Source organism: Amblyomma americanum, chromosome 1 (genome assembly GCF_052857255.1).
Source record: "Amblyomma americanum isolate KBUSLIRL-KWMA chromosome 1, ASM5285725v1, whole genome shotgun sequence".
NCBI lineage: Eukaryota > Metazoa > Arthropoda > Arachnida > Ixodida > Ixodidae > Amblyomma > Amblyomma americanum.
This window is the reverse complement of record NC_135497.1, coordinates 116,295,475-116,435,665: the sequence shown is the minus strand read 5'-3', so window position 1 is coordinate 116,435,665 and position 140,191 is coordinate 116,295,475. Positions and strand designations below refer to the sequence as shown.

At 44.8% G+C, this 140,191-nt stretch overlaps 4 protein-coding genes and 1 long non-coding RNA gene across 11 annotated transcripts in view; 2 read left to right on the top strand and 3 right to left on the bottom strand.

Moving 5' to 3' along the window:
* Positions 1-953: 953 nt before the first annotated feature.
* Positions 954-25,560, bottom strand: Pgi (glucose-6-phosphate isomerase). Its single transcript, XM_077646613.1, has 15 exons — positions 25,294-25,560; positions 24,401-24,632; positions 22,085-22,219; positions 21,729-21,872; positions 21,570-21,641; positions 21,374-21,472; positions 21,237-21,297; positions 18,398-18,477; positions 17,795-17,878; positions 15,079-15,241; positions 13,721-13,797; positions 13,493-13,621; positions 1,966-2,041; positions 1,827-1,893; positions 954-1,726 (listed from the first exon to the last, which is right to left on the bottom strand). The coding sequence occupies exons 1-15, from the start codon at positions 25,431-25,433 to the stop codon at positions 1,606-1,608; spliced, it is 1,680 nt and encodes a 559-aa protein (XP_077502739.1). The 5' UTR covers positions 25,434-25,560; the 3' UTR covers positions 954-1,605.
* A 31,653-nt stretch (positions 25,561-57,213) lies between these two features.
* Positions 57,214-63,281, top strand: HemK1 (HemK methyltransferase 1). Its single transcript, XM_077646612.1, has 5 exons — positions 57,214-57,528; positions 57,928-58,013; positions 58,087-58,300; positions 62,136-62,365; positions 63,034-63,281. Exons 1-5 carry the CDS (start codon positions 57,385-57,387, stop codon positions 63,278-63,280), a joined length of 921 nt encoding a protein of 306 aa, XP_077502738.1. The 5' UTR covers positions 57,214-57,384; the 3' UTR covers position 63,281.
* Positions 63,282-63,391: 110 nt separating this feature from the next.
* Positions 63,392-120,044, bottom strand: Spg7 (SPG7 matrix AAA peptidase subunit, paraplegin). 3 transcript variants are annotated; one of them, XM_077646610.1, is made up of 19 exons: positions 119,696-120,044; positions 119,527-119,626; positions 119,379-119,456; positions 119,130-119,293; positions 116,160-116,240; positions 114,884-115,117; positions 107,891-108,040; positions 104,897-105,041; positions 86,669-86,777; positions 84,843-84,907; positions 83,351-83,415; positions 79,854-80,016; positions 79,658-79,771; positions 76,412-76,527; positions 74,290-74,373; positions 74,029-74,101; positions 72,837-73,003; positions 66,878-66,955; positions 63,392-63,719 (listed from the first exon to the last, which is right to left on the bottom strand). In XM_077646610.1, the coding sequence occupies exons 1-19, from the start codon at positions 119,885-119,887 to the stop codon at positions 63,504-63,506; spliced, it is 2,394 nt and encodes a 797-aa protein (XP_077502736.1). In that variant the 5' UTR covers positions 119,888-120,044; the 3' UTR covers positions 63,392-63,503. The 3 variants fall into 3 exon arrangements, with proteins under 3 accessions (XP_077502736.1, XP_077502737.1, XP_077502735.1); XM_077646611.1 differs by having other exon boundaries at positions 79,658-79,768; XM_077646609.1 differs by having other exon boundaries at positions 79,857-80,016; positions 119,696-120,025.
* Positions 120,045-125,927: 5,883 nt separating this feature from the next.
* LOC144113507 (uncharacterized) lies at positions 125,928-130,424 on the bottom strand. Its single transcript, XR_013310811.1, has 3 exons — positions 130,264-130,424; positions 127,739-127,847; positions 125,928-126,199 (listed from the first exon to the last, which is right to left on the bottom strand). It is a non-coding gene; the product is annotated as an uncharacterized LOC144113507 (long non-coding RNA).
* Positions 128,234-140,191, top strand: part of LOC144113505 (uncharacterized) — a 52,050-nt gene continuing 40,092 nt past the window's right edge. Inside the window, exons 1-2 of one of the 5 annotated variants that reach the window (XM_077646604.1) lie at positions 128,234-128,253; positions 136,070-136,238. The gene's annotated coding sequence lies outside the window, so the exon portion shown is untranslated. Of the gene's footprint in view, positions 128,254-130,462; positions 130,768-130,838; positions 130,976-133,530; positions 133,615-136,069; positions 136,239-140,191 lie in introns of those variants that run through there. The other 4 variants (XM_077646602.1, XM_077646603.1, XM_077646605.1 and 1 more) reach the window with 4 other exon arrangements.

Genomic DNA, 140,191 nt, shown 5'->3' with positions numbered 1-140,191 from the left:
GCATCCCCCCATGCTTTTACACTGCACAGACCTTGCAAAGTGGCTGCCATCTTGGGACCAGGAGCATGGCAAAAACCTGCACATTAATCTAATTTGCTTATCACCACCTCCTCTGGCTAACACTGGAAGCTAGGCTCTGCGCCTGCAGGTGGTGCCCACGATGTCGTGCACAAACTCTATAGGCATTTTCACAAACCTCGAGAAGGCTGTTTTTCTGGGCTTTGGGGAGAACACGGGGGAGCTTAATCCTGAACTCTCCTGTACTAGAGCATAGCCCGGTGCCCAATATGGTGGTACCCCTTCACCTCTTTTTGAAAAGGTCTATATGATGTATGTTCGGGAAAAATTCGTGCACCCAACTTGCTGGTTGCAGAAATCCAGAGCAGTGTTTGTGCTGCACCTATTCCACAGTGTTCAGAACATTTTAAGCTTGAAGGAACAAAACGATATTTTACATGTTTACTAGTGTGTTCAGTCTTTAGTCAACTTTAAGTTTTTTTATGTACATTCAGACATTTTCTTGGAAGAAACACACCTTCAAGTAAGCTGCATTTCATTACTCAACACACAGGAGACTTCCTTGATGTCGTTACGGAACCTTTACAATCAAGTTCTAGGTAATTATATCGTAAGCACTCTCATTGGTTTGACATGGGCATGCTGGCTTAGCTAGTGGCATGGGTCAATGGTTAAGCCAGCATACTCAAGCTAACGTAATGACTGCATGCTATCGATCATTAAGCACTAGTGGTGTTACCTGGAGCTTCCTTCATTGCTAAATTTCATAAACAATAGAGAGTTATGTTGACTGGTTTGATAGTGTCTACTGTAGCCTACTTTTCAGCATGCACATATTAATGCTACTGTGAAAATTCGGTTTAGTGTTCTGTTAATTGTGCACCTGTCTTGTGAACTAAAATTGTACAGTTCTAATATAGGAAGCAAGCACAATATGCCCGTCACGACACTTTATTTTTCTGTCACTACAGCGGACAGTACAATCCATACACTAGTGACAAATTCACTGTTCACATCTGCCAACAGAACAAAGCAAATACACCAGACAAACTTGCACTGCACTCTGCATAAACTGTCCACACAAGCCCTATTTTCCTACACCAGCTCTATTGCAAAAATAACCAGTGTGACAAGTAAATGCTTAAAAGGTTATGTAGAACAAAGGCTGAGCAATAGCTTTATTGATCTGGAACAGTACAATTCAACTCTGAAGATATCAGGCTGCACTTCTCAAGACATCTCAAGGCTCAATTTGCTCCACTAAACATTTCCAAGAACAATAAACTTTCTCAATTAGACCTCACACATCTTTCACACATGCACTAGAACAAAATGCATCTGAAGACTTCTTTTCGTTTTTCACATTGCAGCAAGAAAGAATGCTATGGGTAGTGTGCAGTCACTTATTTCCTCCATCACACTGAACAGGAAATTGTACATTTCCACTAGCAGAACTTAAGTCCATCCATAAGCCCCTTTACAAAACTGCACATCACATTAGTTATTGACACAAGTTGGGTGCTGGTGAAAACAATACAGAAAACTACTCGGTATATTCAGCGTCGCCATGCCGCCAGTAATAAGTTACTAGTTGAATGACTTGATAAAGTTGATCAAGCCGTTAGTGGATGAGTCATGAGTGGATACTTGATTCTTGCCCTTCAGCTCTGGCTGGATAGCTTTGGCCAGCTGTTTGCCCAGTTCAACACTGGAAAATAAAACAAGTGTTAAACATTATACACTTCCAGTAGACGGATAATGCATCATGTAAGGGAATAATGCAGCTATCTACGCAAAACGAGGCGTACCCCCACTGATCAAAGGAATTGACATCCCAAATGATGCCTTGAGTGAATATCTTGTGCTCGTACATGGCTGCAAAGTGAAGTGGGTAATTAGTAGGAAAAAATGAATAAAACACAAGCTCTCATATTTTGTTGTACTTACCAATCAACATTCCTAGGCTGAATGGAGTTACCTTATCCACAAGAATTGAATTAGTTGGTCGGTTGCCTTCAAAAACCTGTGAAAGATGAAGAGCAAATAAGAAAATCGCGTATTACAAACATGTCAAGCATGACAGAAATCAATAGAACATACAAGGTGCCTTGCCCCGAGCTACCACGCAGCAAGCAAGACATTGCCAGTTTTACAAAGGTTCCAGATGTAACATTATTGTGTACCTTTTCCGAAAGCAGCAGCAATTCAGTAATGTTCAGAATTGGCAACCCCATGAAATACCCTGTCCAAGAGAAATGCCACAGGGAGCGCACAGAACCAATTTCAACTGCGTGGGGTGCAATTACAGGACATCCAAGACTGCAGCAGAGGACGAAGGCGTAAACCTCACCCCTCATTTTATGGCTTCGACTTGTCTGCAGGTTGTCAAACAAAATATTGGACACCATTTTTGTTCTGCTTTAAAGAAAATGCTGCAGCTTCAGTTCAGCTACACAGTGCAGCAAAAAAGTTAGAATGGTTTGAAGTAGTTAATATTAATGTTTCTACAGAATATAGCTAAGCAAGCAAAATCCAATGCACTTATCTCAACAATAAAACTGTTCCTTACAAAAATGAATAACTTTTTCTATTTAAATAGAAAAACAATGAAATGCAGTGTGCCTCGCATGTTACAAGACATAAGAAAAGTATCGCAACACAACCCGATATTTAGGGTAAGTGAATGGGTAAATTTTGTCTCGCACTGAATTTGAATACTGCAAATTGCACATGGAGAGCTCAGAAAAAAAAAAAAAATCAAAGGAACCTACTTACACAAGAAAAAAAAATGACGTTAATTTCCTTCTTGCCAGCATATTCAATAGATGTACTACTTGAATCACTAACAATGAACAAAATCATCGAGGCCACAAGCTATGCCTTAAAACTAAGGCTGATAAATATACACATGAAAATTAATGCGGTCACTGCCTCTGAACAACGGTCAAGCTGGGTGCTTTCTTTTCTGCAGCTGAGTGAAAATTTTCTAATGGGAATGCGCTACTTTGTACAAGTTTTCCGTGGGTTCAAGTGGCTCCAGTAGAGCAAAAATTGGCTTTGTGTTGGTATCTACTGAAACCAGTTGACAGCTTAAAGGCTCTGAGCTGGAATAAACTCGTTCTAGCTGATAATTTACTGATATTAAACTTCAAGCTTTCTTCTAAGTTCGCAGGGTAATTATGCCCTTCAACTAATACAACTGTGAAGTCAAATTTTGCTTGCCACACATTGCAGAAATAGCACCATAATTTCATTACAAAACTTTCATTATCAACCATTCACCTCTAATAATTGAGGAACACCTTAAAGGCTGGGCATATAAGCATGAAGCAATGGTACCAATTTGAAGGTGAGTGTATACGAGTTTCATGCATTACTTGTGTATACTGTAGTGCTCTTGCACAGTGCAGCTTGCCGCTTGCACAGTGCAGCCTGCCGCTTGCACAGTGCAGCCTGCCGCTTGCACAGTGCAGCCTGCCGCTTGCACAGTGCAGCCTGCCGCTTGCACAGTGCAGCTTGCCGCTTGCACAGTGCAGTTTTCCACTTGCACAGTGCAGTTTGCCACTTGCACATTGCGGCTTGCCACTTGCAGAGTACAGTTTGAAGTTGTGCTCTCACAACTGGCAAATCAGGTCTTGCAGCTGACTAACATTTTAGCGAAAGTTGCAAGTGTGTTGTAATTTTTTTCAGTGTTTAATGTAAAATATATTTCATGCTTATTAGTAAAGTTTCAGAAAGGTTAAAAGAAAAGGATGTTGTACAAATATTTTGCCCAAACAGATAACGTTACAATGTGTAGGTGCTACCTGAGTAGCAGCTTTCCCAGAAACTACTGCTACCAGTAGCAACTGGTTTCAGCAGTAACTAGATCCAGCAAGGACTTGTTCCAAGTAACTGGTAATAAACCAGTCCTACTGCTGTCAGCACGATCCCAATTGAAAATGTTTGCCTGGATTCTTGTTCAGGGCATACTTAGGACATCGTAGTAACCAACTCAACACTGTACGCAGCAAAGCAAGGGATGAAACATGTCTGGCATCTGGCATGTTACATGCAGTCATGTCACAGCGAGCTGCATATGCAAGCTCACCTAGTAGCAAAAATTGCTCCACCATTTTCATCCAGAAGGACAAATATTGTAACGGAAAACAGGGAGACAGGTCGCTAACCAGCAGAATACAGCAAGCAGCCAGCCAGCCAGCGCGAGACACTTCAACGTCTTCAAAGACACTTCAGCGCCACCCGAGAACACCAGGTGGCATTACTCCCCCTCCAAAAAAAAAAAAAAAAAAAACAAAAGCGGGGTTGCAGTATGGGCAGTGGAAAGAGGAAAAAAAACAGCACAAGCACACAAAAATGTACAAGGGAGGTGGGCGAAGGTGTCCCACGCGAAAACTAGCAGAACACTGAGCGTACTATCCATTACCGCGTGAAGTAGGGTTTCATGCGGACAACGTGCACAACCTCAGAGCGGGGTGGACGACGCTGAGGCTGCACAGTCCCGTCAGGAAGAACTTCGTAGGTCACTTCGGTGACGGGGCGCAAAACTCGGTACGGTCCAAAGTAACGGCACATCAGTTTTTCAGACAAGCCTGGGCGGCGTACCGGGGTCCACACCCAAACTTGGTCTCCCGGATGGTATTCGACGTGCCGATGACGGAGGTTGTAGCGGCGCGCATCCGTGCCCTGCTGCCGCTGAATGTGAAGACGGGCAAGTTGACGTGCTTCCTCGGCGCGCTGAGCGAACTGCTCGGCGTCTGGCGTGAGTGGGTGGTCATCAGTGCTGCATGGAAGCATTGCATCCAGCATCGTCTGAACGTCACGTCCGTAGACCAGACGAAATGGTGTAAATCGGGTCGTCTCCTGGGTGGCCGTGTTGTAAGCGTATGTGACGTACGGGAGAATCTCGTCCCAGGTTTTGTGCTGCGAGTCTATGTACATTGCGATCATGTCGGCGATCGTTCTGTTGAGTCTCTCTGTGAGCCCGTTCGTCTGTGGGTGATAGGCAGTAGTTTTGCGATGGTTCGTGTGACTGAGCTCGAACACGTCGCGCATGAGCTGTGCCGTAAACGCCGTACCTCGATCAGTGATTACGTGGGACGGTGCGCCATGACGCAGCACGATTTGTTGCATAAAAAACTGGGCGATCTCAGATGACGTACCGCGCTGCACCGCTTTAGTTTCCGCATACCTTGTTAAATAGTCGGTCGCGACTATGATCCATTTATGACCGGCCGATGACACAGGGAATGGGCCCAGAAGATCGATGCCGACTTGATCAAAAGGCGTCCGAGGGGGTTCAATAGGTTGGAGCAAGCCCGCTGGCTTGAGAGGAGGCGCCTTACGACGTTGGCAATCGCGGCAGCCTCTGACGTAACGCTGGACGGCGTGAGAAAGTTTGGGCCAATAATACGCCTGGCGCACGCGTGCAAGTGTGCGGGCAAAGCCCAAGTGGCCGGAGGTCGGCTCATCGTGACAAGCAAGAAGGATATCGGCGCGGAGATCTGCCGGAACGACGAGGAGGTGCGCTCGGTCAACAGTGCTGGAGTTTTTCTTAAACAAAATGCCGTTCCGGAGACAGAAGGCCGGCAGGTTTCTAGAAAATTGTCGGGGTACGACAGAAGCTCGGCCCTCCAGATAATCAATGATAGGTCGCAGGTCTGGGTCAGCTCGCTGGCGGGTCATTAGGTCTAAGGCGCTGACAACTCCAATAAAACCACTCTCGTCCTCTATGCTATCATCCGCTAACCCGACGGGCGCGCGAGAGAGTGCGTCAGCGTCTTCGTGCGTCTGGCCAGATTTGTGCACAATGGTGTAATCGAATTCTTGGAGGCGGAGGCTCCATCGGGCTAGGCGCCCCGATGGGTCGCGAAGATTTGCAAGCCAGCACAACGAATGGTGGTCGGTAACTACTTTGAACGGGCGGCCGTAGAGGTACGGACGAAATTTCATGGTTGCCCACATAACCGCAAGGCATTCTTTTTCTGTGGTCGAATAGTTTGTTTCAGCGCGAGAAAGCGTGCGGCTTGCATACGCGATGACCCTTTCCACGCCACCTTGGTGTTGGACGAGTACGGCGCCGAGGCCGACGTTGCTCGCGTCGGTGTGGACTTCGGTTTCAGCCTCTTCATCAAAGTGCGCAAGAACAGGGGTTGTTAGCAGTCGTCTGCGCAGCTCGGCAAAAGCCTCCTGCTGCTCGGCAGCCCACACGAACTGTGTATCATTGCGCGTGAGGTGGTACAGGGGTGCGGCAATCTTTGAAAAGTCGGCGATGAAGCGGCGGTAATATGCGCACAGACCCAAAAAACGTTGCACACTTTTCTTTGTTGCAGGAACAGGAAAGTTGGCGACGGCAGCAGTTTTCTCGGGGTCGGGCTTAACGCCATCGGCACTCACGAGGTGACCGAGAAACTTCAACTCTTTGTACCCAAAGTGGCACTTCTCGGGCTTTAGCGTTAAGTCGGCCGATCGGAGGGCATCTAATACTGTCCTCAGGCGTTCAAGGTGTTCGGCAAAGGTTTCGGAAAATACGACGACATCATCGAGATAAACCAAACAAGTTTGCCATTTTAGTCCAGCGAGAACGGTATCCATCATCCGCTGGAAAGTTGCCGGCGCTGAACATAGCCCAAAAGGTAGCACTTTAAATTCGTACAGTCCGTCGGGTGTCACGAACGCCGTTTTTTCGCGGTCCCGCTCGTCGACCTCTATCTGCCAGTACCCACTCTTTAAATCAATGGAGGAGAAGTACTGGGCGCGACGAAGTCTGTCGAGCGAGTCGTCGATACGAGGCAGCGGGTAGACGTCTTTTTTGGTGATGTTGTTCAGTTTCCGATAATCCACGCAGAAGCGGAGTGTCCCATCCTTTTTCTTCACCAGCACGACAGGTGAAGACCAGGGGCTGCTGGAAGGTTGAATGATTCCATCTGAAAGCATCTCCTTCACCTGCGTTTGGATCGCCTCACGCTCCTTCGGTGAGATACGGTACGGCTGCTGATGGATGGGGCGGGCATCGTCGGGCGTAATGATGCGGTGCTTGAGAAGAGCCGTTTGCCGGACTTTCGACGAAGAAGCGAAACAGGAGGAGTATTCAAGTAAGAGGGCACGTAGTTCTCGCTGTTGAGTCACCGAAAGGTCCGGGCTGATGTCAAGGGATGGGCGCACAGGTCTAACAGCTTCGAACGCGAAACATTCAGAAACCTCCGCTAAGGGGTCGGCGAATGCGATGGCAGTAGCACGAAAAAGGTGCCGGGGCTCGTTAGAGAAGTTAGTCACCAGGAGCTCAGAGCAGCCGTCGCGGAGATGGATGAGACCTCGCGCTGAGCAGATGCCGTGGGTGAGCAAAAGGGACAGGTTGCCCTCTGCGACCGCTGTCCCTTCACGTAGTCCGTCGCAGTGAACACTCACAAAAACGCTGGCGCGTGGCGGAATCCAAACGCTCTCGGCGGATATTCGAAGGGCGGCGCGGCGTGGACAGTCCTCGGAGTAAACATCAGCTTTCTCGGTAGAAAATGTGACAGTGCGCTTTCGGAGGTCAATAATAGCTCCATACTCTCGGAGAAAATCAACGCCAAGGATACAGTCACGGGAGCAGTTCGGTAGAACTAGGCAGCTGACAACAAATGTGGAGCTGCGAATTTGGACTCTTGCTGTGCATAGGCCAAGCGGAGTTACGACATGTCCGCCAGCCGTGCGAATCTGCGTGCCGGACCATGGTGTCATTACTTTTTTAAGAAGCGCCGCTAGCTTTCCGCTTAAAATCGAGAAATCAGCGCCAGTGTCCACCAAAGCACTAGCCTTATAGCCATCGAGAAGCACGGGTATATCCAACGAGAATCGATCTCCGAGTTCAGGTACTGCAGTCGTTGCCTTTAAATCGCGGTCGGTCGCTGTTCGCGTTGTCGGGGGGTCTTGTTCGTATCGATTGCCAGCGGCCTCGCCCCCTGAGGTCGCTCTCTTTAGTTTTCCCGGCGGGGACTTGGCGACCGTCTCTGCGCCATCCAGGAGGAGCTTTGGGGCTGTGGCGAAGGTCGGCGTGGTGATGGAGACCGAGACTGCCGCTGGGGAATTGTCGCCATGCGCTGCTGGGCTACGTAGTCCTCGATCTCCCGGGGTCGTTGACCTCTTGGTGGACGGGGCATGTCGATAGGGAACCCCTGCAGCCCAAGCTGTCGATACGGGCACTGGCGATACAGATGACCGGGTTCCCCGCAGTGAAAGCAGAGACGCCGCCGATCCGGAGCACGCCACAGGTCCGTCTTCCGCTGGGGTGATCGTCGATTGTCGATGTAGTACGTGTCGGGGTGTGCGGAAAACAGCGAGCCTTGATTGGACGGAGGAAACTGCGCCGAAGAGGGCGCAGGACGTTGCAAGGCTTCAGCGTACGTTGGACGACGGCACTCCGTTGGTAAAGGCGGCGGGTCAACGGACGGGAACGAAGGTCTCAAGGCTTGAACCTCTTCGCGGACCAGGCTAGCGAGAGAGCCGGCCGTCGGCAGGGGAGCACCGAAAAGCGCCTGGAGCTCTTCGCGCACAACGGAGCGGATCAGGTCGCGGAGAAGACCAGGTTTAGCCCCGAAGGCAGGAAGCGGCTCTGTAAGTGAAGCGGCGAGTACCGGCCGGTCGTAGGTGGTAGACCGCCGCAAGAGCATCTTCTCCATCGTGACCGCCTCCGAGAGAAACTCAGCAACAGTCCCAGGTGGACTGCGCACGAGGCCAGCGAAAAGTTGCTCTTTAACGCCGCGCATGAGATGGCGCACCTTTTTATCTTCGGGCATGGCCGGGTCAGCTCGCCGGAAGAGCCGAGTCATATCCTCCACGTACATGCTTACAGTCTCATTCGGCATCTGAATGCGAGACTGCAAAGCCCGTTCAGCCCGTTCTCGACGATCCGTGCTGGTGTAGGTCTCCAGCAGGCGTCGGCGGAACTCGTGCCATGATGTTAGGGCGTCTTCTCGGTTTTCGTACCAGGTACGTGCACCATCCTCGAGACTAAAGAAGACGTTTCGAAGTTTAGCGGCGTCGTCCCACTGGTTGAATGAGGCCACGCGTTCAAACTCGAGAAGCCAGTCCTCTACGTCTTCGAGCTGACTGCCGTGGAATGGTTTGGGCAGTCGCGGATTCTGCAAGGTGTAGTAGGCAGCAGCTGGCATGACAGGTCGATGGGTGGGTGCTCTGGCAGACTCCAAAAGCCCGTGTTCGGGAGGTAGGCCTTGATTTCTCCGGCTAGCACGGTGCACGGGGGTGTCCACTAGCGAAGGACTGGAGCCCAGGGTATCCGGAGGAGTATGAGACATATACAGGGATCTTTACCCAGCGCCTACACCAAAATATGTAACGGAAAACAGGGAGACAGGTCGCTAACCAGCAGAATACAGCAAGCAGCCAGCCAGCCAGCGCGAGACACTTCAACGTCTTCGAAGACACTTCAGCGCCACCTGAGAACACCAGGTGGCAATATATTGAAAGAGAAGGAGGCTGCACATAACACTCGAATGTAAGGTGTAATGATGGCACTAACACATAATACTAAGATGGAATATGTAGTGACCTGCACACCAAGTAAAAAGTGTCGCGAAACAAAATGCAGCTTCACTTGCGCAAAGTGTTTTTGACCGTGAATTGAGTGTTGGCAATGTTCCTGCAAATCCTTCACGGTGGCAGCACCGTTTCTCAATGCTAACAGTGTCTTTGCAGGCATTAAAAAAATATTTAAAAAAGGAAAACTCACTACACTTGAGAGTTCAGACCAAAAGCTGACAGAAGCGCATCGGCACACAAGGGCCTTTCGGGGGCCTTTCGAAGGACACAACCATATGCTTTGCTTACAGCACGAGTAACTCCTATTCACCTAATTTTAATGAACAACATCATAAACAATTCTAATGTCTGCACCATTTTTATTTCTTTTTCTCTCCAGCCATATTGGGCCAATACAGACGCAGTACCACCGTTGATTGTTGTACACGGCAAGTTCCCTCACAGCAAAAAGGAAAAAATAAGCAGCGTCACTCGGCCGAAGTTAGCATATAACATAGCTTCCCTTATTTGTTAATAGAAAACATTCAAATTATTCAAGAATATGAATACTAGACATTCGAAAGCCGCATTCGACAATTAGACATATTCAATTCCGATTTTGAATCAAAATATTTACACACCTTGACTAAAAACTAATGGATCTTTACTAACCAAACCAACACTTGGGCTTATGGATGTCAAAGCAAGACTCTGGATTAATTTCAACCACCTGGTGCTCTTTAATCTGCATCAAAATGTGCATCAAAAGCCTGTCACTCGGTATGTCAAGAAAGAAGTATAAAATTTCTTCATGGGAAAAGATTGATTGTTCTGCACTAACTAGTGCAACAGGAATGTCAAGGCAATTTGTGCTCATTTGTAACAGGATGTGAATCCTTTTTCTTTTTCCTCATGCTGCATGACTTCAGTGCTTTGCATAATTGGTTTCCTAACCACATTGTGTTAGCCCTGCTCAAAAGACTCTCAGCCCTATATTCTCCTGCCTGAAACTCTGCTGCAGAATGTATCTTGTTCAGTTAAGCTACCAGCAATGATGATGATAATGATGACAGTTATGATGATCATTGATTATGATGGCGGTGGTGATAACAGACAGAAAGGCCACCCCAGTGTAACTGCAAATCTTTTTGCAGTGTAATTGCAGTCTTGCAAATCCCAACTTTACGCAATGATAAAATTAACTTTACAGAGGCACTAATTATGATCCAACAGGTATATTTTTTTCCATTTATTATAAATGGCTTGAAGTGCAAACACTCTACGAAAATTTTCTGCTCGGATACTGGACATGAAACCTTAGGAAATGCATTGCGCGTTCAAGATACAAAAATGTCTTAAAGAACGTTCTCGGGCCAAGCTGAAATGGCACGCCAAAGAGGTGAGATTTTTCTACTATGCAACATTAAGTCTTAAAGCGACTACACCAACACCCAGGATGTGTCTCCTTCTGTTATCAAAGATTTGAGCTTCTAACATTTTCTGAACTCTGAACTGCACAAATTAAAAAAAAGGGTTTCCAGAGGAAGCCTGCCTTTCATTGAGGTGCCCAATAAAACTGGCTTGTCTTTGGTATCTTCCATAATGTGCTTGAAATGGTCAGCATTTACGGCATACCCAGAAGCTGCACCTCCAAGGCAAACTGTAGGTGGGTCGACACAAAGGGGCGCAAGAGGAGTATTTTACAGCTTATTTTACAACTGTTCTGACTCGCCAAAAGCCACACCTGCACTGCAGACACATCACAGGCCTGGATGGCAGTGTTCCTTCGTGTCAGGCGAACATGCAAACCCCTAAGGCATGGCCCAGATCAAAACACCACTTGTTGCTCTCTGGTGGTGTGCAACTCCGCAAGGTTTCTTGAGTTAGTCTTCCAGCAAGCCAAAAACGGTTGTTCATACATGAGGTGGAAGCATAGCAGCAGTTGCTTTCAGAAAATACAAACATTGTGTACTGAGCTGAATGAATTGAATTTAATTATAACAAGGAAGGCATGCACAAAAGATGCACAACACCCCATGACTAATGCAGAAACCGCCATTGAATCAATACTGGACATCCATCAGGAAGGTGCTAAGGCATGGCCCAACAAATGCAAAGCATTTACGACGCAACAGTGCAGCTACCTTCCCACAGGATAGCAGAACAAAAACATGGACTCTTCTTTCGAAACGAGACCACATGATTTCGACCTCATATGCCACCAATGGACAGAAAAAGATTGCTATGGAAGATTGGAGACTTGAGCTGAGAACTGCTATATTAAATATTCTGTTTCATTTTCAGGCAAAGCAATCTGTAATGCAACATTTAAGTTCCAGTTAACGTAACAAATTTTTCTGGCTTTCAGCTTGCTTGATCCCCAATTTTTTTAGGAAGAAAATTTTAAATTCCCTGAAGTGAGAACACAGAATATGCAATATTCCGTGGGAAACCTCTGGCACATTAACGCAGACAGTTTTTGCACTGAAGCAGCAGTGCTTTGCCTCAATTGCATAAGGTCATTGAGAAGTTGGCTTTTCCTTGCAGCTCACTAGCTTAGTGGGTTAGTGAGGAACAGCGGAAAAAAGAATTTGCATTATATTTGGAACCTGACTGCTAATATAGTGCGAAGGGCTTTCTGAAGAAGATGTTTCAAGAAAGAAAAAAACCCCACTATATCTGTGCGAATACGGTAACATTGCTTTTGAAAGGCTGAATTTCAAACCCGGATTAGAGCTTTCATTTCACACTAAGCAGCTGGAAACCTCTGCAACTTCAATATGCATGCCTTAACCTTTTCACTACTGTGTCATAGGCCATCGATCATATATGAGAGACATTTTCAAATCTGCGCTCCTGGACAAGCTGCCATCTAGTCTGCTTACAACACCAACTCTTTGGTTTCAGTTTTGTTTTTTCGTTTTCTAATTTAAGGAGGCGACATGACATATGAAACTTTGAAATGATGCAGTCCGCCGGTCTGTGATCATGGCATCAGTTTCGCCGCACGCCCCTCAAAGGCAAAAGGCTACACCGAGTGCTTCAGTCGGTTCTGCTGCAGTCTTTTTTTTAAAGCAGCAATGGTGAGTTAGAAAATGACATGGAATGATCAGATTTCAGTTCCGAAAGAGAGACTTCGTCTCAGAGGCCCGGGACATCAGCGCGTCCTCACATCGGTTTAGTTCTTTTTATGTAGTACGCTTTATTTGTAAATGATGCGAGTGGTTTTATTTGGTGCTTTAGGGTCTTCACAACATACTGCCAGACAAGATATTTTACCAAGTGCACCAGCAGATTTTTGATTATGACGTCAAGGAAGGATACACCCCCTTTTCACCCATAGAACCCATTCACTAACAACTGAAAAAAAAATATGGAGGAACTGAAAGCTCTGCAATTAAAAACAACAGAACTCAGAACAAGTGTAATGTTCAGCATATTCCAGATCTATGTCCACTTCACGTTCTCACACAACTGCTTTCCCTATTGGCACAGCAGACATATTCCCTACCTTGAAAGGCCACGAAAGTGTGGTTTATTATGTACGAAGCTGAAAATGACAAGAATGATAGCTAAGAACATGTGCAACGTTTTGTGTATTTCAATTTTTTGGTAATCAACTTCTGGCTCAGTGCAGTCGCTTATTTTTGTATTGCTTGTGTTGTTCTATGTTACCAGCATATTTAACCAATAATTTTTTGAAAAGTCTTGCACACACAACTCAGGCATTTGTTTCGTTTGGAAGTATAATCAATAAGCCACAGTTTGATGCACTACAATGCACAGTGCATTTTTCATTTCTTGAAGAAAGAATTTTTAATTTAAAACGCTCAAAATCTGTTTTTTTTCGTAGCAGCGAAATTTAAATTCAGTGTAAAGGCTAAACTACACGGGGAGAAATCCTTAGAAACAATTCCACAAGCAAATAACAATGCAAAAGCATGCAAAAAATGACCTTGTGTGGAAGAATCTTCTCCAGCACATCTTGGCTCATCCCAGCCTTCTCCAGTTCAGCTCTTGCTTCTTCTTTTGTTTTGCCTTTCATGAGGGCCTCTGGCTGAGCGAGGAAGTTAGCCAACAAAATCTGGACAAAAATGGGGCCCACATCCGTTAAAACTAAGGCACTTGCAATCGCTTCCCTGTCCTTTCTTAAGAATGGCATGCAGAATTTAAAGACACCTGCCTCATGATGGATTCCATGACTGATTGGGTTATGGGTCTTGACTGGAGCAATGAAATCGCAAGGAATCAAGCGAGTGCCTACAAAAAAAAAAAGAAAGGGGGCAGGTATCCACCCGTTCCCACAAACACTATAAGCTTAATCGATGTGTTAAGGAATAGGCAGCCAAAGCATAATTATGCACATTCTTGGTCATCTTCACTGTGTAACAGCCATTATAGGAGGAAGCATACAGGTCCTGTTTGCCGATGCAAAGCTAACAGTTAAGCATCGCAACATAGCTTTTAAAAGGAGTTTTAACTACAAACACCTTGTGCCATGGCTACGTCCACGGTAACAGAAGTAGGCCATTGCAAGAAAATACTGCTTGGATGAAGACTTTCAGACTACCGGTGCAGCTGGTACTTAGCAGCATGCTCATTAGGTAAACAACTCTAATGCTATGAAAAATCACATCCTTGCTTTTAAGTTCTCCACTAAAAACCCCATGCAAAAGCAGCTCATATGTCACTTTTGCAAATTCTAAACAAGAAATAGAGCGTTCATGGCCTTTTAAGCAGCCTCTCTGTGATGCCAATACAACTTTTTGCATTAAACACAGCAAATGCTGCCCATGCCAATGCCACAATCTGTCTCATGGCACACATTATCAGTGGGATTTTTCATGATATCCCCAGTGCACAGTACAGGCAGGCATGCTTAGCACGCAATTATATTCCACTGATATGTTGCAACGCGACGCAAACCACTCCTATCACACCACATGAGTGTAGACATGGATGGATGACCGTTTTTGAGAGATTCAGGAGTCTTCACAAAATGTGTCCTGAAGAGCTCGACCCAGAACTCGCATGTAGGTGTGACAGCGCAAAATGACTCCCTTTTAGCAAACACAGCACTTAAAGCCACACACGTACTCGAAGAGTCAAGCATACCAGTGATCTAGTCAGCCCAATCTAGTAAATATTTAAAAGCGACAAAAGCCCAGTCATCTGTCTGCTTCGTGTAAATTGTCTCCATTAATGCAGGTTCAAAAGAGTTCAGCCCACAGAAGGACAAGAGTGTGACCTTCAGCAAAAGGCACATAAAAAATGTGAAGCAACAACACTACTTTATATTTTTGACACTGCTGCTGCGTTTGTATGGCTGCTACTTTACACATGAAGCATACATATCTCCAATTGCAACAATTGGGGTAAACCGACACATTTAAATGATGAAAGCCTTTCACTCAGAGCCGACCAGTTATAACTGCAGTTCACTGGTGCTAATCTTGTAATCAGTGCCCATGAGTCTTCTCCAAAACATGATACCGGCGACATCTTTTCGGCTGCATCTTTTCTTAAGAGGCATGTACATACCTTGATGTATGAGCTGGTAAAAAGCATGCTGCCCATTGGTGCCAGGCTCACCCCACACAATGGGGCCAGTTGTGTATGCTACTCTTTTTCCACTTCTAGTGATGTACTTGCCATTCGACTCCATGTCACCCTGCTGAAAGTAGGCTGCAAACCTGTGCAAATACTGACAAGAACAAGATAGCCAAAATTAACAGTTGGAATAACAGTTTCTTTAACAAATCCAGAGCTAGCATGAACATCTAGACATCCAGGCAACCGATCAAAAAAGGGCCAAGTAATTGCATTTGGTGTGTGCATCTAGACCGGGACAGTTAACGTAACTTCGAACTGTTCTCAAGCTTAGCTTGAGAAGCATCCCACACAATGATATCTTTCTTGGTTTCCAATATCACAAGGGCATTTTTCAAGCTGAAGGTAAGTATAATTGTTAGATAATTTCCTAGTTACGAGTAAAATTATGGTTCACATACCTAGCAGCAGCTTAAAAAACGATATTAACTATTAGTACACTGTGTTTGGGGAATAGTCCAAGGAGGACTTTAACATTCACGAGAAAGTTCTATATCACTGGGTTGAAATCATTTTAACTTCAAGCTTGCCATGCCATCTACTGGCCATTCTAGTTAGCTTAGTTGGTAGCACAACTGCACCAGTGTGATGGCAAAACCAGGTTTGAGCTTAAGATTTTTTCCCACAAAGTACAAAAATCAGAGAAAGCTGTGCAGCTTTTCTACAACTGTATGATTGGGTTCAGGTGGATCCTAAAGGTAGTTATCTTGTTTAAATGACAACTACCAAAATGTCATAATTAAGATTCCCAACAGTACCCTTCAGCAACCCTCTTAGCACTTCCAACAAGGTGAGAACAGTCACCGGTTCTCTTTCAACAAATGAGTCAGTAATGCAGTCATGCTCCAAACATAGATTTGCACTTATACAATCATTTCTGTAGAGAAGACAATGGAATGGAAAGAGGTGCTTGTCAGGGGCGTAGCCAGGTGGGGCACAACCACCGGCGCCGGAAGTCATTCTGGATTTTGTCACCTACAGTGTCTTTTTCAGACTAGAAAAGACATTTTGGTGCGAACATTGCTAACTCGTGTTGGATTTCGTGCCAACGCCCATGCACCTGGAGTCATGTAACGCAAGGGGTCCCATCCTAGCACAAACTTTCAAGGGCCTATCGATGGCTCGCTGTTGTGACTAAGATTTCGGTGAAATTACTCGCAACACATGACCAGTGACAGCTGCTGCTGCGCAGTACACTGGAACGAAGGACAGTGTCATTGAGATTTTTCCCCGGCCGTGGCATATGAACGACAAACATTCATTAAAATATTTGTCCTCTACTTGCTAATTTCATGGCCTTTACGTGTTTCATATCAGCGGCATGCACTGCTTTGCTAGTTCCGGGCCGATAAAGTTCTGGACTTCGTGTGATATTTTCTTTACTTATTAAATACGCAAAAACATGTAAGCTTTGGTATCAGTTATGTCTGCCACGAGTGAATGATAAGGGGATAGTTCGTATGACATGATTACAAGACATAAAACTGAGCAGGGGACAACACACAGGAGAGAAGCAAACAGGACGAGCGCGTCCTATTTGCTTCTCTCCTGTGTCTTGTCCCCTGCTCAGTTTTATGTTTTGTAATCATGTCTGCCACGTTTTTTAACACATACGAATACATTCTTGCATTGTAAATGGCAATGCAGTTATTATTGTTGCATTTGATCCTTCCACAAATTCTATAAGGAGGCCGCGCTGCAACATGAGCCACCCCCCCCTGCACAAAATTTCTGGCTACGCCACTAGTGCTTGTTACGATGTAAATGACAGAAGCCAACAGTCACTGAAACCAAGGAGCATAGGGGATGTTTTTTTGTAGTTTTAATCAATGAGAGATTACTAAAAGCAGAAGAAAAACAATCATATGCCGCCGGTGGGATCCGAAACCACGACCTCCGAATTTCGCATTCGGTGCTCTACCAACTGAGCTACGGCGACGGCTGTCCAATCTTCTGCTTTCGGGGCTATTTATGTGTAGTGCAAGTGAACCTTGAGAGCATTTGCCAGCACCACCCTCATCCATAGAGGCGGATGTAGTAAGTCCTGTATTACCGCGAGTGCCATGTAGGAACGTGGTAGAACGGTTAGGGCGCAAGCGCTGCGAGAACCCTCTTATGCTACCTATGGCATCAAGACTGTCAGATTCGAGGCCCTCGATGAACTATTCAGAAGACAATGGAATGGAAAGAGCTGCTTGTTATGTTCCCTAACGAACTCACAGTATATATAACTAAAGGTACCAGCAATCTGCTTTCATGCGCTGAAATCTGAAACGAGAGCCATAAAAAGACCTCGATTGGCCTCAGTAAGAAGTCAACTGCCATTCCATCACTGCTACATGGCAATGCTGCAGCATTTGCGCGCATTCATTTTGCTTAATTATAAACATTACTTTCTGTGCATACATACATCAGAAATAACAAAGTTGAACCTCCTTCTTGTACTGCACTGCTTAACTTCACAGTATGCACTCTAGCCAGGCAAATGCACAGAACTACTGTTCTCAAATGCAGAGTTAACTCTAAAAAAAAAAATCTCAATAATGAACAGAAAGACAAATAGCCAGGCAGACTTCCATCTTGCAATAGTTAGTGCTAACTAAAAAAAAAAACAGCACAAAGAAGCGATAATCCAAAGAACGAGTACCTGATCATAAGGCAGAAGGGCGTGGCTCTCTGCTCCAAAAAAGTTATGGTACCAGACCCCAAGCACAGCAAGAATAATTGGTACCTGCAAATGGTGGCATATGGATGCTTGCAATTATGCACACAGGCACAAATTCACACAATTTTATGTGCTCTGCGTGCCGCTACTCAGTGACCTCAGCGGTAGCCATCAAAGACATTTCAAACTGCTGTTCTGAACACAGGACAGCATAGCAGCAAAGCTGCCTGCTGTAAGTACAACACAGTAAAGAGGACGTTTAGCTCTAATCTTTTTTTGTTCACACTCAAGTCCATGCCAAGCATTTTGTGAAATTTTTTACAGTTTAAGAGAGGGTCATATAACCACCAAAGCAGATTCAGTGTAGAGATTTTCCTGTTCTTTTGATTTTTTCAAAAAATGGTAAGTTCCAAGAACAACAAAATTTTCGTGCACGAGTTGGTGAGTTTAGTTCGAAACAAAAAAGAAATGGCATTCTTAAATGACATTCTTATGCTTTGAGAACAGTGGCACGCAACCTAGGAATATCCACTCACTAGAAATATTTGTGCATGATGCCAGAGACAGGCTAGCCTCTGTACCTACATTTGCCTCCACTGGTGCCTTCAGGAAGTGTTGGTCCATAAAGTGAGCGCCGCTAAGCAGCTGCTCAAAGTTGTCCATGCCTGCAATAAGATATAATAAATATCTAAATATAACATGCATGACAAGGGTGCCTGTAAAATTAAGCATTCTTTCAAGACAGCTGTCAATGCCCAAACCATAAAACCCACCAAAAATGGTTCATGAAGTTAACAATTACGCATGACACTATGACCATAAAAAACTGCTCTGCCACTGCTTTACTCAGATGCTTAAGTTACTTGCTTTCAAGTACTTATGCAGCTCTCTGGTGAAAACTGACATGAAAAAGAGCATAGCTGATTTCTTTTACACAGCATGTTAAATCCCAGAAAACCAATAGCTTGGTACACAAATGGTTTGATAGACTTGTGCCGCAAATCATACTGCATACATCATCAATAAAAAAAAACTGAAAAAGCCCAAAATTCATCACTAAGAATTAACACTAAAAAAAAAACATTCTGAAATAAACTATAAACATCCACGAAATGATAAAAACACTGAAAAGTCAGGCCTCTAGATATACTTAACCACAACTATGTCCCTGCATAACAATCCAGGGCCCTGGTTTATTCAAATCAATTTTCTTCAAAATATTACTTTGCATGTTTACACCCACAAAATAAAGTGATACGATTTAGTGTAGATGGATCTTGTAATGCTGATGCCCAGTTACTGAGTAAGAGTAGTGAGCATTATAGGCCGGTTCATTCACCCCTTGAGGCTGTTCTAATGGAAAGTTCCGAATGTAATGTAAAAAAATTGTGGAAGTTTTAAAATCAAAGATTACTTTGAACGACAAAAGCCAATAATGGAGCATCACAAAGAAGTTACGCCAATAGCAAGCCAGGAACTGACCATTTACATACAGCATTTACAACATAGTCAATCCGGCATGTCAATACAAAATGTGGCAGGGTATGGTGAACAATAAACATCTTCCCTTATCTCCTTAGCAGGTGCTGCTTACACCAACTCTGTTGCCTTTCCAATACAACAAATCAGAAGATAAAATGGCCATACATTTTCGCTTTCTACACATGCAACTGCCATTCTATTAAAAAAAAACAAAAACATGGACTATGAGTGCAGTTACCACAATGATGGGCCTAATTAGCGAAGCACTACTTTCTCACCAAAGTGACCGTTAGATACCCGTTGGATACCCTGATACAGGCGACTAGTTTTCGTATCAATCCAGTACCACAAGCATATATAGCAGGTATGCATGGAAGATAGAGTGCGTGCATAATATCACAAACCTCCAAAGATTGTTTAATTTTCGCCTTAGCATATGAGTGCATCATCTACAGCTGCAACATTTTGCAGGTCCAAAATTCCAACCTTCCCTACAAATGAATTGTCAAATATAAGTACTTTTTTACACCACTGGAACAATCCTTAGATAAGAAATTCTACCCTCTATGGACCAAGGCTGCCACAGTTCAAAAATACAAAAATTTTGCTGCACATTAGATAAACTGCAATGATGTATCCACTGCTCCTGTGACAATGCGTACTATAAAAGAGAAAGGCATTCTAGCTGTAACAAACTATTCATGCAGGACATCACAATTTCTATACAATAACTTTAGCCCAACACTCTAGATGGTATTATACACAGGTGTTTGCCAGAACACATCACTAGAGATTAAGAAACAAATTAAATTTAAGACTGGACTGGCTATAACACCACGAAACAGTTTAGTCTATGCAGGAATTTTGGTGGATGAAATGCTACCCCGCAAAAGTCTAGTATATAAACAGTGCGTCCACCACTGCACTGGCCAACTGTACTAGAGCCAGAAATCACCGCAAGAACACTTTGCCGAGCACACTGAGCTATAGGGAAGCCTATCACTTAGAAACATCACACACTTCCAGCTCAGGAGCAGCGCTGCCAGCTTTAGAAATCCATGTTTAGAATGTCCTTACGATAAATGAAAAAAAAAAAAAAGACTAATTGTGAATCCTGAAAACTGTGGAAAAGTGAGCATTAATGACAGTTTCGAAGTGTTTCGTGACATCATAGTCACAAGCTCAGTCTCCAAATATTATAAAATACATAATATTAATTATATTATAAAACTATAAAATGTAGAGACTGCCTGAAATTAGGAAACACTCAAAAACATAGCACATGCAAGAACCACGAATATACAATTATATGTTTGGTTATAGAACTCGTGCATGATCTGCCCACAAGTTTTGTCCCTCTTCAATACTAGTCTTTACTTCAACCATGTGCCAACCAGGTGCTCAGCAAATCCCTTTCAGGCAAAAGGTGTTCATTTAACTTCTAATTAACCCTTACAAAGCAATGAATGATCAAAAACTAAATTACCCTTGGTAGCAGCCACATGCACAAAGCCTGCACTTTTCCTCACATTTTCATTTTTCACCCCCACACTTCAGTTGTGCCCTTGGTATAGTGGCATTGGAAGCAAATTTACACAGTGAGTGAGTGCAACTACATCTTATTCAAATCGTATTTTTGCAGATGCATTCTGTAGAAGGACGTTCCACAATAATTTCAAATTTAAATGCAGCCAGTTCAGTATGCCACATCTTCAAGTACAGTCCTTACAGTTACACCAGTGTCTATCAGAATAATATCTTTTGTGCGTATATGCATTCAGTTCACACAAACATGCCTGAAAAGGCTCGTGTATTCAGCCAGAATTAAACTAAACTAACAACGACCACTGGATGTGCTGTCACGTGAGTAGGAGTACTTTTTATGCTTTTTTGATTCATTTAAAAAAGGAAACCAGATTTTTCAACAGCTACATATTCTTACCAACAAAAAGAGCAACAGAGAGTCCAATCGCTGACCAAAGTGAGTACCGGCCACCAACCCACTGAAATAGACAGAAAATATGTAGCATTGATACATTTAAGAAAAAAATTGATTAATCAACATACGCCAACACTTACATCCCAGAACTCGAACATGTTCTTCTCATCGATTCCAAACTCCTTGACTTTTGGACCATTTGTTGAAAGAGCCACGAAGTGTTTAGCCACATCAGCTGGCTGGAATGACAGTGGCAGGACATATTAAAAACAACCCACCATGCAAGGCAGCATTCCATGAAACATCCAAACAATAGTAGACACTACAATTCCTTACATTCTTTGTATGATTCATCAGCCATTCCTTTGCTGACTGAGCATTGGTAATAGTCTCTTGAGTGGTGAATGTCTATGGAGTGAAAAAAAAAAAAACGTAATTTAATTGCAATCTCACTGATCTTGTCACACTCAAGAATGTAAGCTTCACAGAACTTGCCTTTGATGCAATGATAAACAAAGTGGTCTCTGCACTCAGCTTCTTCAGGGTCTTTGCAAGATGGGTACCATCAATGTTGGAGACAAAGTGCACATTTGGACCACACTGGTATGGCTGGAGTGCCTCGGTGACCATGAGTGGGCCCTGTAGCAATGTCCAGTAGGTGTTAATATAAGCCAAAATGAGTCCACTTCAATGGCACATGGCCATCAATGCAAGCTGCAACATACAGAATAAAGTACTACTGCAAGTTTGATAAAAATATACATTAAATTCAGCCAAAGAACAAGAAAGGGACACAAGCCTAGCCACACACAGTGTGATGTGTCACCTACTGAACTATTCCGAACACTCACAAGGTCGGAGCCTCCGATGCCAATATTAACAACATCAGTGATGGATTTCCCAGAATAGCCTCTCCATTGGCCCTTGCGGACAGAGTCTGAGAATTCTCGCATGTGCTTCAGCACAGCATTGACGCCGGGCATTACCTGCACAAAAATGTTCAATGTGCACATAAGGCATGAAGGCACAGATAACAGGAAAATATACTTCTCACTTCAAAGAACTGACAAAATAAGACACAGCAGTAGAAAATTATCAAGACCACATCATACAAATCATTGTTACTGGTCATTTAAATATCAAGCAAAAGACATTCTGACATTGTGCTACAAAACTAATAGCACCATCTAAAGGATTGTCAAGTAAAGTCACCATATCAAAAAAGCATAAAAAATCATCTCAACACATCAACCAAATTTAATACATTGGTCACAAATGTGCAGCAAGTTCAGTTAGAGAAAAATAATGGTTTCAATTAGAATAGATTTTCAGTTATCAAGAAGAATAAGCGTTGACCAAGCATGTGAAAGGCTATGCATTCGTTGTGCATTATATTACCACCAGCAAAATAACATTCATTATTTATGAAAATACAAGATAGGTAAATACTTCAATACACATACACATACTATGGTTTGGTTGTATGAGACTTAATGTCTCAAAGCGACTGAGGCTATGAGGGACGCCGTAGTGGAGGGCTCCAGATAATTTCAACCGCCTGGGGTTCTTTAGCAAGCATTAACATCGCATAGTACACGGGCCTCTAGCATTTCACCTCCATCAAAATGTGACCATCGCGGCCGGGACCGAACCTGCACCTTTCTAGTCAGCATCCGAGCACCATAACCACTGGGCCACTGCGGCAGCTTAATACACATACTATAAGTCACCAACTGCATTTATGTTACTGAGGTGTCAAAACTCTAGAGGCTTATTTTGTGACAGGAATTATTCTACAACCTGACTCAAGCCCAATCACAAAGCACTATAAGAGCTGCTTCTAAAAACAGCATCCTAGTTTTTTTTATTATGCATACATTAACCCAGAGTCATATACAGTCAATTTCACTTATACTGATGACAAAAAAAAAAATTGACTGGTGGAGTGCACTAGAAGTATAGAATTACGCCTTTTTTTGGCATGTTGCTTCAGCTCTTGCATAACGCTGGTCAGTAGGAGAGTTTCCCTAATTAAGCTGGCTTCTCTGCAATGCACTTTGCCCATTTGCCCAACTAATGGTGGAAGAAGCAGTTTTCTAAGCAGAAAATGTAAACACAGTTCATGCATTTTTGAACACTAGATATGTCAACGTGATTTCTTTATTACTAGATGACCATGCCTATGTCAGAAAAACGCACAAACTGAGCTTATGGACCTTTAAGGGCTTCCTGGGTGTCTCCATGTTGCTGGCTGGACTGCTGCGTGTACCTGGTGCTAGTGCAATGGAAGTGGCAGCAGAACTGGTTTGCAACAGTCCAAAGAGGAGATGTCTTGACACCTCCCTTGCAGATGAAGAAGACTACATTTCCTGCTTGGAAAACTGCCCGTTCCGCCATTAGTTCAGAATAGTGCATTAAGGAGAGGCCAACTTAAGAATTAGGAAACTCCAATTCTCTGCAAAGTTTCGCTCATCAGCAAAGCAAAGGCTTTGACTGTAGCAATGAACAAGAAAAAAAATTTGCTACAGACTGAGATGTGGTACTAATAAAGGAAGCACTCATAAGATGTAACAGCAACTTGAAACAACTATCACATATAACTCCGATTAGTCTGCCCAATGGAAACAAGATGCAAGACGATTACAAGCACAGGGACACATCACCACAGGATGACTGCACCTGCTCTTGGTCTTGTGTCTTGTTTGCGCTGGTTTCTTTTGTATTAGCCATGTAAACAGAGGCCCAGCAGACTACTTTAACCTGTACAATGACACATCCAAAAATTTTCACTAGCAAGGTACAGCCAGGTGTAATAGCTCGCATTGTCTACTTAACTGCAACCTATCGAAGTCATTGCTTGGGCACACGAGGCTTAAAAGTGGTTTAAGCATGCATAAACGCATACATAAATTATGGCCATACATGCATTTTCAAAGACATTAACAAGTGCAATACTGAGGACTAAATACAATGATTTGGGCAGATTATAAGCAACTGAAACATATAAATGTACAGTGTCCTTTCTTGAAAGCTCACAGTCCAACCACTTTAACTATAAGGACAGAAAAAAAAAAAACTTATTTGCTGCACCTAGAACGTCACCTTGACTACTTTTCTGAAACACACAGTCAAAGCTGCAGTATGAGCAATGCACAACCACTACTTACATCCTTTCCATCGACAAGGATGGGAGTGTTGCTGCGGTTGCGCAATGCAACATGAAGTACTGCCCTCCCTTCAGTGAAGTTGATCTTTTCCCCTCGAAACATTGCATCACGGGCCAGTGTGACCTTACGGGACTTGACGAGGTCAAACAGTTTTCCCAAGACTTCTTCATTGATGAGATTTTTGGAGTAGTCAAACAAAAGTACTCCAGAGTCGGGGGTATCTAGTTTAATGCTGCAAAAAGCGAAAATATCGGGAAATTCAAATCTGACAGCACTCTCGAACATTCACAAGGTGAAACATGAAAAAGTCCAATAGTTACGTACAGGAAAACGAAATAATGCACGCCTGAGGTGTTCCGACTGCTCTTATTTGTTACAACGAAAACTAATAAAGTCGCCTCTTCACGATAAACTGACAGAGAGAAGCCTTAATATGGTGGAAGCACGATAAAAATGAACGCTGCTTTAGTTTAACAACCGTTCTGTTCCGAAAGGCATATGTGCCGCTCTCAAGGCGAATCTGCCGGCATCACTAAAGCGAGAAAATTGCTCTCATTTGAATGTGCCTCAACCGCCGAGGGAAAGAGTGCCCACGAACGAACAACGGGAAAAAGAGCAAAGAGAAAGAGAGAAGGTGATCGGCGCGATACAAGGGCGAAAGAAACGCGGCGGTTTCGGTCGAGTTCCTGTTTCCTCGCGTCAAGGAAGTAGCATAAACCAGTCAAACACACGGGAAACCCCAAGGTCAGACAAGGACAAGATGAATGCGTCCAAAGCAGAGCAAGCCAAGAGTTACATAAGGGATTTCTAAGGAATGCACGAAGAAATGAAGGCCTTAAATGGTAGAATCGGCATTAACCACTGCAACTCAAACAAGCGAAAACACACATAACCTGCACTTCTTGAACCGTTCCGGGTCCTTCTTGAAGAGTTCTGGCATATTGAGCTTCTTTCCATTGCTGTTGTAATATTCTTGCAGCTTCTTGAACGCAGGATCTTCTACGAGAAAGTGGTCTTGAACGAATGTGGTCATGACTATTAATTCCCAGCAAAGAGAAAGGCCTTCAGACGAAAAAGCCGTCTTCTGTGCTGCTGCTCAGCCCAAACGTCCGGCGCCTCCCAAGCAAGCCAGCCAGCCAGCCAAGCCAACCAGCTGTCAAACAAGCGAAAACGAGAGCGCGGGAGTTCTTGGGAGCAAGGGGTGAGAGAGAAAGCGCTAACTCCGCCCACAACGGCTACAGTTGCGCCCTCTTTGGTGGGAGATTCAAACGTGTATTTTAGACGAGAAACCGAATTAGAATTGCGGCTTTATAGTAGCTGATGATGTATTTGGCAGTGGTGGAGGTAATGGCTAAAGCTATGGCAGCTTCTTCGGCCTCCTTCGGAAATTTTGTTTTATCGATTGTGCCGATGCGAGGCGAGAACCTCGATGATCGACAAATGCCAGGTAAAAGGCGTCTATGTCCGCATGTTCTGCCACGTCCACATAGGCCGTGTCTTTCTGAGCTAAAAACTTTCGTGAAGTTTCTCTGCCCTAGCCTTTCTTCTGTCCGTATCGTAGTGTGAATGCATGTTTTTGGGCAGAGGATGGACTATTAAGTGTTCGTGCACGTGTCTTGGAATTGGCAAGGTGTGTGCATGGATTCCTTCATATTGTATACCTGCCTTCTTTAGGATGAAATGTCCCGTTTCAGTGCCTGATAGTCTTTTGTATTGTGCGGTGGGGTGTGCTTCCATCATTTCCGCTAAGGTGTTATGAATTCCTAACTGTAGTAGTTTTTCATTTGGGGTATGACGGGGGAGGTTGAGCGCAATTTTGTAGGATTGTCTAATTAGAGCATCCAGGTCGTCTTTTTCTCTGACTGTGAGGGTGACTATGGTGTAGAGTAGATGACTCTGCTAAGAACGAAGGCTTGGATTAGTTTCCTGGTCTCGGATTCTTTAACTCCTACTCGCCTATTCGCTATGCGTATGATGAGGAGGGAGATTTGGTTGACGGTGTTTCTCAGTTTCTTAATTAGTGTGTCGATTTTTTTTTTTTTTACTGTATCGGCATTCCCAATATTCTTAGTGTTTCCACTTCTGGGATGACTGCCCCTTCCGCGTAAATTTGGTCTCAGGCGCTTTATTCTTTCTTTGACGCTTTGGGTGAAGGATGAGGACATCGGATTTTTGGGGGGAACACGCAAGTCACGCGGCTTGTGCCTCCTCTACTACTACATCTGCCGCTTGTTGTAGTGTATTTTGTATCGTGCCGATACTCCCCTTGGTGGTCCAAAGAGTGATATCGTCCGCGTACAAAGAGTGTTCTAGGTCTGGGATTTTGGCGAGTTCGTATGCCATGTTGATGAGGGTTACATTGAATAAGAAGGTGGACAGGACAGATTCCCCCCCCCCCCCCCTTGCGGCGTTCCTCTGTCTCCTAAACTGAAGGTGTCGGATTTGATTGTGCCAATTTGAATTTTAGCCGTTCTATCAGAGAGAAAGTCCTTGATGTAGTCAAAATGTTCTTTCGCCCGCATTCAATGGTGAAAGAGAAGCTAGGATTGCTTTGTGTTTGACGTTGTCAAATGCTTTGGTTAAATCTAGAGCTAGAATTGTCCTTGTGCTCCTTTCTTGCTCCTGAGATAGGACTTCGTTTGCTAGACTGAGCATCGTATCCTGTGTTGCTAAATGTGATCTAAAGCCGACCATAGTGTTTGGATATAAATTGTCTCTGTGCATATGGGACGGCAGTCTGTCTAGTATGACGTGCTCTATCAGTTCTCCTATGCAAGAAGTAAGCGAAATAGGTCTGAGGTTTTCGAGCGCGAGCTTTTTGCCCGGTTTTGGGATGAATTTAACGATGGCATGTATCCAAGACGCTGGGAGTCTTCCCTCCCTCCAACACTCGTTCGCAAAGTCCGCGAGGGCTGTGATAGAAGCGTCGTCTAGGTTTCTGAGTGTCATTGTTAATGCCGTCCTCTCTTGGAGCGGATGTTGTGCGTATCTTAAGGAGGGCTGCTCTGATTTCCGCCATTGTTATGTCAGCGTCCAGGATCGGGTTTGGTTGTCCTTTATAATCGGGTAGGGACTTCGTCTCTCGGGTTGTGGAGAAGTACTTCTGCTGTAGCGTGTTTCCGTGCCTGGGCCTATGTTTAAAATTTTGGTGATTTCCTTTTGAGTCGTAGCTCTATAGGGTTCCGGATCAAGGAGATGCCGCAGAAGATTCCACGTCTCTCTCGTGCCTAGATTGCCATTTACATTTTCGCAGATATGGTTCCACTGCTGTCTCGCGAGTTCTGCGGAGTGGTGGTGAATTTCTTCCGTGAGTGTGACTATCCTGTTTCTAAGCTTTTTGTTGTATTTTTGCTTAAGCCATCTTCTAGGCTTTGCCTTACCTCACACATGTGTGTAAGTCGGCTGTCAATCGTATTTACTCCTAGGTCATGTACTAGTTCTCTAGTGGCCTTTCCCACATCCAATAGGTGGGTTTGTGTCCACTGTTCTAGGGGCCAGATTACGCAACTGTGACAAATTCTGCCAAAAGTTATTGACAGTGACGTCAAAATGACGAAACGATGAGACGTCACCACGCGACGCAACGAGGAATCAGCCAATTACAGCAGGGCGGCGCCCCGAGAGCATTCGAGGGGCCATCGGCTAATTTTTTTGTAAAAAGAAATAAGAAACAAGCAACGAGGAAAATAACTAATATTTTATTTTGCCAAAACATTGTGTTTAAAGTCCGAAAATAATAAGCAAAAGAAAAAGTGTTCGAAGATGTGCTAATAAATTGGCTGTTGGGTAACTTTTGCTGCCGCGGGGATGCGCTGAAGGCGGTAAAACGTCAAGCCGCTTTGCACGAAAGCAGCCGATTCTACGCCGTGTTCATTGTTTGTTACGCGGCGTCTGAAGTCAAGCTACTGTGCGGTTGACCTAAGTGCGCAGAAAAATTTGAACGAATGCAGTGAAGGCTACGTGCCTACCGACCGAACTTGCAAGAAGCGCTTGGTACGAAATCGGCGAAGACAACTTGTTGAAGTCTGTGTTTTTCGCCTCTTTCGATCGATGACAAAAATGCCAAAAGGTGAGGTGTTGCAGTATGTGATGTGTGGTTGTCTGTTTCTTTTCCCTTGTGAAACAGAAGACGACCACGAAGTGCGATTTGCTGGGAAAAATAAAGTGCTTTGCCAGCATAAGCGTACGTATTTTATTTATATATCTGTGGCAAAGAGGTGACCGCGGGAACCCACCCCTTCTGCGCGCTAAGTTAGCAGATTGCCTGCAATACCTGCCGCGCGCATTTGCTCACCGTCGGTTGTGCGATGCCGACGTGCGCCTCGCTACCAACAGCAGCCTGAAAGCCGCCCATGGCAAATAACCGCAATGCACACACCACCTGCCGCCGCACCGACAGCGCGCTCGCACGCAAACCTCCCAGTTCATCGGCGAGTTCGTCGCATAGCCACTCCACAGTCTGCTTCTCCAGTCGAAAAAGGCGTTGAAACAGTTCGTCCGGCAAGTCAAACGCGTCTTCGTGCGCCCTCCTTCGCCGTTGCTCGCGCCGGCGCAGCCGCCTCAGTCGTATCGCCGCGTACACCGCCGCTATTTGCTGTCACAAAGGCAACGGTCAAATTGACCGCCTCGAAACTGTGACAAAAAACTGTCAATTAGCGGCTGCATAATTAAGTGTAAAACGTCACCACTTCTGCCACATCCGTGACGTAATCTGCAGCCACCCATGACGCAAAAAAGCAAAATGGCCGCCGGCCACGACCGACGTACGAATAGGAGCGAGGGTTATTGACGCCTTTGTGACAAGTTTTACAATTTTCCTAATTGACAGTTGCGTAATCTGGCCCTAGGTCTGTAATCGGTTCCTGATTTTGGTCGCGGATCGTCCTAAGTTTGTCCCAGTCGGTGATTCTGTTTTTTTTCTGGGTTTGGGTTTGAGATTGACAACGGCGATTTTAGACGATATGATATAATCACGAAACACGTACGGACGGACAGAAAAGAGAACGAAACGTCCGTGTTTCGTGTGCGCTGCAAACACCTACAGCATGAAAAACCAACTAGCCCAAGAAAAGACGATTCTGATATAATGGTTATTATAATGATATAATGGATGTAAAGGAAGGGCCCACTCCGCAGCCATCAAAATATTACGCTAACCACACCGTCATGCCAGCTCGATGGTTTGGGATTAACAAAGGCGCGTCTAGTGAATATGGTGTTGTCTTAGAATGGTGCTTTTCCTTCACTTGCGACGAAGTTTGGCTGTCCACTGATATATGTAAGACAGGCGTCATTTCCTTTCCTTAAAATGAATTTTATTTTCATTTTCCTTGCCTTACGGCGCGGTTCGGGTGTCCACCAAGATATGTTTCCTTTCGTTAAATTGTCCGGGCAAGGCGTCGCACCGAACGCGGATTCCTTGCCAATGCAGCAACACGCTCTTCCGACCTACCCTTAAAGACGAAGCTTAAGCGTCCTCCAATTTTTTTATGGGCGCGGGCGAGGGAGAGGAGGTTGCACCAAACGCCGACAGCAATGCGGCCAGAAACGCCAGCGTCGCAACCGGCGTCGCATGGAACGCAAAGTAGAAACGCGAGCGTTTTGCAACCGGCGTCGCATGGAACGAACAGTGGAGCTCCGCAGAACGAGTGTACAGGCCGCATTGAGCGGACGCAACACGTGCTTACAATCTCATCGGACCGAGGGGCCATCCGTTACATCAATATCGCCATGGAGGAATTACTTGATATGAAGATAAGTTTTTTGGCGCATCTGGCCGGAGAAGTGCACGACGAATTCAGGCAGCTCGTGAGGGAAGTGCTCAATGCAGAACCTGAAGATATCGGCGGCGGCGTGGAACATTTGGCCACAGCAACTTGCGAAGCAGTCGCTCTCGCCGACGTGATCGAAGCCAGGTTCGCGGAATTCAGGCGTCGCCTGCAAAGCCGTGCAGAGCCTCCAGAGGGTGGCCAAGGACCCGAGGTCATCATCATCAGTGACGACGAAAGCACGGACAGCTTGGATGGCCAGGCTTCCGAGGATGGGGCGCTGGCAGACCAGGGAGCCGCCACAGCAGAGGGAGGAGACGGGGAGCAGTCGCAGGCTGCCCCCTCCGACGGCAGCGGCAGCGCTTTGTAATCCTTCTTGTTATAAAACGAAGTGTTCAATGTTTAAGGCCTCACTTCTTTCATCTGCCGGCCCATTTTTGACTCTTAGTCAAGGCGCATGGCGGTTCAACAGCGATTGCTGCCACAGCTGTCCATCACCACCTTACCCCCCAGACGGCCAACAATGTCCGACGGACGTCCGATTAAGGTACGTACATCCGAATCCGCACATCCGAAGGAATAACGAAGCAGATCCAAAAGCGGACATCCGAATCCGTATGTTCGGTGGGCTTACGAGGGGCGTCCTACTTAGGACCGATTTTGAAAATGGGCAGAACGGAAAAATCGCTTCCCATTCGGCAGTGAACCGGTATATTTCGTGTCTGGTTGTTGTAGGAGGCGGGGAGGGCTAGAGAACTGCCCACTGAGGACTCTCATTGGAAGCTCGAATTAGCTCGTCGACGTCTAGTCTTATTTCTTGTGCTTTGCAACACAGATGCTGCAGAAAACTTATCCATATTCCAGGCTGTAAGAGCAGCACATGTCATTGTGCCTGCACTGCATTCTTTAGCACAGTTGCTTGAACACAGACGCCGCGCTAACTTCGGCACGCCCGCGGTGCCCCGTACACCTAAGCGAGGAACCTTTCAGAGGGAGAGTCCTTCTAGAAAAGAATCTCTGCGGATGTCAGCGTGTGCATTGAATCCACCGCGCGGACGTAACCTTCCCGGCGGTCTAACTCGGTGTGAGGAGGTTGCACTGAGAATACGCGTGGGCGCAGTGCTGCATCTTGGACATCAGAGGACCCTCCACTAACATGTCCTTTCTGCCCTGCTACAGACAAGGAGGCAGTGCTTAGCCATTTTTGAACAGCTTGATCCGGATATAGTGCGTAGAATACACTGGCTAGTGAGCCCATCGGGGCCTCCCTGGTGGCACCGCGAGCAATGAATGCCGACGGCCGCCGCGTGGAGCGCTGCGAGTCGGGAGGGTGCGGGCCGCGCCTCCTCGCTCTCGTGACATCAGGTAAAGGAGCGCTGTGTATTTGCTTTCGTTAAGCCGTAAGCGACCACAGCTGCCGTGGAGGCAGCTGACTGCAGGTTTCAGTGCCTCTTTTGAGTCTCCGACTAGAAGTTTCACATTTAGTCCTTGTCACATGCGAGAAAGCTTCTATGAAGTTCAGCACATCTTCGAGCTTCGAACATCCGGTGCTTACGAAGGGAACAGGGAATTTGTTTTCTAGACGCGATTACAAAAGTACTCTTTCGGTAACATTTTCTCTAACGAAGCAGGTGAAACGCGTCAGTTAATTTTATGGGTTTTTATTTAGGTGTTGTGCGTGCCTGGTTTTGAGCCACAATTATCTGGTACTAACAGAAAGCTCAGGGCTCTCCTTTGGACCTCGTAGATAATAAACGTACACTTCTCAGCAAAAAACTTCCCTTTGTTGGAAGTGTGCTTCCCTGAGGCCGGCTTTATATCCGCCGCGTCAACCACTAAGATTTGTGAAGGTAACCTCCTTGATCAAGGATTCGGCCTCTTTGCAAGTTAATTGTGATGGTATATGTTCTGACTCCTCTCTTCCCCTCACGTACACCGCGGCTACCGCTAATTGCCCATCAAACAAAGTTGTTTTCTTCAGCTTCAAAATAGGCGTAAGCTAATTAATCCACTGACAGAGATGGCACTTCCAACCATGTAACTGGAATAGATCGAGTCGTTGTAGAGTAAGACCGGTGCACTCTCGCGGGTGGTCGGCAGACGTTCACAATTCACCAGCGCTTGCTTCTTTAGAACCACAGCGTGTGGTGCATTTTTCAACTATAGTAGAGCTCCGTTGTCGGCACCACGTCCTTCCATGCTCACCGATTTGGCACTATCAATGGTACGAGCACAACTCGGAGGTTTCCGACACAGCACGCCTAGCAGGGACGCTTTGCTGGAGGGTCTTGCTCGCACAGATTTCTAGTTTTCCTGTTTGCTCATATATTAAGCCCAATGTGTTTTAGATGACGCGTGAATATCGTGTCGGATTTCAGACGCGGTTTATCGTGGGGAAGCTCGCTGGTGACTCACCTGCGCATCACTATTTCGGGCACACTTGCATATTTCAACTCATAGGTAACCCAGGCTCCCCTTGACTCAGGACTCCTATAAACTCGCACAAAGGACAGTTGAATAGTTTTTACTCCCAATAGCCCAAGTTACATGCCTAAAATGCCAAAGACACGGTGATGCGATGAGCTCTTAACTGCAGCATATATATATATAGCCTGGCCAGGTTCAGAGGCCTGTAGCTGCCGCTCGCGGGTCGAAAAAATCTCAAGCCGCTGAATGTGTTCTGCAACCAATTAAAAAAAAACGGCAAACGAATTGCTAGGACAACCGCGATACAGCAAGATACCGCGATCATCATCTCGACCAAAAGCTATTCAATGTTGCGAGTAGTGCGCAGGAAAGGCATTTATGAACGTTACAATGCCGTGCCCAATCGGCATCATGGATTTACTTGGGATCATGGGATTGCTCAACCTTACATCATGGACACGTTTGATTTGACAGGCCCACTCAGTACCGGACTAAACAGGACCTACTCTCACCGCGGCTCAGATCATGATCTGAATGTGAGCCCGGTCTCACGACTGACATGATCTGAACGCGAGCCCGAACTCACTCACAACTCAGATCATGATATGCACATGAGTCCGGGCTCACTCACGGCTCAGAACATGAGCTGAATGTGAGTACGGACTCACTCCACGGCTCAGATCATGATCGATCTGATATGAACGTGAGCCCGAGTGAGTCGACTCATGAGTGAGTTCGCCAACCTATGCCTTCTCTCTTCCCCCCGGGGGTGTCCTGGTCACCGATTCTTCTCTCTAGAGGTGGGAGGCTGTGCTGGCTAGCTCTGACCCCAGAAGTTCAGGCAAATAATATTCTCCATCCCCACCAAAACGGCTTCAGGCGCGGCCTGTCTGCCGTTATCGAACTTGTTGAGATCCATGATTCCGCTAAAGCAATTAACAACCAAAGACAAATAGATGTGATTTACCTAGACTTTCAACTTTGATCGTGTCTGCCGAGCAAAACTTTTAATATAATAAAGCTTAACATATATAAGGAGATGAGCAAATTGTTCAATGGGTCATCAGCTTTTATCGGATCGCCGCCAGTGCCCACACTTTCGAAATTGTGTGTCCTTTTTGATGTAGCCCAGGGCTCCGTTATAGCCCCTATCCGGTTTCTTTTGTTGATAAACGGCATAACTAATCAGGTAGGATCCAAGGTTAGGTTATTCGCAATATCAAATAAGTGTTTACATGGATTTTGGCTTGACAGCCTAATGGTGTGTACAAACTGGCAAATGACCATCAATCTTCATAAAACAGTTTCAGTGTCAATAAAAAACTAATAGTTGTTCGTACGGCTATGACAGTGCCATCCTTAACACTGTTTATTGTATTCTTGGGCGTCTATCATCAGATCTAGGATGGTCGGCTCGCGATATTTCTAGATTTCGCGAAGGCCTTTGATCGTGTTTCGCACCGCAAGCTAATGATAAAACTCCGACATCTGCTGCAAAATCAGCGCCTTGTTCAGTGGCTTGACTCCTACCTTTCTGAACGGCACCAGTACGTCCAGATCTCTGGTTCTAATTCTCCGCCAGCTGCAGTTCTTTCGGGAGTACCTCAAGGCTCTGTGCTTGGTCCACTTCTGTTCCTTATTTATTTAAATGACTTAAGTTTCGATTCTCCAATGCGATGCCGTTTTTTCGCAGACGACTGCGTTGTATACCTACCTATTCAAAAAGCTCAGGATCATAGTATACTAAACGACTACCTATCAGAGGTTTCTAAGTGGTGTCTGTCCTGGGAAATGTCCTTAAACACCTCAAAGTGTGCAAAAATGACAATTACACGCAAGAAGCAGGTTCATAATTACACATATAAAATTAACGGTGCAGCTATTTCTCATGTAAATGAATACAAGTACCTGGAAGTTGTAGTTAGCAGTAACTTAAGCTGGAGCTCGAATATCGGGCATTTGGTTTCAAAGGCGTCCAAAAGGCTTTGGCTGTTAAGAAATCGCCTAAAGCACTGCACAACTAAAACAAAATTAACAGCCTACACTGCATTAGTACGCCCACTGCTGGAATATGCAGACGTTCTTTGGGATCCGCACATTCAAGTAGATATAAATCACATCGAAGGCGTTCAAAAAAAAAGCACTAAGATTTATCTACAATGCATATGGTAGGCACGTGTCTGTCTCTAATCTACTAAGGCAATCTGAACTCCAGACGCTTCAATCCCGTCGCAAGTTACACCGTTTAAAACTGCTGCATGGTATTATTAATAATTTAACAAACATTAATTTTGGCGCTTACATGGAATATAATACTTCCCGCCCAACACGCTGCAAACACAGCTCGACAATAGTAGTTCCACGATGCCGAACTAAAGCTTACCAGTTTTCTTTCTTTCCAAAAACAATATCACAATGGAACGGGCTTCAGCGTGACGTGGTCAGCTTTGCAAACCAAGATTCCTTCTTATCTGCTGTCGCGTCGCTGTTATAGACGCTGTGTGTTAGTTCATGCTCTTACTTTTGCATTTTTGTATTCTTAAGAAGCGCAGAGTGTTTGTTATTGCTTCTCTGCTCGCTTTTTATTTTGTGTGTGCTTGCTTTGTTGCATCGCATTAGATCAAAGATGTATTTTGTTCCACTCCTGCCTTGGCTACCAAATGGCGGCTGGCAGTATTGAATAAAATAAAATAAAATAAAATAAATGTAGAACACGTGGCAAACAAGGCGATGGGAAAGTTAGTTTCTAAAACGGGCTCTGCTTTGCTCTACGAAGGAACCCAAGTTTTTGGCTTATGTGACGATTATTGGTTCGATATTAGGATATGCGAACGTGGCGCGGTTTCGTTTATCCAAAATCAAATAACTACGTTCGAAGGTGTCCAGCGAAAAGTTGCGTTTTTATATGTAACAGGTATACAGGCGCACCGACTCCGCGACGCAGATGCAGTCCGAGATCGGCCCTCACACACTATAACCAGTCGTGCGATGCTTCACCGTCTGAGATTTTTGCATTTCATCCTGCATAACACGCTTCAAATATAAATTATGACCTCTACATTTCCTTTAACACTTCCAGAGAAATGCTTCATAAGCATCAGTTCCCACTCTAAGAATATTTTTTCAGCTAATGATCGTGGTTTCTCAGTGGGCACAGGCCAAAAACCAACGCAGGTTCGGCTTTACCGCGAGCTTGCTCCGCACCTAAAAAGGAGCGAGTGTTCGAGGCAGGGCTGACAGAGCCACATACCAAGAAGATGGCTTAGGGTGAAATGATCCGGGCCTACTCCGCCGGTACTCCACAATATCGGCGCTTTTTACGCTCTGACCTACACTGCCCGCCCTTCCTCGGCATCCCGCAACGGCCTTTACGACCATGCGGTCGTAGGCCAGCCAACCTCATGGTCAACCGCCAACCGAAAAATTTTACGGGACACGGGTGTGCAGGAGAGCAATTATTTCAGAGCAGTCATGTAATCCGGTCCCTGAAATGCGTCAAAGCATGAAACGCATGTTCTATCTGCTGGCAACAATTCCACGCGACTGAGCCGCGAGGTAGAGCTGCAGTGATTTTTTTTTTTGCGAGAAAATGCGTCCCGCAATATTTTGATCGCGACAGTACATAGAGGATGAATTGCATCTCTGCAATAAATACCATACGCTGAAAAAAAAAAAGTAGCCTTGTGGCCTATGGGTTGCGTGTTCGTCTCGTAATCCAATTCCTGTGGTGTTCAATTCCCCGCGCGCCTTCGGAAGAAATTTTATTTTTCTTTGATACCACGGTGACGTCATTGGGATTTTTCGTGACCACTTTTGCGGTCAAAGACGACAACGTCTAGTTTCTTTGCTGATGAGCCATATAATAATTTTGCATTAATAAGTAAGTAAGCGCTGAGTAACTTTCTTCACAGCAGTCCATCCCTCCCCACGCACATCCAATTGTGGCCCAGTTTTACCCGCGCCGCTACTAGAAAGCTCCATATGTACGATCACCCAGCAATATTGAATCAAAACGCGTTCGCCGGCCCTCTACGTACGGTGCCGAGCCCCGGCCCGGTCCAGGGCCGGCGAAACGGCATTTTCCGGGCCTGGACGGGCTGGGGCTTTCTGGCTGCCTCTGCAGTGCCCGTTAGGCTCGCAACTTCTGATGGTCCCGGCGCGTCGCGCATTCCGAGGGTTTCCCCACGACGGAGAACCGGATTCTTAGTATCACCATGAAATGAAGAGGTCAGAAGATCAGAGGTTTCGTCTGTTGCGACGCTGCATTTCTCTGACCAAAAGCAAGAGCTTATGAGGCGATGAACGAGACAAGCGAGAGAATAAGCTTCAAGGTTGACTTTGTCAACATTCAATTTTTCTGTTATTGCTATCACTCGTCCCTTCGACATTGCGCAACGAATGACAACAGAATAATTGTTTTTTGCGCATGACTCCTGAGATTTGAGGAGTGCAATAAAGCTGTCCACTTTTTACAGGGTGATTTTTTTTAACCTTTACAGGTTTCTATTTTAAAAGCTGTAAGAGATAAGTCGGTGCGGTCTGTTGAGCTGAATTGTACAGCAAGGAGAAAATTATGTACCTCATATGAATAAACAATTAAACAATTAATTAGATAAGCTTAACTAATAAACAGTTTTTAATTTTTGATTTTAGGGAGCAAGGTTATATTGCGAAATTAATGCCGTAAATATCTAAGGTGAGCTGTGTTTTCAAAATTTTTTTCATCAGTAATGGGGCTCGAAATATCGACCATCAAAAATACGCATGTGAAAGCTCATTAAGTTGGCTCTCCCGCATTGCATATTTACGAAATGACGTCTCGTACTTATCATGCATGTTAAGGCGGAAGCCTTTAATTGCTCATTGTCAAGGACATCTGCTGTTAGCAGAAACTGTCACAGCTTTCCGGCCTCCTGATTGGTCTTCTCTGTGTCGTGACGTCACTGTCCCTAGGCGCAGGAGTGCGCCTCCTGATTTGTTCGCGTGCGTGACGTCACTGTCGTCAAGTGCGGGTGTCGGGGTGGTTCGGCGCTGATACGCTTTGATGACGCGAGTAATATGACAGTATGAATCTGGCTGCTCTATTTCGCTCTGCTTCCAGAACATTCGTAAGAATCGTGTGAGAATTATGCCACATAATAGAGCCGTATTCAAGACGACCTGATCAGCGTGATGCAAGCGCTGTCTTGTTTCAGCGTTCGCGAGGGGTAAACGGCGTTTCGAAAGACCAATTTTTAAAAAATCTTTGTTAGTTATGTATTCTATGTGCGCATTCCAGGTTAGGTTATGACTGAAAAATACTCCCAGGTATTTGATACACGGCACAGAGTCAATTCCTTTATTATTTAATTTGTAATCTTCAGCCTGTCATATAACTTAATTAATCGTCTAATTATTGATTCACATGCTGTACAAAATAAAATCCAACTCAACTGACCGCACCGACGTACCTCTCAGTTTTTTTAAACAAAAATCTGTAAAGGTTTTTTAACTTTTACAGACTAAGGCCAACACTAAGATCAACACTAAGGCCCCGTGTGCTGTGTGATGTCAGTGCACGTAAAAGATCCCCAGGTGGTCGAAATTCCGGAGCCCTCCACTACGGCACCTCTTTCTTCCTGTCTTCTTTCACTCCCTCCTTTATCCCTCCCCTTACGGCGCGGTTCAGGTGTCCGCCGATATATGAGACAGATACGGCGCCATTTCCTTTCCCCCAAAACCAATTATTATTATTATTATTATTATTATTATTATTATTATTATTATTATTATTATTATTATTATTATTATTATTATTATTATTAGTTTAACTTTTGCTTACATGAATGCTAGGCATCTAAAAAAGAACTACAAAGTGTATTGCACGCAGTAGGGCCTTATCAACATGCTGACATAAAAAAAGTCAGCACTATGTTCTTAAATATTTAACGCTTGTCTTTATCAGGTTGCTAACTGTAATTACACAGCAACTATACCAGGTAGCATAAAATAAAATGGAGCTCTGAAATCAGCATAAATGATCACATATTGGCGCGAACTGTCGCCCTACATACAAAAATAACGAAAACAGGCTTAAATGCTGCGTCTGTCATTACAAGAATTTCATGGTTCAGAGCTCGGAAGGCGAGAGGCACTGGCTTAGACTGAGGAGAGCAGCGAATCGTGAGTCGAACGCATCCAAACGACGCCCAAGGAGAGATAGATGTTCACTACTCCGTCAGCTAGAGACTGCTGTTTGACGAAACGCGTGTAGCAGTCGAGAGCTATTTCGGTCTACGCCTCCTTTATTGTCAATTACAGTCATATCGGCTAGCCCCTTTTCCTCCTTGTGTCGCTATTAAAGTTCGGAGTTCTCCCCAACTCATTGCAACTATAGTGCACTATAATTGCAACTTCGGAGCAAGCACGAAGGCTTCGCAACACAATAGAGTTTTAGGAGAGGGTTGAACTGGACACTGAAACTGAGGAAGCATTGCTTTCATGCTCCTAATGTCGCGGATGAATGCCAGGTCACGGTCGTGAGTGAGGGAGGCAGGCCTGACAACGAAGGTAAATGAATTGGTAAAAATCCAAGATTAGTCCCGGAGACGGTGGGAATCTTGGCCAGGATCTCCGCTGCCAATCGGGAGACGATGTCGCAGATCCATACGGCCTGGGCAAGTAACCCAAGAAGGTACCTGTAAGCAGAAAGTTGGTTGAGCCTATATAGTATATATGAACGGTGCAAGCAGTATGCGCGGCAAATGCCACTATTAACGCTGGCAAAGAGGCGCACACGTACGTCTATGCAGATGTGGCGAGAAGTGGGCTCGTGCCAGGAACTGCCGTGGAATTGAAAGGCGTGCGATTACGGTGGGAGTGCAAAATAACATTAATCGAAAACTTTGCCGTTGGAAACACCGCAAAAGCTTTCGGTCACATGCGTCAAGAAGCCATTTGGCAATCGAACTTTCCTGAAAGCCTGTGTCCTTCTGCACCTGTAATCAGATGAAGCGCTGCAAGCAGAAGTTCAATAAAGGTGGAAAGATTTGCTCGGTGCCAACATTCCTCGCAATGACTGCTCGCTGCTGATGGTGCGCGATGTCAGCCATATGATGAGCATTATTGCTAAAAGGGTAACACCAAGACAAGTGGCAAAGGATAATAGTGAGCTTGCAGGCAACTAGTATATATGAACGCAGTTGGGGCCTAATAGCAGGAGCGATCCTGATATTAATGCCCAATTTTGTTCACACCGCTTCGATGAGCAGCGTACTCAACTCTTCAACCATGAAGAATGAATGAGCTGCACGAGCCAGGGTCGAACGGTGGCGGCCAGTGCTGGAAGAAAACTTCGCAGAAGTTTGCCGAAATGGAAACCGTAGGAAACAGCATGCATCGGAGGGCGAGCAGTGGAACTGCTTTCGCACAAAAAAATTTCAATACCTGCTGGTACAAAGAGCCAGAACTAGGAACAGCTGGTAGAAAAAGACATGATCTAACGCGCGGTACACAGTTCGGAGAAGGCGAGGACAAAGAGCGACACCGGTGCACAAAGCGCGAAGTAAAGACCCAGTGACGTCGGGGCTTGTGTGCCGGTGTCGTTCTCGGTGCTCGTCTCTGCCACAAGCCGCGCAACACGTTAAAACAGGACCGGTCAGTGGGGCTACGTGTGATGTACTTGAAAAACGCAATGGAGCCTCCGGAAATGCTACTGGAGCATTGAGGCCTTCAAGCTATGAACAATATCCTGCAGAAAGATGACACCTAGGAAATACTCGTATCATGCGCATGCATACACGAACGACCCGTTGGGGTTCCCTTACTTGGATAGTCCGGTGAGAGGCGTCGGCACGAGGCAGTGCGGGAAGAACAGCGGAAAGAAGGTAGAGAAGAACATTCCACTGATAAACAATGTTGACGACAGTGAAGTCACGAAGACCAGCGGCAACCCGAAGCCCGCTAAGAAGGTCCAGTTGTCCTCGACGCTCGGCACTCTCCAATGTGGTTTCCAGCCGCGACTGGACCAGGTGTGTTCGAACAGAGGCAAGGGCAGGAGGCTCAGGTGCCGGGTGCTGACGACGGTTGCGAGCACATCGGGAACAGTGTCGGAACCGACGAAACACAGGGCTACGAAACGTGTAACAAACGTCCACAAAAGAATACGGAATGCCTAGAAGAAATATACTTTCAGATGTTCTGCAGACAATGAGGTAACAAGAGGTGTCATATGCCATGCTAATGCTCCGCCAAAAAAGATCCAGAAAACTTCTTCATAAGAACTCGTTAAAAACATGTATTTACACTTTTTTATTTTTTGGAAATGGCTGCTTATATGAAGCCTATAGACTCAAGATCAGTATGCTATATAATTAGAGCCCTCTAAAATCAACCAGTGGGATTTCATTAGGTTTAGTGCTCACGCTTTTTTTAGAGCTGCAGATTTTGTTTGCTCAGATATGTGCAGTATAGGTCGAACTGCAAAAGGCCGGCAGCTGCCCTTTGCTGCATAAATACAGATGCAAATCAGGCAAGAAAACCCGCTTCATCAGTCTCTGCCATAGTTTATTATATAGGTGCCAAATAAAAAAAAACTAAATTGCTTGGCATTAAAACTGGAAGTAGCAGGATGCTTGCTTTGCAGGGGCCGTCTTCCAAATTTCTCTTACACTGAGAAGTTTCGTACCTGCAGTTTCATACCTGCATTTTCATACATGCAGTTTCACCCGAGTAAACTTCTCGTCAGAGAAATTTTTAAAACGTTGCGTGGAAAACGTTTATTTATAGAAGTTCTAAAACGTTTGCGAATAAACCTCTTTTGTCAGTATGTTTTTAAAACTTTTGTGGATAAACCTCCATTGCTGAGATGTTTTTAAACGTTTCACTCTAGAGTTAGACGTTGCTAGATGTTTGGAGTTTTTTGAAGATGTTTTACAGAAGTTATGTGTTTTATGGGAACCGTCACGCCGAACCACGCATCGGTCAGCATAACGCTCAGGGTGGGTATGTTCATGCGAGGGGCGCCCATAAGCTGGCAGAAAACTATGTCGACAATCTCCTGCAACTTAAAGCAGCTTGTCAAATAACGCCGGCAGCAAGGAGAGCGCTTCACAAGCGTCTTCCATCAGCGCTCGCAGCGCCAGTTATAACTTCGCCACGCTTTGGTCGTTGTGCAGTAAGGGGAAGAGAAGCGCTTTTGCTACTGGAACTCCGTTGCAATCACGGGCCACGATGCGCAAGCTGGATACAAGGAAAGGGAAGAGGCTCCAAGTGAAGATGCGTTTCAAGCGACGCATTTGGGGGATGCCCCGCTGCTGCTGTGCATGGGCGTTGACGGCCTCTACTCCCGCGGCGACTTCCATGAATCTAGCCACCAGAATTAACACGTTGATTGTGACAGCGATCGATATACTGGAGCGTAGAAGACCCGCGAAAAATGACCCGAACGCTTACATGTCTGCCCGAGCCCGTTCTTGCAAGGAAAACTCACTTGGGCATACAAAGAAGAATTGAAAGCGCTTCTGATATAGTCCGTCGGGACACCGGACCAGACGTGCACGCGGCTGCGCTGGAAAGCTTCCCTGTTCGATTCACGGGGCTCACATGCAATTGCAAGCGTTGAAACAAATTCGTGGGAGAGCGACGAACAATAAACTGCGCACTTTAAAATCGCATGCTACTCATGTTTCCAGAATCTGTGACTATAAACCTTAGCGCGTTGGCATTTATACTCGCCGGAGGTGGCATTCCAGAAAATAAAATTTCACGCTCGCTCTCCCATTTTTGTTGGGTTTGTTTCTTCATATATCCATCTGCGCATTCATCAGTTTTATGCCTGCACGTCCGGCAGCAAGCTTTATAGCAAGCCTATAACCCTAAATCAGGAGCTCGAATTCATACATTCAAATCGCACATGGCAGCATTGACAGTCATCATAGATGGGTTGATATATGATGACTGGCATAGAGTGGTAGTAATTTAATGACTGCGAGTGGCCGGGAAATTTCATAAAAACCTCTGAAGCTTTGCGAATGGAGAAGGGTCGAACCATTGTGTTCTGCCTCGTGCTGCCTTGTTCAGGGCAATATTTTAGTAAAAAAAAATCAACGATGGGATAAATAAAATGATTTTAAAGGGATACTGTGCCCAGTTCCATCCAATTATTGTTCTAAAAAACAACTGATTCTCTGCCTCAATTCTTGACTATGCAGGCTTTTGTCCGGCATCACACGATCAATTTCTCGTGCAGAAATATGGATTTAAAAACCATCCCGCCATTCGACTCAAACCGGTGACGTCCTCTGTGTTTTTTTATAACTTGCTAAATTTATTCCCCTGTTCTTTAATGCCTGCCAAAGCAGGTATTACTGTGCCGCAAAAGCCGCCTTCATACCTCAAAAAGCCTAATTGTAAAAAGTCTGGTTCATTTTAAAATTGGCTTTTAAGGAAAGGAAATGTCTCACATATCGGTGGACACCTGAACCGTGCCATAAGGGAAGGGAGGAAGGTGGGAGAGAAAGAAAAGAGAAAGAGGTGCCGTAGTGGAGAGCTCCGGAATAATTTCGACCGCCTGGGGATCTTTAACGTGCACTGACATCGCACAGTACACGGGCGCCTTTTGCATTTCGCCTCCATCGAAACGCGGCAGTCGCGGCCGGGTTCGAACCGGTGAGCTCCGGCTCAGTAGCCGAGCACGCTAACCACTGGGACACCACGGCTGGTTCGCTGGAAAGAGCTTCGTAAGAGGTCGCGTTAAGTGGTCGAGAACACACAGCCCTCGACGACTTTGTCAGCCCACTCCACCTCCAGAACTTGCGTTCTGGAGTCAGAGCTTTAGTCAGCACACATGGCCGTCCGGATGGGGGGCAAGAGGGGCAGCTGCACCTCCCTGGAAATTTGGACAATAATTTTTTTCGCTCGGACTAAAAAATTTGTTTAGCACACTCAGGTTCCTCATATCCGCAGAAGCGCCATTCAGGATTGCGAGCAAACTTTACACTCTGCACACTATGACGTAATCTTGCTGGTGATGGCATGGCAGTGAAAGTATGACAGGCTGAAGATAGCGAACAATTTTGACATAAAGCTTGACGTTTTCTATCTTGAACTTCGAGATCTACGCAGTATTATCGCGATAACTTCCGCTTTCTCATAAATTGTCGGCTACATTTAGGAAAAAGTCTAGACCGCCACATTTAGTAAGAAAAGTGTGAAAGTGTGACACCTTCCCGTGGCGTCACATTTTCTTGTAGACACTCCTTGCTGAAATGACGAAATTTCGGACCACCCTGCCACCCAAACAAAGCCTATAGAAATCCGCCCCTCAAAAAGCTTGTACGCTTGTAGTGCACAGAAAACCGAGGCTAGTAGTGTCATTATGCGATCCATCCCAACGAATTAAGATAGGACCACAATTATTTTGGGCCCAGATGAATGCAACCGCAACTAAATTTTGTTTATGGCTATATACCTATAAAATAGGATAGTCAGTTAAATAAGGTTTTTAAAGCGAAAGCTTTATTGACCGCAAACTCGCGGTTTCGCCGTGACGGTACTACATCGAGGCACGTGACGTCACAACGCGCGCCTCTCCGCGGAAGGTTACTGTGCTTCGCGCGCTCGCCGCGCCATCTGGCATGACGTCCCACAGCGCCGCTCGCCGCCGCCGCCGTTTGGTAGGACGTGACACCGCGTTCCTCGTCGTTGCACTCGCCTCCGCTCGCTTCGACAGCTGCTTCGCATGCGTGATAAGATGACACCGGATTGAAAAGGAGAGCTGGCGAGCGCCGCAACCACAGTTGAGGCGACAGTATGGACGGCTGATAAGCTGGAGGAGGCCTGGAACCGACAGCGGAACGAGATGAAGAGGAAACGAATCGCCCAGGAAACAGACGAACAGCGCGCCGAACGACTGGCTAAACGCTGCCGTGAATATGCCGCCGCGAGACAGGCACGTTTAACGTCCGGTGTCTCGACCGCTAGCAGCAGACAGCAGCCAGAGGAGAGACCTGAGTCCTGCTTCACTGAAGACGGCCCGTGATGAACGATGGAATGCGACCAAGATACTTCAGCGGCGGGCTCAAGAAACCGAAGAACAACGTGCCGTTAGCCTAGACAATAGGCGCAAGAGTGACGCGACCCCTTCAATCCCTGTATAGCCTCGGTGCTGAAATCAAACATGGTCCTACAGGTCATACTGGACGTTTATGCCTGTGCTTCATACGTTGTGGAATATGTGAACAAGGCCAACCGGGGAGATTCACACTTGCTTTCGCTACATATATCCTGGCATAGCCGAGCTAAGCCACTGTCTTTTTTTTGTTAATGGAAGAGTGTAATTCATAGGAGTCTATGCTTTGCATCATTTTCTCGTTATGAAAACGATTGTCAAGCGCTTCGGACGAATTTATACAGTGTAAACACCAAGAGAGCCACACTGCCATGAAAACGGCTGCAGTGCGCTCAGCCAAAAGGGTAAAAGCAGCCCCGCTTCCACGCTTTGGGTGGTCACACCCGCGAAGTGCCAGCACGTGTCGTTCCGCCGTTTTCAAACGACGCCATCGTTAGCTCTGCTGAAGGGCGGCCTGTTGCAGAAATACAGCGGCACCGGCGAGCATGTGTTTCGAGCCGTCTTGAGTTGGGTGTCTGTTCCTTTGATCTCTAGAGAGATAGCCACAACACGGAGGCAGACAGTGCACAGGGCATCTTATTTTCGCCTTCGTCGCTCGCTATAATCAGGATACGTTCGTACGCCGGCCACCCAACCGCGGCAACCATTGCGAATGTACATTTGGCTGAGTGCCCCTCCGGCGTGAGAGGCCTCGCCACAGCGGCGGCAGAGAGTAAATGATTCCGATCATCTTCCCACAAGAGGAGCCGACACGGTCACGTGTTTCCCAGCACGTGCATTCTTTGTACATTGAGCAACCCTTTGGGTGGATCCTTGACAGGCTCGTCTCCGGCAGAGTGGCGCCGCTCTACCTTCTGCGGGGTAGGCGTCATACACTAATAAAAATGAATGTAGCCCAAACAAGCATCGGCCTTACAAATACATTCAGAACATTGAATTAATGATCGACCAAACAAAAAGTAACATTACTATAATTTTTGGTGCTACCTGGAAAATTCACAAATAGTCATCAACAAAGTCAGGGCACGAGAAAAATGATAGAAAACTTGGAAAAGAAGGACATATTCCAAGCTAGATGAGGCAATTGCTACCGCGCACTAAAAAATCGTAAGCTACTGCCCGCCACATCTTTGCACCATAACCACTGATATTGATCCCACGTAGGACCGAAACATTATAGCAATGTTACTTTTTTTGCTTTAGTCGAGAGTTAATTGTAAGTTCTTCATGTACTTTTTTTAATGTTCAAAGTTATACATTTAACGTTTTATAGCACTATATAAAAATAAATGAAAAATAAATGCAACATTCTCTAAAATGTTAAAGCAACCTTCCACGAGCATGCGGGTCCACCAGTTGTGACGGTACACAAGTTGACACTTTTCAAAGACGAACTACGGGGGCGGCACTTGAGCTCCACACACAGCATAGCATGCAAATCATACATTCGCCTCCGAACGGGTACTATCGTGTCAAGCCTATGCACCCGTTAGGAACGGGTGGCTGGTGAGTAATAGTGACGAATGGGCAATAAAGAAAACATCCTAACAAAATATTGGAGCTGTGCATAGAATGCATGGCAGGCCCAATATAAGAGATTTAGTTGCAACGTACAGCTAGTCGAATATTATATTTACCGTAGGAACCTTGATAAAAGGTCTGGGACAAACATATTGCACTTTTGTTTATATTTATGATTCCAACATTGTAATAAAGTTTAGAGGACTATATTAAAACAATGTTCATTTGGCAATGTAATATTTGGCACAACATATAACATTGTATGGTAATTTTTAACAATATATTAACATTAAATAGTCACCATATAAAAAGAATGTTTACTCTCAATGTTGAACTAATGCTTTCTTTACAACACATAATGTTATTTAAGAATGTTCGACAGCAATGTAACATTCCAATGCAGTATTTAAAGTTACTGCCATTATTCTAATGTTCGGTCTGACCCGCGACCCATCCACCTCGTATGAACGCTATTGTAATCGAGCGCCCTTTACATGGCATCCTTTCCGTGCGTACATGCTTGTTTCTGTGAGTGCCTTCTTTACATTTTGCGACCGGAGCCTCGGCGCGGTGGTTCAGCGGGTAGTGCTCTCGACTGCTGAGCCCGAGTAAACGGGTTCGATCCCGACCGCTGCGGCCGCGTTTCGATGGCGGCGAAATGCAGAAGGCGCCCATGTACTGTGTGATGTCAGTGCACGGTAAAGAAACCCAGGTGGTCGACATTATCCGGAGCTCTCTACTACTGCGTCCCTCATAGCCTGAGACGTTTTGGGACTCTAAGCCCCATAAAAACGCACAAAACAAATTTTACGACAGGAGTGGCGAGTGTCCCTTCCCCTCGGAAGTCGCGCGGCGTTCCTTTCACCCCCAAAGTGCGCACTCGGGGACATTGCAGCAAGTAAGCCCTTGCCCGTGTGCGCGCCTCTGTGTTTCTTTGTGATTCCGTGTTTTTAAGTGCATGGCCGGTTGTCAACGGAGCTGAGAACAACCAAGACAGCGGACGAGAGAGCGGCGAGCAGTGTGTGTGTGGTTGCTCGACTGTCCGGATGCGCGAGCAAGATCTAGCGAGGTGTATACGAAGCTGCGAGAGTGCATTTATCCTGTAAATAAGTTTTCGTTGTATATATAGCCATTTTTTGTTTTCAACGTACACGTTCAACTGTTTTTGCAATCAATGTGTGCACATTTTCTAATACTATCAACCACGAGGTACTCCAAAGCCAGCCAGCTTTGTCTCTCGCGGTTCAGAATGATGGACATCCGACGCTTCTTCAAGCGTCAGCGGTTGTCTGATGAAGCGTTATCCAACTGCGCCCCTGAAGATTCTGGTGTGACATGTGAAAACGGTGCAGCATTTGACTAGAGTGATGCAAGCTTTCATCACCGGACAGTAACCGATGTCGTCGACTCCATGGAAGGAACTCCACCAACAGCGAGCTCCAGTCACACAGCAAGCCGAGACGATTCCCTTTCTCTTTGCTTGGGATTTAAGTCCTTAGACAACAACAAGAAAACAACTATCTTGCCTCAAGAATATGACTTAGGAGAGTTTCTAGGCAAAGCTAAACTCACTGGCAAACCGGACTTTTTGAAGTTACGTCTTACTAAGCCATGGTTGCCAAATGTTATGCACGACTTTATGAAGGATGTAACACCTGGAAAGAGGCCTTTTCGCCACTAAGGGCTGGGAGATTACGCCCCTTGGCTTGCGTACTCAGAGACAGCGAAAGGCGCCCTTTGTCGTTTTTGCGTCACTTTTCCTCCGCGTGTTCACAGGGGTACTCAAGGTAGTTTTATCGTGCGCGCTTTCAGTGACTACAGAAAAATGCACGGGGCGTTTAGGGATCACGTAAAATCCCAATGGCACCAGGAGGCAATGCCGGCCTCACAGAAATTTATGGATGTGATGAAAGGCCAGCAACTACCCGTTGTACGGCAGCTGAACACAACACTGCACGAGGAAGTTGAAAGGAATCGTGAGAACAATAGTTTCCACCATTGTCTTTTGCGCGACGCATGACTTGCCAATTCGCAGCAAGTAGTCCGATAGTGAAGTCTTCAATGATCTCGTGACTTTCCGGTAGAAGCTGGAGATACCCGACTTTGGGAGCACTTCGCTTCTTTTGCTGGCAATGAAGTACACTTCTGTCCGCGTCCAGAACGAGATAATTACAATCTATGGCGACATCTTGAGAGAACAGATATTTGCCGAAGCTAACACAGCGTTCGCTTTTTCCGTTCTTGTTGACGAAACTGCAGATATTTCAGGAATTAAAAGAGCAGACGTCTTTAGGCGTTCGCTTTATCGACGAGGCGGGAGCCGACGTGTGCGTTCGAGAGAAGTTTTTGGGATTTGTAGAGCTGAAGCAATCGCTTGCATCGCCGCTGCAATCTTGAAGCATTTGACGAATGCAGGGCTGATTGTATCGAATCTCGTTGGACAGGGGTACGATGGATGCTCTACAATGGCTGGAAAAGAAGCTGGAGTGAACAAAATAATACAGAAACAGTTCCCGAAGCCACTATTTTTCCACTGCGCAAGTCACAAACTAAATCTCTTCATCAACGATTTGAACGGCGTCTCTTAAATTCAAAACAAAATTGGGATAATCAAACAAACCATAAACTTCTTCTGCGAGAGCGTGCTCCGGAGAAAATTGGTGCCCAACACTCCGATGCTGTGTGAGACAAGATGGTCTGCAAAATACAAGTCTATTAGGATCTTCTCTCGCCATTACGTGGCCATAGTCGAAGCTCTCGAGGAGCTAGCGTCAAATGAATTATGCTCTAACGCTGCAACTAGACAACGAGCTCACATCCTCTACTGCGCAACAACAAGCTCATCTTTCATCGTCTGCTTGCACATTGTAGCGAAGTACAGCGCTCGGCTCGAACCAGTTACGAACGTTTTGCAAGGTGTATCCATGGGCTTCAATCTGTGCATGACCACATCAATGAGCTGCAACGCATTTTTCGTGGCCACCGGACAAACGCTGTAGAGGGGTTCTCTGACACCATGAATGCAGCAAGGGATGCAGCCAATCACTTAAATGTGGTGATATCTGTACCAAGACAAGTCTCTCGTCAGGCCCACCGAGACAACTAAGCGATTCATTCGCCGGAGGAAAACTACCGTGTGGCAATATATGTGCCGTACTTGGACTCTCTCACTGCTTCTTTAGCTCGCCGGTTTTCTGAAACCAATGAGAGCAGCTTCAAACTTCTCCAGTTGCATCCATAAAAAATGAAGCACTTGAGCCGTGTTGAGGTCGCTGCCCTCGCCGAAGAACTCCAATGCTTTTACGGCATCGACAACTTCAAGGAAGAGGCCATCTCTTGGTACGAGATGTGGTTAAGTAGAACGTTCATTTGGGCGAGTTGGTATAGATGCATCTTTGTGGTGCAACAAAAGTGGGGTGGTGCAACAAAAGTGGGGACCCATCAGAAATAACTTTATTGCGAGCTTCTACATCAGGCCAAGACATTCTTCCCCGGTGTTGCAAAAGCCATTGAGGTGGCTCTGGCTTTGCCAGTTACTACCTGTATGGTAATGCTATTGCACTTAACACATACATTCACAGAAAAATAGCATTAGTTTATTAACAGGCTACACAACAAAATAACTAAGGATGTGCAAATATTCGAAATTTCTCCTAGTTTGTGAATAGCATTTGCTATTCAATTTGCACCGCACTTTTACTTGTCCAGCTTTCTAGACATTCAGAAATTATGAATTTCTTATTCATTTTGACTCGCAGTTATGCATTCCCAGTAAAAAAAAAACGTTGGAACCAATTGGATTTTCAATTGGTTCTAACTGGTTCCAATTGGACCAGTTCATAATAAGGGAGTAATTACTCATTAGCATCCACCCAAGCGCAGCAGTTCAGTTTCCAACTGGTTCCAATTGGAATGGTGTTCCAATTGGATTGTCCAAACGGACTAACCATTTAGACCAGGAGGGTTTCCAATTGGTGAGCCCCAATTGGTCTTACCGATTGCATACAATTGGTCTGCCGAACTGCACCTAATGTATCCATATGAATGTTTGCATATTAGACAAACAAGGCAGACCTAATATGTTGTTATAATAAGAGCTATCAGCAGCTTAACCTACTGAATTGTATTCATCATCTGCACCATCACTGCAGTCGAAATGAAATAACTGCGCTCAGTGGGCAAGCGCCACTGACCCCGGCATGAGAGCCTCATTAATGGGGTATATAAGTTGGTGCACAAGTGTGTTCTTTGGATGTACATATTGAGCTAATATGTGCCACTAGTGTCTTAATGTGTAGTGTTTCTTGTGTGCGATGCATGCATGACTGTTGGCCTTGATTTCCATAAAAGGATGTTAATTTAAATTGTGTAGTAAAAATGTTGATTGGCATTAGCACAGTGTCTCCCTGCAGTCCTCACAGATTAGTTTTCCTTTTGCACATTAAACATATGTTAAGTTGTAGAAATATTTCTCAAACTGCATATTTTTCAAAACTTAATTGTGAGTTATATTTTGTAAATATGTTCTGAGTGCAATAACTGCCTGGCATAATGGGTTTAATTGGTTGGTCCTGTTGGATCCACTTGGGTCCAATTGGTTCGGTAGCTAAAAACACAACTGAAACCAATTGGTTCCAGTTGGAAGATCCATTTGGAACCAATTGGAATGTCAGCTGCACATGTATATGGCAGAAGATAAAGAAGTATGCTGGTTAAGTAGGCTTCTAACGTTAGTATAAAGAACTGATATCGAAGATTACGACTGTCCACTACCCCTTGCAATTCCCTATGGTGCAGCGGAAGATCCAGCTACGGAATCTAATCCAGACGATTCGCCACGTACCACGATTTCTACACCAGTGTCCATGGTAGGGTTATACATTAAGCATTTTTTAGTGATGTTTAGCTTGATGTTTAGCTTGTCATATCGTATCTTAAAAGAGTGAGGGCCAGCGTGGTTATTTCCGAATTCAAAGTTTTTTTCGAGCCTGGTGTGTAGCCGGTGAGAAATCTTCACTGATAGTGATGTTATTCGTTTTAAATTGGTTACGAAGGATTAATATCTCGTGTTTCATTTTAGTGTCAGAAAATTTAGCTATGATTGGTCGACACTTCTCATCTGAAAAAACACCCACGCAATATGCATGCTGAATTGAACTCGAGGGCCATAATTCAACAACCTTGTCAAGGCTTCCAGGAGTTTAGATTCAGCGATGGCGTAGAGGTAGAACATCCGCCTCGCGTGCAGGAGGACCGGGGTTCAAATCCTGGTGCCGCGCAATTCTCCACCGGGTTTAAAAAAAAAAAACCGCGTGTCGATGGAATTGCATAACCAGGCCTGGAGTGCGGCCTTATCTCGGTGACCAGAACCGACAACGCACTCTCTCACCAGAACAGGATTTGGCCACCCTGGTGTAGTACTTGGCCACAACCTTCTATGATCAAACCAATTAACCCTCGGCCCTCAGTCCCCAGCGGCTGCAGAGCAACTGACCACGGCGGCGGTCAGACCTGTGACGCAGCGGAGGGTGCTAAGAATCTCTGGCTCCGGACAGGCCGCCATTGGAATCTGAACCTGGCAACGTTTAACGCTAGAACTTTAGCTAGTGAGGCTAGCCTAGCAGTGCTGTTCGAGGAACTAGCGGGAATTAAATGGGATGTGATAGGGCTTAGCGAAGTTAGGAGGACAGGTGAGGCGTATACAGTACTAAAGGACGGACACATACTGTGCTATCGCGGGTTAGAGGATAGACGAGAACTAGGTGTGGGTTTCCTCATTAATAAGGATATAGCTGGCAACGTAAAGGAGCTCTACAGTATTAACGAGAGGGTAGCAGCTATAGTAATTAGGCTGAATAGGAGGTACAAGCTGAAAGTGGTGCAGGCCTACGCACCCACATCCAGCCATGATGACCAGGCCGTTGAAAGCTTCTATGAGGACGTAGAATCAGCAATGAAGAAAGTAAAATCGCAGTACACTGTACTGATGGGTGACTTCAATGCGAAGGTGGGCAAGAAGCAGGCTGACGACCACGCGGTAGGTGACTATGGGATAGGCTCTAGAAATAGCAGGGGAGAGTTATTAGTCGAATTCGCGGATAGAAATAATTTACGGATCATGAATACCTTCCTCCGCAAACGAGAAAACAGGAAGTGGACCTGGAAGAGCCCCAATGGTGAGATTAAAAATGAAATCGAATTCATACTATGCACTAAACCTGGCATCATTAAGGATGTGGCCGTCCTCGGAAGGGTGCGTTGCAGCGACCATAGAATGGTAAGGTCTAGAATTAGCTTAGACTTGAAGAGGGAACGGAAGAAGCTAGCGAAGAAGAAGACCATTAACGAGTTAGCCGTAAGAGGGAAAGCACAGGAGTTTAGGATAGCGCTGCAAAACAGATACTCGGCTTTAACTGAGGAAGATGATCTTGATGTTCATTCAATGCACGATAACCTGACATCAATAATTACGGAGTGCGCAGTAGAAGTAGGCGGTAGGACAGTTCGAAAAGATACCGGGAAGCTATCTCAGGTGACGAAAGATCTGATTAAGAAGCGCCAAAACATGAAGGCATCTAACACTACCGATAGAATAGAACTAACGGAGCTATCAAAGTTAATAAATAAGCGCAAGGTAGCCGACATAAGGAAGTTTAATATGGAGAGAATCGAGCATGCTATAAAGAACGGAGGTAGCCTAAAAACAGTGAGGAGGAAACTAGGCATAGGTAAAAACCAGATGTATGCATTAAGAGACAAGCAGGGCAATGTCATTAGCAATATGGATAAGATAGTTAACGTAGCCGAAGAGTTCTACACAGACCTGTACAGTAGCCAATGTAATCAGAGCGCTAATGAGAAAGACAGCAGTGCACAGCAATGCGTCATCCCGCCAGTAACGAAAGATGAAGTAAAGAAAGCCTTAGAAGCAATGAAAAGGGGAAAAGCAGCTGGGGAGGATCAGGTAACAGCAGATCTGTTGAAGGATGGAGGGGACATCGTGCTAGAGAAACTAGCCACCCTGTATACGCAATGCCTTATGACCTCGACTGTACCAGAAGCTTGGAAGAATGCGAACATTATCTTAATTCATAAGAAGGGAGACGCCAAGGACTTGAAAAATTACAGGCCGATCAGCTTACTATCCGTTGCCTACAAAGTATTTACTAAGGTAATCGCTAATAGAGTCAGGGCAACGTTAGACTTTAATCAACCAAATGATCAGGCAGGCTTTCGTAAAGGATATTCTACAATAGATCATATTCACACTATCAATCAGGTGATAGAGAAATGCGCAGAATATAACCAACCTCTATATATAGCTTTCATTGATTACGAGAAAGCATTCGACTCAGTGGAAACCTCAGCAGTCATACAGGCATTGCGTAATCAGGGGGTAGAAGAGCCTTATGTCAAAATACTGGAAGATATATATAGCAACTGCACAGCTACTATAGTCCTCCATAAAGTCAGCAATAAAATTCCAATAAGGAAGGGCGTCAGGCAAGGAGACACGATCTCGCCAATGCTGTTCACCGCATGTTTGCAGGAGGTATTTCGAGGCCTGAATTGGGAAGAGTTGGGAATAAGAATAAATGGAGAATACCTAAATAATCTGAGATTTGCTGATGACATTGCCTTGCTGAGTCACTCAGGAGGTGAACTGCAAATCATGATCAACGAGTTAGACAGGCAGAGCAGATCGATGGGTCTAAAAATTAACATGCAGAAAACCAAGGTAATGTTCAACAGCCTAGCAAGGGAACAACAGTTCACAATTGGCAGCGAGAGCCTAGAAATGGTGCCGGAATACGTCTACTTAGGGCAGGTAGTGACAGCTGATCCGGATCATGAGAGGGAGATAACTAGAAGGATAAGAATGGGGTGGAGCGCATATGGCAAATTCTCGCAGATCATGAGTGGCAGTTTACCAATTTCCCTCAAGAGGAAAGTGTACAACAGCATAATCTTACCGGTACTCACCTACGGGGCAGAAACGTGGAGGCTAACGAAAAGAGTTCAGCTTAAGTTAAGGACAACGCAGCGAGCCATGGAAAGAAAAATGATAGGTGTAACGTTAAGAGATCGGAAGCGGGCAGAGTGGGTGAGGGAACAAACACGGGTTAATGACATCCTAGTCGAAATCAAGAGAAAGAAATGGGCTTGGGCAGGGCATGTAATGCGAAGGCAAGATAACCGCTGGTCTTTAAGGGTAACGGAGTGGGTTCCAAGAGAAAGTAAGCGTAGCAGAGGGCGGCAGAAGGTTAGATGGGCGGATGAGATTAAGAAGTTTGCAGGCAAAGGGTGGATGCAGCTGGCAAAGGATAGGGTTAATTGGAGAGACATGGGAGAGGCCTTTGCCCTGCAGTGGGTGTAGTAGGGCTGATGATGATGATGATGATGACCTGTATGGTCGAACGCTCCTCCAGTACAGTGAGGAGAGTGAAAACCTGGCTACGCTGAACGATGACAAACCACAGGCTGGACGGCCTTTGTATGATGAGTGTGCACCGAGAACGTGTAATGAAGCATAGAAATTACTTTATCACCCGTGTCATCACGCAATTCGGCCAGAAAAATCCGAGGCGTCTGCAGATGCTGTTCAAGGAAGACTGACTGAGTGACTGTAGTTGGAAATTGTTTGTGAACGTATTGTGCTGTGTACTGGTCATCAATTCAGGTGAGTCGAGAACCCGCATGCAGCAAGACGGAGCACTCTTCACCACGAAGTGATAGTATCTTTTTGCATCTTTTTATTAATTTTATTTGTTTGTTCGTTAATAAACTGTCATGTATGTCTCCAAGCCACGTATTAATTTGCTGTTTGTAATTTTTCTTTTATGTGTTTTTTTTGCTTATTTATAAATAAATGAATAAATTTACTCCGCACATAGTACCTTTTTGCTGCGAACATACCGCTTCACCCCCCTCCCTCTCCGCCACCAAAAGCCAACGGGGCCCACCCCTGCAAAAAATTCTGCGGACGCTCTTCAGCACAGCCTCCCACCGCTCGAGAGAAGAATCGGTAACTAGGTCACACGGAGGTGGCTCTTTTTTGCAATACTATACTATATGATCGCAGTTGACTCGTTGGCCACAGTGCTTACAGTTCGGGTTGTATAGATCCGGATAAATGTGCGCGAGGAGTGATGGGGTGCGTATCGATCCCTTCCGTAGACGGGCTTTTGTCCGGAGATGGGAAAGTTCTCCTCTCTAGTTTAAAATGACTGGTTAGGTCATGATACGTGATCATGGAGTCCTTCGTGAAATTCAGGGAGCCAGACTCATCCACTGCCCGGTCGACGAAACCTCGGGCTGTATTGCGGGCTGCCTCGTTCCCCGGATTCCCCGAATGGGCTGGGACCGATATCAGTTCGGAATAATTTGGTGAGAATTTGGTGGCGTTAAGGAGGTGTTTGTAATTCGCCCCTTTGCGAAATTACTGATAGTCCTTTAGGAGTCGTTGAAAATGATGCTCTCTTGGGTATGCACTAGGGCGAGGGCTAAAGCCGCCTCTTCTGCTGTTTCAGAGGATTTCGTTTTGATTGTTGCAGAGACAATGTGGTCACCATTCTCGTTCACAGCCACAATTGCAAGGGCATTCGTATGTTTGTATTCTGCCGCATCTACATAAATTGTTCCAGCGCACTGTCCGTATTTATTATGTAAGGTTTTGGCTCGTGCTTGTGTTCTACCCTCTTAGTGTATGGGTGCATGTTTTTGGGAAGTGGTTTGATTAGTAGGGGCGTCCTATAGTCGCGGGGCAGGTCTACTTTAGCGTCGTTATTCGTAGGTTGAAAGTTAATTCCAAGCCTGGTAAGAATTTATTCCTGCCAGTTCTGGAGTTGGCTAATCTCGCTGATTAAACCATTAAGCACCGAAGCACTTGGTAAAGTACCAGCTACGTGTTTCAAAGAAGCCCGCCACTAATTTTTAAAAATAGGGTTTTTGAGGAAAAAAGCTAATAGCCTATTGCAGCATAGTATATCAGAGTTGGCAGACGTCAGAAAACAGGAGAGTCATGGTAACTAGTAAAGTGGTTAACTGAATTCTAAGTTAACTTTTAACTATTACCAATAGGCGCCTTGATTGCAATTAGAGATTTGTAGCCGACGATCAGTAATAGCCATATCCCTTTTTAAAATTTCGAAAAAGCGAAAACCACCGCCAACATATCGGCCTGCCGCTGGTGCGGGGCCGTCGAGTCAAGGCTGCAGGTGATTTCGTTTGCTCAAGCCACGTTTGAGAGCATCATCATCGTGGCGCGCAAATGCGTTAGTCACGTGGTTTATTTTTGGATTTCGCGGGCTATCTTTGGAGCTGGGAAAAAGACACACGTGAGGGTTTCCTTATCGTAAATGATGGAATGGGGGTTTCTGAAGGTGCTCTACAACTCTTCAAACGCAATTTGTTGTCTGAAGTCAATATTTATTAATTTAGATAATTAAACGGTCTAGTCGCAGCATGTGAAACGGGCCTGAGGCGCCCGTGTGCTGTGCGATGTCAGTGCACGTTAAAGATCCCCAGGTGGTAGAAATTATTCCGGAGCCCTCCACCACGGCACCTCTATCTATCTTCTTTCACTCCCTCCTTTATCCCTTCCCTCACGGCGCGGTTCAGGTGTCCGCCGAAATGTGAGACAGATGCTGCGCCATTTCCTTTCCCTAAAAAACCAACCAACCCTCGCCACTGCAGCGCAACCAATTTGGGCCATTTCTAGCGCCATTCGGAAGCCGCGCCACTGCGGAGAGCTCAGAGCCAGAACGACATCCGTCAAAAACCGCGGCATACCGCGGCGCACTTTCCACGGGCTGACGTCGCTCTGTGCTTCTTCCTCCGTCTGTTACTAGCGCACTGGAAAAAAATACGAGCAAGTAATTAGTCCACGGAGGCGATGGAGGTCCGAGACAAAAAGAAGCAAGCAGAGAGAAAAAATGGCTCCAGTGACAAGAGCACGAGCTCCGCCTTGCGGTAGCACTACCTGCGGTGCTAGCATGGAGGAAAAGAACTGCTAGCGTACACGCAACCGGCGACGTACCGCCGAACGCTCGCGGTTACGAACGTGTGAATGGTGTGGATTAGTATGGATCATGGAGTTTCTAAAATATGAATGACCGAGGACTTTAATTAAGCGTGCGTGTAGGCGTATTGTACACGTCATGAGGCAGTTCTGTTCATCAGCGGCTCAGTTCACAAGCTACTGGATGCGTATTTTCGCTCGTGCCGGTATCGACGCTGGAGAGGCCAAAGCTTCCCTCAACTGCTTCCTCAGCAGTGTGCTTGGCAGACGACGAGCGTTGGAGGCCAGTTATCTGAACTGCTTACGCTTATTTCACGCATGGAATTCTACAGAGCGCACACTTTCAAACGTGCAGTTTTAGTGCAGTGCTGTTGGCTGTCATTGCAGACATTAGTCTAGAAAAACATGCCAGTTTGTGTTTTGCTGTCCAAGGCTTGCATACATTACCTGTGTAATTTAACTGCTCGGCAGTCTCTTGTATTTTATTAAAAAAAAAAAGCATGTGGGGGCCGAGAGCTGCCTTGTTAGTGCGGAATGGCGGTGGTAAATGCGCAAATGCATGCGTAAATTTTTGTGACAGAGTACAGTTCCGTGTCATTTTTAGCTTGCAAATTTAGATCCCGGAGAGATTGCTGAGAGACACCGGTTTTCCTTTTTGGCTTTGTTTCTCTACATCGAACAGATTCAGGCGCACCCAGACAGCGCAATACCCATTCTGCCATCTCATTTGAATAAGTTGAATCACTACTGTCGGAGAAGAGCGCAGAGGTAATCCAAGTTTTCAGTCAACTTAAAAGCTTATTGGAGTCATGTTGTAATGCACCGCCCTTTGTTCATGTAGGCTGCCTGTTCAGTACATCTTGGGAAAGTGGAGCTTTCACGGAATAGCTTTGAAGATGTGCCCACCAGTGTTCATACCGAGGCCGGAAACAGAAGGACTGGTGGACATTGTTCTGTCACATATAAACCGTAGTGAGAATGATGTCAGACATGTTTTAGACATCGGTTGCGGGACAGGTGCAATCTGCCTAGGTCTTGCTTCCTGTACTTCGAAGGTATGTGTAGCATTCTTTTTGGCACCTGCTGTCCACTCCTGTCGCAGGAGCTCCTACAAACAATGAGTGTGCATGCCGGATTCTTTTGAAGCCTGATTAAATATGAATTGAATCAGATACTTCTCGAGATGCTTTTGATCCGCTCTGGTGGTGGTGGTGAAAAGTTTTATTTGGTGGAGTAGAGAGAGCTTGGGAGCCACAGAGTAGCTGCGCTACATGGTCGACATCCCTAGTCCGGGACACCCCATGAGGAGGCCCCATCTCACGGCTCAGTGGTGGCAGTGTTTGGTTGCTGAGGCATTTAGAATTTGAAATTAGCACAATATTTTTTGGAATGGGTCTGTGATACCGACATGTAAAAAAAATGAATTATAATTTTGGTAGAGGTTATAATAACAAAATTAGCATATTTATCGAAACCAAAACTCCTAACTCACAGCTGATAAAGATAACAATACCAGGCAGAAAATAAACTAATCCGAAGCTGAATGGCCATTGGATGCAAGGTAAAATTACATTACAGCATGCCTCGATTATATGTTAAATGATGTGTCAATATTTTCAGCAGAATTTTGTTCATCACTGACAAAACAGTGCAGAACAGACCACAACATGAGCGCTATTCTTTGTGTTTCTTCTTTGCTGTTTCATTGACCGTGAATTGCCAACAAGCCCAGACATCTATCCTGTTTTATGAGCAGTTTGGGTGAGGCTTTTGTAGATTTGGATTGAATGTAATTTAGTACAGAGAAATGTAGAAAGAATATGATGATGATGAAATAATGGCCTTTAGTTCTAACTTGCAAGAAGTGGTCATTGAACATCATTGGCGAGAACTAGCCTTGCCATCAATCATTCTCCATCAAACAGTGCTCCTATTTTTGTGTTCCTCTTAGCATTGCTTCATTTAATTTGCCCATGAAAAAGCATACATTTGTAATCTGATGATGTAAAGATCAATATTGTTGCTGACTGTGGCAAGGTCGCAGTCAAATATAGTTTGTGAAATTTTTGTGTATATAGTGAGGAAAATAAGCCCGTATCTTGAACAGCAGTAGCTACACATACTGTCGGACTGCGCCTTATGTGAAGAGCGGTCGGAGTTTCCATGCCAATGACTCAGTAGCCAGTAGAAGACTGTGAAGACGGAAGCGATGTGCCAATCACAGTGGATTATTATGAATCATAGAGTTTCTAAAATATGAATTACCAAGGACTTTATGCATGCATTTCACATGCTGGCATATTGACACATGGTATGCTCAGGCAGGAAATTACATTTCTTTCATCTTATTTTTAAAGCCTCAATGTGCCTTTGCCAATGTGAAATGTTTTTTTACAAATTTAATGCCAGAGTGCTTAATACGTTATGCACAAATTCAATGGTATTATCCTTATTGCCTTTCACAACCTACTGAGTTTACCACAGCTCCATTGCCCAAGATATGCATACTCTCATACCCATTCCTCATGCAGAACAGCATTTAACTTCGATAGAAACAACCTCCAATCAAGTGAAAAGTGTTTTCATAACTTTCAGTCAGATGAGTCACCTCTACTACATTTTCATCGCGAATGGCGTCATTTTCACTGGCACTTCTGACTGACAAACTCGGCTTGTGTGCTAGCATGCGAGCTTATTAATATTAATATTTTTCTTTTACTTACCAACTGAGAACAGTATTTTTTTCCAGATAATTTTAACATTACATTTGGACATTTACAAGATTTTGTGCTTATGAGTACTGTTTATAATGAGGTACAATTTTTCACTGGCTAGGCAACATCATAATTGTGACCTATGTGTAATGACATTAAGTCTAGACTTACAGCACGAACTCCAAAAATAATGGCGTGAGCAAACTTAAAGGACTAGAGACATCAAATTTTTGCTTGCATGCTTTCTTCTTTCAAACGATACATCAGACATTCGTGTACATGGAGCATCCTGTGGTATTTATGTACGACCGCTAAATAATTTATACTTGAATGTCTTCTTGACGCTGTTTCGGTTTCATCGACCAAACAATGACTGTGACGTCAAGTTGATGTTTTGGTCACGTGATCCACTAGAAAAACTAATATAATCTCTGACAGGTCATTTTTTGTGATTCCAGGTCTTGGAAGAGGCTGGATTAAATGTCGTAGTGAACTTAAACTTCATATCAACGATTATATAACAGTTTTTCTAGTGGATCACGTGACCAAAACATCAACTTGACGTCACAGTCATCGATCGGTCGGTGAAACCGAAACCGAAACAGCATGAGAGAAGAAATTCAATTATAAATTATTTAGCAGTTGTAGGCAAATACTACCCGGTAATCCATGTGTTCTAATGTCTAACGCATCGCTTGACAGAAGAAAACGCACAATAAAATTAGTTGTCTATAGTCCTTTAAGCCATTAAGTATTTACTGTCACCTCTTATGCACATGTGGCACGTGTATAAAAATAGAAGTAGCTTTTGCTTTTATCATGCCACATGCCAGTGTGGCAAGGTTTGCAAAAAATAGCAAGGGAGGAGGTGGTTGGGGAGGGATTATTAATATTTAGCGGGGTTCCAACACCTGAACCACTGAGTCAGAGATTGGTGGAGAGGGTGCGACAGTTTTCATTTGCTGCTAAGATTATTTGCCTTGTTGATGGAAGCATTTCTTCTACGGTGCATACTACTGACATGCTGGAACTAACTAGATTACAAGACGACCCATTTTAGTTGCAGCAGTTCCAAAAAAAAAGGAATTTTTCAGCACAGTAAAATGATGATATGGATCAGCTAAGTACTCAGAATCAACTTTTCTCATTTGTTGAGTCGTTTTATTGCGCTGAAAAATGCCCTCTTTGCTCAATTATAACAAACTAAGCTGTCTGCTCTGAACGTAGTTCGAGAAAGTAACAGCAGTAAAAAAAAAGTGTGATATTTATAGCTTAGTTTATGATTTTGTGCCACATCAGGTGTATGCAAGAAGTTGCTTTTAAGAGAGCAAATGCATTTGGTTTGCTCTAGAAGATTAGCAGGAGCGAAAACTAGCTAGGAAAAAATATTGCGGAGACTGCTGGTTGTGAAATATTATTTTTTGTTTCTTTGCTAGTGCATAGTACAGTATTAGCTTTGAGTATGCATACATAACTCTGTAGTGTAAATGCCGATTTCAGCTTCCCATACACAAATTGTACAAGCATTTACCTTCTTTCGTTCCTTTTAAAGGGGTACAGGCACAAAGTTTTTGGGTGTGCATTTTTTTTTGCCTTGAAAGAGGCCTACAGGCCTAGTGATTATGGAAATGATCTCAAAACACCAGTTCGCACCGTCAGTCATTAATTACAAATGATGTTGCACCGGCAGTTTGTCTCGGTAGGTGCCAGTGCTACCTTGACATCACGGTCAACCGGCCAACCTGGACTACCAAATTCCTGATGATATCGGCATCGCCGGCAAGCACTGGTTGTTCCTAGGTACAGCCACCAGGTTTGGTAACATTACAGTAATTGGGGCAAGTGCACCTTGATGTCACTCCATGCGGGTGGAAAAGCCGAGCGGCTCCTCTGACAATAAAAATCATATTAAATTATGTTCCACTCAAGGCCTGTGACTAAAACTTGCTAGAAGACATCACCTTACGCCCATTAAACAAATCATATTGTTTGTTTGTGTTCAATATTTTGTGTCTGTACCCCTTTAAACAATAATGAAGTTGCACATGAAGGTTGCTTATTGTTGATTTAAATGCATGTCCATTGCAAAGAAAAAAAAAAAACATTACTAGGATTTGTACTGTGTGCCACTTACATGTGTTTGCTGCTGAAGTTTTTCGACTTTTTGCATTTTTAGGTACATTACACTGCCATAGATAGAAGCCCAGTGTCTGTCAAGTTGACACAAGAGAATTCATCACAACTTGGCTTGTCTGAAAGAGTCTCATGTTACCTGGCAGAGGCTACACCAGATGGCTTAAAGTGTTCAGAACCTAATCTGAATATGTCATTATATGATGCCATTGTTAGTAACCCCCCCTACATTGCCATTCAAGACTCCAGCACAATTGAGCCAGAAATATTGAAGTGAGTAATCATTGACCTACTTTATGTGTATTGCTATGGTTTTGATGCAGGTTGTCAGCTTGTACGAAAGATATGTTGTTTATTTTGTGCTTTTTATTAATGAGCAACAAAAGTGAAAGGTATCAGTATGTGCTTTGTTGGATCACGCTACATAACTGTTGAATTGAGGAGACAGACAATGCATTTTATGCTGTCCATTGGTATGGCACACCACTGCTGTCATGATGTAGTGCTTGTTTATTGTTTGACCTTTCTGGCAGCCTGTTTGGATGTGGTGATGATTACCAAAAGCAACTTCAATTTTTTATGCATCAGAGGGTTGCAATGGATTGTGCTGGGGCTCGGTGCTTTGTTCCCAATAAATCTTGTTGAGAAAGCAGGATTAAGAGGTAGGCTGGCATTTGGCTTAATTAAAAAAAAATTGCAATAATGTTCCGTACTTTCGTCATGCACACATGGTTTCTGTTTTCTTTCGTGCTAGTTTCCGGAAATGGGATGCCTTTACTTTTAAAGGCCTTTGTGTGATAGTGGGGCATATAACATGCCCCACCATCCTATAAGTAGTTAGTGTTGTGTGCTGAATCGAAGTTGAACTAACCATTGATTTGCTAGTTTGTTAGCTAGCTAGTCTGCAAACTAGTCTTCACAGGTTTCTGTGTTGGTTCCAGACATGAAGACCACACTGCCCTCTTTGCTGGCCCCGATGGTCTGGATGTTGTGCGAAGCATCCTACAGCTGTCAAGGAGATTGCTCAGAGTTGGAGGGCACCTATTTTTAGAAGTGGGGCTCTTGCAGCCACCCCTCATTCGAGCCATGTTGTCAGCAGAAGAGCACGGCCATCTGTTCGAGCTGGTGGCTGTGCACCCAGATTTCACTTCTAGGCCACGGTTTGTTGAAATAAAAAGAATACAGTAAAGCTGCTGTGATGCCAGCAGTAACTGAAAATAACTGCCAGCAGCTGTGATGGAACATGCTGGGGCATGCTTTGAGGTCACTGTTGCAAGCTGGATATGGAGGAGCAGAAAATTGTTTGCAAACAACATTTTAATCGGATTCTGTACACACTATTTCTCAACAATCTCTAGCTACAATGGCATTGTGCACAATTCAAATTATACTAGGCTACAGATGCCATTTCCTAGGTTGATGTACCAGTAGCACCAGACAAGTTCTGTTGAGGTTTCCCATGCGGACCCTCTCTCTCCGAGGATGGCTTGCTGTTCTTCTTGTCTGAAGAATCTGGGCCCAAGTCGAGGACTTCAATGAGTTGTTTCTTGCCAAATGGAGGAGGCCCAATCAGAGCTTCAATATCAGCATAATTCAGTACTTCTCGCTTGAGCAACTCTCCAGCCAACTGCAACAAGGATGGGTGAGCTTATCAAACTGACAATGCAAAGCTAACTGACAAATAGGTATTCAGGCTTGTACATTGTGCAATACAGCGTGATTTATAACAGGGACGAAGGAAGACAGGCGAGGATGAACACTGCATTACTCTGTGGATTACCAACTCACTCATGCTTCAGTTCTAGTCTTATACAGTACACTTAATTTTAGCCTTGGGGCTTGAAAGTTACTTGCAAGTCTACTTCATCATCATCATCATCACCCTGACTACGGCCACTACAGGACAAAGGCTTGTTCCATATTTCCAGTTAACCTTGTCCTGTGCCAGCTGCGGCCACCCTCTCCCCGCAAACTTCTTAATCTCATCCGCCAACCTGATTTTCTGCTGCCCCCTTCCCTTGGAATCCAGTCCGTTACCCTTAAGGACCATTGGTTATCTTCCCTGTTATTCCAGCCCTTGCAAAGCTAAACCACTGTGCAGTTGCACTGAACAGTACCAAAATACATTGTGTTCTGCAATTAAGTCCACCATCACAAGAACTGACTACATACTAATTCAGAAACCAACAATGCTAATACCTGTCGTAGGTGTGCAGGAAACGACATTAAATGTTGAAGGTTATAAGTCTGTTAATGTCATTATTTTTGAACTCAATACTACATGTCCAGATTTAAAGTGTGGAAATGGCTCAGAATTTTCACTGGTATATAAAAGTGCGCAATGTTTTCACGGTGTTCGTGTGGCATTAAATTACCTTGCCAAGGAGGAAGTCAGAAAAATAGTTATAAACTTGTATGTCAGCACCCAAGCTGAACAATGCCAATCAGAGGTGTCCGTAAAAAAAAAAATGGCTCCTGTGGCATCATCAAAAATGCTGCAGAGATGCCTTCTCTGATTCAAAGTTATGAAATTACAGGTAGTCTGGCAAGCTTTTTATGATGAAGCACCATGCTGTTCTGTGTAAAAATGCATATAAGAGAACTTAATTTGTGGGTAGATGTACTGTGGTGAATTCATTACAATGGGAATAATGTTAGGTCCGTTTCTTAGGTCACTTTACTGGTACCTGCTCTTTCATCATACAATAATTTTCAGAAACCTCTGCTCCGATGACAGAGTGGCGGTTTTCACATTCGTTCTGTTTTGATGCAAGCACGCTCCACGCACTTTGGAAGCACAGGGAACTTTCTCAGCACAACATGGTCATGCCAAGGCCATTCATTACGCTCCACAAAAAATAAACCTTTTCCAAGTCAGATGAACCAGCCACCTTGCATATAGGTCACACTGGCATGCTGCTAAGTACATGACATAAATAAAGCCATTCTGTTTATTTCATAATACTGCAAATTCACACATTTGTTTTCAGGATAAGTAAGCAAAGAAAGCCTTAGGAGCAATGCAAAAGGGGAAAGTGGTGGGTATCAGCTAACAGCAGATATGCTGAAGGATGGTGGGGAGATTGTACTAAGAGAAACTAGCCACCCTGTATATGCAATGCCTTAAGACCTCAAGTGTACCAGAAGCTTGGAAGAATGCAAACATCTTAATCCACAAGAAAGGAGACGTCAAGGACATTAAAATTATAGACCGGACAGCTTATTATCCATTTCCTATAAGGTATTTACTATGGTAATTGCTAACAGTGTTGGGAAAACCTTAGACTTAAATCAATGAAGTGATCAGGCACGTTTCATGAAGGCTACTCAACAATATACCATATTCACACTATCAATCAGGTGATAGAGAAATGCGCAGAATATAACCAACACCTATATGTAGCCTTCATAGATTACGAGAAAGCATTTGACTCAGTTGAAACCTCAGTAATCATGCAGGCATTGCAGAATCATAGTGTAGAAGAGCCTTATATAAAAATATTCGAAGATACCTATAATGGCTGCGCAGCCACCATAGTCCTCCATAAAGTTGGCAATAAAATTCCAATAAGGAAGGGTACTGGGCAGGGTGACACAATCTCGCCAATGCTATTCACCACCTGCTTACAGTAGGTATTGGATTCGGAACAGTTGGGCATAAGAGTTGATGGTGGAATACCTTAGTAATCTGAAATTAGCTGATGACATTATCTTGCTAAGTCACTCAAGGGATGAACTGGAAAGCATGATCAATAAGCTAGACAGAGCAGAATGGTGGGTCTAAAAATTAATATGCAGAAAACCAAAGCAATGTTCTACCGTTTCGGAAGAAAACTGCAGTTTACAATTGGTAAACTGGTAATAAAAACCATGCAAAGCATGATAAATGAGTCAGGCAGGCAGAGAATGGTGGGTCTAAAAATTAATATGCAGAAAACTGAAGCAATGTTCAACAGTTTAACAGTCCCAGAAGGGAACAGCAGTTTACAATTGGTAGCGAAGCGCTGGAAGTTGTAAGAGAACGCGTCTACTTAGGGCAGGTAGTGACCGTAGATCCGGATCATGACAGTGAAATAAGTAGAAGAATAAGAATGGGGTGGAAAGCATTTGGCAGGTTCTCTCAGATCATGAAAGGCAGTTTACCAATACCCCTCAACTGAAAAGTAAACACCTGTATTTTACTGGTGCTCACCTCTGGGGCAGAAACGTGGAGGCTAACAAAAAGTGTTCAACTTAAGGACAAAGCAGCGAGCTATGCAAAGGAAAATGATAGGTGTAACGTTAAGAGACTGGAAGAGGGCAGAGTAGGTCAGGGAACAAACTCTGGTTAATGACATCCTAGTCGAAATCAAGAGGAAGAAATGGGCTTTGCAGGCCATGTAATGTGAAGGCAATATAACCGATAGCGGTAAGTTTAACGGACTGGATTTCAATAGAATTCAAGCGTAGCAGGGGGCGATAGAAAGTTAGGTAGGCGGCTGAGATTAAGAAGTTCGCAGGGGTAGGCTGGCTGCAGCTGGCATAGGACAGGGTTAATTGAAGAGATATGGGAGAGGCCTTTGCCCTGCAGTGGGCATAGTCAGGCTGCTGCTGCTGTTGCTGCTGAAATGCCCACAGTTATTTAATGAAAAAGAAATGTCCCTTCTTTTTCGTTTCATAAGGAAACTATACAAAATTAGTGCTCTGGCTTTGAAATAAACAATTCAATTGTAGCAGCTAGTGTTATTTGTGCAAGTTCTTTGGCTGCTTCATAATAAATTTGCAAATATATGCAGCTATACTCACCAATTTCAGCTTGTCACTGTTTTGCTGTAATACTCTTTCAGTCTCTTTATAGGCCCTCACAACCACCAATCTTGCTTGCTAAACATAAACAGAAGAAAAATAGTTAATAGTTTTAAAGCAGTTAAGACTGCAATATATTTTCTGCTTCCCTGGAAATGTTTTCAGAACACTCAATAATATTCTGTAGTTTTCTAAACTATTTGCTAACTACAGCAAAATCCCTCCGCAGTCAAGTCATGCAGATAACAAAAATATTCAGTGTATCAGTGCTTTCACCATGCCAGCTACTGATGACGACACAGCTCCAAGTGTGCAGTCTGGCACTCCGGGTACTTACCAATTACGTACTGTGCTAGTTTAGGAGAGAAACACGTAGAAACACTTTTCTACGTGCATCACCTGCTTTTTATTTTCTTTTTCTGCATGAATTATTTACAACAGAATCTCAATGATACGAATTTCGGGATGATAAGAATTTGTAAAATCCCCTGGCCAGATTGCAGTGTGTGCAACGGGCAGAAATTCTGATTTTACGAACAGCCTCCTGCCCACCCCACAACAGATGATGCGAACGCGCGAGCCGCAGCCGCACCCTCAAGCACCAAGTACTTGCTGTCCGTAAATCGCCAATGCCGGGATTACCAGTAGCGCGTGCGCACCGTGAGTAGCGAGAGGCAGCGCGTGACCCGTACATCACCGGTGTCACGATTGCCAGTTGCGGTACGCGCCTCGAGCAGTGAGGAGTGGCAAGCGAGTACCGCAGTGGCGGCGCGCGGCTCATAAATCGCCGACGCAGTGATCGCCAGTCGCGCAATACGGACCGTGAGCAGTGAGTGGTGGCGCGCAACCAGCACAGTGCCGATGTCGCGAGTCAGCGGTGGCGCGTGGCCGTAAGTAAACCCCATCAATCGAAAACAGACCTGCGCAAATTCTGCATACAAATTTTGTTCATTTTGGATGATACGAATTCCGAATTATACGAATATTTTTCGTGCCCACTTGAGATTCATATGCTCGAGATTCTACTGTTTGATATATTCTGTACTACAGCCATTATTTAAAATCCTCCCAGGTGCAAATAGCCAAGGCTCCTCAGAATAAATAACATCCATACGCAGTCTTCTTACGTGGGCTCCAGTGTGGTTATCTTTAGAGCTGCAAGCACACAAACGCGTGTATGCTTGTGCACATACCTACACAGCTGGTTGCCTTTGCATATGCTCAGACCCAGAACTAATTGCCAATTATTATTGCTTGCAATTTCAATTCCCATGCCCTTCTGGATTCTGGCTTCCTGTTTTCCTTTCATGTGCCAGTTGGTTTGCAGAGGACCTTGTAGTAATTAGCACCACCAAATTTTTAAGATATCCTGTGACCTGGGCTGGCTTGTTCAATTTGCAGGAACATAGCACAAGGCTGAAGGAAGAGCACATGTTCACATTCTCAGCCACAAAACACAGCCTGAAGCTGTATGGAACATAGGCAACAATTATTACAAAGAAGTATGTGTGCGTGTGTGCACTTGCATGTATCTGGTGTTTTAGTGAACTTTGGTTTATGGGGGTTTAACGTCCCAAAGTGACTCAGGCTATGAGAGATGCTGTAGTGAAGGGCTCCGGGAATTTCTACCACCTGGGGTTCTTTAACATGCACAGTACACGGGCCTCTAGAATTTCGCCTCCATCGAAATTCGACCGCCGCGGCTGGGATCGAACCCACGTCTTTCGGGCCAGCAGCCGAGCGCCATAACCACTCAGTCACCGCGGCGGCTTTTAGTGAACTTTCAAAAATCTCAAAAATGGGTGGTAGAGAAAGAAAATCTTTTCAGGAACAGCATGCCATAGTGGATGTTGGGTAATTTTGAAAATCATGCTTAGCAAATTAACTACCATGTACTACAACACTAATGAACTTAATTCACAGCCTGGTGGTAAGTTCCAATGGTTATCTTGTAACCACGGATGCTGTATCAGTTTTTAAAATGAAGAAAAAGCCCAATTCAAACCTATTAATTATTGTATTGTGGCATGCACTTTCTTTTTCTTCATCGCTGAGCACAAGAAAGAGGATAGTTGTTCCCAAATACGTGGCCATCTGTTCTCAGAGTGACAAAGCAAAACAAAGTGAGTGCTGCAGTACAACAGCAAAGACGGCTTGCTGTAGGCATTGAAACATGTCACCAGCGAACACTGTGGCAGCACTGAACTTCCTGTGCACTTCAAGCGCTCTGTTTTAGTTCTTAAAAAAAAAAAGCACTACATTTCCTCTTGTTGCAGGGCTTCAGAGAATGACCTTTTTTTTTTTCATTTTAATAATTTGTATGACATCCCATCTTTTCCGTGGTTATGAATTCATAATTGGCCATGACCACCAGATTATGCTAATTCAACTTTAACCAGTAAATCAAGTCGGTTAGTTAGCTAATATGTATGATTTTCAAAATTACCAATGTCTGCCACTGCTGAAAGTTTGCACCTGAAAAGATTTTAAGATTTCCTTCCTTTCTCAACCACTCTACTTTTAGAAATCTTTGAAGTGTTCTCTGAGACACCCATTATTGCATGAATGCACATACCTTATTTAATTATGGGTATAAAAGCTGTACATCACTATTTCTGTCCTATTTGTTTTCTTTCTGCCACACAAACAATTTTGCTCCTCTTGTTTTTAGCATCAATTGAACTCAAATTTTTTAAAAGTAAGAAACACATATAAATAATTTGAAAACAAGCAATAAACAGGCCTATTTCTGACTTCTGTGATACAGTAAAAGCCTTTTAATTCGAAAATCTGGATAATTAGAACTGCCGGTGGTCTCGGCCAAAGCTCATTTAAGTCTTTGGCATCGCATGTTAATTTGGACGCTACTGGCCTCGCACCAGTTAATACGAACGGACTCCGAATGGGAGGCTGTGTCCAGGTGTGACCGGTGTGGCAAGAGATTGTCCAGATAGCCCTTTAAACCTGAATTCCATGCTGTAGAGTCACTCACAAACTTCTGACCTTTGTGCGATGGCAGGTGTGACGGCAAACAGATGGGTCCATCTTTAAGAGCAGTCACATTGCATAGTTTTCATTTTGTTTTTCTGAACTTCTTTCCAGCCCGCATCAACCAGGCAACTGAGCCCAAACACGTGTTGTTCGGGTTATGACTGGCACGTCTCGCTAGTCTATTTCATCCCCCCTTTTTTTTATTGTCGCTTCGGTGCCACTGAGAGTTTCCATCCGCGTGGTTCTTTCATCCTTCTGGTGCGCCGAACATGCGTGCTCGTCACGTGCCATTTGCAGTTAGTGTGGTGAAGCCTTCTCATACGCGATGGTGCCGCTTGTGAGGTGTGCGATGCAGTAGCGGTGGAGCTCCAACGCTAAAATAGTCATTATCACGCTGTTTTCATCTCAAAAGCAAGCTAACACTGCCCAGTCTTTCACGAAATAAATTTACCGTGATGCAAGCGGTTCTTGTTAGTTTTTTTAGTGTTATTCGATAATTCGAACTTTCGGATAATTCAAACACATTTTTGTCCCTAAAGTTCGAATTAATGGGCTTGTACTGTATTGCCCATGTGTAATAGAAAGACAAGACTGCTGCACCTACACGAATCCTTGTGGTACCTACGCATTTAATATCTCAAAGTTGGCATTTCACATCAAATGAATTAACAAGCTGATACTCTGACAGTAGGTACCTTCTCAACAGGGTCTAGTCATAAGCAAGGCCCTAACAACACTGCCCGAGATGAAGCACCCATTTTTGCCTTGTAACGACATACACACACTAGAGGCACCATAGAATGGAAGTCAACAATTGGCTGTGTATCAGCAAGAAGCCTAATCTCAAATGGGCTGGTGAATCGCTACTATACTGACTGCTTGCAAGTCCCAAGTCCCATATCGAGCTTTTTAACTCCACTTCCTCAGAATGCTCCCGATGTTCGGCAGAAAGCTAAGCAAATTCTGCAGATGTCCGAATGCAGGCATTGAATGAAAGTGCAGGCCAAAGATAACCAATGCAAAATCACATGCTAGTCCTGAGATGTGCAAATAGAGTCGCAACAGCAATGTAACAACCGTAAAGTGCTATAACTTGGTTCCACACCCTTGCATATATATTGTGTCCTTCTCAAAGGTAGCCCCCATTTTCTTTGTCTCAGTTTGGTAAATGCTCTAGCATAGAATTAACACTTTAAAGCTAATTTCTGTATAATTAAAGAGAAATAAGTCATGACAACAAAAGAGAAATAATTGATAGGAAAGGCAGCAGCTAGCAGTAGTATGCCGTCAAGAGCAGGTGCCTATTGAAGCAAATAAAAGTGCCCGAGTGTATCAGTGTTCAGTAAACAAGCACGTTTATTGTAAATTTAAATTATGTATCCATGTGAAGAAACCACATATTTGGGAGCATCTCATCGGGCTCTGGCTCTCACTTTCAGAAATGAGAAATGGTGGGTTCAATTTATATGCCAAAGGAAGCCACTTTCCAGACATGCCGTAATTGTCTGCTCCTCCTCATACACAGGTAAAACAACATATATAGTAAGACCTTGATAACTCAATAACGCTTAACGCAAAACCCTGGATACTTCGCAGGATTTCTGCAGTCCATAATTTGTACAAAAATCTTTACCGGATAATTCGAGCCGTAAGGCCAGGTTAATTCAAAGACCTGGGGTGCTACACAGGAATGTCTGAGTCTGGCGCAAAATTGAGAACGTACGAGTTCAACTGGTAACACAGTGTTGTGTCGCTTATAACAAGCACACGAACGCACGTTAAGAAGTGCGATGCTTAATCAGACTCGACAATACTTAAGCATCATCGCGCAGACTACGGCGACACTCTTACTTAGCTTACGACCTTCTGCAGTTCACCGGCTCCCGACTGCCATTGCGTGGTGTTGGACGGACTCAGACCGTGCCGCTGCTGAATAGTGGACAGTTTATTTCATACAGGCCTCGTGCCATGCTGAACTCGTCGATACAAAATCCACCGTGCCACGAGCGGATTAGTCAGATGGATACTTCAGTAAAACTTCTATTTGGGCTATTTTGTGCATTTTTTAACCAAGAGAACAGAGCAGCGCAAAAACAAGCAATCACACAAAAAGGACAAGACACGACACGAGCGTGCTTGTGTCTTGTCCTTCTTGTGTGATTGCTTGTTTTTGTGCTGCTCCGTTCTCTTAGTCAGATGGAACACGTGAACACTGTTCATGTCCCCCCCTTTCCAACTGTCCTGCGCATGCCCCTTAATAGCTGTGCCACTAACCTGACTTATCTGACCTTGCCCACCGCCCTTGGGCACGCTGAGGACATCGAAGTTGTAAGTGCGAATGGCGAAAGACTTTTCCAGTAATTGAATAACATCGAAAGAGATGCGTGATCATGTTCTGTGGACGTCGAAACCGGCATGACCAAATTTCAGGTGACCAGCAGTGAACCAGTGACAGTGACGAGTCCAAATTAGCTGTCGCTGTGGGAGGAATTAATCGTCAAACGTCGACTGCACCTTTGTTGAGTGCAATGGTAACGAATGTAAAGTGCTGCAAGCGGTTGAACATTTCGTGCTTGAACATTTAAATGTGGATTAGAAACACAACACAACACTCTGCTGAACAGCCGTTACTTTTTGTACTTGTTCCCATGATAACACCACCATTCCTTATCACTTTTGCACCTGAACATTGACCACAATGGGCAGGAATGATGAGGGACAATAGCATATAAGAAGGAATAATAGCGCATAGGAATTACGGGAGCTTTGTCAAAGCTGGGCTCTAGCAAAACGAGGGATATAACAGCAGGGAACATGTCAGCAGGGTTCTACTGCATAAAGAATAGACCAATGTGGCAAAGTGCATGTTTTAATTGGCACATCTTTAGATCAACAAAAGAAGAAATCCTCAGGGAGATAACAAATGCACAACTAGCAATCAATAATAATGTTGGCAAACAAAAGGCACCTCATCAATAGTGTTTGCTAGACGGCGGCTGTACGGCTTCCTGCCAACCACAATCTGGCCCTCCTCCTCAGCAGGAAAAGAAAGTGGCCCAATCACAGGGTCCATGCCGTACTGGTGAATCATGGCATAAGCCATTTTCCGCACTTTCTTGAGGTCATCTTCAGCACCTGCATGCACAAGTAAAAAGCAACCCTTGCTTACCTGCATAAAGCAAATGTTGAAAAACATACATTTTCTTCTTAAACACAACAGGGGTTAAATGCCTTTCCCAAGGTCCCCAGACACTATGTCCAACACCAAAGTAAAGTAGTAAGCCAACATTGTGCAATACTGAAATTCTGAAGTGAAGTACGTGAATCTGCTTTGTAATCAACACCAATGCAAAGGAGTCACAAAGCTCAGTTTGTTGAAGTCCAAAGAGGCCTGATGACTGACCCTATTGTTTCTTTCCATCTGGTTACAGTTTTGCTTTACAAGACCAAAGCCTCCAAGGGCGGTTGGTTTGGTTTATGGGGGTTTAACATCCCAAAGCGACTCAGGCTATGAGGGACGCTGTAGTGAAGGGCTGCGGGAATTTCGACCACCTGGGGTTCTTTAACGTGCACTGACATTGCACAGCACACGGGCCTCTAGAATTTCGCCTCCATCGAAATTCGACCGCCGCGGCCGGGATTGAACCTGCGTCTTTCGGGCCAGCAGCCGAACACCATAAGCACTGGGTCACCGCGGTGGCCAAAAGGGGGTTGATTCTTGACAACAATCAGCTGTAAACATGGTGTCTGTATCTTCTTTCACCTTGGTCTGGCTGCCTGCAGCATTCATGAACAGCTAGCAAGAGCTGACTGCACATTGCACACTACTGTGAGTTAACAAGCCAATGCTTAAACCTCGGCACTTATTTCAGAGAGGTCTGGGCAAAATGTGGATATATCATCTTTCATCTTTCAAATGTGATAAGTTCCTGCTGCTGTAGCCTTCAGACACACATCAACCAGCACTGTCATGCAAAAACCCAAAGGAAATTTCTTAAGCTGTGCAATAAAACAAGGTAAAGGTTTCATATAGCCAAACAAAAGAACAAGAAGTTTTGATCTTTGATAACTTGCAATGGCAATGAAATAAATAAACACTGCTCTATTTAACACAACATGCAACAATGTGCCTATATTAAAGATCAGAAGCACTACCATACCTGTGCTGATGCGGTTGAATGTGAGCGACTCTGCAACCCTTCCTCCCAGAGCCATGCACATTTTCTGGAACAACTGGAAGTGAAATGGCAAGTTTTTTGGTGTGTTCAATTATTCTACTATACCAGGTTTACAAATAGTGTTTAGAAGACAGGAATTAAATATTCAAAATATCCAACAAGAAATGGAAAGGCATCTCAGAAGAACCGTTACTCAGCCACCAGAAGTATGAATCCCCCATGAAGTTTTTTAAAAGCAGTTACCTGCTCATACGAATAGAGCTTCTGGTCAGTGGGCAAGTACTGTGCGAATCCCAAGGCATTTGATGTCCTTGGTACAATGGATACCTGCACAAAAACCAACAACAAAATTAAAATTGATCAGAGCTCATGACACTCCACATCACAAAAAAATTTGGGGTGATCCATGAGGAGGAAATGCAACAGCATGCTTCTTCCACTCGCCATTCTATTCCAGTTCTGAATCTATTCCAATTCCGAATTCATTGTTTTTCACTCCCCGATACATTCATAGATTGCTGCGAGTTCTCATACCGCTACCGGCGAAGCTGTGCAGCGGTTAAGTGATGTACCACTGCACTGGCAGGTGGCTGTTTCAAAAAAAGCCGCCGGTGGGGCTTGTGAGACCCAGGCTGCTCTTCTCGAGCAATGCGTAAACGAACAGCTCTCACAAGCTTCATTTTTGCACAGGTAGTTCATTGAGATGCAGTGTATTCTGCACGTAGGCCTGCTTTTAGTCATTTTATTCTTAGTAATTTCATTTTTGCTGAGTCATTCTTTGCCCAGCGTCTCCCTCCTCTCCCCTACAAGTAGACAAGGGGAGTGGCAGGAGGAGGGGGGGGGGGGGGTGGGGGGGTTGGCAGGTGGCAGGTGGAGAGAGACAAACCCCATAGACACCACCTAACAGGTGGAGGCTTCACACAGATGCCGACATCGAACTTGGCAGACAGTTTTTGCTCTGATGGCCCTCCTAATGCTATCACTTAAAACGCCCTTAATGTTACCTGGATACATAAGCTTTATATTAGATTGAAAGCTATCAGCTATCACTTGTCAGGCTAGATGCACTCAAAGTGTAATGGGGGTATGTAGTTCACTAGGGAGAGGCCAACAGTGATTATTTCTTCATTTACAAACAAATAATGAACCTGTTTGAATGTTTTTGAAGTTTAAGATTTGTTGCAACTGGCAATAATAGCATGGGAAAATTGCCAGACAGAACTTCAAGTTGAATATAAAAAGAAATTCAATAGTTATTCTTTTTAAAAGGAGCTTAGAAACAGCATAAACATTAGGTTGACATATCAAGTAGCAGCCATGAGAATGTTGCCTTTCCTTCAGTATACTACCAATCCTAATGGAATTATTGCAAGGACAAAAATAACAAAACAAATAAAAGCAAAGAAAACGGCACAAAGTAAATAAAGCCAGTAACAATTTAAATTTTCACGCCATGCACATTTTTTTTTTTTTTTTCACCAGAAGAATAGGGTGCTTGTTAGAACACACAAGGCACTGGCGGTTGAAGGCTTCATTTTTATGGACCACTGAAGCTGTGAATATCGACATCAATATATAGGCATCAAGTGCTTTCACCTGCAGCAATAAAACACAAATGTGACAAGTGTGTTAAAAAGGTGGAATAAGCGTGTCCCCATTACCTGATACGCTAAAGAAAAGGATGAGAGAAACACGAGTTACAGCATTCCTGACCTGTAATGTAACTGTTTTATATCTATGTTACCTTTTCGGCATTACAAAATAAGTACCCTTTTTCAGTACAGCCAAACTTTCGCAACATTCTAAAGATTACTTAAGCCACTGAACAGCTTAATTAAGTTTGATATATGCGTTCAATACTGTAATCTTGTGTTCAATATTAGCGTTAAGGCTCCCGTTCTGCAGAAAATTTGGTGGCGTCGGTGTTATTGACATTGTGAGCGAAAAATGCAATGGTGCCACCTGCTGCTGTGGCAGGTGGCAGTTAAAATAATGACTGGTTGCAAGAGGTTGCTTGGGGAGGGCAACCTGGGTCTCACAAGCCCCACCATTGGCTGTGTTTGGGACGGCCACCTCCCTGGGCAGTGGTACATCACTTAACTGCTGCACCACTGTGCCAGGAGTGGCATGAGGACTGCCCGCGATCTATGATTGTAAAGTAAAGAATGAACGTGTCTGCGAAATGATGCGCAAAGAGGACCCCAGGCCACTGAAGGGAGCCATGAACACTACCATGTCATATCCGGAAGGCAGAGCCTTAGGTGTCCGTTTTAAGTTTTTTGTGTAATTCTATAGTTAACAATATTACTAACAAATGCATGCAAAAGAGAGAGAAGCTCCAAAGAACAGTAATTTGCATGGCAACCTTCATGAGGGCATCCGTATGCTCCAGCAACCACCCAACGAGAGCGTGACCACACTCGTGGAAAGCAACCACTTCTTTTTCAGTCAATGACATAACCTGGCTCCTTTTCTCCGTTCCTAGAAAGCAATGCCAGAGAAACAAGTCACATTTCATACAAGGCTTTTTTACATTGAAAACAGCAACTACATAAAGGGTACATCTTTTACACAGTAGGAAATTTCTGTTGCCATATCAAAGAAACACTCAAATTCTCGCGACAATGAGTGTCTCCGTACAACAAGCGCAAACCTTTGGAGAAATAAGCTTGAATATCCTTTGGATCAAAGAAATATCTGGAAATACAGTTTTCTTTTCGATATATTTCAATTCAATTAGTTCCACCATTATGTTAAGGTTAGCATTGCTGCTCCAGAAGAAAGAAAGTTGTTTTTTCTTCTATCTGTGGCTCAAAATGACCAGTGCATAAATCAGGAAAGCATAGTGTCCAAGAAACCCAATTCTGCAACAGTTTAATTAGAAATGCCAAAAAAAATTTTACCAAAAATTTTTTTTGTCAGAGGATGCACTTGCTTTTACGTATCCTGATGCTTGAAACCATGATGAGCAAGCAAGAGACCCCTTTCATAATTATTAGCTTGGCTTCCTCACACTGCACATTTCCCTAATCATGGCGTGTCACTGGTCATAAGCAAAACAAGTATAAAGTACTTAATTTGGATGATATTGCTTCACAGGGGCACGCGATGTTGTCACCGAAACCATGCTGACATAATCTGCTACATATAAACACAAAATATGGCCATAACAATCAGTATTAAAAGCTTGCTGTTCCGAGATTATAGTGGACACAACTTTAAAAAAAAAAAACAGCAGTTGGTAACAGTGGGCCATGGCCCATAGTGTCTTGTATTACTCTGCTAGCCAATCACAACAGAGAAAAAAAAAAACAGCTTTTTATGTTTGACTGTATCAAACAGGCCAGAGGCATCAAAAGTCTTGAGGTTATAATTTTCTCCTTGTGATTAGCTTCTCGTTTAGGTAACAAGAAATTTTTGTCACAGAGGAATTCTGTTCAGCAATCCTTAATGTGATGGAGCTTTACTGCAGACTTCAGTTGCACCCCGCTATAGTAGTGCATGCAGCATTGAGGTGAAGCCAACATCATATTTATGAAAAGGGGTCCATTTCAATGCTGGCAAAATTAAGGGGCCAAGAAGTAATATGGCTCTAGAAGGCAGTCCTTAATTTGAATGTCTTAATGTACTGTACCGTCCACTCGCATTTCTACATGCATCGTTATGGCACACTGGCATATGTCCCTTGCTAACAACAGTTTTCGTGGACCGCGGTTATAGCTTTGGCCAAAAAATGCTTAATATTGTGGGGCTATCTAATAAAAACAATTAAAAGCATTTCATCAGTGAAAGCTTGTTAATTTGACCCTTGTTAATTGGAAAATCTGGATAATTCGAACTGCCGGCGCAGTCCTGCCCAGTGTCCATGTAAGCCTTAGATGTCGGACACTTGCTAATTCGGATGCTATGAGTCTTGCACCAGTTAATTTGAATGGGATGCCAATGGGAGGCCGTATTCTGGTATGACCGGTGCGGCAAGCAATTGTCCAAACAGTCCTACTCAAGCCTGAATTCCATTCTAGAGTCGCTCGCGCACCACTGACGCGCAACGGCAGGCATGACGACGAGCAGATGGCCCCGTGTTCAAGAGCAGTCAGCGTAGTTTCAGTTTCGCTTTTTAGAGCTACACGTCAGCCCGCATCAGTGAGCCAATCGAGTATATGAAAACCAATCGCACGAAATAGACACAGGACGAAGGAAGAAACACACACTGACATGGCGCTACTGCAACTGAGGTTTTACTGCACGACCTCGACTAATATAGCAAGGTGCAAATGAAGAACAAGGTGCAAATCAGCAGAAAAAAACATGCATGGCTTGTTAATAATATGTTGCCAATGCCATGGCGCATGCTCAGTAAGTTATGCAAGTTCTTTTTTAATCAATGACATCGAGGAGGTACTAACACAAATTTCCCCTGCTTTTTGAGTGGGAAAGCTTCTATTATTTCCCTGGTCACTCACAGGCACGCATTGCTATATTAGTCGAGATCGTGCAGTAAAACCTCAGTCGGAGCAGCGCTGCATTACTGTGCGTTTCTTTCTTCCTCCTGTGTCCGTTTAGTGCGCTTTGTTTTCATCTAGTCATGAACGAACTTGCCCACCAGTCTATTCTTCTGAACAGGCAACTGATCCCAGCTGCATGCCGTTTCAGGCACTGATTGGCACGTTGCTGCTGGTCTTTTTTATCTCCTTTTTTATTATTGCTCTTTCGGAGCCATTGAGCAATTCTGTCAGCATGGCTCTTAAATCCTTGAAGTGCGCTGAACTGCACACTCGTCTTGTGCCATTCATGTTTGCGCAGTGAAGCCTCCTGACACGCAACGCTGCCGCTTGTGAGGGGTGTGACACAGTAGTGATGGAGTTCCACCGCTACCACCTCACACCATGAGGGATGCCGGGGAGGCCCTTACCACTCTGGAGCTGTTCTGCTTTGACACTCCTGACCGTATACACGCAATAAAGCATTGATGTAAAAGTGAAAAATAGCCACTGTTACACCGTTCTCATCTCAAAACCAAGCAACTATTGTCCAGTCTATCAACAAATAAATCTGCCATGATGCAAGCAGCTCTTGTTAGCTTTTTTTGGGGATCATTTGATAATTGTAGCATTCATATATTTCGAAGATTTTTTGAACCTCCTTTTTTTTCTTACAATGAAAGACACATTAATGAGTGTAAACCATAATAATACGTAATGAATACTTTCAAGGAAAAAAAAACGCTTTGCACTAAACAACTTATTCTAAGTCATATTTTACTGAGATGCAGTATCAGTACTACCACATACATTATTAACATAGTTTCAGAGCAGAAAGTTGGTTCAGGTTGCTTTATGCGAATGCCACATAAAAATGACAAATCCTTGTTTCATTAGTATTACAATATCCTTGTTTCATTAGTATTACCATGCACTATTCTGCCAACAAGAGGCACCTTTTTATTTCCATCAAGACCTCACAACACGTTTTGGTCAGTTGTTAGTCCCTTTGGAGACAAGTCTCTCTAATGAAAGGTAAATAAAGCAACCCATGCACAGCTGTTCAACTCTGTGCACCATTGTGAAGGGTACGTTAAGAGGACATAGCACTATAATTTCAAACCATTTACCTCCAACAACTCTCTCCACAGCATACTCCAGGTTTCCTGATGAGACGACTTTTTCTTTGTTGCGTGCAGCATGCAGTGCAGCTTCGTTGCATACGTTGGCAATGTCTGCCCCTACTTGGGACAATACAGAGAGAAAAAAAATCATATCCAGCACACTTGTAGTATTATGCAAAGCAAAGAGAAAATGAAGACTTGCCACTGAACCCTGGAGTGAGCTGAGCAAGCCGTTGGGAGTAGTGTGAAGGAGGGTTGTCCAGGTTAATTACTTTCAAGTGCTGCTCAAAGATTTCTTTTCGTTCAGCCAGAGTAGGCAAGTCAATCAGGATATGGCGGTCAAATCGACCAGGCCTCAGAAGGGCCTGCAAGAGATGATGAAAGATGGCTTTTATAAGCACACTGTCAATATTTTGGCAGTATAAAACAAGCAGCCTGACTACTGCTTCCAAAATCTATTTTTAGATGACCTCACTCCTATTACCAAGTAGTTTTCCACTCTGTGCAAACACACAGGAATGGCACAACCTTGCAATAACAAAAAGCAAAGCAAGTAAAAAATGACATGCATTTCCCGTTGGAAATCCTTCATTACTGTTAGAACACAAACTGCTTTATTACCAGAAAAAAACTATAACATCCATAACAGAGGAGCCCCTACATTGCAAGCTGTGTAACAAACTAGTATTTGTGGAAGAAAAATTACTCCATGTCCAAGGATAAAAACCAGATCGACTAGACTAGGGCAGTCACTCTACAAACTGAGTACAGATAGGTTGGCTGCGCTCAGGAAGGCATTGAAAAGATTTTGGTTTTACGAGGGTTTAATGTCCCAAAGCGACTCAGGCTATGAGGGACGTCATAGTGAGCGCTCCCAAAATTTCGACCACCTGGGGTTCTTAAACGTGCACTGACATCGCACAGTACATGGGCCTCTAGGATTTTGCCTCCATCGAAATTCGACTGCCGCAGCCGGGATCGAATTTGTGTTTCGGGTCAGCAGCTAAGCGCCATAACCACCGAGTCACCGTGGCGGCTCACGTTAAAAGACATTATTAATTTGTCAGAACCCTATTATAATTGGATAATTACCCAAAACACGTTAGATAAACAATAATTCAAAAGAACACTCGCCAAATATTGATGTATACACTGAAATGTTTAAAACTGATTACAAAGCTGTGAACTTGTTCCATGAGACATCTTTTAGCTTTTGAGGCCATCAGTGGCACCACTTAAAAACAATGCACAGGCACAGTAGTCTTTGTCCATGCATGTCAAAAATCATGCGCACTTCAGAGACAGCAGTACATTTTAATGATCACAAAGGCTCCTTCAGCCTGTCTGAATTGTCATGCTACCTCCGCTACTGCTCTGTGCATGATCTGTGGCACCATCTGTGCCCACTGTTTTAGCCTTTTCAGCAGTGCAATTTTCATGTGATCAAACATGTTTGGCCACCAGTTTACAATAAAGATAAACTGACAAGGTGTCAAAGATCACTGTGGTGATGCTGAGAAATAACAAAATAAACATAAGACTACCGCTTAAGACGTGGACACAGAAAAGAAACAGGACGAGCGCTAAACATCAAATTGAGTTGATGTTTAGCGCTCGTCCTGTCTGATTATTTTCTATGTCCACGTCTTAAGCGCTAGTCTTACGTTTATTATGAATCACAACCAACTACCCCAGATCTCAGCTTTGACTGAGAGATAACACCACCATAGGCACTGAACTGTGCCATGCTGAAGTGAAGATCAGTGAACATCAAGTTGAGCAATAGGAAGTCCGTAGTAAGAAAGTGGTGATGTCATGCTTATAGGTATTTCGAACGATCTCTCAGCAGTGAGTAAAACTTAAAAATGATAAAAAAAAAATCACAGTTAAGAAAAGTATTCAGTTTCAGTGCACTTGAATGAAACAACAATCTGACTGAAATGTTTTTCAAAAATGAATAGCTGTAACTTAAGAGGAGACGAGGGTCTTAAAATGAAAATTTTTACATTGGAGATATCTCCATGAATTAAGTGTATATACCAGGCGTTTCAGGAAAGCTCGTCACTAATTTTTAGAGATAAAGTTTTTGAGGTAAAGAGACGCTTTTTTTGCAGCATAGTAATATCAGTGTTGGCGGACGTCAAAAAACAGGTGAGTCATGTTAACTAGTAAAGTAAAAAACCAAATTCTAATGGTTAATTTTTAACTATTTCCGATAGGTGCCCGCTTGCACTGAGAGATATGTTGCCTGCCGTTAGTAATAGTAACATCAGTTTTTAGAATTTTGAAAATGCGATTACCCTCACCGTTGCGTTTCAACTAATTTGGGCCATTTCTGGCGCCATTCGAAAACCGTGTGCCTACGGGGAGTGCAAAGCGACATAAATGAAACAGTGACACTCCGTGATACATGTACCACGACATTCTCTGCCCCACCTGTGCTGGAGCAGTGAAGTGGCAAGGAGCAGGGGCATCGTAGCATGGGCGCAGCAGAGATTGTCACGTGGTACATACGTCACAGAGTGATGTGATTTGGTTGACGTCGCTTCGTGCCCTCCCACAGGTGCCCGGTTTTCGAATGGTACGAGAAATGACCCAAATTTGTTAAGCCACAGCAACGAGGGTAATCATGATTTCAAAATTCTAAAAACTGATATGGCTATTACTAATGGCAGGCTACAATCTCTAATTGCAAGCAGTGCCTATCCATAATAGTTAAAAAGTTAACGATTAGAATTTAGTTAATTACTTTACTAGTTAACATGATTTACCTGTTTCTTTTTATGCCCACCAACACTGGCACTACTATGCTGCGAAAAGCTTCTCTTAACCTCAAAGACCCCACTTTTAAAAATTAGTGATGAGCTTCCCTGAAACACTTGGTATATGCCTTTCTTCCTCCTGTTTTAAAAGCCATAATTAGTTCCAGTTTATCTTAACTGGTTCCCATTTATAAGAAAACAATTGAAGCCTAATTGGGCAATTTCTTACGGGTCGTTAAGACACTTTCCCTCAATATTTTTTGGTTCCAACTAAAATGGAGCTATGCTATCTATATTGTCATTGAGGTACATCATTATATAAAAATTTCGAGTTGTGTCGAAGCACCATAATTATGAAATATAATTAGGTGACATTACTGTTCATGAAACTTGATATGTTTGACTCAGCCATAAAAAACAGCATAGCTCCATAGTTTCATTCTTCCAGAATCAGCAGTATAGGATTAATCGAAATTGCCTTATAAAAGCATAACGAAAACGTCCGTAAGGCTAGCCATGTCAGCAAAAAACATGAAGCTGAGAAAATCGTATTGGAAGTTCGTGCGCCAGCTATTCGAAAGCCGCTGCAGAGGCCTAAAAAAATGGCGCAATGCAAACCTTCCGAGAGGATTTCAGAATAGTGAGTAATACCGGGATTTAGCGCCAGCTTTCAAACAAGAACAATATGGCAGACATTGGGGACGCAGTTGTGGGAAGTGACGGGTGCAAAGTACTGCTGTATTTCGCTCTGAAATTGCCATTTCGGCGCTTCAGAGGAATCAAATGGATCAATTTTTTACCAGTAGGTACTTAAAGTATATTGAACCCGAATATACCGCTTTTGAAAAATGAAATTCTCTCTTTTTGTTTCCATTTGAAGATCCGTGTCTCCTTTTAAAAAATGGACCACAGAAATTGTACTGTAGGTAATTTTTACCTTGTCTAACACCTCTGAACGATTGGTTGAGGCCAGCAGAATGACACCTTCCTTTGTGGCCATTCCTGAAACAAGTGGATGAATACAAAGATCACTTCACTGAGATATGATCAACTATGAAAATTTCCCCTCCCATTTTTAAAAAAGCAACACATCAGCATTCATGTTTTCCTCAGTGGGCACACTAACTGCGAGTGCCGCAAGAAGAATGGCTTATGAACAACCCGTAGGGGCACAGGTGTGAGCATGCAGGTGTCTGCCCTCACTGAATGGCGGTAGTGCGCAGCTGTGTTGCTCACGCTACTCCCACAGTCAAGAAGCTCGAAATCTGATAAAAGGGGCCATGAGTCACCGGTTGCACGGCCTGCAGGTTATGCCGCAAACCAATGAGCAAGTCTCCACCAGCGCACCGCATTGCACGACTCTTGCTGCCGCATTGATAGCCGACGCATGCCAGCTCTGCTCCTGGCTTCGAAAAGTGAAAAATTTACAGCAGAATCCTTGGAGAACTTACACTGAGACTTGAAGTGAATCCATTTCCCAAGACAATGATGGGCATGCCAACCTAAACACGGGACTCATGGGAAAAAGTGCATGTCCAATCCACCCCTCCTCCTCACACAGCGGTGTTCGTGGCCACCTATCTATGCGATCTCACACTTTGCAGTGTTTCGTGCACTATAGTGCCACTAAACAGGGCTCTGTTTATTTATTATTAAGCACCTAATTTGCCTAACGTTTGCGCTACAAAATAACACTGGACAGAAGGCTTCAATGTTTACAGTTGATGTTGCCATTTTTCTGCCAAACACCACAGTTGATAAAACAATTTTTTTGGAGTACTTTCCGATAGATTTCAGCAATGAAAAAAAAGTCACAGCATAGAAACACAAAATCACAAAGTCGGACAGCTGGAAAAACCGGACTTGCCCAGGACTGCAGTGGTACTCTGAATCGCTTCTGATGAAGGACCTTAGTGCTGAACTTGACGCTGGTTAGAGCGTACGAGCCTTGAGTCGAACTCTTCAGTTGGGAGTGAAACACGAACCACCTTTGCAGGCTGAGTTGTTCGAAACTGGGCTTGCCCCCGAAAAGGCGCAGCGGGGTTTGCGAAGCCTCCTCCAAGCACACACCCCTGAAGAAGCCGGGCGCGCCGGGCCGGGGGTGGCTTGTACCAATTTTTACCGGTGGGTGTCCGGCGGTGGGTTTCGAACCAACCACCTCCCGCAGCCGAAGCGGACGCCCAGACCACTAGGCCACGACTGCGGTGACACGAAATTATTCACCGCAGTCGTGGTCTTAGGGGCTTGGGCGTCCGCCTCGGCTGCGGAAGGTGGTTTGGTTCGACAGCATAGAAACCGAGTCATAAGAGTGGATACTTTTCATAATTTGAAAGAAGTGTCCCCCCTTAAATAAAGCTCTAAAATATTTTCACAGGGCTTAAAAAACTAAAAAGAAAGAGAGAGTGAGAAAAAAAAAAGCACACCCTTACCATCCATTTCAACCAACAGTTGATTCAATGTCTGCTCCTCTTCGCCAGTTGATCCTTCTGCACCACTGAAAATAAAAAGTGACAGTCATTACAATCTATTTGACAATATAGGTCCCATTAAAACCAAAATGAAAATGGTAATTTTGTTGCTACTCTGTGAATTTAGACAAGACTCACATTTTTAATCATGGCCCTCAAAAATTGGCAGAAACAGCTCGTGCTGCCATATCTAGATCTAGAGTACAAAAGCATTACAAACTCATATAATACTGATGGTTCTTCATTCCTAAAAATGGCTTCATTATTGGTGCAGTGAGTAAAAGTTGCACAGTGATTTTGAAATGCATGAAAGGCAATGACACTGTCTTCACTGCTACAAAACCTCAAGGGCAACGACAATAACAATATACTGACTGGACATTTTTAAAACTTCAAGAAGGAACAGGCCTTGTATTTCACTGTGCTCTTGAATCCATACTCTCACTTTCGCTCTTGCTGTCAAACAGTCAACAATGTTATCAGGTGTGTGTGAAGCAGCACCTGTCGAAATTAGGCAACACAAAACGCAGACAAATAGAACAAGATGTAAACAATTTTTCTGTCTGGCTCAATAACCTTATATCAGACTTGGATGAGCCAGGCTCGTCATAAGCTGACTGTCATTAATTTCTCCTGACGAGCCCAGCTTGTCATGTGTTTTTGGCACTCTGTGCCTGGTTTAAAGCGACTAGGGCTCGTCCAGTTCAAAGCATTCTTTAAAGCTTGCTGATAGACTGCAGCATGGGTACTAAATCATTTTGGTACCATTTCCAAAAAAAAGTGTCCATTAGAAAGTTTCTTCAGAGAGGCTGTAAAACCACCATTAGGTTCTTGCTTAGGGTGGCTAGCACATAATAACTACATTCCAAAAGAACAAAAACATTTTCTTTTTAGTGAAGAGATCTGTGCACACATACCAAGAATGCATTTGTGCACCTTATATACGCCTCAAATGGTATATGTTAAAGGGACCGAACACTGAATTTTAAGGAGACAATTTTTTTCAATACAACGGAAAACCTGCTGTCTAAGGTGCTGGATTCCACAACAGCTTTGTTGAAAATGGTGTAGAAAATTTTTACCAAGAATTTTTAAACCAGGGCATGAGCCCATTTTTTTGTATCTGATGCCAGAAACCATGATCAGCAAGCGCAATGGCGATTACACGTCGGCAAAAGTTCTGTGCCAAAAACTAATGTAAATCTAGTAATAATAATATAGTAATAAGACATTTTTGTATATAGTAGTGTCCATTTTAGTTTCCATGGCCAAAGCTGTTACGGCACAGTGATGTACATCTTGTCGCCGAAATTTTTAGTAGACCGCGGTTGCCGTTCATTTTAAAAAATTCACAACACTGTGATGTCATCCTGTTACAAAAGCTAAAAGTGCACGGTTGACGAAGCACAGGGAACGTTGCTTTTCATTGAAGGGCGCACTGGAGAGAGTGTAAGCTATAATAAAACATGATGAGCAAAGTTGAAGATCTAGCAACAAAAGGCAAAATCACTGCAATTATAGTTCTTGAGTCACACTTCACAGAAACTGTGTATGCTAAAAGCTCGTTAATTTGAAGTCAATGGGACTGTGAAATATATTCAAATTAACCAGACTTTCAAATTAACTGAGCTCTGCAAAAGAAAGCAAGTGCCCTAGTATGACAAGTGTATAAACAAGAACACTGTTTCTTATAAGATCCCACCATCTGTAGCTTTTCTTTATAATACCAACCTCCATCAAAATCTAAAGCATTAGAAATGACAATTTTAGAAAAGGAAGTCACTCACACATTGCTTCGTTTTCGGCCAATGGCATCAATTTCGTCTATGTATACAATGCAAGGTGCTCGCTTTCTTGCTTCCTTAAAGAGGTCTCGGACACGGGCTGCCCCTAGGCCTGTATATCAGAAATCCAACAGAACAATGTTAGCACAATGTTAGCACACAAAAAAATTCCAGCATCACGACTCAAGACTTGTTGCATCAGTGCTAATTTAAAACTCTTGACAGGTTCAAGAGGCACAAATTATTAGGCAATGAATGCCACAGGGTTTAATGCCTTAAAGGGCAACTGTGGGGTGGTTTTCTGAGGTTCACATACTTCACTGAAATTTTTTCAAAGGGTTCTTCTCTGTCTTACTCATTTCCACAAACTTTGGCAGCTGTATAGCATTTCATTTATGTGCCAATAAATTTTGAACTCTCCCAATTTTGTGACCACAGTTCAGGTGACATTTATAGGCAATAACGTATTTTTGACGTCGTAAACTTTACTCGCACATTTACTCTTTTGCTGTCGCACCATAGGCCATCGGAGATATATGACCAATGTTTTGAACACACCACCAAAAATTCAAGTTGGCGCTCTTGGCCAAGCTGCGCCATCTAGTTCGTGTCGACAACACCAACTCTTTGGTTTCAGTTTTGATTTTCCATTTTCTAACTTGAAGAAGTGAGATGACAAATTTGACCGGGCGTAGTCCGCCCATTCGCGATCATAGCATCTGATTCACTGATTTGTCGTGTGCCCCAAAGGTGAAAGGCTATGCCAAGCACTATAGCCGGTTCTGACGCCATCTTTTTTTAGAGCAGCAGTGGAGTCAGACAATACAAAATGGTCGGATTTCAGTCCTGATAGAGAGACTTCATCTCAGAGGCCCCAGACATCAGTGTGTACTCGTGTTTCATTCTAATGTTCACGTTGTATTTTTGTCGTGTGCTTTATTTGTAAATGATGAGAGCGGTTTTTATTTGGTGTTTTAGGGTCTTTGCAACATACTGCCAAGATATTTTACCAAATGTGCCAGCAGATTTTTGATTATGATATGTCAAAGAAGGAAACATCCCCTTTTCACCCACAGAACCTGTTCACTACCAACAGAACAGAAAAAAAAATAGAGAAGAGGAGGAACAGCAAGCTCTGCAATCAAAAAACAAGAACAGAACTCACAACAAGTGTAATGTGCACCACATTCCAGATCTATGTCCACTTAATGTAATCACGCTCGCTTTCTCTAGTGGCATAGCAGTCATAACCTCTAACTTTAAAGGCCACGGAAAGTGCAGTGCACTACGTACACAGCTGAAAATGACAAAAATTGTAGCTAAGAATATGTTCAACGTTTTGTATATTTCAATTTTTTTGTAATCGACTTCTAGCTCAGTGCAGCGGCCTTTTGCTTCGCTTGGATTCTTTTTTTTTTGTGTTGTCAGCTTATTTAAGCAATTAATTTTAGAAAAGTGTTGCACACACAACTCACGCGTTTTTCATTCAATACCTAAGCTACAGTTTGATGCATTATAATGTACTATGAATATGGCACTTCTTGAAGAAATAGTTTTTTATTTTAAAACACTCAAAATCGGTCATTTTTTATGGTAGCAAATTAATAACCTCACCTCTCTTACTGAAAAAAAAATGTTTAAGCTTGTATTCAGTCGTTCCAGACATGTCATGAACAGAGCCAGTGTTTGCAGTTGCTAATATATTATAGATCAGAAACAGTATTAAAGGGACCCTGAAATGATTTTGGTGGGCATATTCTAGTGTAACTGATCTGTAGAGGTGGTCTTTGCGGGTATTCGAGTCAAATTTGAAAGCTCTGCGTGGACCTCATAATTTAGAAATAATTTTTTAAAATCACTGCTAGCAGTACTTCGCATCATATTAGGGGACACACCTCACTGCGTGTCCCCTACCCCGATGACGCAAGTGGGCAGAAGAGCCAGCCTTCAAGCTCACCCCGTCTGCCCAACGATGTTATCAGGGTAGTGGACGGGTGGTGAGGTGTGTCGACCAAATCGGTTGCGAGCTACTACGAGCAGCGATTTTTAAAAATTATTTCTAAATTATGAGGTCCACGCAGAGCTTTCCAATTTGACTCGAATGCCCACAAAGACCACCTCTACAGATCCGTTGCACTAGAATATGCCCATCGAAATCATTTCAGGGCCCTTTTAATGAAGTGCTGCCCACGGCCACACAGCAGTTTTGGTTCTAGCTCGGTGCTTTAGCTGTTTTAAAATTGTTTACTTGGCATACTGAAAAATGATTTGTTGTAATGAAGAGGGGGGCTCTGAAGAACAAAGGTAACCGTAGCCGCAAAATGTTAATTGCCCCCACCTCCACAAGAGTAGCCCTTTATTGTGACAACATGACTTGTAACCAAGCTGCACAGCTGAGTACTGAGTATTGTAATATAACTACATAAATGAAAATTTTTCACAACAGTTATCATTTTGCCGTGTCCACACCACATAGGCAAAACTCACTTAATGGCCTGTTCAGCATGAAGGCCAGCGCTTCACAAAGCAGCAACTGAAATAACATGCTACCATGTTGCTAAGAGAAAAGATTTGCAAACACACATACTAAATGCTGGATAAAACTACAGCAGGAATGCTTCCTCACAGATTCCCATGGAGGCCCCTGTATTCTTTCAAGGCTATCTTTTCCTTCTTCATTGATTAGTACTTAGTTTAGGATTTCAAATACTGGGAAAGAACTTGTCAAGTTGATAAGAATGGATTTTCTGAAAACATCACACTGCCCTGTTGCAGGGAGCAAGTGACAGAGTGGCAACGGCCAAATAAATCTTTGATGACGTTGTGACATTCCGTGTGTGCTACGAGGATCCACGTTCCACGGCGCGGCGTAGACGGAGACCCAGATGACAGCGGCATCATCAATTACCCAGCCATGCTCTTTGAGTGACGACCAGAACAACCGGACCCGCCGCCGCCGCCGCGGGGAAACAGGCTTTATCCTCCCCAATTTCCGGGCACATTCCAGGACAAGGGAGCTGTCAGCGGGCCAGAGTGCGCCGTACCACAGCCGACGCTATGCGCTACCGCGAAGACAACATTCTTTCCCTCCTTCCCCTTTCAACGTGGGCTATCGCCGGGAAGGCACCCACAGCTTCCCGCCGTGCCTCGTGAACAAAAGCGCATTCCCAGAAGGGCCGTGACGGACACCTGTCATGGCGGACAGGCAGTACTCGCCAAGAATGTGGAAAGACAGGCGCTAGTGAATTAGCTCCGAAGAGAGAGAGCCTGTGTATACTCTCACTTGAGAGAGAGTGGTGGCGTTTTTGTTGTTTATTTAGTTTGTATTGTTAACAGACTCTGGGTTCGAGGCTAAGTCCAACCCAAGGGGTGGTCCCCATCTCGCATGTTATTTTTCATTGGAGAATTGATGCTTTGGGCGGGCCACTGAAAATGACCGCCCTTAGTCCTTTGTTAATCAAGTGCTTAAAAGCGCATGTAAACGGATGCAGTCCAGTCGAGTCTGAGCTGGGGCTCCATGCTTGGCATGTAATGTGATGCTACTTAGGCACTAACCTGCCCGGTCGATGAGTAAAGTAGTGCAAAGTTTGTTCTTTTGTAAATTCAGTTCTGCTTTTTCCAGTTTAACTCTCTGTATATGTATGTTGAAAAATTATGCTCTGCGGTCATCATCTACAAGCTCGCCTCCTGTTCATCTTCCAAGCCGAACGACACTAGAGGAAGGGTTTGTGAACCATCCTCGAAGAAACGGACGACTATTGAAATTCTACTGCATACACGCTCAGGACGACATCGTTCGCCAAGAGGGCCTTCAGCGCCGAAGCCCGTCGGCGTGCAGCTTCTGCCAGCAACCGCTCGAGCCCAACTCCGGAGCCACTCCATCGCCCCCATGAAGTCGTCGGCACGTAAGCTCGGACGCCCCAGCCTCTGATGTATAACCTTAATCATGTGTAATTATTGAATATACCTGTTTGTTTAAACTGAGCCATACGGTGTCTCTTTGCCTCTCCGTCCCGTGTGGACCTGCGTATTATGGGGGTCATCACACTGGTGTCAGAAGTGGGGTCTCAAAAGCAAATGTCCTCTGAATGCTGTGACATTCATGACTTCAAAATTGTAATCAAAAGGGAATCACGGGACTGATTGTGGGACTTTTACCCCCATTTGAGAGGCTTGAGGCACTGGAGGGCTTGAAAAAAAAAAAAAAATGACTGTATCTGAGGGAGCTCCCACTCCACAGCCGTCGCTCGGAGCAAGCATGCTGGCATTAGGAAGCGTCATTCCGACGTTTACGGGAGATAAGACAGGGGTTCCAATCTGCGATTTCTTTTCCATGCTAGAAGAGATTGGGAAAATGGGGGGATGGTCCGATGCTCAAATGCTGGGAATGGCGAGGTGTAAGACGGCAGGAGCTGCTCATGATTTTGCCTGGCGAGACGAAAAAGTAAAATCCACAAAATCATTTCCGGAATTTAAGAAGCTCGCGTTTGAGCATTTCGACACTGAACCACGTCACGTGCGGGTACAGAGGTTCCGTGACGCCGGACAGATGGTAGGGGAGGACGTGCGAACATTTTGCGTCGCGGCTTCAGCGCCTAGCACGCGATACGTTAAGCAGGGAGGAGGAAGGAGACCAGCTAAGGAAGAAATACGCGGAGGATATACTTAAAGAGGAAATGACCGCTTTGTTCGTGGCTGGTCTGCAAGACCCCGTGCGCCGGTTCGTGCTCTCGCGCAAGCCGAGCAATTTCGACCAAGCCGTGGAGGCCGCATTGGATGAGGAACAAAATGAGGCGTTAACGACAGCCGCAGCGAGAGTACGCGTCATAGAGAGAGCGGTGCTCAACCCTGAGGTTCCTCTCTTGACAGAGCGGTTAGATCGCTTAGAACAGCTGCTATCTCAGCAGGTAGAATGCCAGGTTGAAGCGCGCGCTCAACAGCGCCCATTCGCTGGAAACCGGAGACCGCCACAAAGCTACAGGCGCGGTATGCGAGATCTTGAAGAAATCGTATGCTTCGCTTGCCAGGGTCGCGGACACATCGCCAGGTTCTGCCAAAACGTGCGCCGTGGGGAGCCACAAAGAGAAGCAGGCGAGACACGCCCTAAGCAAGCCTACAGCGGGGCTCCAGATACCGAGTCAAAAAACTAGTTAGTCCTCCCCAGCCTGAGGAGCGTGGGGAGGGAGCAGTGGATGATGAGGTGGTGGTAGTTTGTGTGGCCGACGAGGCATGCCCTGTTGTGCGTTGCAAGTTAAATGGTTGTTGCATGGAATTGTTGATAGATACGGGGTCAAAGGTGACATTGCTTAAGGAGAGCAGTTTTAACACGCTTCGAAGGAAGGGGGACCGCGAGGTGTTGGAAGCGTCTGGTGGCATGGCAACCAAATTTGTAGGCATAACGGGGGATCCTCTTGGCATAAGTGGACTCTACCGGTTACACTTCTCTCTCGGCGGAATTGCATTGGAGCACCCCTGCTACGTATGCCCGGACACGGTGTCTCTGCCAAACGGAGTGTCAGGTATATTAGGGCAGGATTTTTTGAGAAAAGGGAAGGTAGTAGTCTCATTCTCTGAGGAAGAGGTTAATGCGGGCGGCTCAAAAGTTCCGTTTTTGAACAGGAGAGGGGCTGAGATTCGCATTACCGATATTGACACCCGTCAAACAGTGGGATCATTGGAGAAGGTATATTCGCGGGTTGCCGTCCGGCTGGTCGAGGAGGCGGTCGTCCTTCCTTGGTCGGAGCACATTTTGTACGCGTTTGTGCCTTCAGATGTAGAGAGCGGCGCCGTGGGAGTGCTTGAGCCGGTCGACTCTCTCAGCAATGGCCTGAAGGCAGCCGCGTGCCTCGTGACAGTTAATGACGCCCACAGAGTGCCCCTACGGGTGGTTAACTGTAGCCAGCAGCCACTGAGCCTTCCCAAGAACAAAACATTGGCTTTCTTCACCTCTGCGATAGAGAAACGTGAGCCCACCAATACGGTACTCGCAACTGTAGAGCATGCTAGTCCTTCGGCTGCTCCAAAGGTGTCGTTCGATCTTTCTCACGTAAAATCCAGGGAGAGGGAGGCTCTGGCTGGTTTGCTGAACGACTACTCGGAGGTATTCGCCGCATCCAACCTGGATTTGGGCTGCTGTGGCGTTATAAAGCACAGGATAGAAACCGGCACTTCATCGCCCGTTTACCAGCGTGCGTACAGGATTCCTTACTCCCAACGTGAGGAGATGGAGCGGCAGGTGCAGGACCTGATTGATCGCGGCATTGTCGAACACTCAAAGTCACCCTGGGGAGCACCAGCACTATTGGTGGAAAAGCCAGATGGCTCGTATCGATTGGTAGTGGACTACCGCAAACTAAATGCCGTAACTCGCATCGATCCATACCCCATCCCCAATATACAGGAGACGCTTTCTCAGCTGGGCTCTGCCAGGTACTTCACGGTAGTGGACATGGCGGCGGGATTCTGGCAGATAGCAATGGATCCGGCAGATGCCGAGAAAACGGCATTCAACACGCCCTCAGGGCACTATGAATGGAAAAGAATGCCGATGGGTCTGGCCAACAGCCCTGCTGTCTGGCAGAGAACCGCTGATGTTATCCTGGCAGGTCTTCTGGGGAGGCTGTGCTTCGTGTATATGCATGACATTATCATATACAGTGACAGTTTTGAGAACCATTTGCGCGATATTGAGCAGGTTTTGGTGCGACTAAGAGGAGCGGGTCTCAAGCTGAAGCCCTCTAAGTGCCAATTCCTCAAAAACGAGGTGAAATACCTCGGGCACGTTGTTTCAGCTGACGGCGTGCGACCGGACCCTGAGAAACTAAGGTGTGTCTCGGATTTTCCATCCCCGACTAGCGTCCGCCAGGTCCGGCAGTTTCTCGGCCTGATCGGTTACTACCGAAGGCACATAGAGGAGTTCGCCAAGCTCGCTAAGCCGCTCACCGCCTTAACAGCAAAAAAAATGTCGCCTTTCGCTGGGACGAAAACGCGGAGAATGCTTTTGGGGCCCTGAAAAGGAAGCTAATGAGTGCATCGCTGTTGCGCCACCCGGATTTTAATTTGCCCTTCGTTATGGCCACAGATGCGTCAAAGTTCGCAGTTGGTGCCGTGCTATCTCAGGTTATCGAGGGCAAAGAACATCCCGTTGCTTTTGCTAGCCGACAGCTGAGCCCCACAGAGCAAAAGTACGGAGCTACGGAAAGGGAGTGCCTCGCCGTTGTCTGGGCAGTAAAGCACTTCAGATGCTACCTTTACGGCCGCAAATTCAAGCTAGTCACAGACTGCCATCCTCTGAAATGGGTGATGAGTGTCAGAGACCCTAGCTCGCGACTCGCTAGATGGAATCTACACCTGCAGGAATACTGCTTTGAAGTTGAGCACAAGTCAGGAAAGACGCATCTGAATGCTGATGCACTCAGCCGCACAGCTGCCGTGGCAGCTATAGATGAGTTTGTCCCCGTAGTCGACCCCGCCGAATTACGCACAGAGCAGTGCAAAGATCCTGACCTGAAGCGAATAATCGAAAGCTTAGAGGGCGCACCGTCTCACCCCGAACAGCTAGGTTATTTCATTGGCAAAGACGGCACCCTGTGTCGGCGCACGAGGCCAACCAGGAAAGGGAGACCAGAGAAAACCGCTTGGGAGAGAGTCGTCATACCTCGGTCGTGGACAGAAAGGGTTCTTCGCGCGTTTCACGATGCGCCATGCGCCGGTCATTTTGGCGTAGCGAAGACACGCAGGCGTGTGGAGCGTTTGTACTTTTGGAGTGGCATGCGACAGGATGTTAGAGACTACTGTGCGAAGTGTCATTCCTGTCTCGAAAGAAAAACACCCAAGGGACGAAGACCAGCTCCAATTCAGCCGTTCCCTGAGGTTTCGGCTCCCTTCGAGCGGACAGGTATGGACATAATGGGCCCCTTGCCCACGACCACTTCCGGAAACAAGTACATTTTAGTATTTGTCGATCACCTTTCAAAATACGCGGAAGCGGTAGCACTCCCAGATCAGAAGGCAGACACGATTGCAAGAGCATTTGTCGAACAGATCGTGCTCCGACATGGACCCCCGAGGCAACTCTTGACAGATCGGGGAACGAACTTCGTGTCGCAGCTAATGAGGAGAGTTTGCGAGCTGCTTAAGATCGCTAAGAAGCAGACAACACCGTACCATCCGGCTTGCAACGGCGCAGTGGAGCGACTGAACCAAACCGTGGCCGGGTTCCTGTCGCATTTTGTTTCGCGCGACCAGCGGGACTGGGACTTGTGGCTCCCGTATGCAATGTTTGCCTACAATTCCGCAGCACACGAGAGCACGGGCGAATCGCCATTCTTTCTTCTCTACGGCCGAGACCCGGACCAGCCTAGTGAAGTGCCAGAGGGCCCCCGTCGTGTCCCATACGCTTCACTGGACGACTATAAGGTTGAGCTAGAATCGCGCTTCCAAGTGGCGAGGGACATCGCAAAAGAGGCCTTAAAGAAAGCGGCGAAGCGCAGGAAGGAGGTGCACGATCGAAGTGCTAGAGACGCGCCGTTTAATGTGGGGGACAGCGTGTACATTGAAAACTGCCAAAGGCAGATTGGGCTAGCTCGTAAGTTCCAGACGAAGTGGAGAGGACCGTGCGAGGTTGTCGAGAAGCTTTCTCCGGTAAACTTCAGAGTCCGAGACGTGAACCGGCGCTTGATAAGGATACACGCAAATCGCCTAAAGTCGGCACCGGTTCAGTATTCACGAAATGAGGAAAGGGAGAGCGCGGATTTTGATGGGGACAGAAGTGAAGCGGAGCGCGCAGATAGTTCGCAAGAAACGCCCTCTCCTGCATTTGTTCGGCAGGCGCCAGAGGTGACGGCCGGAATGCCACCGGATTTACTTCATGCATTGCTAGAAGAAGAAGCGCGCGAGGTTGCCGCGCAGATAACGCCAGGGGAGGCTCCTGCCACGAGCCCTCGCGAGTCCCAAAGCAGACAAAGGGTCACAGACTTACTTAGTATGACTCATGAAGGCCGATATCCGCTGCGAAATCGGAAAGCTAAGTCGGACTAATGGTGTAAACAGAGCGGAGTTGTGAACTGGTCAGAATTGTGTAATGCCGCAGCTCATAACATTGCTATATGCGTATGTGTTAAGTTATCGGAGTTAGTAGTTAAACCTTTCTGTCATTAAGTAACACCTTCACAGGAGAGCATGCGGAGTGCATGCAGAACCTGCCCTACTTCCTTTCGTTATCTATATTTTTGTCTGTGCCGTGATCGTGCTAGAAGTGGGAGCTCCTTTGTAACTGTGGTAAATTTATTTCGTCCAGTTTGGACTAGAAAGGAGAGGCTTGGGTGCTGAGTTTCATGTTTATCTGTAAAAAAAGATCAGTGCTGCCCCTGGAGACGCCAGTTATGACAGCGGAGGCATATGGTGTTGTGCAGTGGTGTTGAGTGCAGCGAAAAGTGTTTTGTCGGACGCACTGTGCGAGGAGATTCAGAAAGACAAGGGGAGCTGCGTGGACTCAAATGTTCGGAGAACATTCTTCTGGAGGGTGAGCGAGTGTGACATTCCGTGTGTGCTACGAGGATCCACGTTCCACGGCGCGGCGTAGACGGAGACCCAGATGACAGCGGCATCATCAATTACCCAGCCATGCTCTTTGAGTGACGACCAGAACAACCGGACCCGCCGCCGCCGCCGCGGGGAAACAGGCTTTATCCTCCCCAATTTCCGGGCACATTCCAGGACAAGGGAGCTGTCAGCGGGCCAGAGCGCGCCGTACCACAGCCGACGCTATGCGCTACCGCGAAGACAACATTCTTTCCCTCCTTCCCCTTTCGACGTGGGCTATCGCCGGGAAGGCACCCACAGCTTCCCGCCGTGCCTCGTGAACAAAAGCGCATTCCCAGAAGGGCCGTGACGGACACCTGTCATGGCGGACAGGCAGTACTCGCCAAGAATGTGGAAAGACAGGCGCTAGTGAATTAGCTCCGAAGAGAGAGAGCCTGTGTATACTCTCACTTGAGAGAGAGTGGTGGCGTTTTTGTTGTTTATTTAGTTTGTATTGTTAACAGACTCTGGGTTCGAGGCTAAGTCCAACCCAAGGGGTGGTCCCCATCTCGCATGTTATTTTTCATTGGAGAATTGATGCTTTGGGCGGGCCACTGAAAATGACCGCCCTTAGTCCTTTGTTAATCAAGTGCTTAAAAGCGCATGTAAACGGATGCAGTCCAGTCGAGTCTGAGCTGGGGCTCCATGCTTGGCATGTAATGTGATGCTACTTAGGCACTAACCTGCCCGGTCGATGAGTAAAGTAGTGCAAAGTTTGTTCTTTTGTAAATTCAGTTCTGCTTTTTCCAGTTTAACTCTCTGTATATGTATGTTGAAAAATTATGCTCTGCGGTCATCATCTACAAGCTCGCCTCCTGTTCATCTTCCAAGCCGAACGACACTAGAGGAAGGGTTTGTGAACCATCCTCGAAGAAACGGACGACTATTGAAATTCTACTGCATACACGCTCAGGACGACATCGTTCGCCAAGAGGGCCTTCAGCGCCGAAGCCCGTCGGCGTGCAGCTTCTGCCAGCAACCGCTCGAGCCCAACTCCGGAGCCACTCCATCGCCCCCATGAAGTCGTCGGCACGTAAGCTCGGACGCCCCAGCCTCTGATGTATAACCTTAATCATGTGTAATTATTGAATATACCTGTTTGTTTAAACTGAGCCATACGGTGTCTCTTTGCCTCTCCGTCCCGTGTGGACCTGCGCATTATGGGGGTCATCACACTGGTGTCAGAAGTGGGGTCTCAAAAGCAAATGTCCTCTGAATGCTGTGACATTCATGACTTCAAAATTGTAATCAAAAGGGAATCACGGGACTGATTGTGGGACTTTTACCCCCATTTGAGAGGCTTGAGGCACTGGAGGGCTTGAAAAAAAAAAAAAAAAAATGACTGTATCTGAGGGAGCTCCCACTCCACAGCCGTCGCTCGGAGCAAGCATGCTGGCATTAGGAAGCGTCATTCCGACGTTTACGGGAGATAAGACAGGGGTTCCAATCTGCGATTTCTTTTCCATGCTAGAAGAGATTGGGAAAATGGGGGGATGGTCCGATGCTCAAATGCTGGGAATGGCGAGGTGTAAGATGGCAGGAGCTGCTCATGATTTTGCCTGGCGAGACGAAAAAGTAAAATCCACAAAATCATTTGCGGAATTTAAGAAGCTCGCGTTTGAGCATTTCGACACTGAACCACGTCACGTGCGGGTACAGAGGTTCCGTGACGCCGGACAGATGGTAGGGGAGGACGTGCGAACATTTTGCGTCGCGGCTTCAGCGCCTAGCACGCGATACGTTAAGCAGGGAGGAGGAAGGAGACCAGCTAAGGAAGAAATACGCGGAGGATATACTTAAAGAGGAAATGACCGCTTTGTTCGTGGCTGGTCTGCAAGACCCCGTGCGCCGGTTCGTGCTCTCGCGCAAGCCGAGCAATTTCGACCAAGCCGTGGAGGCCGCATTGGATGAGGAACAAAATGAGGCGTTAACGACAGCCGCAGCGAGAGTACGCGTCATAGAGAGAGCGGTGCTCAACCCTGAGGTTGCTCTCTTGACAGAGCGGTTAGATCGCTTAGAACAGCTGCTATCTCAGCAGGTAGAATTCCAGGTTGAAGCGCGCGCTCAACAGCGCCCATTCGCTGGAAACCGGAGACCGCCACAAAGCTACAGGCGCGGTATGCGAGATCTTGAAGAAATCGTATGCTTCGCTTGCCAGGGTCGCGGACACATCGCCAGGTTCTGCCAAAACGTGCGCCGTGGGGAGCCACAAAGAGAAGCAGGCGAGACACGCCCTAAGCAAGCCTACAGCGGGGCTCCAGATACCGAGTCAAAAAACTAGTTAGTCCTCCCCAGCCTGAGGAGCGTGGGGAGGGAGCAGTGGATGATGAGGTGGTGGTAGTTTGTGTGGCCGACGAGGCATGCCCTGTTGTGCGTTGCAAGTTAAATGGTTGTTGCATGGAATTGTTGATAGATACGGGGTCAAAGGTGACATTGCTTAAGGAGAGCAGTTTTAACACGCTTCGAAGGAAGGGGGACCGCGAGGTGTTGGAAGCGTCTGGTGGCATGGCAACCAAATTTGTAGGCATAACGGGGGATCCTCTTGGCATAAGTGGACTCTACCGGTTACACTTCTCTCTCGGCGGAATTGCATTGGAGCACCCCTGCTACGTATGCCCGGACACGGTGTCTCTGCCAAACGGAGTGTCAGGTATATTAGGGCAGGATTTTTTGAGAAAAGGGAAGGTAGTAGTCTCATTCTCTGAGGAAGAGGTTAATGCGGGCGGCTCAAAAGTTCCGTTTTTGAACAGGAGAGGGGCTGAGATTCGCATTACCGATATTGACACCCGTCAAACAGTGGGATCATTGGAGAAGGTATATTCGCGGGTTGCCGTCCGGCTGGTCGAGGAGGCGGTCGTCCTTCCTTGGTCGGAGCACATTTTGTACGCGTTTGTGCCTTCAGATGTAGAGAGCGGCGCCGTGGGAGTGCTTGAGCCGGTCGACTCTCTCAGCAATGGCCTGAAGGCAGCCGCGTGCCTCGTGACAGTTAATGACGCCCACAGAGTGCCCCTACGGGTGGTTAACTGTAGCCAGCAGCCACTGAGCCTTCCCAAGAACAAAACATTGGCTTTCTTCACCTCTGCGATAGAGAAACGTGAGCCCACCAATACGGTACTCGCAACTGTAGAGCATGCTAGTCCTTCGGCTGCTCCAAAGGTGTCGTTCGATCTTTCTCACGTAAAATCCAGGGAGAGGGAGGCTCTGGCTGGTTTGCTGAACGACTACTCGGAGGTATTCGCCGCATCCAACCTGGATTTGGGCTGCTGTGGCGTTATAAAGCACAGGATAGAAACCGGCACTTCATCGCCCGTTTACCAGCGTGCGTACAGGATTCCTTACTCCCAACGTGAGGAGATGGAGCGGCAGGTGCAGGACCTGATTGATCGCGGCATTGTCGAACACTCAAAGTCACCCTGGGGAGCACCAGCACTATTGGTGGAAAAGCCAGATGGCTCGTATCGATTGGTAGTGGACTACCGCAAACTAAATGCCGTAACTCGCATCGATCCATACCCCATCCCCAATATACAGGAGACGCTTTCTCAGCTGGGCTCTGCCAGGTACTTCACGGTAGTGGACATGGCGGCGGGATTCTGGCAGATAGCAATGGATCCGGCAGATGCCGAGAAAACGGCATTCAACACGCCCTCAGGGCACTATGAATGGAAAAGAATGCCGATGGGTCTGGCCAACAGCCCTGCTGTCTGGCAGAGAACCGCTGATGTTATCCTGGCAGGTCTTCTGGGGAGGCTGTGCTTCGTGTATATGCATGACATTATCATATACAGTGACAGTTTTGAGAACCATTTGCGCGATATTGAGCAGGTTTTGGTGCGACTAAGAGGAGCGGGTCTCAAGCTGAAGCCCTCTAAGTGCCAATTCCTCAAAAACGAGGTGAAATACCTCGGGCACGTTGTTTCAGCTGACGGCGTGCGACCGGACCCTGAGAAACTAAGGTGTGTCTCGGATTTTCCATCCCCGACTAGCGTCCGCCAGGTCCGGCAGTTTCTCGGCCTGATCGGTTACTACCGAAGGCACATAGAGGAGTTCGCCAAGCTCGCTAAGCCGCTCACCGCCTTAACAGCAAAAAAAATGTCGCCTTTCGCTGGGACGAAAACGCGGAGAATGCTTTTGGGGCCCTGAAAAGGAAGCTAATGAGTGCATCGCTGTTGCGCCACCCGGATTTTAATTTGCCCTTCGTTATGGCCACAGATGCGTCAAAGTTCGCAGTTGGTGCCGTGCTATCTCAGGTTATCGAGGGCAAAGAACATCCCGTTGCTTTTGCTAGCCGACAGCTGAGCCCCACAGAGCAAAAGTACGGAGCTACGGAAAGGGAGTGCCTCGCCGTTGTCTGGGCAGTAAAGCACTTCAGATGCTACCTTTACGGCCGCAAATTCAAGCTAGTCACAGACTGCCATCCTCTGAAATGGGTGATGAGTGTCAGAGACCCTAGCTCGCGACTCGCTAGATGGAATCTACACCTGCAGGAATACTGCTTTGAAGTTGAGCACAAGTCAGGAAAGACGCATCTGAATGCTGATGCACTCAGCCGCACAGCTGCCGTGGCAGCTATAGATGAGTTTGTCCCCGTAGTCGACCCCGCCGAATTACGCACAGAGCAGTGCAAAGATCCTGACCTGAAGCGAATAATCGAAAGCTTAGAGGGCGCACCGTCTCACCCCGAACAGCTAGGTTATTTCATTGGCAAAGACGGCACCCTGTGTCGGCGCACGAGGCCAACCAGGAAAGGGAGACCAGAGAAAACCGCTTGGGAGAGAGTCGTCATACCTCGGTCGTGGACAGAAAGGGTTCTTCGCGCGTTTCACGATGCGCCATGCGCCGGTCATTTTGGCGTAGCGAAGACACGCAGGCGTGTGGAGCGTTTGTACTTTTGGAGTGGCATGCGACAGGATGTTAGAGACTACTGTGCGAAGTGTCATTCCTGTCTCGAAAGAAAAACACCCAAGGGACGAAGACCAGCTCCAATTCAGCCGTTCCCTGAGGTTTCGGCTCCCTTCGAGCGGACAGGTATGGACATAATGGGCCCCTTGCCCACGACCACTTCCGGAAACAAGTACATTTTAGTATTTGTCGATCACCTTTCAAAATACGCGGAAGCGGTAGCACTCCCAGATCAGAAGGCAGACACGATTGCAAGAGCATTTGTCGAACAGATCGTGCTCCGACATGGACCCCCGAGGCAACTCTTGACAGATCGGGGAACGAACTTCGTGTCGCAGCTAATGAGGAGAGTTTGCGAGCTGCTTAAGATCGCTAAGAAGCAGACAACACCGTACCATCCGGCTTGCAACGGCGCAGTGGAGCGACTGAACCAAACCGTGGCCGGGTTCCTGTCGCATTTTGTTTCGCGCGACCAGCGGGACTGGGACTTGTGGCTCCCGTATGCAATGTTTGCCTACAATTCCGCAGCACACGAGAGCACGGGCGAATCGCCATTCTTTCTTCTCTACGGCCGAGACCCGGACCAGCCTAGTGAAGTGCCAGAGGGCCCCCGTCGTGTCCCATACGCTTCACTGGACGACTATAAGGTTGAGCTAGAATCGCGCTTCCAAGTGGCGAGGGACATCGCAAAAGAGGCCTTAAAGAAAGCGGCGAAGCGCAGGAAGGAGGTGCACGATCGAAGTGCTAGAGACGCGCCGTTTAATGTGGGGGACAGCGTGTACATTGAAAACTGCCAAAGGCAGATTGGGCTAGCTCGTAAGTTCCAGACGAAGTGGAGAGGACCGTGCGAGGTTGTCGAGAAGCTTTCTCCGGTAAACTTCAGAGTCCGAGACGTGAACCGGCGCTTGATAAGGATACACGCAAATCGCCTAAAGTCGGCACCGGTTCAGTATTCACGAAATGAGGAAAGGGAGAGCGCGGATTTTGATGGGGACAGAAGTGAAGCGGAGCGCGCAGATAGTTCGCAAGAAACGCCCTCTCCTGCATTTGTTCGGCAGGCGCCAGAGGTGACGGCCGGAATGCCACCGGATTTACTTCATGCATTGCTAGAAGAAGAAGCGCGCGAGGTTGCCGCGCAGATAACGCCAGGGGAGGCTCCTGCCACGAGCCCTCGCGAGTCCCAAAGCAGACAAAGGGTCACAGACTTACTTAGTATGACTCATGAAGGCCGATATCCGCTGCGAAATCGGAAAGCTAAGTCGGACTAATGGTGTAAACAGAGCGGAGTTGTGAACTGGTCAGAATTGTGTAATGCCGCAGCTCATAACATTGCTATATGCGTATGTGTTAAGTTATCGGAGTTAGTAGTTAAACCTTTCTGTCATTAAGTAACACCTTCACAGGAGAGCATGCGGAGCGCATGCAGAACCTGCCCTACTTCCTTTCGTTATCTATATTTTTGTCTGTGCCGTGATCGTGCTAGAAGTGGGAGCTCCTTTGTAACTGTGGTAAATTTATTTCGTCCAGTTTGGACTAGAAAGGAGAGGCTTGGGTGCTGAGTTTCATGTTTATCTGTAAAAAAAGATCAGTGCTGCCCCTGGAGACGCCAGTTATGACAGCGGAGGCATATGGTGTTGTGCAGTGGTGTTGAGTGCAGCGAAAAGTGTTTTGTCGGACGCACTGTGCGAGGAGATTCAGAAAGACAAGGGGAGCTGCGTGGACTCAAATGTTCGGAGAACATTCTTCTGGAGGGTGAGCGAGTGTGACATTCCGTGTGTGCTACGAGGATCCACGTTCCACGGCGCGGCGTAGACGGAGACCCAGATGACAGCGGCATCATCAATTACCCAGCCATGCTCTTTGAGTGACGACCAGAACAACCGGACCCGCCGCCGCCGCCGCGGGGAAACAGGCTTTATCCTCCCCAATTTCCGGGCACATTCCAGGACAAGGGAGCTGTCAGCGGGCCAGAGCGCGCCGTACCACAGCCGACGCTATGCGCTACCGCGAAGACAACATTCTTTCCCTCCTTCCCCTTTCGACGTGGGCTATCGCCGGGAAGGCACCCACAGCTTCCCGCCGTGCCTCGTGAACAAAAGCGCATTCCCAGAAGGGCCGTGACGGACACCTGTCATGGCGGACAGGCAGTACTCGCCAAGAATGTGGAAAGACAGGCGCTAGTGAATTAGCTCCGAAGAGAGAGAGCCTGTGTATACTCTCACTTGAGAGAGAGTGGTGGCGTTTTTGTTGTTTATTTAGTTTGTATTGTTAACAGACTCTGGGTTCGAGGCTAAGTCCAACCCAAGGGGTGGTCCCCATCTCGCATGTTATTTTTCATTGGAGAATTGATGCTTTGGGCGGGCCACTGAAAATGACCGCCCTTAGTCCTTTGTTAATCAAGTGCTTAAAAGCGCATGTAAACGGATGCAGTCCAGTCGAGTCTGAGCTGGGGCTCCATGCTTGGCATGTAATGTGATGCTACTTAGGCACTAACCTGCCCGGTCGATGAGTAAAGTAGTGCAAAGTTTGTTCTTTTGTAAATTCAGTTCTGCTTTTTCCAGTTTAACTCTCTGTATATGTATGTTGAAAAATTATGCTCTGCGGTCATCATCTACAAGCTCGCCTCCTGTTCATCTTCCAAGCCGAACGACACTAGAGGAAGGGTTTGTGAACCATCCTCGAAGAAACGGACGACTATTGAAATTCTACTGCATACACGCTCAGGACGACATCGTTCGCCAAGAGGGCCTTCAGCGCCGAAGCCCGTCGGCGTGCAGCTTCTGCCAGCAACCGCTCGAGCCCAACTCCGGAGCCACTCCATCGCCCCCATGAAGTCGTCGGCACGTAAGCTCGGACGCCCCAGCCTCTGATGTATAACCTTAATCATGTGTAATTATTGAATATACCTGTTTGTTTAAACTGAGCCATACGGTGTCTCTTTGCCTCTCCATCCCGTGTGGACCTGCGCATTATGGGGGTCATCACAACGTTATGATTTGATTTGAATAGTGCAAAAGCACCTTGGCCAATGGGTGCCACGGCCGGAGTATTTTCAGTCTGCACAATGTGGGGTGAAAGACCCATTTTCCAAGCACTTCATCCCATGGAGCTGAACACCAGGCCAGGGGAAAGCTTGTACCCAAGGGAAAACTGGTAGGTAACCGGCAGCACAAGGGATTGAACCCCGCACCTCCAGTGAAGTGGATGCTAAGAGCACTAGGCCACCACTGCAGACTGGGTTTGTAGTAGCACCAAACAGGTTTATACTTCTACAAACCCAATATGCACCTTTGTCAAAGTGAGACAAAAACTGCTGGTATGATTTTAATCGACAGCATAGCTCTACGAGTAAATCACGCTGGTTGCCCAAAATGGACTGAGCACCTCAGGTTACATAACACCATTATACTGATTTCAAAAATTATGATGACACTAACAAATATGTAAGCTTACTTTTCAATGTAGGTGCATTAGGTTGCACAATATAGCAAATATGATTTTGTAGCTCAAATTCTTGGCTGTTAAAGGGTTCCAAATATTTGCTGCCTCGCTCGCGGACTTAGTCATCACCATGAAAAGGGACTTGTACCCTAACAAGTGAACCACATAATTGACGCATGGTAAAACTAAATGTTGTAGCTACTGTTTTCTCTATATTTCATTTCAAGAAAAGCTGCTGTGGACATGTGAAACCGCACTGGATAATACTGCAAAGCAGAGGACATTGGCAACAAAAACAAAGCTTGCCTCCAATCATTTCAATGAATTCAGATCCAGCCATGGCCAAGAACGGAACGCTGGCTTCAGTAGCAACTGCTTTGGCCAACATAGTCTTTCCACAACCAGGTGGTCCTAAGAGCAATACACCCTTTGGTATCTTCGCACCTAAAGACTGAAAAAACCAGAATAAACACCTCCTTTAATGAAGTATGAAGCAGAATCAAAAAAAGCTAAAACAGGATATGGCTTTTCAGACCGGACAAGGATACAGAGGAAACATACACAGGCAAGACAAGCACGGTGCAGTGCTTGTCTAGCCTGTTTCTGTTTCTTCTGTGTCCTTAACCAGTATGTGCAGCCATATGCTATTGAAGCTCTGTGCTAACAGCCCACCAGAAAGTGTTACTTCGTGGTTTACAAATGCTCCCAATTCTCAAGTAAACCATGCATTTTGAAAATAACCAGAAATATCACACAACCTATTAAGTGCGATCTTTACAGATTGGGCCAAGGGCTTGAGTGCCTTGCCCAGAGGTGTGTGCCCTCACTCTAAAGACTGCAGCTTGGTTTTCAGTTTGCAGTGATTTATCCGGACTTTGCCACTCATTATGGCACATGACAAGGTGCTTTCTCCATGATAAAAATAGCTAAAAAAATGGCTGGGGTTCAACGTGGCTAGCACCTAGTTATATGAGCGAAAGCTCTGTTAAGCATGGTCTCCACTGTCCCAAATCAAATGTCAAGGTCAAAGGTCAAGGTAAGGTACCCAATGGTAATAGTCATATGATCACATGGTCATACTACCATAGCTTGGGCCATAACCCAATGCAGTTCAGTTCGGTTTGACCTTGTGAGGCATTGAAGCTCATTGTCGATACGGTGCCCACTGTCCCAAATCAAATAAATATCAAGGTCACCGCAGCAGTGGCCTAGCGGTTTGAGCACTAGCCTCGCATGTGGCAGGTGCAGGGTTCGATCCCAAGTGCTGCCAGGTACCCACCGTTGATACAATGGGTACAAGCTTTCCCCTGCCTGGTGCTCAGCTTCTTTAAGGTGAAATGGTTGGGGAAACTGGTCTTTGACCCCGCCTTGAGTAGAAGAAAAAAACCTTGTGCCATGGCGATCTTTGGCCACAGATGCCCTTGCACCATAAAAAAATCATCAAATGTCAAAGGTCAAGGTCAGGCACCCAATGGTCATAGTCATATGATCACATCATACTACCATAGCTTGGGCCATACCACCATGCAGTTAAGTTCGGTTTGACCTTGTGAGGCACTGAAGGTCATTGTCTCATCTACATCAAAATCTTAAGTTGTACCCCGAGTAGTAGAGCTCTCGCTCTAAAGCATCACACAAACCTCTAAATAAATCACATTAGGGCTTGTCGATCGGCATCACAGGCACACACTGCAAATACAACGTGCAACACCCACAGGTCTCAGAGGCAATGAAATGCCGAAATCTGACACCGGCATCAAACCAGTGACTAGGACCTCCAAAGGAAAGCTCCTGCTTTCATGAATGATGCTGTCAGTGAGGCCTGCTCTCCCATTCATGATGATTTGGACAACTGAAGTACTGCTCATCAGATAGATAGATTACTTCTGACATCTAAGCTAGTTGGCACAGCATCTTGGAAAAAAAACAGCGCAAAAGACGCATGAAAGGGAGTTTTCATGTCTTGAGGTACCTCAATTATTTCTTCCTTTTTGTTGTTTTGTGAGTATGTACTCTTTCTGCAATTTGTGAATAAACGATTAGTTTCGAGTAAGTGCTTGTGGTGTCTGTTCTTTATACATCCGCCGTCTATTATGCTGTTTTTTTCCAAAACAGATAGTCGTTCGCCCCTTTTAAAATGCCTGCACTCACTCAAGCACTTCTTCCAGTAAAGCAGGGACCTCCAAACAATTGCACCAATCTTTCATAAATTTTGTAATGCTTCGCATATTCGAGCCAAAATGACCTGCTGTATGTATTCAAAATGTCAGTCCACCTTCTCAAAAGCATAGCCCAAAACTATGGAGGCTGACCTGCAATCACGCACAATAATGTTCGTGGTGACCTTGTTGCTGAACCGCTCTGTTCACACACCAAAGCCTCTGTCCCTCGTGTCAATCAGTGTGGGTGGGTGTGTAGAGAAACGTATCACCAGGGGATGCCATCAAAACGTATTCTCTGTGAACTGTGACGCTCTGCATTTCCCATGCGGTATGCGAACTTTCCTCCCAGCAAAGATTGATTGGTTTTGGTTTTATGGGGTTTAATGTTCCTAAGCGACTCAGGCTATGAGGGATATTGTAGTGAGGGTCTCTGGATAATTTCAACCACCTGGGGTTCTTCAACGTGCACTGACATCGCATAGTACATGGGACTAGCATTTCGCCTCCATCGAAATGCGACCGCCGCAGCCGGGATTGAACCCGCATTTTTTGAGTCAGCAGTCGATCACCATAACCCCCGGGCCACTGCAGCGGCTCCAGCAAAGGTTGAGTGCATGCCTGCAGAGGCATAACAGTGTACAAATGGACAGTGGCCCATTATGCATCGAAGGCAAAGTGAATGAGCAAAGTGTAAAACACTGATACTAAGTCTCATAGTATGAGCTACATAAATTCTGTCAGTATGAAAAATGCACAAGAAGCCAGTTGACAACTGGCTCCTATCAGAATGGAGCAAAGTAGCTTTGAGTGGACACTAACATCCAAGAATATGTTCCTTGCTTATTTTCACACTAGCATAAATATACTTATTTTAAGAGAGTACATTCCACGGTGACGTACTGCCTATAGCCTTCGTTGCCTTCGTCTACTGAGCTCAATGTCACGGGACTGAATGGCAGCCACATTTAAATGGAAGCAAAATACAAACTGCTTCCATGCTGTATGATGTCAGCGCACATTAAAGAATCCTCTCCTATCTCACATGCAGCTTTGGAACACCCAACTCTACAAATATTTTACGGATACACAGGCTCAGATAACATTAAAATGACTTTCTTCAACTCTGTTTGGTACTCACAGTGTAACGCTCCGGTCTCTTAAGGTAGTCAATAAATTCCATTATCTCTTGTTTAGCTTCCTGCAGTCCCGCAACATCCTTGAAACGCACGCCTTTTCCGGATCCAGTCAATGGGTCAACAATCGTGAAACGTGCTCTTCCCATCTGAGACTAATAGAACACACACAAACACAAAAAAAACAACCACAAACTGATTAATACAACACAGTTTTCCTCATGACCAGTCTCTATGGTTTTAAATGTAGCAAACTGGTTAAGAAGCCATTATTGCAATGAGCACTGAACTGTAGGCCCATTTCAATGCCAACTAGGGCAAATGATACATAGACGTGTGTAGTGGGGAGGGGGGCAATTGCCCCCTCCCCCCCACAGACATGGGAATGGGGATGCAAAATTTGTATCATATTGTTCCCTGCTATCCAGAAGACATGAAAAGGGCGCTACCATGAACTTTGGCCCTTCTTATGGAGTGACCTGTGCATGCCTATACATATAAACCATTTTGTTCACAAAGTGTGTGCAAAGTTTAAAGCGTACTGGCTTTCCGGTTGTCAAATTAAAAAAAAAAGTTGACAAAAGGTAGGCCAAGACTGGTGCAAATTCAAACACAGGCTAAACTCTTCAGGTTGTGCTTTTAATGCTTCTATCTATAAATATTAAGAAGAGCTGACATGATCCCACTGAGGTTCCCTGCACACCTTTTGGGCATGGAAGCCATCTGCAACTGGCCCCATTAATAAACAATCATAAGACACCGTCTTATTGAAAGAACCCGGGACAAATGGAGCAGCAACAAAAACAGTCTGAGATCAGCCAGGTCTAGCACAAACACACTCGGTGATCGCAATGCTGCTGAAGGGCATGTTCATGTTCATCCTTATAGCAATGCCGTTGAGGAGGATGTTCGTCTTCATCTTTACGATCACCCTTGGGGAAAAGAAGAGCCATCCTGGTAGCTTATAGCAACGGAGAGATGGACATGAACAGACTCGCATACAAAGCAGTGGAGATCTGGAGACAGTGCGAGGGGTTCGACAACGTAGTTAACAGGAGATGTGCGGTCCAGGACGCGGTAGGAACCGCGATACTCAGCAAGAAATTTCGAGGACAGTGCTGGAGTACTTGACGGGATCCAGGGCCAGACAAGAGTGCCAGAAGAGAAGTGCGGTGTGGTGTGATCGTTGTCGTGGCGGGATTTCTGGCCAGCCGTGAGTTAGCAGGCGATTTGGCAACAGTCTTCTGCGTGTTGCACGGCTTCAGAAACCAGTATATTCGGATGAATCAGGTTGGTAAAAGACAACAGTATTTATTGTAGCAGAGGGCTGATGGCCGTAAAGAAAAAGGAAAGGAGAGAAGCCAGTAGTGAACTGCACAGTGGTATTGTAAGCGTAAGTTATATATGAAGGACGAGACGCCAATTTGAGTGGTTGGAAGCGACATACATAGAAAGCATGTCCCCAAGGGTGAGGTTTATCGGTCGGTGAGGCCACTGGTCTGCGGGTGATAGGCGGAGATGGTTCGATGAATTATATTGCACTTAGTGAGCAGGACTTTTACAATGCCAGATAAGAAGATGCGTCCTTTGTCACTAAGCAGTTCACGAAGTGCACCATGACGAAGGATGAATTGTTGCAAAATGAAGGAGGAGACGCCTGTCGCTGTGGCAGCCGAAAGGGGGGTTTTGCCTACATGCCTCGTCAGATGATCAACCGCACTTATAGCCTAACGGTTGCAGGCTGCAGTGTACGGAGGTGAGCCATATAAATCAATGCTGACTTGGTTGAAGGGGCATGGTAGGCAAGGAAGCAGCTGCAACTCTCCAGCAGAACGATGAGGAGGTGTCATGCAACACTGACAGGCAAGGTGTGAGTGCAAATACCAGGGGACGTATGTATATACATACATGCTGCACTAGTAGTAACACAGCCAGATTCGGGTGTATGCCTCAAAAACTTCTGCGTGGCCGCATTGTGGGTCAGGGTGGGAATATGCAAAGATCTGTGAGCACAAGTGTCGAGGAATAACTAGCAACCACTTGTGGCTGTCTGAGCTGCAGTTGCGGCGATAAAAGAGATTGTCACGGATTGCGGGAAGCATGGTGGCGAGAGCACTTGAAGGAGAAGCAGCCGTTAGGTTGGCAAGAAAGTCGAGAATAGAAGCGATCCAGGGGTCTGTACGCTGCACTAAAAGCATGTCGCTAATGTGGAGTGACAGTGGTGAGGTACTGAAGGTGGAAAAGCTGGCAATCTCAGCTGGAAATGGGCAGCGGGACACAGCATTGGCTTCTTGATGCTTGCGGCTGGTTTGACAGACTACGCGGGTATCATATTCCCGCAGACGAGGAGCCGGCCGAACGGGTCTTTCAGGCTGGAAAGCCAACAAAGTGCATGGCGGGCCGTCTTAACTTCAAAAGGATTGCCACAGAGGTAAGGGTGGAATTTGACAATGGCCGAGACAATGGCCATAGTTGTGTTGAACCACACAACTATGGCAGAAGGGAAGAACAAATATGAAGTACAGCACTCGATGTCCAGTGTTTGTGCTTCCTTTCTAAGTCATATGGTTGAATACAGTCAAACACAGTTCAACTAGCTTCACCGCATGACAGCGATGTGGCATAGAAAATGAGTACAAGTGACTGAAGGCCATCCTCAAGCACACCCCACGCAGTGCTAGTGTGGCCAGCAGGTGCCCAATGCCGCACAGCCGACACGTCTCCCCTCACGGAGAGATCAAAGACAGCCGTTAGAAGCACAATGTGCAGGGGCGCGGTGCGCATTTCGATATAGGGAATGGCGAAATTTCAGTTCAATATACAGCGCAGCCTACCTGTACTTTTTCACAGGATTTTCATGGGGTAATCTGTGTGTTCGATATAGCCAATAATTTGAAATATGTGCGTTCAGTATATCTGGGCTAGGCTGTGCAATAGTGCATATTGCTGCCATAACCGCACATCAACTCCATGAAAACCGTCAGTATGTGTCAGTGACTACGCAATTGCATCAGTGTCTGTGCTTCTTTTCTAAGTCATATGGTTGAACAAAAAGTGTATGTAAAATCGAGATTTGAGCTAGTTGGTATAGCATCATGGAAAAAATATAAAGCACACTCAGGACAACAGACAAGGGAGACCAAACAACACAAGCGCTTACTCGCAACTGGGCGTTTATTCAAGAAACGCACAAAAAGAGAGAAAAACCACAAACAAAACAAAAGCCTTCACGCAGGTGCATCAGGATAAGTATTCATGCAGGCACGTCAAGATAAGAAAACTCTTTTTCATGCAGAACCACCATTGGGTCGGCAACACGCGTGTGCTCATTCTTACGGATGTGATAGGCCTCTGAAACCTCTCTGATTAGCTGATTAGGGCATCCAAACAAGATTTTGGTTTGATCAAGCAAAGGCTTGCAACCACTGCATTTCGAACAGTACTTAGCAAGATTGGATGAAGGCGACTTTTTCAAGGACAAAAAATGCTCTTGCAGGCGACCATTAAGGCAGCGGCCAGTTTGACCGATATAGGTCCGACCCCAAGAGAAGGAAATGTAATACACCACTCCTTTTGCACATCTGACATAGCGGTTCCCGTGTTCACGGTGCACCGCTTCCTTTTATCACGTACGCCGCTGCTAGAGCGCGCAGCAACCTTCGCACAAACACTACTAACTTTTTGGGGGGCAGAAAAAATATTAACACCATATCTGTTACCCACATTTTTTAGTTGATGAGAAAACCGATGAACATATGGAATAACTGCAACGTTTTTCTTTTCCTCCTCCTCTGAACCCGTATGGAGTGACCTACTGAAATCTTTTTTGAGCACCTTGCTAGATGCCAGAGAGAACACATCCTCTGGAAACCCAGCCAATCTTACTCTGTTAACTAGCTCACAGAAGCTATCTTTCATTGTGTGAAGGCACACACGTATGTTGCCGACCTCATGGTGGTTCTGCATGAAAAGGAGTGTTCTTATCTTGACGCGCCTGCATGAATACTTATCCTGATGAACCTGCGTGAAGGCTTTTGTTTTGTTTGCGGTTTTTCTCTCTTTTTGTGCGTTTCTTGAATAAACGCCCAGTTGCGAGTAAGCGCTTGTGTTGTCTGGTCTTCCTTGTCTGTTGTCCTGAGTGCGCTATTTTTTCCATGACAGTGCGTGTAACTGCCATAATCATTTCTTTCTTTTATTTGTTGCTTAAATATTTGCCTAAGAGTGGGCTGAGGCTAAAGACTCCGTGTCACCTGATGGGAGCTCAGCCTCCTGTTACATGACTAACAAATATGAAAATACTATAGTGCAGCAGGCCGGTACACAACAGGGTCCTCAATTAACACTTTCGTGACCGCGCCTATTCCCGTCGACAGTATGTTATCGATGGTAGAAGTTTGAATTTTGGCGCCTCTCCGAGCGTTATGGACAGCTAACGCCATCGAGCGGGTTAAAGAGAGACTATTTTATAAGTTTCGGAGTTGTGTTTCTTTTTTCCGCCGCGCGGGGATTTTTAAGCGCCTGCATAGGCGGGATGATGAGCGCTCGTTGTTTCCGAGATGGCATCTACGTCGCGCGCGTCCGCTCCACGGAAACGGCGAGTTTCAACGGATTCCGACGCATCTGGGCTCGAATTTGCGGATGATCGTAGCACCACAGACTCTGAAGATGACTTCGATTCGTCGGACTTTAGTACGGACGGCGAAAGTGCCGCAAACCGCCCCAGAACATCGACAGGCATCCGCCGGTGAGTTTTGCTTTCTTATCGGACTGTGTTATCGCGTCGTAAGGATTTCCGGTGTGTTCTAAAGGGTCAGAGTTCTTATCTGCAGGGTGTCAACGTCGTTCGGAAGGGACCATATGCCGTCGGCCGCGCAGAGAGTTGAGTTTTGTCCACGAAGACCGCCGGGAGTGGACCTTGGAATCGCGCTCCGGAGTGCTGCGCGGCGGTTCGTAAGAGCTGTCGATTTCTTCCTGCTCTTTTTCACCGCCGAAATCATCAGGGAGATATGCGAGAACACAAACAAGTATGCGTGGATGCATATTTTCGACAAGCCCACGTACAGCGAGAGAGATGGATCCTGGAAGGAAGTTACTCAAGAGGAGATGCTGAAGTTCATCGGACTTCTCGTATACATGGGAATTGTGCAAGTCCCACGTTTGCATTGTTATTGGAGCACACGCAGATTATTCTCAGGTCTTCTTCCGCCTACAGTGATGTCAAGGAAACGGTTCAAGGCGTTACTTGCATTCCTGAGTGTGTCTGATCCAGAGATGACGACCGTCGCATCCCATGGCAAGCTTCACCGCATATCCTCTCTGCTTCAGCACGTCAACGATTCTTCCGCGCTATTTTTTCAACCGCGTCGGAACCTCTCCGTCGATGAGAGGATGGTGAAATCGAAAGGTCGGTCCGGAATTCGCCAGTACATGAGAGATAAAGTGATCAAATGGGGTTACAAATTATGGGTTTTGGCAGATTCGGAAACGGGGTACACTGTTCAGTTCAGCGTCTATACGGGAAAGCGCGAAGAACCTAGCGTGCGAGGTTTGGCATTCGATGTTGTGACACGGCTGTGCGAAAATTATCTAGATCAGGGTTACATAATTTTTTTGGACAATTTCTACACTTCTACATCTTTGTTTGTTCATTTACTGGAGCGCAAGACACATGCGTGTGGGACAACGCGGAAAGATCGGCGTGGCTTTCCAAGTGAACTCAAAGACACACAGTGGGAAAAGAAGGCGAAAAGAGGGGACGTTCGATGGCTGAGGGAGCAGGATGTTTTGTACCTGCAATGGAAAGACCGGCGAGTTGTGAATATGATGTCTACCGCGGACACAGCGAACAAATTCGTCCTTGCAAAGCGAAGAAAGAAAGTCGGGAATACGTGGACAGAAGTGTCCGTGAAGAAGCCGGTGCTGATCAAGAACTACAATGTGGGCATGCTTGGAGTGGACAAATCCGACCAGCTCATCAGGTCCTACAATGTTCTTATGAAGTCAGTGCGTTGGTGGAAGACACTGTTCTTCCACTGTGTCGATATAGCTGTAGTAAATAGCTTTATAATGTTTGACGAGCATCGTCGGGAGCATCCAGAAATCCCAGAACTATCGAGAAGTTTGCACTTCGACCAGTTTGCCTTCAGGCTAGAACTTATCGACCAACTTCTGGGATGTGATGAGCCACATCTTGCGCACCCCCCAGTCGCGCCTGTTGTTCCCTCTCGGAGTGCACCTCAAGTGCAACAGCATCAGCCACAAAAAATGGAAAGATATAGAAACTGTAAATTGTGTTACGATGAAAGGAAAGTTGAGCAGAAAACAAATGTTTTCTGTGAAACATGTGCAGCCAACCTTTGTTTCACTTCATCGAGGAACTGCTTTGCACGGTGGCACGATAGACACTAGGTCTAATGTTTCCCTGTGTACCTGAACAGCTTTTGCAGATACAGAGCTAATATTTGCAGGCTGATTTCATATGGCTCTTTTGTTGAAAATGTATATTTCGATTTTTTTTTAATATTTTTTTTGTGCAAAGCAGCATTGATGTTTTTATCGATTTTTTCGTTCTTGTTGCGATTCTTTTGCTTTCATAATTTTTTCTTACTGTCACTATTAAATATGTTGTTTGAAAGCAATACCATTGGAAAGATAATTTCTTCTTCTACAATTTGATACCATACACTTGAACATGAATTACTTTCTGTGGCAGGAAAAAAATAATTACCAGACTACACGAAAACTACCGATTTTCCCGCGGTCACGAAAGTGTTAAGGCATGAAATCGAAAATAACGATAGGCACAAATATACTTGACGTATACAGAAAAAATACATAGAAATACATTCTCAAAAGGACGAAGGCACTGAACAAGAAGTTCACATTGAACACTGAACAGTCACAAAATGCCAACTCTATGAAAACTGTCAATATGTGTCAGTGAGTATGCAACTGCTAAAACCAAGCCACTAAAAAAACTTGGCCTCTAAAGCACTTACAAAGAAGTCCATTGCCTGGGGCGTTTTGATAGTGCCGCTGCGAAACATCAGCAGGATCATCAGGGCCACTGCAATGAGGGAGGCCAGTAACAGCCACGTGCTCTCCTGGTTTCGCTCATATACCAGTGGAACCCCAGCATCAGCATGGATGCCCAGGCTCTTTTCAGCCATTCGCAGCTTCTCTTCGAAGTGTTCGACATCAACTATGTTCATGTGAAATGTCTTGTGCTCGGCCTGCAATATCAATCCCAACCATTACTGGAACAGCAAGCACAAACCCTTGACAACCAAGAGTGCCTAAACACTTAGTTTAAAAGCTAGGAGAACAGTGAGAAGACAGCAAAATAAGGAACACTACTTCCCACAGCAAAGCAAATTTTCAAAACAGCTACAAAACTTATTATGCACATATAGTTTTAAGATATGATTCAGAAATAGCACATGCCATTAATTAGTGGTTTTGTTCACTATGCTCAAGTGAACATGAAGGTGAAACATAACAGACAATTACAGTTGCAGCATTGCAGGCTGAAGAGCCAATGAGCAACGAGACTGGCAATCCACAAGGCTAAAGCACTGTGTCACCTACACAAAGTATGTCTCCAATAGACAAAATAGTCAACAAAAACTGTGAACCACATGACAGATATGCCAGGGTAGGCAATCCTCTCGTTGAGCTGGCTTGCAGCATTGTCAATCCAGCACCTTTGCCTACCTGCTATTAGAACAATCTGCTATATTTCCTTTTCACCCTAAACTGGGTACAAAGTAGACCGGGTAGTAGATTTACTCCTAAAACATTTTACGTGTGACAAAAATTGTTAAAGCACACACCAAGCATGGCAGAAAATGTGAGAATGCAGTCAGCTCTGGCCAGCAAAAAATACACACTTCATAAAATGATGCAGCATATAGTACTAGGCAGAGCCCTAGCCAGCAGGTGAATGAGTTGAAGAGGAAGGTTGTTGGGCAGGGGAGAGTAATATTTAATAACCTGCAGCTTTTTTGAAACAGGACACTTCAGGTAAATTCGCGCAATAAAGGAAAACTCCAGTGGTGCCCTTTGTCCCTTCACCAGCCCTTAGGCCTGAGAAATAGAGTTTCAGAGACCCTTTTTCTTGTATCTCGTTACACAAGTGTAGCAAAACGCATAAACAGCACCTCAGCTGCACGTATCCACACTTCCAAGCTTTATAAAGCACACATTTCACTAGACTTGTTTTCATCTGCATTAATATAAGCATAAGCATAACATGCAAATTAAGGAACAACTGACCTTCCTCCCTTTAATAATGGCATTGTCATGCAAGTAGATGGTGACCAAATCCAGCTCTGGCCTCACAATGATTTCTTCAACCTGCAGGAATAAAAATTCCAGTGAGCTACAAATAAGTGGTCTCCTTGTTCATTTTTTCATAAAATACAAAAAGGCCCTCAAAGAGGGTATTACATGGGGGGGAACGCAGTATAAATGTGTTTCTGCTTCTTATCACTATCCTCATACCCTTAAGCAAAAAGTGAATCCTTGTGAGGCAATAAAAACGTAAACACAGTGATGAAAGTAAGAGGTTGATGGATGGCAGCAATAATATGTATGCGCCAAAAAATGATACAACATGAAAGCAATGAAGAGCTAAGCACAGATATTCAACGTAGTATACACTGCATGGAACGCAGTAAACAATAGCACGAGAACAGGTAACGCGAGATATATAGGGCCCAATGTCCCTAATAGTACACAGGCTATGAGGGACACTGTGGTGGAGGGCTCTGGACTAATTCCAACCACTTTAATATGCTCTGACATTGCACAGCACAAACATTTTTGCATTTTGCCTCCATCAAAATGTGACTGCTGCAGCCGGAGAGGTGAGAATTCCATCCTGCAAGCTCAGGGCTTACCAGCCCAACACCAAAGCCACTAAGCCACTGCGACACATAGAAAAGCAATACAAAAGGAAGGTGAATGCAATCAAATGCTATGTACAGTGAACATCACCCTATGTTTTTAAAACATAGTGAGGCTGGATTAGTGGTTTGTAACGGAAGGTCAGTCTATTCAATACAATGGTGGTGGCTGTTTGCAGATGATGCCTATTATTACCATTTCGTGTGCTTTGATTACAGCATCAAGATGTTATACACTTTTGAATACACAAACAATTATTTTTCATTTTTCGATGCGGTGAGGCCTCAGTGACCACTCAACTTTCCATCTTGTAACAGGCATGTGTATCCTACTCCTTCATTAACCAGCTCGCAACAATGCAAATTTAACACTTATGCAAGCGTATACTTAAGTACACTGCAAGAAGAACTGTTGACAAACAGCTGATACTTCCTGGTTGATGATTGCCTGCCATACAGTCAGCGTCCTTTCAAGATACTAGACAGTGGGTATGATCACTTTTGTAAAATCATGAAAATGAGACTATTCCAGTAAAGCTTTCATAATTATCCTCCACTGAACCCCTGAAAAACTTGGCACTACACACACGTTGAAAACCAGCTCTTTTACACTAAAGTTGACACTGCGAGCAGGCGAATGCATGCAAGTGTTGTAAACAGATAATATAACAGCAACACACGCAGAAGATGCAATGCTGGCAAAGCTGTTGATGCTGGAGATCTTTTCAATGCCTTTAGCTGTTGCATAGCGTTTACAGTGCTAGAGATAAATGAGTTTTTTTTTTTAATCAGCCAAATCCACCTTGACAGAAACCAAAAAAATTCTGAGGGCACTTAAGTCTGCTTACGTGCAGGAACACGAAAGCATGTCTTTTGAGGAAAGGAAAGGGTGCAGTAGCTCTCACATTTCGACATATCGGTAGACACCTCAACCGCGCCTTAAAACATACAACTGAAGGTGCTTATGTCATCGGTCCGAACCCCTATCGCAAGCTAGCCTCCAACTTGACTAAAACATGAGCTATAAGCAAAGAGAAATGCTGTGACACCACCCGGAATGCTGTACGACAAAAGGTTGCTCAAAATTTTGGTGCAAATGTAGTCGGGAATGCTGCCACCACATTGAGGTCAGCCAGTGATGCCATCGCTGGGATTTCATCTACACCTTCATGGATTAAAGGGTGGGGATTAGGGTATGTTCTTAAACCTGGCATGTAGCTTACTTGTCATATGGTCTGAACTGTTTGCAATCATCTGTCACGTGGTTTGGTATGACGTCACATTACATTGTTGTCCCGTGACTTAGTACGATGTCACATTACCTCATCACGTGACATAGTATGACGTCATATTACATTGCCGTCACGTGACTTGATATGATGCCACATAACATTGTTGTCGCGTGACTTCGTATGACGTTGACTCATGAAATTGAAAATTGTTTTTTTGGGGAAAGGCCGCAGTATCTGTCTCACATCTGGGCAGACACCTGAACCCCGCTGTAAGGGAAGGGATAAAGGGAAGGGATAAACGAGGGACTGAGAGAAGAAAGGAAGAAAGAGGTGCCGTAGTGGAGGGCTCCGGAATAATTTCGACCACCTGGGGATCTTTAACGTGCACTGACATCGCACAGCACACGGGCGCCTTTGCGTTTCGCTACCGCTAGGTTTGAACCCGGGTACTCCGGATCAGTAGCCGAGCGCCTCGTGATGTCACATGGTGCCGTTTTCTGCAGACACATTTTACGGGGACGTTTTGCGGACAAGTGACCTTGAACTGAGCCATATAATGCTTTCGCGTTTAAAAAATACCAGTTTTTTATCCATAGAAACACAATGGAAGCTATTACATGATATGCTTTAAAATGCTAGTCGTATAGTCCATTTAATTTTGATAGCTTTTCAAAGGAAAGATCTGAGTGAACTTACAGCTGCACTTCACTTAAATTTGATGTCCGGATTTGGCTCATTTAGAAAAAAAAAAAACTCAAATAAATCTAGATGAATCATCAAATCGATTAAAGATAAATGTGAACGAACGCAAGAAATTGCAAAAATAAATGAAGGCCATCCCACAACAGTACAAAATATGCATGCTGGTGATGAATGTGGATTATGTTATTGAATAGCCAGGTCATTTTATGCTTTCCAATCAAAAATTTAATTCTCAGGTTTTTTCACAACAATAATTTACTTTTGTTACCATAACAGAATATGTGGCACTTATAATAAAACAGGACAATGGTATCAGCATGTTTTTTTAATGCTTCTTTGTTTTTATGAGACGGTATGAATAGTGAAACTGATGCGACAAACAGACATAACAACGTCGCCTTTACCTCTCCTTTCGCCAGCATTTGGTGGTAAAACTCGTTCCAAGACACATAGCGCAATACATCTGGCTGGTTGCTTGTTGGAAACAGGAGGGACATCAGAGTGATGACTATATAGGCTGTCATCATCCAAATAGCAGCTTTGGCAAGCAGCGAAACCTTCGACTCTTCTGCAAAAGAGTACCGAAGTGAAGTCCACAGTGCTTCGCTCGTTTTTCAATTGGTCGTAAACAACGCATTAAAAAAAGCCCTTACCATCGTCTTTATCCTTGTTATTCTTGCCATTGTGATCTTGCCCACGAAAAGAAGTTGTATGCAGAGCTCTTGTGGAGCCTGGGAAACGAAATCACGAAATGAAGCTCTGAATTTCGCAAAATAGCAGGGAGTTACATTACTGGCTTACCTAGAAGACTCGAAAACGTGCACTGATCGCCGGCGAGAACACCAGATCTTTTCAACAGCCCTCTAACGGCTTTAAGTTCAGAATCAATCTGACTGCAGAGCTGAAAAGCAACATTAGAGTCATCCAATTCATATGCACTGCTGTGACGGTCGCTATAAATTTCACGCACCCGTTTTGTAGCAGGACGTCCCGACCAGCCGAAAAAAGGGCGCACCGTTCGTGCCTCTTGCAAGCCTCGAAAGCTTGAGGCGCGCAGGTGCGTGCTTATGAAGTTTACTGCGTACCTCATAACCTGGTACTGCTGATGGTAACTGACTTTACTAGCGCTGCCGATCATCATTATGCCAATACCATGCGGCATGAATGTTATCTCTCACCGCTAAGTATCGCAGAAACCAAAAGCACGGCACATAGCAAAGTCTTTATCACTGCGACGAACTCGAACTTCGACAAACATTTGCTGCATGCATTGCTGCATATTAAATTGCATGCTGCACCATGTCCATCTGCATTGGCTAAGGATACAAATGGTATGGATAGTATACATGCGGCTTTATGTCTCCCGTGATCTCTTTTCCGGATAATTCTAGCGGGTGTCTTTAATAACTAATTTAGAAGGGCGCAACTCAAATCAGCCTCTTTTTTATAAAAAATAAACAACACCTCGTGCAGCAACAATGTACAGTGATTTTTCACATTGCTGATTGCAGAGCCAGAGCCGCTCGTATCCGTGCGTTTGCTTGACTTTTGCTTCAATCGTTTGCGCGGGATCTTGGCGGTCATATGAATATATTTTGTTGTCGGTCTCAAAGTGTTTCAAGAGCATTTGAGTATTTTTATTAATTTACACGTTATCTAGTGTTTTAGTTCGTGGCACCAAAAGGTATTGGGGGAACCTTATTATGAATGACAAGAGCAGAATGCAGCACCGGGCTGCGGTGGACACCTTTAGTAGACGTCTGTTGTGCGTGGCTGTGTGGTTGGTTGGTTGGCCTCAAACAATGCTGGCACATACCCACTGCGGGGGAGTGGACAAGACACAGGCGGTTAAGTGCTGAATACAGGAATGTTTTGACGGGAAAAGGAGTAGTAATAGTATGTTGGCTGATAGATTCGAAGACGCAAGGACAGGGGTCCTGTTAACTTGGAGATCGAAGACGGGACAATGACTTAATGTGCATAATAGTATACAATGCCTGTAATGTTTCAATGCCGTACTGACTGAGAGCGAAAATTAGAATGGGAGTCGCTGCGTTTCTTCAATGAAATGTTGCGCAGCAGAGCGCACACACCTGTCGCTTCGTCTAAGCAAAGAAGCGCCAATGGAAAGAACAACCGCAGAGGACACAGGCAAACCCAGTTGATGAAATGGAATTTGCAAAAGACGCTTCCTCAAATGAGAAGCGGCGGCAGAACAGCAGGAAGTGATCTACTGTCTCAGGTTCGGCACAAAAAGGGCACAATGGGGATCCGCCAGGCTAGATCTGAACGTAGAAATTTATAAGGGGAACCCGGCAACGCAAACGCGTGAAAGAGACCTCTAGTCTGCGCGAGCGCCAGTCTTTGCTGCTCCAAGGATGCAGAAGATGCTGATATTCGGGAGATGATGTATGAGTCGAGGCAGCAAATTCCTGAAATATTGTGTAGCTGCGAAACCTCACCGCAGCTATATATGCACAGGTTGGCAGGACAGCAATAATTGGGCCGCAGAGAGAGGCCCTTGCTAAGGAATCTGCAACCTCATTTAAGTGAAAGCCCATGTGACCCGATACCCAAAGCAACCTTACCAAATTTAGATGGAGCGGGATCAGGAACTTAAAGACGTACGTGTAATGCCCGAGACTCAGTGGGTGAGGATAATGAAGAGCAAATGGACTGAGTCCGTCATAACCGCGACCTGGGAAACGGTAGTTTCTAATTTTCGTAAGGCTAAGATTACTGTTAATAATTCAGCCAGATAAATTGGAGTGAAGTCGGGAAGACGGAGAGAAAAAGACCAACTAGCCCGCCAAAACGTGTTAACCCAGTGAAGGTGAAAAAATTCCCACACCTGCCTTTTGCGATCCTACGAGGCATCGGTAGCAATAAGAATATGAGTGGGAAAGGACCTTAGGTGGTCCTGCAACAAACTCTGAAGAAGAGGAAAGGGCTGCAGCTTTGCATTCAATGGGAAAATGTCATGGAACTCAATCTGGACTGAAGATGAGTTGTTATACATTTGGCGGACATCTTTGTAATGAATGTTTAAGGGATCAAGGAGGGACTACACGAAACATATCTGCGGAGTATGAAAACGAGACCAGGCGGCACTAAAAAAGGCGGAAGGTTGACTAAGAAATATTATACTGGAGGCGTGAAGAGGTGAGTCGCACAATTATAAAAATGTTTAAACTGTTAAAAGGTGAAACCTGGCTGATAACGATGGGATTCGCACCTGAAGGTGCAGAACAGCATTGGCGACATATTTTGGAAGCCCCAGACAGAGGCGCAACGCCTCACGCTCCAAGAGCACACGAGGGCGAAGTTTATAGGCAGGAGCTCCTGAGAATAAAACACAGTTGAACTCCAAAATTGGGCGGACATACATTTTATAAATCATCAGAAGTGTATGCCTTCTCATGCCCGACCTTGCACTACAAAGCCTGCGCTGGATGCCAATAGCCCGAACTTGCTCAATGTGTGGCCGCCAGGATAGAGTAGTGTCGTATATTACTCCGAGATACTTCGCTGTCTGAACTTAAGGAATTATGTTATTTCTATAAACCAGGTAGATATTTACAGGAACAAAAACCGGAAACACTAACTATGCGCATTTCTTCACATTGAGGGACAGATGAATTCTCCCTAACCAGTTGTCAAGAACATTGAGGTAATTTTGCAGGGTTCGATAAAGAGTGTGAATGTCACCTGCTGATGCAAAAAATGCAATATCGTCGGCGTACACCTAAGCATAGAATTGAGCTTAGAAAAATGTTAAAAACAACAGGTGAGAGAACTGATCCTTGCGGTACACCTCTTGTCTGTTGAAATCTCCTTGAGGAAACACCATTTTGGCCGCAAAAAAATTCTCTATTTTCCAAAAAAGCAGAAATCCAGGCTACAAAATAGCTTGGGAAGATGAGTTCCTGTAATCTGAGTAACAGAGTCAAGTGCTCAATGCTGTCGTATGCTTTACTGACATCCAAAGTGACAAGCGCAACAAACTGTTTTCTATTGCGAGCTAATTTAATACGACTCTCTAGGTCAGTATGAACACACCAAATTGAACAGCCCGGCCTGAAACCAATTTGACACAGATTCAAGAAAGCATTTTCAGAAATGAAAGACATGACACGGCTGAGAAGGACCCTTTCCACCAATTTCACTAGGTTCGATGTTAATGATATAGGGCGTATGTTGTCTAAAGTAAAACCCTCCCGTTGCTTTTTAAGTAATGGAACTATTTCAGCAAGACGCTACTCATGAGGTATCCAAGGACCTTTAATGGAATGGTTAACTAGAGCCAACAGGTCTTCAGGAGATTCATTGAACGAAATTTTGATCATAGATGAAGCGACCTTATCGGGGCCAGGAGCCGCTGGGGATAAGCACAGAACAATTTGCGACAGCTTAGGCATAGAGACCTCAGTGAAATCACTTGAGCTGCATGTGAATATAGCTTGAGAAGGCAGAGCAGATGTAAAGCGAAGCTCTAGGTCACATGCAATGTCCTCTAAGGCCTTTGCAATGCCAGCAGGGGACTGAACGAGGGATTCAATGTTGACAGCCGATGGAATCACCTTGCGCCTCATGAAATTAAACAAAGCTCATTTAGTTCCTGATTGCGAAAGGAAATCATAATGATTTGTATTATACTCCTCCTTTGCCCGGCAGACAGTGTGCTTAAATGTTGCTGCAACATACTTACAAAACTCAAACTGAGCACATTGGGCGCACTGGAAGCTCTGTGCAAACGCAACGTCCGCTGATGTGTTGCAATGACTATGACGCCAAATATGAACTGCCTACTTCATTGTACCATGGCATGCACTTTCTTTTGCTTCACTACTATGAAAAATACTACGTAGTTGGTGATGACTCTCCTTTGCCTTGTAGCAAGTGGCGAAGCAATAGAACCTAGAATGTGCACGATGTGGTTCAAAAGCGTCGGCTGTTAGGACTGGGCGCCATAGACACTGCAACGCATCAGCAGACATAGCATTTGCACTGAGCTTCCTGCGCACCCAATGCGCTCAGTTTCTGTTTTGTGCAAAAAAAAAAGCGTCAGATTTCCACGTGCTACAGAGCTTTCGAGAATGACTTTTTCTTCGTTCAAAAAGTTGATATGGAATTGTCTTGACCATGGCTTTGAACTCCTGACCGGCACTAACCACCACACTATGTTAGTTACAAACTGGTGAATTCCAGGCAATTAGCTACCTAATTCTAATAATTTTCGTAGTAAATGCCGCCTGCTGCTGCCAACAGTTTGTTTATGAAAGCATTGTTTTTCTGTTTCGAACTCCCTATTTATAGGAAATTTTAACGTATTCACTAAAACACCTGGTATACCTGAGCGATTCAGCTTTCTCAAACTTCTCAGGTGAAGAAAACTTTGCTCTGGTCTGGGGATCGAGCCCAGGACCACCATCTGTCCAGGACATTTTCTGCCAACTAAGCTAACCACGAGGCTAGCATATGCATGTAGGGTAAAGCTTTATTGATCAACTCAAAGTGTGAATAGTATTAGTCCAATGTATTTAAGGAAAACCCCGGGCCCATGGTGGAGTATATTTCAGTTAGGGAGTAATTACTCACTAGCATTCACACTAGCACAGCAGTATGTAGGGGGTTTTCACTAAGTGCATTGGACTGAGAAATTAACCAATTGCTAAAATTATTTTCAGTAATTGTTTTCCTTAAGTTTACATATATGTACTAAGCTTTTACATTTCTACACTGCAGTGGCAACAGAATAATGGAGACTCGGGACTTTTAACCGTTTTTATTGCTTGGTTATTACAGGGCTAAAAACCTTAGCTGGTAGAAATTAATCCGGTGCTCTCGACTACAATCTGTTGCCTGACTACAATGTGCTGCTTTTGACTACAATGCTGCCGGGTAACCACCAGTTTTCTGATGGGTACAAGATTTCCCCTGGCCTGGAGCTCAACTTTTCTCATGTGAAATGCTTGAGAAAAGTATCTTGGACCAAACCGTTGCGTTGACGGGTCAGTGAATCATTCCGCTGTCAAACAATTTAAATCCACATTGTGTGGTAAAGCTCACTTGTGACCCTGAGTTCCCCCGCTTATCTCTTATCCCCCAGCCTGTTGCTGGACTCTCCAGAGTGGATGGCTTGGGAAAGGAGCCTACGCGTTCAAAACCCATCACTAAGCTTGAACAGCCACTTCTACTGTACAGTGGAGCTGTGGCTTGTAAAATTTTATAAGTGTACTTAGGCTGTGCATGATCTCAATATTCACAATCTCTCACCTTTGAGATGCTCTGAGTGGCATAAAGAGAAGCATTTAGCACTTCGTGCAGCTCTTGTATGCATGGATAGTAGCCAGGAGAGCTTCAGGTGAAAAAAAATTTGCCTTCATGTGTTGTGAAAATTTAAAAAGAAGCATATGCACTCTTCCTCTTATCATAATATGTTAGTAGTAATGAGCCAGGTTCAGAACATGCTTCCTTTGTTTCTTGCTAGCTGTCTATCACAGGACTTGAAAGTTGCTTAATATTTTGCTCCTAAGGTGGGCAGGATGAGGAGGCGATGGGTAAAAAGAGCCAAGGAAAATCCTTTCATCTCCACAAGCCACATCAGTGCCATGACGGTGAGCAATGTACTTTGGTTTTATTAAATAATGCGTTTTAATTTTGCTAGTAGAATACATTTCATTGGAGCTTCTTTTAAGCTCTTTAAAGCACCAATCAGCCACTGCATCCTGCCGCTGCATCCTGCCGTATAGTATGCGTGGGTCTTAATGTTCTCTGGGACACAATTTCTGTATCAGAAACATTAAAAATGTTTCTTTATTGTCTGTGATAACCACTTAAGGCTTTAATGTGGGTACTTTTGTTTTTGTTGGCCCTGTGAAAAATATATTGAGAAATATGGAGCGCATTTGTAATTGTGTAGAAAATATTAAACCATATTTTACACTTTTTTTTCTTTAGTGTTTGCTCGAAATTTCTTCAGTGTCCATGAATGGGTTAAAATGTTTATAATGCAGAATGCTATGATTGCAAGTTTAACACTTTCTGCACATGAAATTAGTTTCATTTGCTTATATGGCTGAGACCTTGTGAAAGGGCAAATATGCATGGCCTCCGCCTGATGGCTTGACCAGTGGCTGGGCAAGCTCGATGCAGCTGTATGTGCTTCCAGTGCATGACTTACAGCTACTCCAGGACTGTGCTCACTTATGGTGACCATGATTAAAGGAAACTGCAAGATTATCTTATTTATCAAATGTTTTTATGACGTCTTTTTTGTTATCAGACTAATAATTTTGTCTGCGAGCAGTGTTTCCGCATGGCTGCCAAGTTGGAGATTACTTTCTTGAGGAGTACATGCCTGCCTGCTGCTTCTGGTTATGCGTAGTGGGGAAAGCCGTTGCATGTGTGCAACATGGTGGTTGCCCTTTGGCTTGACGCACCTACTTGGAAGGAAACTTGCCCCTCTTACTATCTGAAACAGGTTGAAAGGGACTGCTCATTGCTAGAGGCCAGATTTGATGATAGGCAAGAACTGCCAGCCTCAGTAAAATTGTCCGGTGAAAGGCACTGTCACAGAAGACAGAATATATATAATTTCTCTTTAACTGCAGTAAACCCAATTCTACATTGTATGCGTGCTGCATTGTCTCGGAATTGTAAGTCATATGCCACACCAATGGTTGGTGGCCTGTGACCAAAATGAAATGCTGGCTGAGCAAACAGTCCTAAAATCTTGTTATACCACACACAAGTACTGGGACTTCCTTTTCAAGCTGGGAGTAGTTTTGGTTAGCTTAAATTAGTATATGAGATTGAGATTTGGATCTGACATCTGTATTAGTGTGGCATCTGTCCACCTGCGTGATAACGAGTTGTTTCTTGGAGCATCCTGATGTCCATCAGGCTGCATGCACACTACTGTTTATTGGGTAGAGATCTTGCATCAAAGACTACATGTGTGTTTGTGCTCATCTTGTGCACTTGTGTTTCTGTTGTCCTTTTCTGAAGTACATTTCTCTCTTTTTAATGCAACACTAACTAGCCCCACAAACTATGCTTCAAAATCAAAGTGCTAATCTACAATACAATACATCTGTACCAGTAATGTTGTCTCTAGGCAGTAGCAATAGTGGGAGTTTTTGGATACTTCAATTCAAGTTTTATTCACCAGACATTTCTGAATGGCTTCCTGGATAAAAGCTGCTAAAGCAGCTTGACTAGGTCCAGGAAACCAAATACAAAGCATAGCGTGCAGCATCGATAACTAATTAGAAACCATCAGTGACTGCAAAACATATTAAAAACAGAAAGAGGCAATGATAAGGTATTAAAGTCAAGAAATTCCTAGTCATATAGAAAAAAAGTTAACAGGAAACTAAAAATGGCATTGCATTCAAACAGCAAAAAACACATTTAAGAAGGACGCTGAGGAAAACAACAAAGCAAATAATGGTAATATCAATGATATTAAAAGCAATAACTATCCACATTTTCACAGAGTAGCTCCGTAGTTTTTCTTTATATCCAATAGCGTTTTGAAATGCATTTAATGCACGGGGAAGGTTATGAGTTAGACCAATTTATGGTAACTACGAAAAAATGGTATGACCCATACATCCTGATTTCGTGTCTCCATCAAACCCTGCCTTAATTCTAAGGATGCCAAAGTTGATAAATAATTTTTAATATGGGTGGGAAAAAAACACATAAGTTGCAAAATACAAAATTCCATAGGTTATATATGTGGATTTTGGATTATGCTTGGAAGGTGGTTACTGTTGGACTCGATCTTTCAAGATTTGCAATATAATGAGCAATTCTTTTTTGTAGTATGAACAATTTATTCAGTACTTCATTGGGTATCAAAACAAACTTTCACTGCCCCAACTGTCTCTTGCTGCAAGCCATCATGGCGCACAGCAAATCTTCTTGCACTGCAGTGCTGCTCAACAGCCCAGCTCATTTCCAACCCCCCCTCCCCCTCTCTACTAACATGGGTTGACTGGCTCACCACGAACTCTCCATCAGAACAATTTTCTCCATCCAACCAGGTAGTTCGTAGGGAGTGGTCCTTTAATTAAATAACTTGGTTTGCACCTCAGAAAACTCCCTTTATGTGGCTAAAAAAAAGATGCACAAAGTATATATAAGCTTGAAATTCAGCATAGTTTGTCTCAACATTCATAGCTGTTTTACAATATTTGCATTTAAAGTTTAGCATTTCTTTTGCTGTAGACCTGCCTGCTGTGCATACCCACAGTCTCTTATTACCAATCAACTAGTCATCATTTGTTTTCACAGCCCAGCAGGCTTTGTGCTGTGCTGTCAGGCACATAGCTTGTCTTTTTTTTTTTACTTATGGGCACTTTGATGGGACTTTTATACTTGCTCTTTGGTACATTTAATTACTCTTGTGTAGACCCACAGTGTGTTGTCCTGTTTAAATGTGCAGGTAAAGACAGAGGAAGAGAAGTTTAAAGGTGTCCTTATGTTACCTGACTGCAAGAAGCCCTTGAAGAAAAGGCTGTAAGTTTAGAGCTTACATTTCATGACAGCATGCTTTTTGTTGGTGAGAGAACCTGATTCCAATCATTTTTTGAATTATGAGATGCTATCAGCATTTTGGCTTTTTTTTTTGCTTTGCTTTTACTGCTTTGCATATCTGCATGCTTGATGCTTTTATTATTATTCTTTATTAAATGAACTTAGACCTAAAGGCTGAAAAGACATTCATCGAATTTGTAGAGGTGAGCAACTAGTAGTTGGATTTTCTGTGAGATGTGAAAAAATATCCTCAGTCTTAAAATTTATTTAGTGTACATGTAAGTTTGTTTGAGTTTTATTTTCATTCTTTTATCACGAACAATAATTTTTAAGCATATGCATATCTGTGGCTTGGAATTCTGGAAATTAAATATGCAGCAGCTTATACAGGAATGTGTTTACGCTGAAGATACGCAGCAAGTGATTAAGTTCATGCTTAAAATGGGGTGTGTAGTGTTATAATGTATAACAATTTATTGTGGGGTGTTGTTATGTGCTGAAAAAACAAAATCTGCATTGTTCGAAACAAAAAGCCAAGACGGATGTATGGGCTTGTTGATAGTTTATGGTTGATAAAACAGTGCAAAAAAGACATTGTCCTTGTCTTTTCTGTGCTGTTCGGTTGACCATAAACAAAAGGCATTTGCCCGAGAAGCCAGTATTGAAATGAAGGCTGCTTGTTTCTTCTGTGAAAGACATTACCACGTCATAAAAGTGCCATTATATTTGTTTGATAAGTAGTTATCAGATACGGTAAACAACTTCATTTTTGCAAATTTAGTAGTTGTGAAATATTCTGATGTTGCGACTTTACTCAGATTCGTGAACTATTGAGCTTGCGAAAACTGTGTGGTTTACAGTATATGTCTGTTGGGAATAGCTGTGCATCCCTGGAAGCAGCATCTGAGCTGTATTGCCTCAGTCGTATGGTTTGTTTTACATCTTGGAGAAGATGTAGATAGACCTTGCTTTGCTGGCACATTTCTCTGTCATTGTAGCCTAGCTACTGCAAAAGTTGACAAAAACATGTCAAAGGTGGGCCAGGAAGGGTGAAACCTGACCTGTGTATGATGTGAATGGAATCACCTCGACTTCCAGTGAGTTAAACTGACAATCTTTCAAAGGAAAAACTGTGGTACTTTGAGTTAACCATAAAGAGTGTGTTTTTGACGCTGTAACCTCATCACCTTTCCTCTGGTTCCGATGATTGCAGAAATGAGCCTGTTGAGCCATAAAAGCTATGTTGTATTTGTGATCACAGAAAACAGTAATCATGGCTTTCTGCATCGATTACTGGCACCTTGACTTTGCTGGCATTGTATAAGTGGTGTGTCAGTGTACCTGTCGGTCCCTTGTTTCTTGGTGACAAGAAATTTGACATGCCCACTTTTCTTCTGGTCACATCATAAACAGCATATCTTCATTAGCTTTAAATGTTCCAGAACCGACAGTGGGGCTAGTTGGTTACTGTATGGAATGGTAACAAGTAGTACAGTAAACTAAATGGACCTAATGTTGTCTTGTCCTTCCTCTGTTTGTGTTATACCCCTGTCACACGGGCACTTTCGATACTCATTGAGTCAATGCTCATCGAACTCAATGCAGATCGACGGTTGTCACACGGCCACTTTCAAGCGCAATCGAGCTCGATCCTTGACTCGATGCCGATTCCTCAAGAGTGCTTGAGGTTCCAAGCACAATCGAGAACTCTCGCTCTCATGAAGCTATAAAAATAAACACAAGTTAACAAAACCAAACCACAATTGTTGTTGTTGTGATTGATTAAAATGTAATACAGAACATTTTTCTGGAAGCACGATTGCACGGCGCGCTGACAGGTATTGTAAACACAGCATGAGCTTGCGCATAGGATACTGTTGATCGCGCGGCTCATTGAAAACGGTTCAACTATTCCGACTGTCGTAACCATAAATATGCCTTAATCATAAATACGAGCAAAAGCCGACCGTGCCGACCGCTCCTGGTACCTACAAAATACGTCTGCAGAATACTGTGTTGTCAGACAGGTCAGTTCTTGCAGAAGTGTTCCCGAAGTCATGAATGCGTTCGTGCAACTTTCTTAACCGACGTACCGACTGCAGTCAACATGGCTAACTTTCTAGCATGGCAGTTAGTTTCACGCTTCACCGGAAACAGTCTCAGCGTGAGCCTCCGGCTCTTCGTTTGTCCGCGCGTGCCCATGTGCGTGCGTGCGTGCGTGCGCGTGTGTAACTTTTCAAGGTTTTTTTTAGTTGTCCGCGTTCTAAAAAAAAAAAAAAGTTTCCTCGTCATTGGGGCTATTTTCTGACGTGACCGGCCTCGCATCTAATTTTTGTCAATTTTGGTTCCTGTCTTGCGAGGGCGAAGGAGTATTGTTTTTCTTTGTATATCTTTGCTGGCCTCTGGTTGAGAGTAAATTTTTTCGGCTGCATTCTTTGTGAGCACGCGTTTGAAGAGCACTTGCGAAACATCGGAATAAAAAGGAGAGCCTGTGAGGTAAACGTTGATCCTTTTTTTTTAGCTGTCGCCTGCCGATTCTGCGGGGCGCCGTGAATCGCGGTTTTGGTGACTTGCTTGCGGGACGTTAGAGAATGACTTTAGGCTTAGAGAAGCAGAAAAATAATGTGAGCGCGGCTCGCTTGTTGTTTTTTATTTTTTTATTTGCTTCAGATAGGGCGAAGTGTGTCGGAAAGAGAAAGCAAATGTGAGTGGCAAGCCAAGCGTCGTGTCTGTGGCACCGAACTGGGTTGTCGCAGGGGCTCTAACCCACGGCTTGTAGCGCGTGCAGTGCTGCTTGTTCTGCCTACGCTTTTCTGCGCACGCTTTTGCTGTTAACGCCTGCCAGAAAAGCCAGGAGGGTGCGCAGGGCTCGTTTTCCCCTGATCTGCACACACATTTTGAAAGAAAGCAACTGCAGGAACCTATCTCCGTCTTTTGCCGGCATGCCTTTGTTTTACCAGTCGCACTGAACGTTTAGCTGTGGAGCCATGATGCGCCGAGGCGTGTTATCGCATCGCTCTTCTCGCCGCGGCACGCAGCCTTTGTTTGGGGATGTGTAAGAAAATCCTCGTGCTTAGCCATTGTGGCATCGTGTTTGTCAGTGCGGCTTGGGACTTGGCAGCCTGAACGGCTCGTTTTTCTCATTTCACGTGCGTAATTAGAACCTGAAATTCGATGACGACATCGTTATTATGCAATACCCTCCTTGTACTTCGGCGAGCTACCTAGAAACCTTGGACGCCGCAGGAATCTGTTAAACATGCTTCAGCGCGATACCCGTAAATACTTTTTTTTTTGGTGGTCATATCCGGAAGTGTAGACACTTGCGAGTATTCGCACATCGCGAAGGATGCCATTATTTCCAACTGTCAAAGCAGTAGACGCTTCATGGAGACCCAACGTTAGTTGTTTCTGCAAGTTGTCAGGGTCATATAGCTGGGGTTACTTGAAATTCATCTCAAAATAGAAAACTGAATGGCATGTTGTTGCAGTGTGGTCACTGTGCTGTTAATCGCTCGGTAGCATTCGCCATTAAACACCTAGTGAATTAACGCCCTCAGAATGCAGATATAAAATTGTTCCTCTGGTTTTGCTTGGCACTGTCGTTTGAACTTGCACACAGCAGTAATAGGTAATCACTGTGAAGAGACTGGCTGAGCAGTTGTTACATATGGATAGCTGTGAAAATGCACCTGTTTGGCTCCTTTGTAGTTGTAGGCAGTGGTAGCACAAATTATGTACCCGAGAAGTTGCATGGCAGTATATTGGATGACTTAAGAATCTACAAAGTCATTAGATTGAGTTGAACCAATCTGGTTGCAGAGTAAGGCTTCATTAAAAGTAATTACAGATATATGCCAATAAGGTGGAGCCATATCTAGCTGAAATGTCTGGTTGCCTTCAATTTTTTCTCTGCTATGCACTGGGAAAGCTACGAGCTATATCTAGTAGCATGACTTTTTATCTTCTATGTTTCCTCTGCATGGCAGCATCCAAATGTGACAACTTAAAATCGTGGTATTTGAATTCCTGCTCTAGTGCCATATTTTGCATCTTGTACATCTCATTCTGCATCTATTGTTCACTGCTTTGGTGTGCATGGAATATTTTGTTATGGCTGTCATTCAGGTTGTGCACTTAGTGTGATCTGGTGGTGGGAAGTGTGTGCCATTTCATGAAAGGTGCTGCAGGCAGTCATCTGGAGCTTCCAGATAGCTGCCTACAAGGCTTTTTAAAAGTTCAATGAAATTGCAATTTTTTTAAAGATAATTGCTTGTGGTATGTAGTGCTCGTTATGCAGTTTGTTTTCGGTGAATACTGCCAGCGCAAATGTTTCTAACAAATTTATTGCATGTTTCGGCTCATTCACTGAAATGTGCGGTGCATTCACCTTTGGCTGTGCTTCGTATGATTTATACGGTGAAAGTTACGTTGAGTCAAATGGTGCATCAAGATAATCTGACCATGCATCCTATTTTGACTGCCGAAACCCCTTCCCTGTGGTTTGTTTTTGACACTGCCCTTCCCCCCATCCTTTATTTTGTCGTAAAAAATACTAACTAGTTTGAACACAGCTGGCATTATGTGCTTTCAAGCCATGAATCAGCCTGCTCAGAGCAGTGTTGTAGGCGTTACCGAAAAAAAGTAACTAAATATGTTACTCATTATGCTAAATAAAAAGGAATGCATTACCGCCCTGTGTTAGCTACCAAAAAAGGTAAGGAGTTAGCGTTACAGAAAAAAAGTACCGCACATTACTTTGCCGTTACTCCATGGCCATAAATTTTAATCAGTGCGTCTTTGCTACAAGAACTCACTTCATTTCATTTTATTACCTTAAAGACCTATATTTCACAGAAAACTTCCAAGCCCAAACGATTTTAGCCGAAATGCTGATTTAACAAGAATACTTTGCACAAATGTGCAGGACTTAGCAATGTTATAGTGACCTATAGTTGCCTGTAGAGTTACATGGGCTGGCTTCTAACTCTGTGGCACATGGTGAAGCCATTTACTGAATGCGACATTAAACAAAATGACATTTCATCATTACTTCTAACTTTACAAAGAAAACATCGCTGAACTCTTAACAAATTTACAGTAATTCTGAAAAATTTGATGTTCCAAAATGCTCGGCATGCTTCCACTCTTTAGAGTTGTGTGTGTGGGGAGGTGGGTGAGAGCAGGTTTGTGAATGCATGTTTATGCACGTGTTTCGTGTTTTATGGGTATTCTGTCTTTTTTTTTTTTTTAGTTGGGCGCATCGTCAGGAAGGTGTTTTCTGGCATGTAACAAGGGTCGTCGAGAGCACCTGTACTTTGCTTATTTGCAACATCACTTTAGGTGCTCTGCACTTTTTTTTTCTTTTCTGAAAAGGGGGCAGAGGGGGGGGGGGACAATTGGAATAAAAGGTAGCTAGTAACGTGGCACCTCACATTACCGAAAAATGTTAATGTCAGTATGTTACACGTTATGGTTCCAAAATGGTAACGAGTACATTAATAAGTTACCAAAAAAAGTAACGCATTACCGGTAACGCCATTACTTGAAACGCGTTACCGCCAACACTGGCTCAGAGTAGCTGCTTTTTTTATTTTTCTTCAGCAGAGATGTGTTTTGTTATGTGCACATTGCAAGTAGGTTTCTTAGCACTGTGAAACATGCACTTTATATATAGATTGTTGAAATGCCCATTAGTTTTTTAAGAAAGCTGCCGTACAGCAAGTCTCCTACTGGAAAAATGAGCAGCCTTCTGGGGGATATTCCTGTGCAAAACAGGAAATATTAGCAGGCACTTGAATCCAGCATATCTCTGTTCTAGAGTTAATGTGAAAGGAGTGTGAACACCAAATTTTCAGTTGCATGTTATGCATCGTTTTTGGGAGTGGTGCATGAGACATTTATATACATGGATCAGCACATAGAATTAGCCTGCAGCAAGTAAATAATTTATAATTAAATCTTTTGTGTTATTTCGGTGTCAGCACCCAAACAAAGAGTGTGACACCGAAGTTCAGTTCAGTTTGCGTGAAGCACGTGAAAACTATGATATAATCAGCCTGTCGGAAGATCTGAAATACAATAAAGACGTATACTTAAAGATGCTAGGCACAGTCCCCAGTCACCCCTGAAGAACGAGCTGAGCCGGCTTCGAAACATTGGTTTTCCAATTAAAAAAAGTTTTGGCTGGAGACGTGTTAGAGTTCATTTGTTTAGTTTTCAGTTTAAAGTGCTTTGTACACGATTGTGTATGTGTATATTGGGAACTGTTAATTTTTTCTGTGTGTGCTCTAGTTACCACTGATTTCGTTTCAGGCTAGTTTAGCAACCTTCACCTTGAAGTAGGGTGCTCTTTATGCTAACTAATGAACACAGCAGAAAAAAAATATATTACACAAAGAAGTAGGTTTTGTGTGTGGATGTAAAGAATTGGCCATTAGCATTTTATATTGGAAAACTTGGGAGTTGGCTTTCTTTAGTCCTGGATATCCATCCGTTCGCTCATTCAATCATTCATTTATACCAGTGGATGTGCAAATAAATATATGCAAATGTTGGCAATATCCAAGTTAGTTTAGGCTCATTTTACAGACATATTCCGCAGTGAAAACACTCCTAAAGGACTGATGACCAAAATCAGCAGTATGATTGGAGGCACAATAATTGGCAAAAAAAAAATGCAAATTGAGAAACACGTGAAACGATAACAAAAAAGAAAGGATTCACAGGTACCTAACTACTTGATTTGTACCGTTCAAAGAAACAGAAGAAAATGAGACAGCAGGAATACAAGTCTGAATTGGAAAAAACAGACAAAAATCTTAGAACAATACCAAGAACGTAAGCGTTGTCACTTTTACTTCATGTAAAAGTATCAAATAATTTTTCCTGAGTAGAATCTACAGAAAATAGTTTTTGGCCTTATTATTTTAAGAGGAACTGTATTTTATATCTTTGTGCCAATGTACTGTATAATGCGTTAAACCGCAAAAATTGCTTTCGACAAGTAGATTAATGTGCCTTGCTAGCTATCCTTGTGTTTCTGGTGGGTATCACAAACAGAATAAATGATAGGGGATGCCTGTTAAGAGTGAAGGCATTTACAGCAAGAAACACTTTCATTTCTGGTGCAAGAGTAAAAGGGAGCACCCGGAATTCTGAGAATAATGGTTTTGGTGAGTGCCAGTGCAAGAAAGTGGTTATGCATGCAGCTCTTTTTTTTGCAGATGGATGATGAGTTTTGATAGTGAAAGCCCATGACTCACTGCAGTAAATTAAACAAGAATGAAATATTGCAAAGCACACCATTTTTAAAGTAGGGGTGCTAAATATGTCAGTGTTCAGAAAAGTATGCAGCAGGCTAAATCAAGTTTAAAGCATACATTTATAATGGCTGGTTTAAAATTTATTGGTTGTCAGTTATAACACCTAAGTATTTTATCCACTCTACTTCCTCTAAAACTGTTCCATCAACAATAAATTTCAAGCTAGAAGGGTCAACAAACTTATTTCTGGAACAAAGCATAGGCTGGAAAATGTTTTCAGACAAGGTGATAAATTGTTCCCAAAAGGGTTAAGCAAGGCATCATGTCCCTGTAGCTTCCGTATTAAGCTGGACCCTGGTAAGAAGCATGCTACATTTACTAAAAACTTTTGCTTTTGGAGGCAACTCAGTGCATCTTTTCTCTCAAGCCAACTGCTTATTTTAGTTGTGTGTATGCAAGTTCACACATTTTTTGGGCGGGGGGGGGGTTCATAACTTAACACTTTTGTAACAACTGCTGTATGTTTGATACAGATGCTGCTCTATCAAAAAATGCCAGTGGCCTTGAGGACATGAAGGAGGATCTGGCTGGGCTGGAAGCTTCACTTGGAAAAATATGCTGCCCTTCTCTTTTTCATCTTGCAGCAATTGAAGGGAAAATTAGGACTGTGAAGCATCTTCAAGGAGGTGCAGCCCCGAACTGGTCTGGGAACGTCATTTAATATTTCTTCACAATTTTTGCTCAAAAGCCTACTCTTTTTTTGTATGTGTATTGTTGTAGTCCCTGCACCTGGCTACAACACCATTTCATTAGCTCTGATTTTTGCACGTCTGTGAGTTTGGCCTTCATACATAAAAAGACAATGGTTTTATACATTCTCTGCATGCTTCCAGAAAATATTCCTCGGTATCTTGAGGTCACATTCTGTACATTTCATGTGCATTTGATGCACATTCTTGCAATAAAAACAGCTTTATTGAGGCCAAAAGTTCTTGCTAGTTGGAAGAACTTATCAGTTTACTGGTTTACTTTTGGGTGGTATAGGCTTCAGCTGAATGTTTAGTGTAGTGTTTTTGTGTTCGGTAATTGTCAGCCATGACTCATTGCTATAGAAGTGGAGTTGAGCATCGTTTCCGTGCCATACATTAACGTGGTGCTGCAGAGCAGGCTGTGTTGGAAACACTGTGCTTGTTGTCACTGAACTGTAGTCCAGAGTTGAGCAGTGTAGTCTGATTAGCTGATTAGCTACGTACCTACTAGCTGCAGGGCTTCCATTGATGTACAGATGACAGAACAGTACCCCCCCTTTGTTTATAACAGGTGAATAACTATGACTGTTCAGTTGTTGAGTGGCACTTGCATGCTGCTGGCGTTGAGGGCTCTGAACTGGTATTTAGGATGCAGTGCCATGCACATTAAAGGGTCTTGGCTTTTTTGAGGGCCACAATAAGGCTACATTTATTTCAAGCAAACGAACATTCAATTGAATATACATAACCATGGCCAGCTAGCTTGCACTGAATGTGAATGCACCTCAATGCATCTTGAATGTGCTCGAGTGCTGCACTGTGTTGCCTGTGATATAGGTATACCGGGTTGGTTTTTACAGATTGGCGTTCTCCATTTTTTGCTGAAGCATATGTGTTGTGCGCATACCTCGTTATGCTTTGGTTGCATGCTGTTTGCTTTGAATCTTGGTTCTTGGCCTCGTTATTTTGCATTTGGTCGCAGGCTGTTTGCTTGGAATCTTGGTTGCTTGGCTGTAGTGCTATTTTCATCTGCTTTCTCTTTTCATGCACATCTACTCACTGTCTCTTATGTCACCTTTGGGTCAGGGTAGACCCCACTTCATGAAGCATGTATCCATTCTTGGCTAATAGTGGCTAAAATGTTGAATGTGGCTGGGGCTGATGTATGTGCTGGAGGATTTGGTGGGCTAATGCCATTGCATGGTGCTGCTAATCAGGGGCAATCTGGAAGTCAGCGATTGTTGTTGAATGTGCCCATCATTGTTCTTTTGTGCACTATGTTTCTGTACTTTTATGCTGTTACAAAACATTTTAAAAGAGGATTTTCTTTGCGTGTGCCTGGTGGTAGAATAGAAGTTTGCAGGTGTATTTGCAAGTAAATGCGAAAAGTGCAGGCATGGGCCAGTTGCTTGCTCTGGGCACTTAGATGGTCAGTCTTTTTTTAGTAACACAGATTGTTAGGCCAGTCGGTGAAACATTTCAAGGAAAAATTTGCGTGAAGAACATGGGACAATGGGACAAAAATCAAAGATGAGCGCTCATCTTCCTTGAAGTCTTTTTTTTAGTGTGTGTGCAGTTGGTGTAATATATTTATGGCTCTTTTTATGGCAGCTTTATGAAAAAAAACTTGGGCTACTTAATGCATCAGCGTGCTATCAGGATTTGGCCATTTTAGACCAAATATAACCTTTCAGGATGCATTTTGCTTGTGTTTTGGAGCTTAACTGGGAAATATATATATTTCTTAAAAAACTGGATGGAGTGTCCAAAAAATAGTAGTATATTGAAAGGCGAACTTGTACCAACTTTGCCAAAGCAACCAGGCTGGTCTTTACCGCTTCTCATGCTGTCAGGAGATATATCGTCATCCAGACTAAGATGACAGTGGTGCAGGTTGACGTCATGCAGGTTATCTTTGCACCTGACCAGGGCTGGCGATTATAGCATCTCCGCTCTGTCCCTCTCTTACTGCCATCATGGCAGCTTGCTTACTTTTTGCAAAGATGGTTCATTTGGCAGCCGTTTTAGCAGTTTGCATTTGTGGTAGACTGCACAACAGCAATTTGTCTTTCTCTTAGTAGCTAGCTGCAGAGTTTGTGAAAAGTGGCATCTCAAGTGGTTTTACTGATATAATTTCTCTTGGTATTGTGTTAGCAGTATTCAATGTGACAAAGTAGCCAGTTATAAATGGGTCTTGTGTTTGAAAGCCATAACATTCTTGTGCAACTGGCAGTGTTCGTAATCTAAAAAAATAATTGAATTTCTGCATCAGCAAAGTGTGCATCAGTTACCTATTGTAAATTTGTAAATGATGAAGCAGTGGTCATGTTCGATAGAAATCGACGCAAGGCAGAAAATGCATTGGAAGTGGTACTAGATTAAGGGTACCTTTACTCATGGTGTGAGTGACTGTTCTGGATTCATAGTGCAGATATCGCGCTAACTGGTACAGAAAACAATACACAGAACGGGAACAGACGAAGCACTTCATATATGTGTATGTGTAAGTGTTTACTGTATGTGTATGTTTTTTCTGTGTCAGTTATTGCAATATCTGCACTATGAAGCACCAACTAGCCTCTGCTCTTGCATAGTTCTGGATTTAAGCTGCAACTTAACGAAAAGTTCATTTGAAACTTCTCGGATAGCTGCTTACCCAGTAGCCAACTGCCAATGGAGACTAAAGCACGGTGAACAACCCTTAATTAATGGGCATATTGGAAGATCTCTCTAGTTGTTGTTTTGTTAAGTTTTTCGTTCCTTATTTATTGTGTCAGCTTGCCGAATTCTTTTTCTCATTTCTCAAAAGTTATCTTGTGCAGAAAGTGCGGGCTTTTCTTATCGCACTTGTTTCCTCCATGTGAAGGGTTGTGTTTCTGTGCATGAATAATCTTTTATAGAGAGCAGTTAATGTTTAGTTAAGCCTGCAGGTAGAGAATTTGATACTGAATTGCAGTTCAATGCAGTGCAGAGGAACAAGACAAAGTGCACACAGTACAAGAGCTTTTGCTTGCTAATGTGCTAATGTTTGCTGCTTGTGAATTTGCTGTGGCCAACGTGAGAATTTTTATATGTCGCACCTGTTGAGGTTAGGTAGTATGGGTGCATTCAGTGCCATCTGAAACAAAATTTTGTGTGGTGGGAAAAGACTTCTGTCTATTAGGGTAGAAAGAGAACGGGCTAAGTGCAAAACAGTGAACTCCAAAGAAAATGCAATTGCGGTAAAAGCTTGTTAAGTCGATCCCATTAATTAGAAAATCTGGATAATTCGAACTGCCTGCGTGGCCCCTGCTAACACCAGTGTAATACCCCTGTCACACAAGCACCGCAAAGGCCTTTGAGAATCAGGTCCTTATATCCAAAGGCGTAAGGAGTGCAGCTACACGGCACAAATGTTGCGCCTTTGCCGCTAAGGGCCTTGGAGGCGAAGGCGCCCGTCCGAGACCTTTGGAGCCCAAAGGCGCGGCCTTCGAGAAACTGCGATGTCAGTGCCATCCAACGTGAAAAAGTAAAAGGAATGAAAAAAAATAGTAGTAGATGCAGCCAACAATGTTTGAAAACATCTTTTAAAAATACAAAAGGTGTGTCTGGCTTTGCTTTTTGTAAGGGTGTTTCAGCAACACCGAGTGCCCCTGGTGGCCAAGGCAATACACAAAACCTGCTGCTGCTCATGAGAGCAGCTGTCGCAGTTCTTTCAAGCAAGCAATTAGAATGAAAAAAATTGTCTGAGTTCATTGAACAGAATTCCCCAGCTTAATTTTGAAACACTCACTTCAGCCGGCTCGAGCTCAGCAGCGGGTGCTGTTTCGCCTTTTGGGCTGCACCGTGTAGCAGCGTCGCTGCTCCTTTAAGCTTTCGCTCCTTTGGTGGAAAGAGGTGCCTTTGCTGGAAAGGCCTTCGAGGAAA

Bases quoted from the DNA above. Each gene is read 5' to 3' on its own strand.
- Pgi (XM_077646613.1), bottom strand. From the start codon at position 25,433: ATGACCACATTCGTTCAAGACCACTTTCTCGTAGAAGATCCTGCGTTC. The intron at 21,873-22,084 runs GTGAGTGTTCGG...ACATTGCTACAG, and splicing joins GCATCGGAGGCTCCGACCTT to GGCCCACTCATGGTCACCGA. The intron at 17,879-18,397 runs GTAGGTACAGAG...CACCATTTGCAG, and splicing joins AGGCACCAGTGGAGGCAAAT to GTACCAATTATTCTTGCTGT.
- HemK1 (XM_077646612.1), top strand. From the start codon at position 57,385: ATGAGGCAGTTCTGTTCATCAGCGGCTCAGTTCACAAGCTACTGGATG. The intron at 58,014-58,086 runs GTAATCCAAGTT...TTGTTCATGTAG, and splicing joins TGTCGGAGAAGAGCGCAGAG to GCTGCCTGTTCAGTACATCT. The intron at 58,301-62,135 runs GTATGTGTAGCA...TTGCATTTTTAG, and splicing joins TTGCTTCCTGTACTTCGAAG to GTACATTACACTGCCATAGA.
- Spg7 (XM_077646610.1), bottom strand. From the start codon at position 119,887: ATGCCGCATGGTATTGGCATAATGATGATCGGCAGCGCTAGTAAAGTC. The intron at 115,118-116,159 runs GTCAGTTGTTCC...TTGATATTGCAG, and splicing joins CCATTATTAAAGGGAGGAAG to GCCGAGCACAAGACATTTCA. The intron at 108,041-114,883 runs GTAAGTGCTTTA...GTGTTCTATTAG, and splicing joins CCCAGGCAATGGACTTCTTT to TCTCAGATGGGAAGAGCACG.